Raw genomic sequence first — 144179 nt, 5'->3', positions numbered from 1 at the left:
TTACTGAAACTCCCTGCCCCCACCCCCCAGCAACAATGAGCCCTACCCCAACCCCTATAACTACCCCAACTCCTATCACTACCCCTACATCACTACCTCAAACCCATCACTACTCCTATCCAGGGGCGGTTTCTTCATTAGGGCGATTGGGCGACGCACCACCAATGTCATTCAACCACAGAGTCACGCTAGCCGTCACTGTGCCTCTGGATATAGTCCAATCAGCGTCATGTCCCGTTCTGTGGAGTACCGCCTCTTTTTGGGCGATTTCATTCCGGCTGAGAATCGCCCAGAGTGGTCCCATAGACTTACATTCAAAGATGTTTTTTTTTCGAACGGGGGGCGCTGCAACGCATTCTCTATGGCTTCCGGGAGGGCTCGCACTAACGTGCTTACGTCATCATACGTAAGCACGTTGCATCCAACAATATTATTTGTCGCCACCTAGTGGAATCTTTAATAAAAGAAACTTGAGTGGATTGTATTAATAGTGAGTATAGAAACAAACAAGATGTATTGTAAGAGTCACTTTATTTTTCATTAATATTAAAGAAGTGAAGTTGCCTTTACATGCTTAAGCTGTTAATTTATCCTTTGCATGGGTGGACCTTATCCTTATAAATCATCCAGACATTTGCCCCCCCTGAGAGATTTTGCAGGAGCCGCCACTGCTCCTATCACTACTACCCTTTCTGCTACTCCCTACCCCCCAGATGCGACCAGGCCTACCCTAATCCCTCCTGAACCACTCCCAACTGTTTTCCTGTCACCATAACTACACCACAACCACAATGTTTAATGACCCCACTCTTTATCTGAAACACTATAAGCGTATGTACAATTGTGTCATTCTAAGCGCCCTGGAAAAAAGGCACGATACACATCTATACAAGATAAGAAATCCATGTAAGAAAATTTGCGGTGACTGGCAGAGGGAAACGGCCCCTAAAACCGAGCGCTATCAGTTTGACAGCTGACTGTTTGATCTTGACTTAAAGCTTTCGTGACTGCAGGAATTCATATTCTTTGGGTCTTTCGGTAAAGTCAGGTGAGGACGATTGCTGTTGTTGCGATCGAAACGTGATTTTTAAAATAGTTTTTCTATCTACGTGACATTACCAAAAGACCCAAAGAGCTGACTGTTGGGTTTGAACAACGTAGAGAGACGGGCATTTTGGAGCTCCATAGATTAGCTATTTGAATTATACAATTTTGTGTTAAAATTTGAAGTTTTTCGCGTTACTTGTTGAACATTTGAAGTGTAGCTGTTCATTGATAACATCGTAAAAATATATAATTTATCATACTTTCGGCCCACTGGGGTCTGATTAGAAGTTTAGTGTCAGAGTCTTGCATCTTTGGTTAGTCTTTGTGAGACCGACATTACACGTTAATCATGAGCGAGTGAGCTCTCAACACAGTTTGTAGATTTGTGCGTGTCAATCAGTGCATTCAATACACAATTCCACTGGAAACAATTACTAATACCTGACTTTCAGAACCAGCAATCGATTCTGAACACGTTCACTGCTACTTTTTTCAATCTTAATTGTATTTTACCAGGTAATGCCCATTTAGCTCTATAACAAATTTTCGTAAACGGCCAATGGTTTAACTCTTTGGTTCTTTCGGTAAAGTCACGTAGAACGAAAATAAATTAAATAATAGATTACGACGTTTCGATTGCAAGACAAGCAATCGTCATCAGGTATAAAAGAAATAGCAACAAACATCTAACCAGAAAACTATAGACAGACATGTAAGCAGACAGATATCACAAAGATACACAGAGAGAGAACACGTATCGGCACAAAGAGAGATCGTCTCTGTGACGAGGCCTTAAATATAGAGAGGGGGCGGGGGCGAAGAGAGGGAGGGGGCAGAGAAAAAATTAGCATGTCAATGAGTGGACGACAACGTGGTACGGTACGCAAGCTTGAAAATTAGGAGAAAGACACACCAAAATTAAATAACCTAGCAAAATATCGAAATGTAATGCAATGCAACACAGAGAGTCGGTCAACACACAATTAACGCATAGCCTGGTTGATTACGTATTTCAAAGAAAGCTAAGTTAGAATATAAGTGTGAAAATTCCAAAGAGAGGACACAGGCAGAGAGAGAAAACAAAAAAACCAGAGAGAGAGAAAAAAGATAAGCTTAAGTTTTAAGTTTTAAGCTTATCTTTTTTTTCCTATCTACGTGACTTTACCGAAAGAACCAAAGAATATGAATTCCTGCTGTCACGAAAGTTTTAAGTCAAAATGTCTCCACTAATCAAGGTGACATAGATCGGTTCTTTGCAATCCATTACTGAACACGTTTTTTCGGAGTGGGCAGGTAGGAACTTTGGTTGGACAGCGCATTCGTGCACGACAGACAAATATGCACGACAGACAGACAAATAATCCCTGGCGGGCAGTGTGGAACCTGTTGTTCCTACATGTATTATACTGCCACCGTGCAATGGTTAACACACTCGACTTGCAATCCAGAGGGGAAGTCTATTAAAATGTCGACCCCCCCACCCCAAAAAATGTTTTTCACTCCTCCCCCAAAAAATGAAATTTATTTTGTAGGCATATAGGTGTATATGCCTGCACACCCTATATACAATAGAATCAGTAGTACCTGCACACATTGGGGGGGGGGTGCGAGGGCAGAAGAAGACATCAGTGAGTCGACGGGCGAGGCGCCAAGCACAGAGAAGCCCTCCCATAGGCCACCGAAATTCCATAGGCCGCCGAAATTCTAGTTTTATAAAATCCCCTCTCTCCCCCAAAAGGCCTAAACCCTGTCCACTCGGCAGTATAAATGGGTATGTTGGGGCTGCTGGTCCCCGAGGTCCCTCCCTGCTGCATGCCGATGGCAGGGGCTCCGCCGTTTGCCGACCCCTCGCTGGTCTGGGACCAGCTGCTGCCGTCGCTGGGCTCATCGCCTGACGGCTCCCCTCCCTGGTCCGCCCCTCCGCGAGCTCGTGTGAGAGGCATATCTCGCCGCCCACTCTCGTTCACCTGTAATCGGGGAGTCGGGCCGACTCGCCAGGCCAAGTCCTGGTCACCCTCGGGACGACCGATGTCCTCAGCCCAGAGCGCGAACACCGAGTCGTCAGAGTGGCGTGCGTGCAGGGGGTGTACGTTGGCGATCGGGGTGCGCCGTCGCAGCATCGCCGGGGTACTGTGAGGGTTAAACATCCGCATAAACAATCGGTCCCCATCTGCGTTTACCAATGTGGCGGATCCCACGACCCCATACCATTTTGGCAGCTCCGGTTGTGGAGTTAGCATTACCTCCCCTGATGGTCGGAGTGCGGGGTCGGTGGGGGATGTTGCCACCGGCACCAGCATCTCGGTGAGCGGCCCGATGGTGACTTTCGTCGCCAGGATAGTGGCCACAGGTGCGAAACGGGGGTGCGTCGGCTCTTGTCCCAGGAACGGAATCCGCTCGCCACTGCTCTCCATGGTGGCGCATCGCTGGCAGGGTTGCACGTTGAGATTGTTGTATCTATGCCCTGTTTTCCGTTATTAATATTAAGAATAATTAAAAAATATAATAATTTTTTTTTAAATTAAATAATGAAAACAACCCACGTCTCCTCACAAGCACACCAGGAATTTAAAATGATAAGAATTTGGTCACAGAGAGGTCATAGACATCCAGATGGACAAAAATATGGATGGACTAACCTCCCAAGACATCTGGAGATGTACAGATAAGGTGCAGAGTAAATAACGGTTGCAACTCGCGTTTTCTTAACGTTTTCCTTACCGAAAAGTAGAAAATTAACAAAGATAATTAACCAACAAACAATAGGTTTTTTATTATTAGTAGTAATTCCCTTATATTCACCGCATACATATTATTTAGAATTATATGTTTCCTACCTACATGACCTTCCTAAAAACTAAAGAGTACGAATTCCAGAAAGCTTAAGTGGAAACATAGTTACACTTAACCTCAGGACATAAAAAAAAAATAACTCAGAATAAAACACCAATCTCTGGGGAACTAAACTTGGCGAAACCTTCAAAAATAATGATGTGACGAGGATCATTACAAATATTCATTAAACATAGACGAATGATTACCATGATACTAAGACCGAAGGAACTCATAAAAAAAAAATATCAAGAATAAATGTAACACACAGGACCACATAAGGATCGCATACATCTCCTCGACCACCTTTGTCTTCCAGCGGGGTCTGACCTCAGAATGACCCACGCGGGGCAAGCAAGAAGGGAGCAGAAAGGTCACAATGGGGGGGGGGGGTTGTGCTGACATTCGAGAACATCTGTTTTTTTCTGTTTGTTTTTTCTCGCAAGAGACGCGGAGAGAGGAGAGGGTGCTCACGTTTTGAGTTAAACACGGCCGTCTTTGTCTCCCCGCAGCACAAACAGATGGCCCATGAATGCTTGGAGGGTTAGGAAAGGTCGCGAGGAGGGGTCGCGGGGGTGTCTGCTTCTTCTTGCTCTGTTTTTGTTTTGTTGCCCGCTCGCAAGGAATGCGCAGAGAGGGGAGTCACGTTTTTAAGTTAAGCACAAGCGCGCTTAGCGAATGAGCAGTCTGGGTCGAGTCGTGCTCGGTCTCGCAACTCGGCTTGCGACGCGGCGTTGCGACGAGGCTCGCAAGAGAGCTGGGTCAGATCGTGCCTCGAGGAGAGATGGGACGACGAGACATCGTTAAAGTGACAATCTGAGAGCAGTCTGTCCGAGTCGCGCTCAGTGTTGCGACGGGGCTCGCAAGAGAGCTGGGGCAGATCATGCCTCGAGAAGAGATGGGACGATGAGACATCGTTAAAGTGGAAGCCTGAGAGCAGTCTGTCCGAGTCGCGCTCAGTCTTGCAACTCGGCGTGCGACGCGGCGTTGCGATGGGGCTTGCAAGAGAGCTGGGACAGATCGTGCCTCGAGAAGTGATGGAACGAGGAGGGGTCGTTCGAGTCGCAGAAGTCTGAGTTTAACCTGGGTCGGGGCTGGGTTTCAGCCGTGCTCCGGCTGGCGGAGCGTCGTGAGGAAACGAAACACCGATGCCGATAGCAGGTGTCGCTTCGCGCAGAACGAAGTTAAGTGCGAGTGAAGCTGGCAGCTGCACGAACAAGGGAAGCACGGAGCAGAGAGAGTGACGAGTGACGACAAGCAATCAACCTGTAAAAGGGCGGAGATCGCCAAGCGTCGACCAAGCGTGCAAAGCAGAGAGCGCGAAGCAGTGGAGAAAGCCTGATCAAACGGCTGTGAGGAAGAGGACAGCGCCATCGAATGCGCCGTGTGTTTGAGGGCACACCTACCAACGACCAGTGTAAACAGACAAGACGTCCAGAGCGACGGCGAGCATCGTGCCGACTCAACAATCAATCGAGCAGTGGAGAAGCCGGGGGCTGCCACCAAGAGAGAGAAAGTGCCATCGAATGCGCAGTGTGTTTGATACTCAGACCGACCACCACCCAGAGAGCACAGCCGCGTCGTCCAGAGCCACAAGCCAACACAGCCTGAAGCAAGGGCGAGTGTCCGTGTGAACTTGGCAACGATCAAGGAGAGAGCCACAGCAGCAGCACGACCCGGGCATCACCGAGCGTCGTGCCAACTCGTCATCTAGCAGTAGAGGGAGAGAGAGCGCAAGAGCAGCACGACTCGGACGTCACCGGGCGTCACACCGAGCGTCGTGCCAACTCGTCATCCAGCAGTGGAGAGAGAGAGAGCGCACAAGCAGAGACACGTCCGAGCGAGGGAGCAGCAGGGGCTCGCGGCTGCCACACCCAATCGAGAGGAACCTCTGGCCGCTGTTTGTATCCTCCCACACCACACAAGCTAACGACACAACTCCCGGCTCTAAGAATTAATTAATATTACAAGGGGACAACGCACACACAGCACGCACACGAATAAGACTTAAAAAAATGTGTATCTTTGCGTTTCAAAAAGGGTTGCCATTTCGAGGTGGTGCGTTCACTACCAACTGATCGTGCAAAGCAGTTGCTGCCATCGAGTTACATGAATAAGAAATGTTTTAGTAATTCAATTTCGTTAATTGCATAATCTTGCCCATGAATTTATTGATGTATACTTGCTTCTGGATAAGAGAGTGTCATGTGTTTGTTTAGAATTAAAATTGCTTAACACCAACTGTTCGAGTGCTTCTTTCCAAGTCCATGCAAAACTGTCTTATTCATAAGAGCTGTTACCTGCGATGAGATATGAAAATGGAGACCTAAAATAACATAAACACACTAAGATAATCAGTAAACGTTTAATCAATGATAATCGTGTTACCCTGATTGATACAACTCTGGATAAACGAAACTAAGCTTAATTATCACAACTGCACACATTAACATAATCGCAAGCATCCACATAAATTACTACGATTATCTCCGTGATTATCATAATTTATGCATATAATTACACACATTATCATAATTTATGCATGTTAATGCACACATTAACATAATGCGATTTGCGCATTTTTCAGAAAATTATTAATTTTTATTTTTTTATCAAAATTTCATAACCCAACACATACAACAGTCCCAGCTTTTCTAGGAGGTCGGTACCTGCAATACACTCGTGACACAACACACTCGACACGTAGAACTCCTGGGTGCACATCTGGCTGCCTATGCGGACTTCTAGGGTGGCTCTCCCCAGTAGCCCCATTCCGGCTCCGCTCGCCGTGTGCAGCGCGCGGTCCGGGGCCTGCAGGTGGATCACATCGACCCCGATCATGCTGCAGTGCGCTGCGCTCACGAGCGAGGCCACCGCCCCCGTGTCCAGTAGGATTCGGGTACGCTTTTCGTTTACCTTCCCTTCCACCAGCGACTTGGCCCCCGTAATTCCCGCCACCAGTTCCCGCAGCCAGTCGCCGGGAGTCGCCGCGTTCTTGGGTGTCGCCGCTGGAATCTGTGTGGAGATCACTCGCTCGCCGTTATTCTCATTATCGTCTATTTGTGTCGGGACCACGTCGGTTGCACCCCTAGTTGGTCCGCGTTCTAGGGGGCGTTGGAGTTTAACCCCCGCGCATGTCTAGAACGGGCGAGTTCAGGGCAATCTCTCATGAGGTGCCCCCGACGGTTGCACATATAACATGCCCGGGGAAGGGTGGCGGCTCCATAGTGGGCCCCTTGCCCGCTTCCTCTCCCCCCAGTACGTCACTGCCCAGACCCTGCTTCTAGTCAGGCTACTCTTCCAGTTAACTCCCCCACCTCGGACTGGATGGTCTCATAGGAGGACTGCAGCTTGGTCATACCCCGGCTCATTTTGTCGTCTACTTGGGTTACCCTCTCACCTACTTGGGTTATCTTACCGTCCATTTGGTTTACCCGGGGTTGTCTCGCGGGGTCTCTGGGGCTCTCTTGCCCGTCTCCTTATTGGGCTGGCGGGCTCCTCCTCATCCTCCTCCTCCTCGTCTGGGATCAGGCTCGCCACGGTGCACTCTTGTCCCGACCCTCGGAGCTGTGCGCGTTCGCTGGAGAGCTCCTCACACTCAATTGCGTGCTCGACCAGGGTATCAAAGGGGAGGCCTGCGCTACCCCTTTTGGGCTGCCACCACACGGTGCGAGTTAGGTACCTGAGCAGCTTGTCTGCAGCTAGCGCGTCAATGACCTCCTTCGCGAACTCTGGACGGGCGATCCGGGTTAGTGATCGCACGTCCTCGGCGTAGTCTCGGAAGTCCTCGCCGGGTTGGCGTCGGCGCGCCTCTAAGGCCGTCTTTGCCCATATCGCGTTGCGCATGCCGAAACGCAGGTCTAATCTACGCATTAGTTCCTCTAGTTGGGTTTGCGCGCTTTCGGGTAGTGCCTCTACAAAGTCGGATACCCGCCCATCCAGGTTCAACGTAAGTTGTCGTAACGCCTGCGCGTCCGACCAGCCATTAAGCTCTTTAGCCCCTATGATATTGTGGGAAAACGCTTTCCATGTAGGGGTCCCCTGGCCGGTGAACACATGCCTTACCTTTGCGTGGAGTAGTGCGCCACCTTCCCGTGAAGATGTGAGGGTTCGTACGACTTCTGACACCAAGTTGTTGGGGCCGCTGGTCCCCGAGGTCCCTCCCTGCTGCGTGCCGATGGCAGGGGCTCCGCCGTTTGCCGACCCCTCGCTGGTCTGGGACCAGCTGCTGCCGTCGCTGGGCTCATCGCCCGACGGCTCCCCTCCCTGGTCCGCCCCTCCACGAGCTCGTGTGAGAGGCATAGCTCGCCGCCCGCTCTCGTTCACCTGTAAACGCTGCGTTGTCTCTCCACCAATTACACGCTCTGAACGGGGGTCAGGGGTCGGAGGGCGAATGACGCTGCCCTCACACCGCGCGAGTCCCTGCGGCGATAGACGGAGCGGGTACCTGTGGACGCACCGACACCCCCCCCCCCCCCCACGCGACGAGCGCACACACCTGCACACAGCACCACACGCTTCACTCACTCGTAAGACCACTCGAGGCTGCGCTGGGTTATTAATGGTTTATTCTCGGCGACTAAGCTTTACTGTTGGTTCGATATCGATCGGCGTGGCAAGCCTACGTTATCGTCCCTGGGTCTGTACCCGATCTATCGGAGGGATATGTTCTAGGTGGCTCTGGACTCTCTAGTCTCTTTCCCAATACCCCCTTTTCACTTACGATTAGGTGCCCACGGCGTTCCGCTGATCCCGTCCTCACTGCGTACCTCGATGCGTCGCACGGACGTCCGAGTCGCTGGGCTGGAGAGCGTCTCGTGGCCTGATTCTGGAGCAAGAGACCATCTACCCGTTTGCGCCCCCCTTTTATCGTCCCTACATCAAAGAGATGCCACACCGCCTGTTGTTATGCACTCCCAGTTTTTCTTTAACAATGGGCGCGCGCCAGTCAGGGCGCGTGCGGCGGTTCCGGGGCGCCTTTGTTATGCTAATAAGATGCGCTGCGTGTTGCGGCGCGCCGCGGCGCTTCCCGAGCACACCGTCACGCCACCCAGCTGCCCTCCCCCCTTTCTGGCTTCCCCTTAGCTCGTGGTTGCGGTCTCTGCCTGCCTCGCCGATACGCGTGTGTGTGGAGTGCGTTTCAACTGCGGTGGTCGAGTGGCCCCTCGCCGCGACCATGTAATCTTAATGCCGGTCACAGCGCCGCGGTGCGAATTACCATCGGGGGAGGTCGTCCAATTCCCTGGCCGCAGGAAACCGTGAAGATTATCCCGGTAAGGGCTTCTTGGGTGAAAACCGGTCAGCCAGGTGACCTCCCCTCGGAGCTCTATGGGGGGGGGGGGGGGGGGGAATTGCGTGCGGGTGTGTTTATGTGAGGTGAGGTGAGGGGGAAGCGGGGTTGGCTCTGTCGCTTGGTGGTGGCGAGGTCGTAGATGGGGCGCCCGCCGAGCGGCTTCTTGGCGGCGGCATCACAGGTACACCTTAATCGGTGGTAGGTCGCGTGTGACGGGGTAAAGTGTATGTACGCCCACCTCTTCCAAGAGGTCTGGTCAATGTGGCAGAGGAGTAGTCCAAACATTCTCTAGAGCTCCCTCTAGAGGATGTTCTGTCAAGAGTGGTGTGAGAAATTGCAGGGCTGCACCTTTACTTTTTACCTTCATAGGACAAGACTGGTGAATGAATTGGCAGTAAAAAGGGTGCGTATAACTTCAGGGCACTCATTGGTATTGCCTAATGTGACCACACGAGTCTTACTGTATCTCAAAATCAGTCCAACAGGATACTCATTGGAATATATTTTTTTATCATGGTCACAACTTGTTAAGACCAGTCCGGGGTTCTTCACAAAATGTACGACACAGACACTAAGTAGCCGAGTGGCATTTAACCATAGGACCACACCTTGCTAACGATAGCAATAAATGTAACCAGTAAAAATCGTATTTAAAAAAATAAAAGCCACTGGGGAGAAAACATGCGTGTCATAGATTGTACATTCCAGTATATCAATAATTTCTTCAACTTTTATGCGTGTATCTGGTTCATATCATGGATTGCCACACAGACAGACACGTACTTCCATTTACAATTTTAGGCGCATATCCCAGTCACCCTCCCTCCCACTTGAGCCTTGCAAATGCTAATTTACAGGCAATTCCGCAGAGCGGCATTCGAAATGTGATGGTCCGAGGTCAGATTGGAAATGGAGCTGTGTATACAACTCATTGCCTATTAGATCTGGCATTCACCAACATCGGTTCAAGCAAGCCTGACTGACGATAGGACGCAATGTTGAAACCAGTCCAGAGATTGCTTGTGTTGAGCCAATGTTGCCCAAGTTATGCCTTCCCAAAATGTATCGTGGCTGATGGAATGTGTATAAAAAAAGTTTTTACGTGGACGTACAGATGTGTAGTACTCTTATGACTCGTTCACACCGGAGTTGGAGGCACACTTGTTTATTTAACACCACACGTTGTGACATACACACTGAGGGGGTATCGGCCCCCTCACCCGTCTATCTGAGGACCCACCTCTAGGCTAACCCTAGCCTGCCTCAGAGTCCTCCTCTCGTGGACTAGGGGAGGCTATCTTGGCCCGACACTGGTCAGTCGGGCCCGGTACTCAGAGTCCAGACCAACCCTGGCTCTGGCTCTGGCACCACGCCACTGACTCGAGCCTGCGCGGTCCTGACAAGGACGGCGTAGCAGGGGGAGACCAGGGCTCTATCTGGGACGTCTTCCGTCTTCTCTTCTTAGCTAACCAAACTCTCCCTAGCCCCCCGAAACATTTCCCTTTTATACATCCCCCTCCCTGAGGGGTGGGGCCCCGGGGGATCGTAACGTCCGAAGCGCGGACGTCGTAGAGGGCACCTGCCCGTGCACTGACGTAGCCCCGCCCACTGTGCTAGTTTCCCGTTGGATCCCATACATATCAGCTCGACACATATTCCCTCCGTAAGACCCCTACATCACCCCCCCCTGTACAGCTCGCAGCCGTCCCGGCTGCAACATCGACAATAAAAGTTTATTCAGCCCTCGATACCCCAGCGTGTGCCTCATTTTTTTTTTTGAACAATAACGCAACGAGCATAACACCAGGAAGAAAGAAAAAAAATAATCCGACGAACCACCCCCCGCGAATAAATACGAAAACCGTAGGACGAGCGTATATACACGTGTATCTTTACCTGGAGTCCCCCCCCAGCCCCCCCACAGACGACGCACAACACACACAACACACACAACACACACAACACACACAACACACTAATCGTATAACGCAGCGCGGCACGTGCCGGGAACACAGCACGGACGCCCCACACCGTGAGCACAACATGCGAATGTACACCGGAAGAGAAAGCACAAAAGACCCAAAAAAAAAATTTTTTTTTTTCTTCTCTCTTTTTTTTCACAAGAGTCTGCGCATTTTTGCGCGCGTTCTCGCCGCCGGCCCGTCACACGGGACAGGCGCGGCCGGCAGGTCGTCGGCCGGCAGGTCGTCGGCCGGCAGGTGTTCGTCACAGAGCGAGTCTGTTGCCGACGTCGCAAGACCCTCAGCATCCCCTGCGGGGGTCGTCGGGCGTGAGCCCGTCACTCCCGGTGCGCCTGGGGGTGGGACAGCCGGCAGCACGTTAGGCGGGAGCAACGGAGAAGACCCCTCTGAGTCGGACGCCCACCCACATGCTTGGCCACGCGCGTGTGTAGTGGGATCTCGCACCGCAACGAAGGGTTTTAGCCTGGCAGGGTGTACAAACCACCGGCGCCTCCCCCATTGAATGCGCACGCACTGAGGTCTCAGGACCTCAACCACCTCGACGGGACCCCGCCACGGTCGCAGCAGTTTAGAGGAGGACGCGAGCGGTACCTGGGGACAGTGCAACCACGCCCTGTCCCCCGGCTTCCACTGTATTACATGCGCGCGACCCATTCTGAGGCGCTCATTAGCCCTCTGCCGCCTGGCAGAATTTTGCATGGCAGCATCCCGAGCCTCCGTTAATTTTTCCAGGTTGAATTTAACGTGTTCGGCCAATTGAGTCTTTCCGTGCGGCGCCGGGATCTGCAGTTGGGCCTGAATAGGTGGCTCCGGCTCGCGGCCGTACATAAGGAAAAAGGGGGAAAATCCCGTCGCAGTATGAGGGGCCAACCGGTATGCTGACAGGACCCCCTGAATTTTCAAATCCCAATCCGTCTGTGAGTCAGAAACGTGCTGCGACAGCATCGACGTGATGGTACGATGCAACCGCTCGACCATCCCGTCGGTTTGTGGGTGATATGGAGAGGTGCGAATCTTTTTAGTGCCAAGGATGTCACAGACCTGTTTGAGCAATTTGCTTGAAAATTTTTTACCCTGGTCAGTCAGCAGCCTCTCGGGAGCACCTTTGTCAAGGACGTATCCCTGGACAAAGGCCTCCACGATGGCTGCCGCCGACTGGTTGGCCAGGGGCCAGGCCATAGGCCAGCGCGTGAAATATTCAACCCCGGTTAGCAAATACCTATTTCCCCTAGGGGTGGCGGGGAACGGTCCTAGAATGTCCAGCGCGACGAGTTCGTTCACCCGGGAAACCCTGATAGATTGCAGGGGCGGGTTCGACTCCTTCGCTGGTGGTTTGCGCTGCGCACATCTAGGGCACGATGCTAGCAGATCCCCGACATCCCTTGTCATGCCCGGCCAAAAGAAATCAAGTTGGAGCAAGGCCAGGGTCTTTTGGGTACCCAGGTGGAGGAGGCGCTCGTGAGCGGCCCACACCACCCTACCCCGTAACCCCGAAGGGACCACTAGCCGGTGGCGATGGGATTTCCCGTCCCAATGCATTAACAACCCACCGAGCATTTCCCATGCGTCGGCATCACCCCTCCCCCGCCCCCGGTCCCCGACGCGGCGGCGCAACGCAAGGAGGGAAGTATCTTCCATTTGCAACCGGCCCCATTCCGTAGCAGGCAACCCCAACAGGGAATCAGAACCCTGTTGTGCGATAGAATTAGTCATTGATGCTGCGTCATCAGCAGCCGCCAAGACCGGGACAGGCAATTCAGCAGGATGCCTGCACGGTCCTGACAAGGACGGCGTAGCAGGGGGAGACCAGGGCTCTATCTGGGACGTCTTCCGTCTTCTCTTCTTAGCTAACCAAACTCTCCCTAGCCCCCCGATACATTTCCCTTTTATACATCCCCCTCCCTGAGGGGTGGGGCCCCGGGGGATCGTAACGTCCGAAGCGCGGACGTCGTAGAGGGCACCTGCCCGTGCACTGACGTAGCCCCGCCCACTGTGCTAGTTTCCCGTTGGATCCCATACATATCAGCTCGACACATATTCCCTCCGTAAGACCCCTACAGATGTATGAAGGATATGTATTGTTTCATTATTTATTTTTATATGTATACAAATGTTAAACCACACGTCCCTCGCCCATGCCTCGTGCAGTGTGTAAATGCTTGGGAGACGAAGGCGGCTGGGCTTGGTGCTGATCCCCCACGCCCTCGTGCGCTGTACCGGCCTTCATAGGTGCTCGCTAACAACACTTGCCCCAACAGTCTGTTAAGGCTATCAGGGGGATCTTTGTCTTTGCCTCTGTGATTTTTTTGTGCGTCTGTGATCCGCACCTCCGATGAGCACGGAAGCGCGGATTAGTTCAACATACATACAGTATTTGCCATTCGTGACGGTGCGACCTACAGCAGCTTTCGCAAACACAATGATTGACAATATTGTTTGGTGACCGATAGGCTTGGGAGAACCTGTTTTATACCAACGCCGTGACCTTTGGAAAACGAATTGCTGTACCATGCGTATTTTAAGCAGCAGAGTTTTTGTTGATTTATTTTTACTTTGCATGCTGCATCGAACTGTGAAACTCACGTTCTCTTATCTATGGGACCGTTTTTGCCAGTTTCAAGGTGATGAAAAAATAATAGGCTTTACCCTCTCCGGCAGATGTTCAAACACCAGATAGACACTTGTTGCAAGGCATCAAGTCTGAATAATAAACCACACATGCTTGTGGTAAAATATGCAAAACAAACATGCTTCTATAACACTGTGTAACACATTTTTTTTGTTTCTGGGTAGTGTTATTTCCCAATTTCTTATGCCTCAAAAGTACAGAAAATGGCTATTATTCCCCACAAACTTTGCTTTTGTGACCAGGACAGTGATATTTTGAAATTTTACTATTTTCCAGAACATTCCAGATAGATTCATTGCTGAGTAAACTTGGAGTAACTTCGAGAATATTCTAGAACTTTACAGTAATATAAATACTAGTATAAATACAGGGGCCTTAAGCCCACCAGTTCAGTTTAGTTGCAGTTGCCTAAGTGGATACACACCTACATTTTTCTGAGATGGCATCAAGAGGCTGCAAGCATCCGGCAGACGCATTTTGCTATGTCTGCGGCCAATTTATCAAGACAAGAGCGAAAAAGTACTCTGTGCAAGCATCTGTTAAGATGTGTGAGGCCGACAAGGCATATTTCGGCATGCCTGTCAGGGATCAAGACAAACCCTGGGCACCTCATTTCACCTGCGAGCAATGCAAAAAAACTCTGAAAGGTAAGATGGACAATTGTTGCTCGGAATTTTATGTTATACATTTTTTTTAATTGTAAAAGTTTTACATTTTAAGATGTTTTACAATTTTCAATGTTATTGAAAAAATATATCATATATGAAAAATGGTGCGAGAATCTCTTACACATTAGTAATGGGTGAAATAAATATATTTGTGTAGGATGGTACAGAGGGGAAAAGAGATCCATGAAGTTCGCTATCACAAGAATTTTGCAGGAACCCACTGTCCACTCAAGCAACTGCTACTTCTGCATGGTGGACCCTTCCAAACGTCGGACTGGCAAGAATGCGCCTGCTAGCACGTATCTGGACCATCCTTCATCCATCGCCCCGGTGCCACACTGCCATGAGCTCCCCGTACCCACTACTCCGGAGAGAGAGCAGCCGTCTTTAGAAGAAAGCAGCAAGTCAGAGAGCGAGGAAGACGTAGATCCAGATGAAAATTTCAGAGGTGGAGCTGAGGAGAGAAACCCATTCTACCCCAACCAAACGGACCTCAACGACTTGATCAGAGATCTTGGTATCACCAAGTCCAATGCCGAGCTTTTGACGTCTAGGCCCAAGCAGTGGAACTTGTTGGATTAAAATGTGCAAGTCGCAGATCAGAGGAAGCGTCACCAGCCTTTTTGCAGCTTCTTCACCCGTTAAGAAGGGCTCTGCTTCTGCCACGATATGACCAGTCTGTTCGAGGCAATCAGAATCGCCTGTAACCAGAATGAGTGACGCCTTAATGGTAACAAGTACCCGTCTCTTCCCCTGGCTCACTCGGTGCACCTCAAAGAGGATTACAACAGCATCAAGACCTTGCTGGCCGCCTTGAAGAGTGAGGAGTATGGCTGGGAGGTCATCGGAGACTTCAAAATGGTGGCATTCCTGATGGGTCTCCAAGAAAGTTTCCCTGCTCTCTTTGCCTTTGGGATAGCAGGGACACCAAGGCGAACTAGCCCAGGTGGGACTGGCCACAGTGGACCGAGTTCTCTGTGGGGAGGAACAACGTCAAGTGGGAGCCACTGGTGGACCCCCGTAAGGTGCTGATGCCACCACTGCACATCAAATTGGGCCTCATGAAACAATTTGTCAGAGCTATACATAAGGAGTCGGCAGCCTTCAAGTACCTTCAAGACTTCTTCCCTAAGCTGTCTGAGGCAAAGGTGAAAGCCGGTGTCTTCGTCGGACCACAGATAATGAAGATCCTGGAGTGCAATGAATTCCCCAAGAAGCTCACTCGTAAGGAGAAAGCAGCTTGGGACAGCTTTGTTTAAAACATCATGTATGGCATGATGCACCGCACGTATCCAACCGTGCTAATCGGAGGTGCAGGGTAGTGCACATTGTATAACAAAAATTAAACAGCCTTTAATGTACAACGAAGACTATCATGGACTGTACAACCTCGCAAACGTGTACAGTACAGGCTTGATTCGCTTAACGAGCGATATACGTTCCGTGAAAAACCCGATCAAAACTTCATCAGTCCAACAATCATCATTTTCCCATTGACTCCCATGTTAAAAGTTGACATAAGTTTCAGTCCCGAAATGTTCCACTCTTGAACAACTTTTATAACACTATAAATATAATTTAGGCGATTTAAATAAAGTAATAAAACGTAAAATATAACACCCCACATGAACAAAACTCAATGCTTGCAGGTGCCTGCCATTTATGTTGTTTGAAGGGTAAATGTTAGTGGGTGCAGGGATCAGCAGGGGCCATGTCGGACCACTGGTTCAAATATCACTCGCCACTGATGTTACCAATGGCTGGAAATCGAACCACGTGTGCTGGATTCATAGCCACGATGCGGGGATGTGAATTTTTTCTTTTTGTGTTTAATTTGTTGTTCTTCCCCTGCACATCCGATGAGCACGGTTGGCTACGTACGGCGCGAAAGAAGTTCAACATACATACGGAGTGCGACTTGCTGTCCTCAGCGCCGCCACCAACACCCTCCCCCTACCCACCCATCAGTGCCACCACGAGGCACAGTCCCTCCACACGACGAAACGCGCGGGCACGCAGCACAGCACAGCTGGTAAACAAACAGCTGCGGGCCACCGTGCGTCCCTTGTGGCCACGGGACGCATATTGATCGATCAGTCTCCGCTCGCTAAGCGAACATTTTAGTTGTTTTGAGAACAAATTAGTAAAAAAATGTGCTCGTTATAGCGAATTCTCGTAGAAAGAACGCTCGTTATACGAGACGAGCCGGTATACAAAATACTAAAATGCTTGGTGGTGGCGCTGTGGCGCTTGACTTACAATGGTAAGCGTGTCCGAGTTCCAATCGCTGTCAGAGGGTTGACTCTGCTCATCATCATTTTTTGAGGTCGATAAATTTAAGGAGCACGTGTGAACAGTCCGCAACGGGCTGTCCAAACGCGAGACAGGAATGCTGAATTTCCACCTCGGCTCTCAGAACGGCCGGGTGGTGGAAATCAACCGGAACGAGTGGGAGCAGACAATGGTGGTGGTGGTGGTGGTAAACTGGTTTTGAAATCCGACTGCATTCCAAAAGGAACCGTCGACAAGTATAGTGGCGGGTAGCCTATATCGTACACACACACACACCTGTCAACCCCGTATCAGTTGCCTACCTTATTACAGACCAATTCAGACCTTGTTGGTCACCCTGTGCCCCTTATTAATCTCAACGTTCATCCGACAAAGTCCCATCACGAGGGAGAAACACAAAAACATTACAAAAACATTTTTTCACTCAATTTCCCTGCACAAGAATACGGGTAAACCGTATGGGTTGACAGGTATGTATACAGTATCGATATCATTTATACATGTGCCCGTGGTTCGCGTTGTCGATCTCCCATACATACAATCGTTTATCAATATACCTATGTTATTGCAATGAATGTGCTGAAACAAGACGTAACCATTTGCGTTATTCAATTCTGCCGTCCGTCGGTCCCCCTCGCCACTGCGGCTCAGTTGATATGACCCGGCTCGAGCGGGGAAAGCGTGAATTCACATCGCACGTCGCCCAGTGGTTTCTCAACAGCGTTCTGAGAAAACAACGTACGAATAATGAACGCGTGCCCCCCACCCCCCCCGGTTGAGAACCACTGACGTGGCCCGACCTGCTGCGTGGGAGTCTCAGAGCCAACGGCGATCTTTGCATGATCCACCAACCTCGACTCCCAACGCACCACCTCCACCGCGCACAGCCAATCAATGTCAACCGCGAATGGCTTTAAATATCGATCACTCCAGATATCAATATCGTTGACACTCCCGTGAACTCAATATCCAATCAAATAGAGTATATATCGATTGCGAGCACCTGGTGCGTTGTGTAAACATCGCCACTAGAGAGACAAAGGCGGCCGGTCGTGGTGCTGACTACTCCACTACCTCGTATTCCACTCTGCCGGTCTTCATAGGTGCTACTCGCTAACGGCACGTGCCACAACAGCCTGTTAAAGTTTCGATTTAAAGCTTTCGTGACTGCAGGGATTCATCTTCTTGGCTCTTTTGGTAAAGTCACGTAGAAGGGAAATAATAAAGGCGCTCTTCCCCCTCCAACCCAGCTTAAATATACGCTGCCAAGCCTGGTGGTGTTCATTCAGACGCTGTCTTTCCGACAGACCTGTTCTTCACCTGAGGACGGCTGCTTGCGTTGTGGCCGAAACGTCGTGAGAATTATTTTATTATGTTTTATTTTTATTATTTTATCATTTCCCTTCTACGTGACTCTACCGAAAGAACCAAGAAGATGAAGCCTGTTAAAGGTTACACGGGGGATATTTGTCTTTGTAAATGGGGAAGTAGATGGGGGGTGGGGGGGGCGTTTAGTTATTAGTTGTACCGGGGCCAATGCCTGTCAACCACGTTGTACGCCATAGCAATAGTCAGTCGCGAGACCGCTGCCACTGCAGTATTAACTTCAAGCCCCCGGCCCACCCCATCGAGCCCGAGTTCACACCGACTGTAATCTCCGTGTCCCTACCATTGCTCTCAATTCAAGACACGCATTCATTCCTGGTTATTATTGTACATTCAATAGTGCTATCTTTCGATTTAAAGCTTTTGTGACTGCAGGTATTCATGTTCTTGGTTCTTTCGGTAAAGTCACGTAGAAGGGAGATAATAAAAGAATAAAAATAAAAAATGATTATAGTATGTTAAATTTGTATTCTTTTATTTCATTATTTCCCTTATAGACTTTTGAGCCTGTGCTCTGCAAACCGCAAATTGTCGTAAAAAAAAACAACCACAGTGTAATCTCGAGCTCACAGCCACCCTGATCAACTCAGCGATACCTTATCATGTTTTTAAAAATTACTCTACTCCAGTACCCACGCAGCCCAGCCCATCCAAGCCAAGCCACCTCCAACCCCACCCCGCCGCGCTATCCGCACGGCTCGTCCCGGTGCCGCTGCAGGTCATGCCAATAGTGGCGCAGCTCACTCGGTGAGAACGCATGCGAGGTCACGATGCGGCTGTACTGGCACGGCGAGTAGGACACCCGCCAATGATTGAAGTGGAATTCGTACGGCGGGAAGACGGGCTCCACGCCCAGGCTGTCCAGGCACACACCCACGTAGACGTCCTCCAGCCGGAGCCGCGGGATCGCGAGGGACGCGCGGTAGAGACGAGTGGCCAACGGGGCCGACATCACGTAGCCTGTGCCCGAGCAGAACGTCGGGTAGCTTGCCCCCGGGTACACGTCCTCGGCCATGTACCACTTGCTCTCGGGGTTGCGGTTCGGCAGGAACCCGCGCATCACGTAGCCCGTGAAGTAGTCGGGACGTGGGACTCGCTCATGCTGCGTAATCTCACCCCCCTCCTGCTGCTGCTGCCCCTCGTTCACCTGCTGCTCGAGGACAGCTTTGACCAGGACCTCCAGGTTCACGAACATGTCGCTGTCCGTCTTCATGACGTACGAGGCGTGCGGGCAGTGCACGGACACCCAGTGGAGGCCCATCAGCGTCTTGAGCGTCAGGTTGTGGTAGACGTCCGTGAAGTTCTGCTGGATGAGATCTCCGTGCCGTCGGCTCTCCTCCTCGATGCGCCGCTGCGCGTCGCTCGCGGGGTTCGCGGTGCCGAGGAGGAAGAGGCGCCTGAAGGAGACGCCGCGCAGCGCCACGCTCTCGCTGGCCCACGTCTCGCGGATGGCCTCGCGGGCCTCGAACTCGGTAGACTCGGAGGCGACGAGGACGACGAGGAAGGGTGCACGAGGCCGGCACGTGTCGGGCTCGTTGAGCAGGTACCGAAACTCGGGGATGTTCGTCGACGGTTCCCTGCCGCTGTCGCCGCGAACGGCGTGCAATTGGCCGACGTCAAAAGCACGTCGATCATCATCATCGGCACCACCACCATCGACTCCCACGTCGCCACCGTCACCACCTGCAACCGCGTTGACGCTGGGCTGCGGCAAACGTCCCGCGTGCTTCCACAGCAGCTCGTTGAGGCTCGCGAATATCTGGTGGTGCGGAATCGCGGTCATCAGCAGGGACAGGGCGAGCAAGACGATCAGCAGTTGACATCGCCGGACCAGCGTCGAGCGGAGACCCATTGCTCACACACTTCTGGGGCCAACTGACCGAGCGCTGTCACTTGTGTCGTTGTTACCCCCCCCCCCCGCTGCGGTTGACGTAAGCCACAACTTCTTCTTTTGTTTGTCGCTGCCGTTGCAGTAACTTATTGTCGCCCGTCACTGCGCGCGTGACCCACTCTTGCTACGGCCACCGTTTACTGCTGAACGGCTGTGGCTGAGACAACTCTCAGCCCAAGCCGCAGCAGCGGCGACTCAACCCCCAAGGAGAGCTCAAGAGAAACGGGGGAACTTTGTCCCCGACAAAGTAGAATGCGCGATGTCCCTGCGATGCGACAGATCGAGTCCCTGAAACAGAGGAACGAGTGTCCCGTAACCGCTTTACGCGACCACGCGCACACGCCCAGGGTAGCCCGATTGGGCATGACACGTCCGCTTCACATCATTATCATAATGATCATAATTGAGGGCGCGACACGGTGGCGAGATGTTCACTCCCTCGTCTGCTATGCAGGAGGCCGTGGGGCTCGATCCCGATCCCTGATTCCCATACCTGGTCAACCCCTTATCAGTTGCCTATCTTGTTACAGGCCAATTCAGACCGTATTGGTCACCCCGTGGCCCTTATAAATCTCAACGTTCATCCTGCAAAGGCTCATCACAAAGGAGAAACAGACAACACACATGTTTTTTTGCCCGTATTGAAACGGCTGTACGCCGCATGGGCCTGACAACTCAATTTCCCTGTGCAATAATACGGGTTAACACGTATGGGTTGGCAGCTATGGACTCTTGCTCTATAACATTTGGAATTTGCATGCTCTCCCCGGAGTCGAGTGGATTTTTTTTCCGGGTCCTCTGGTTTATCCCACGATCGGCCACTTTGTTGAGCTATCGTTTGTGGCCAGGTCGTCGCTTCTGCAAAAAAAAAATAGCTGTAACATCTCAGCGGGCCTTACCTGGTAAAAATAAACATAAAAGGAAAATAGTTTTATCCTTCCAGAAATCTACGCCGTGTTGAGCCTGGACAGTGTTTGTTGTGGGTGACCACCAAGGCACAGCAACGCCGCTGTGGGGCTGCTGCCGGTGCAGCGACATCTGTTGTTGTACTCTACCTCTATGCTCCCACGACTATGCAGCCCGACCTCACTGCCCATGACAGTGCCAACGAACGTGATACTGGCGATAGGTTTGGGGGCCGTCAATAAATGACGTCACGCGATTTTGGACGATTTTTGACCCCCCCCCCATCGTCACACGGCGTAACAGAAAGCCAGACCCCCCCTCTCAAATATGACGTCAGAAAGCTGTGCCCCCCCCCAAAAAAATTTAACATGCTTCAAATCGCTTTAAACTAGTGTCATTGTAGTGCGTATTTAATTTGGCGCTGCACTCTGATGTTGTAGGAGAAAACATTTATTAAGAAGTCTATTTAGTTAAGTATAACGTCTATATTGATTTAAAGTTGCGCATTTTGATGTGACGTCACATTTCTCAACCCCCCCCCCCCCTTGTCACACATCGTCACAAATGTCTTACCCCCCCCCCAGGTGCGTGACGTCATTTATGGACGGCCCCTTGCCCATCGAAACTGCACGACGTGGACATTACCTCGTTGAAATTACTTCATGGAGTCTCCTGGAAAACTGGCTTTTTCTCTGTCCATGTACACATTGAATACCATCTTACACGAGGGTCACACTCGACACTGAATATCGCTCTTGTGCACTCAAAGCACAGTTGCATGTGTGCAACCGCACGTGGGGATTTGAGAAATACAACCAAATTCTTCTTCGGTGTCTTTCTGGATGAGTCTGTGCGCCATTTCCCCCGTTGCGAATTCGTGCGTGTTCGTGGTCGGGCAAAACTGCAGCACCTCCAGATGGCAATGTCGCTGAGCAAGGAGAATACGGTTATCCATGACCTGCTGGGTCAGTTACAGCGAAGAAACAGGTTTTGTGCTCCCCAGCTAGAGTTGTTTACGATATACTGAAATGTTCGACCACACAATGTTCCACCACGACATGTATGCGCGATTTTAACTAAAATGTGTACGTGTGTGTGTGTGCGGTAGTGTAGTGGTTAGCGCGCTGCGCTATGAACCCGGCGACACGAGTTCCAATTCCCGCTCACGGCCAACACCAGTGACGATTATCTGAACCGGTCCCGGGCCTCTCCTAGGTCGACTCAGCCTCAAATGAGTACCTGGTGCGGTGTGTAAACATTGCCACTAGGGAGACAAAGGCGGTCGAGCGTGGTGCTGGCCACCCACCCCCTCGTGTACCGTTCCGGCCTTCATAGGTGCTCGCTAACAGCACTTGCCCCTACAGTCTGTTAAGGCTATATGGGGGATCTTTGTGTGCGGTTTAATAAGTGGGCTTATGTTGCGCATTGCAGATCACATCATGATCCGGGCAGCCAGGGTTTTCTTGTTGTTTGACTCTTGACCAAGTTGGCCAACGTTATTGCCCTCATTGGCTCTGTTGTTGTTGTTTGTAGTTGTGGCAGTTTTAAGTTCATAAACAGGGAGGAGTAATTGACACCAGGAGTATTTTTCAAGGGTTTAAACAAAGTACTGTGCTGTACAACGTGGCCCAGGTGTCTTGTGACCCCCAATTAATTGACCCCTAACATTTGTTTCCCTTTGTATTTTAATTTTCTGTTCTAAATAAACCTTTCAAGAATATGTGTAAAGATTTAGATAATTTTTAAATCGGGGTCACAATGCATCTGGACCACCCTGTACAGCAAAACTGCTTCCAAACGTGTACAAAAAAACAAAGCAGAACACAGGAAACACAAACTCCAATAACATTTTTTTTCACAACTGAGACTCAATATTGAGTAACAACTCTTGGAACAGCACGAGGTTTTTATAACGCATTTACATATTGTGGGAGTGGTTGTCACTCAACATCCCACAGCCCTGCAGTACTACTGATTGTCGATAGGATGCAGCGGCGTCACCTCGCCAGGGCAAATGCCGTGGGGTCAGACAGAGGGCAACGGCGGATCCTAGTAACGGGGGGGGGGGGAACCGGGGGGAATGACGTCACCTTCCAGGATGGCCCAGAGGGTTCCAGAAAGAGGGCGTGGCTAGGACGGAGCTAGCCACGAACGGGTATATATGAAGTATTGGAAATGACGGCAGGAAACTCCTTGACGGGAACACACTTCTTTTATTAAATCTTGACTTGTAACGATACAACGCGTGGCCTCTCTTCTTCACAATGCGGTCACCATACAACGGTACAACTCGTGACCTCTTCTCTCCGCCCTACGCTTCTCTTGACTCTCGTAGATTCTGTGCTGCTGGCTCTCTGTGCCTCGTGTAGACTCCGCGCCTCGGCTACACTCTTCTCTCGTCTCGTGTAGACCTTACGCCTCTGCTACACTCTTTACTCGTCTCGTGTAGACTTTACATCTCTCTCTGGCTACACCGTATGCATACTCGGCTCGTGTAGACCTTTCTCTCTCTCTGGCTACACCGTATGCATACTCGGCTCGTGTAGACCTTTCTCTCTCTCTGGCTACACACTATACATCGCTCAGCTCGTGTAGACCTTTCTCTCTCTCTGGCTACACACTATACATCGCTCAGCTCGTGTAGACCTTTCTCTCTCTCTGGCTACACACTATACATTACTCAGCTCGTGTAGACCGTTCTCTCTCTCTGGCTACACACTTATACCTTACTCTCCTCTACTCTCCATTACTCTCCTCTCCGGGCTCTATCTCTGCACCTTCGTCTTCATTCTTAGATGGTTCCACTTCTGCCCTCTACTCCTCTGTGCATCATCTTATATATCTCTTCCTCCCGGGAGACGGAGCGGATGCGGACCTCAACGTCGGCACCGCTCCTCAGTTACCCAATCACCACGCGCTATCTCTACGATCCGTTTCCGCCCAGCGCGTGTTTCCACTCCTCGACCAATCACACCGCGCTGCCACCCGATCACTCCCTCTCAGCGCGTCACCGGCACACAGCCAATCAGCAGCACTACCCCCACCCGCGCACTGACGCCTGCTCCTCCCCGTCAGCGCGCGTCACCACACACACACGTACATACGCGCTGGCACATGACGTACACACCCAGCGCGTATCACCACTACATATAAGCCAGAGCGCTCACAGCTCTGGCTCAGTTATCTGCACACTGAGGACAGAAGACCGAGCTGGAAGAGAGGACCCTGGGCCCCAAGATCTAGAGCCCTTCTAAGGGCCGAGCTCAGCGAGGCCAGTGGTCAGGACCCACGGACCAGGGGGGTCCGGGTCAGATAGCCTCCCTGAGGCTCGTGACGGAGGACGATAGGAAGCCAGTGTTAGGCCGTAGAGTCCGGAGGCCATAACTCCCGAGGTATCGGGTGAAGGGACCGAGATACCCTTCGCAATAGGGACCTTGTAGTAATAGCAATAAACGGTGTGTTGCCTCTTAAAGACGTTTATTCGTCAATACTTCATCATTTTAAAAAGTCAACTTTAATTGATCAAGTAAAGTCCGCTGAACTGTTAGCTATTTTTCAGAGGTGACCTGGTCACGCATAATAGCTCATCGAAGTGGCGTATATCATAGCGTGTGAATGTATTGTAGCTATATGGAAATACGTTTCTAAATGTACGTGGGGGGAGTGGGACCAAATGAACCAGGGGAAATTCCACCCTAGCGGCCGTCCATAAATGACGTCACGCGATTTTGAAGGATTTTTGACCCCCCCCCCCTTCGTCACACGACGTCACAAAAAGTCAGACCCCCCCCCCCCCCTCAAATATGACCTCACAAAGCTCTGCCCACCCCCTCCCCCAAAAAATATTAAACATGTGTAGTAATTACTCAGGAGGCTTGACGACGGGATCGGAGGCACACTTATTTATTAACACAACTTGTATACAGTTAGCGAGTATACACAGGACCTAAGGGGTAACGTCCCCTTACTCGGCTAACAGGGAGACACAACATCTAAGCCCCGCTAACCTAAGCCCAAGTCCTCCACTAGGGAGCTAGGGGAGGCTACCTGTCCCAGCCCTGGTCAAGCTGGGATCCGACCCCCTGAGTTCCCAGACCTGCTCGTCAGTCTGGGCTCTCGGGGCCACGCCACCGGCTTGCCCTGGTCGGCCCTTATAAGGACAGCGAGCCAGGGGAGCTCCGGGGCCTATTCTAGCTGGTCTTCCGTCTTCGCTGGTTAAAGCTGATACCTCGACCTCGAGCCCTCCGGCTCACCCCCTCTTATAGTCCGCGGCCCCCCCGGGAGGGGCCCGTGGGGGATGCAGGTGCGGACGTCGGTGTGGCCACCTCCTATGTGTACGGCCCTAACCACGCCCCTTGTGTTTGTTTGCCATCCGCTCCCATACACAATTACACCTCTACATCACCCCCCCCTGTACAGCTCGCAGCCGTCCCCGGCTGCAAAAAAACCCAGAATAAAGGTGCATGCCTCCCCAAAACCGTGTGTGCCTCGCGTAAATTTAACAAGAACAAGAACAGTCATAACAACAACAACAACAGGAAACAGGTAGAAGAAGAAAGAGAAAAAAAATAACCCGGCGCACCCTCCCGAATAAATACCCCATTCCGCAAACCCAACATATATACACGCGCTCCGGATGCCCCTCCCCCACTGTCCGCAAGGGCCCCCCAACGGCCGACCTCACAATAGTCTGCGCGTTTTGGCGCGCGTTCTCGCGGCGGGCCCGTCACAAGGGCTCGACCCGGCACGCTCAGTGGTGGTTGGTGACGGTCCGGGTGCAAGAGAGTCTGGCGTCGCTGCCGAGTGACCCCCGACCCCTCCGGGAGGGGTTGGCGGGCGTGGACCCGTCACTCCTGTTGCACCTGGAGATGGAACAGTTGATGTCATGTCAGGCGAGAGCAGCGACGTCGGGGAGTCGGCGGACCCCTCACACGTTTGGCCATGCGTGTGTGTGTGTGAACCACGGGCCGGCGCAATGAACGGTTTCAACCTTGAGGGGTGCACGTACCACCGACGCCTCCCCCATTTGACGCGAACACATTGCGGCCGTAAGACCTGTACGACCTCCACTGGCCCCCGCCACGGCCGTACCAACTTTGACGAGGTTGCCAGTGGCACCTGGGGACAGTGCAACCATGCCCTGTCCCCTGGTTTCCATTTGAACACATGTACCCGCCCCAGCCGAAGCCTCTCGTTCGCCTTCTGGCGGAGTTCAGAATTTTGCACGGCCGCTTCCCGCGCCTCAGACAATTTGCTGATGTTAAATTTAACGTGTTCGGACAAGGTAGACTTCGCCTGAGGCGCCGAGAGCTTCAGCTGGGTCGTCACAGGGGGGTTAGCCTCGCGGCCATACATTAAAAAGAAAGGGGAAAATCCGGTGGCCGCATGGGGAGCCATCCTGTAGGCCTGCAACACACCGGCTATGCGAAGGTCCCAATCTGTCTGGGATTCGGACACCTGTTGGGACAGCATAGACGTGATGGTCCGATGTAGCCGTTCCACCATCCCGTCAGTTTGAGGGTGATACGGGGAGGTCCGAATTTTCTCCGTACCCAAGAGGTCGCACACCTCGCGGAGGAGTTTTCCCGAAAAATTCTTACCCTGGTCAGTAAGCAGCCGTTCCGGAGCACCTTTGTCGAGGACATAGCCCTGGACAAAGGCCTCCGCGATGGCTGCTGCCGACTGGTTGGCCAGGGGCCAGGCCATAGGCCATCTCGTGAAGTATTCGACCCCTGTCAATAAATACCTATTCCCCCTGGGTGTAGCGGGAAATGGCCCGAGTATGTCTAGCGCAACGAGCTCGTTAACCCGGGAAACCTTTATGGACTGCAGCGGAGGGTTGGACCCCCTAGCTGGTGGCTTTCGCTGCGCGCATTGCGTGCACGACCCCAGGAGATCCCCCACGTCCTTTGCCATGCCCGGCCAGAAGAAATCGAGCTGGAGCGTGGCAAAGGTCTTGTGAACCCCCAAGTGCAGAAGCCGCTCATGAACAGCCCATACCACCTTACCCCTCAATGCTGCAGGCACCACGAGCTGCTGGCGGCGGGTTTTTCCGTCCCAGTGCATTAAAAGACCCTGGAACAACCCCCACGAGTCAATGTTCGCCACCCCCTGCCCAACCCCCCCTGCGCGACGGCGCAGAGCGAGGAGGGAGGTGTCCTCCATTTGGAGGCGTCCCCATTCCGCGACCGACAACCCCAGCAACGAATCCCTCCCTTCTTGCTCGATAGGACCCGAAGCCAAAGGCGCATCGGCGGCGGCCACGAGGACCGAATCGGTGGTGACGTTCGGGGGCCTACAACGCCCCGAACCCAGGAGGCAAGCGCACTCCGAAGTGGGTGGCAACCGTGACAGGGCGTCAGCGTTCGTGTGGCGGACGCCCTTACGATATGTGGTGACAAAGTCGTAGTCCTGGAGAATCTCCAACCATCGAGACAACTGGCCCGATGGTTGTTGAACCCGCAGAGCGTACTGTAGGGCCGCATGATCTGTACGGACGGTGAAACGCCGACCGTACAGATATGGGCGGTACTGCTGAATGAAATAAACAATTGCCAATAATTCCCGACGGGTAACGCAGTACCGTTGTTCCGCTGGAGACAGTACCCGACTACCGTAAGCCACCACATGCTCTACGCCCCCAATGAGTTGGGACAGCACGCCCCCGATGCCCGTGTTACTTGCATCTGTATCGAGCAAGAAGGGTTGTGAGAAGTCGGGGTAATTCAACGGCGGAGCCCCCACCAGGGCATTCCGGAGGGCGTGAAAAGCAGCCTCCTCCTCCAGCCCCCAATGAAACCTGACTCCCTTGGACGTCAAGGCATGCAATGGTTTCGCGATCGTAGCGAAGTCAGCCACAAACCGTCGATAGTACGACGCGAACCCAATGAAACTCCTGACCTCTCCCACCGAGGTGGGAGTCGGCCAGGAGCTGACGCATTCCGTTTTGGCGGGATCAGTGGATATCCCCGAGCGCCCAACAATGTGACCCAAATACCGCACCGATTCGCGGAGCAAATGGCACTTCTGCGGTTTAAATTTTAAATTGGCAGCCCGCATTTTGAGAAAAACAGCACGCAGCCTCTGGAGGTGTTCCTCGAAGGATTTGCTAAAGACGATGACATCGTCCAAGTAAATTAAACACGAATCCCATTGTAAGCCTGCCAAGACCAGTTCCATTAACCGCTGAAAAGTTGCCGGCGCAGAATGTAAGCCCATCGGCAAGCGGTTAAATTGGAAGAGACCTTGCGGTGTCCGAAAAGCAGTTTTAGGTTTTGATTCGTCATCCAGAGGAAGCTGCCAGAATCCAGATAGTAAATCGAGGGTGGAAAAGAATCGCGCCCCCGCCAAGGCATCGAGCGACTCATCCATTCGAGGAAGCGGGTACGCATCTGCCACAGAAATTTTGTTCAATCGCCGAAAGTCGACACAAAACCGCAGTGAGCCGTCGTGTTTTTTCACCAAAACGATCGGTGCGCCCCACGGGCTGTTGGAAGGGGAAATGATATCGGCGGCAAGCATGTCATCAACAGCCGATTTGACATGATCCTTTTCGGCGGGACTGAGCCGAAAGGGATTTTGGCGGATTGGCGCGCTGTCACCCGTGTCAATATGGTGTCGCAGCAATTTAGTACAACCAATATCAAATTTGTGTTTACTAAAAACGTCGGCAAATTCTTTCAGGAGAACTCGCAGCTGCGCACGCTGCGTGTCGGACAGATCCACAGATCCCGCGCAAAGTGCATCCAGCCATCCGTCATCACAGTCCGAATGCGGTCGCGACGGAGGATCGGTGGTTACCTGACCCACGAGTGGTTCCTCATAGGGCGCCGGCGTTGCGTGTGCAAGCACGGTCCCTTGAGGAACCACGGCCGTTCGCGATCCTACATTAAGGACTGCAATGAAGGGGTCCCCATCCCCTTTCACCATGGTCTGAGCCGCTAGCAAATCGGGTCCATTGACCCCGGCCCGAGATGGTCCCAACAAGACCCCCCGATCCGCAACCCCTTTAGCAAACGGCCGACGCAACCTAAGAGGGACGAGCATCTGAGCCCCCGGGGGTACGCGCACAGTTTTTGTCACGAGCGCCTGCACGGTGGCAAACGCCCGACGCTCCGTGGTGGGGGAAGACAAAAATGTAACACGTCGGCCCGATGGGAGCTCGATGCACCCCTGGTCAATCAAGATACGGATGGGCATTTTGGCCAAGAAATCCGTCCCCAACAGGCACGGAACCGCGAGTGAGGAGGAAACCAAAACAGGCCCGGATAATTTAATGTCTCCAATGCAAACTTTGGCGCGGATTTGCCCAATAATGCCCAGCGAGCCCCCGTTAGCAGCATAGCATGGCACGTCAACAGGGAGCAAGGGACGACTTTGAACGGGAAGGATGTTATAAATCAAATCAGATATAATGGTCGCCGATGCCCCTGTGTCAATTAAAATCCGCACCTCTACCCCATCAATATGACCGACCACAACCGATGATCCCGCCGACGCAGCAACGACACGATGGGCGAGCTCCGACCACTGACCCGGTTGGAGCGCTCGCCGCATTTCAGAACAATCGCGCGCGATGGGCGGCGATTTTCGAACCCTGTTCAGTTGAGCGCGTGAGTGTGTGTCGGATGTGTGCATGGGCCAAACGTGTGAGGTGCCACGACTCGCCGTATTTCTCTGCTGGAGCTTGGGTGGAGACGGCGTGGCGTCCTGACGAGGTGTCGCTCCGCGCTGACGGGGAGCCCGGCATCCTGACGCAACGTGGCCTTGCAGGCCACAGTTGTAGCAGCGTGTGAGCGCCCCAGATGGCCTGGGCTGCTCCTGGCGGCTCGGTCCATTCCGAGCCTGCGGTGCCGCCGATCTCCATTCCCCCCGCCGCTCCACCCCGCAGACCTCCTCTGATGGGAGGGCGGTGGCCGCCATGGCATGGCCGGCCACCCCCTTGGCAGCCTTGCGACGCAGGGACCGCAAGCCCCCGTGGATGTGGCGCGCGACCAGCAGGGACGACATCTCTCCGTCGTCTTGAGCCAAGACGGCGATGTCCAGCTCATCGGCGAGTAGCAGCAGCTTTTCAGCCACCATGGCGTCCACTCCCTCCTCGTCCATCCGCGGGAAAGCTGCCTTTGCCAGGGCCAGGAGAGCCGTTCGGAAGGCCAGGGGCGATTCGTTGGCGCCCCGATGCCGATCGTGGAACAGCTGCCTGCAGTCCGAAGGCGGCCCATAGACGGCTGACAGCAGCTGCAGCGCCAGGTGCAGCGTGGCGCGCTTCTCCTTAGGCGCCGAGGTGAGGGTAGCCAGGGCGTCGTCGTCCAGCATCGCCGGCAGCGCGCATAGTGCCTCGGCGTCCGTCCAGTTCGCCATCTCTTGATGAGCGATGAACCGCCTTTTGAAGCCGCCCCAATCTCCAGCCGCTCCCACGAACTCCTTGAGAGGCGGCAGTCGCTGTTGTAAGGCGACGTCCGTGGCTGCGGATCTCGCTCCCTCGTTCCCAGCCGACGTTACAGTGTGGGCGGGCTGTGAGCATGGCATCGCCGGTCGCTCCGTTGTTGACGCGCTGGCCGGCGTTGATGATGTCACGGCTCGTGCTTGGCCCTCAGCAGTCACCTGACGCAGGCCGGCCCCGCCCTCTGCTCGCACTGTAGTGATGGCGGGAAATTTAACCGCGAGCCGCGTCGGGGTGGCGGGAAATGCCGGCGTGCGTCGGCTGCTGCCGTCTTCCCGCGCAGCCCCTCCAGCTCCCAGCCGCGTGATCTCCTCCAACACGGCGGCCGCGGCGTAGAGCAGCTCCGCCAGGTGGGAGTGAGCCAGCCGAAGTCCCTCGGCCGACGCATCCCCCCCCTCCTGTCGTAGCGGCGCGGGTGTACTCGGCCCCGGCTGCTCCGATCCGACCTCGGCCATCTCTGGTGGTGATTCGGCCGCGGTGTCCTCCCTCTCCGACTCCCTGGTACGTGTCGTCCCTCGTGTGTCCATCTTTGGACGTTTTACTTCTGACACCAGATGTAGTAATTACTCAGGAGGCTTGACGACGGGATCGGAGGCACACTTATTTATTAACACAACTTGTATACAGTTAGCGAGTATACACAGGACCTAAGGGGTAACGTCCCCTTACTCGGCTAACAGGGAGACACAACATCTAAGCCCCGCTAACCTAAGCCCAAGTCCTCCACTAGGGAGCTAGGGGAGGCTACCTGTCCCAGCCCTGGTCAAGCTGGGATCCGACCCCCTGAGTTCCCAGACCTGCTCGTCAGTCTGGGCTCTCGGGGCCACGCCACCGGCTTGCCCTGGTCGGCCCTTATAAGGACAGCGAGCCAGGGGAGCTCCGGGGCCTATTCTAGCTGGTCTTCCGTCTTCGCTGGTTAAAGCTGATACCTCGACCTCGAGCCCTCCGGCTCACCCCCTCTTATAGTCCGCGGCCCCCCCGGGAGGGGCCCGTGGGGGATGCAGGTGCGGACGTCGGTGTGGCCACCTCCTATGTGTACGGCCCTAACCACGCCCCTTGTGTTTGTTTGCCATCCGCTCCCATACACAATTACACCTCTACACATGCTTCAAATCGATTTAAACTATTGTCATTGTAGTGCGTATTTAATGTGGCGCTGCACTCTGATGTTGTAGGAGAAAACATTTATTTAAACGTCTATTAAATTAAGTAGAACGTGTTGTCTATATATATTTAAAGTTGCGCATTTTGATGTGACATCACATTTATCACCCCCCCCCCCCCTCGTCACACATCGTCACAAATGTCTGACCCCCCCCCCCCCCTCTAGGTGCATGACGTCATTTATGGACGGCCCCTTATCAATAGCGAGAATATGCTAATTATGTATATGCAAAGTGAGGGAGAAAACGTATCACGTGGTGCCCATCCAGCTAGTTTAAAATACCGTGTGTAGTCACACCAAAACTTGCTCTGGGACCATTCATGTACCGTCAGTAAGTTAAAGAACTCATGAACTCATAAAAGAAATATCGCTGTCGTACGGACAGCTGACAGGGCGCACCAAATTGGCGGAGTTTATTCTTTTTAAGGGAAAAGAGTCGGAAAATGAGATGGAGAAGTGAAGGGTGGTTAGAGGCGATAGAGGATGAGAGAAGGGGGTTGGTTAAGAGGAGGTGAACTAGGCAACCCTTCTGGAAGGTTCACGAAGAGGGTAATCAAGGGGATAAAAGCAGGGGCGTGATGGGAGATTGGGATTTCCAGGGAAGAACTTCCGGGAGCGTGTGTTCTTGGAACAATCAAGTCCCGCTATCCGCAGTGGTGATTACATAGTGCTGTAAACCTGGTCACATGAGATCGAGTTCTCCGCCATGGCTCACGTCAGTAGTGATATCTACACAAGACCTGGGCGCGCGCCCGCTTTACCAACCCGCACTCACCAGCATGGTGAAATATGTTCAAACAACCCCTATAATCGGCATGTTGTGAGGTCTTTATCCAGCGGTGGATTGACAAGGACCTATTAAATTTATATATTTTTTTTCTGTCCAGGTCGGCGTGGAACAGTGTGCCCTCGTCTCCTTGATTCGTCCCAATCGAGCTGAACGAATGGCAGTGGCAGGGCCGTATTATCCAATAGGAACAGTCGGCACCGTGCCTGGGGCCTACGAAAATTAAAGGACCTGCACAAACAAATTTTGACCATGTTATTTTTCTTCTTGGTTTTTTCGGTAAAGTCACGTAGAAGGGAAGTAATAAAATAATAAAAATAAAACATAATAAAATAATTCTCACGACGTTTCGGCCACAACGCAAGCAGCCGTCTTCAGGTGAAGAATGAGACACTGCCAAGCTTGGAGCTTATATATAAGCTGGGTTGGAAGAAGAGCGCCTTAACAAAAGAATGTGCATATCAAGAGGAATTTTGCATATTCATGGAAAATGCTAAATTCCTCTTGATATGCACATTCTTTTGTTAAGGCGCTCTTCTTCCAACCCAGCTTATATATAAGCCCCAAGCTTGGCAGTGTCTCATTCTTCACCTGAAGACGGCTGCTTGCGTTGTGGCCGAAACGTCGTGAGAATTATTTTATTATGTTTTATTTTTATTTTTATTATTTTATTACTTCCCTTCTACGTGACTTCACCGAAAAAACCAAGAAGATGAATCCCTGCAGTCATGTTATTTTTGTTTGTATGTATGATAAAAATGTTTTAACCAAGATATCTTCTTCAATAAATATATTTACATAGTAAGGGTAGGCACAGTGTATATAAAAAGAGGCAGAGTCATGTCAATCGTTTATTTTCATAAGGTGAGAAAAATGAATGCTGGAGATGAACATCTCAAGATGTTTTTCATTGCAAAATTAGCAATAACATCTTCAAATGGTGTTTTTTGCACAATCTCGTTCATTTCTTTTGCCACTTAATTTGTTGGTGGGTCGTTGCAATTTCTTTGCAGGCGTTGACTCGTTGTAAATTAGGCATATTAGACCTAATATTACAGTAAAAAAAAATAATCTTTAAGTTAAACGAAAGTAAAGCAATATGGCGCTCGACATGCGGTCGTCATGTAAGAACGTTGAATTTAAGACGCTGTTTTTCCGACAGACCTGTTCTTCACCTGTGGACGGCTGCTTGCATTGTGGCCGAAACGTCGTGAGAATTATTTTATTATGTTTTATTTTTAATATTTTATTATTTCCCTTCTACGTGACTTTACCGAAAGAACCAAGAAGATGAATCCCTGCAGTCACGAAAGCTTTAAATCGAAAAATTGAATTTGCTATCGATGAAAGTGAACGGCATCCTTTTGAAGCTGCGTCTTCCGATATGATAATCATAGTAAAAAAAATAGTTGAATAAATTTTCGCTTATAACGCCAAAAGGCGAAACAGGACCCATATTGTTTCCACCAATTAAGTTGTCTACTTCTCTTGGGAGGCTACATGGGCTTCCTGTGCCAGTCAGATTCAGAGGGCGCAGATGATTAAATCCACATGCAGGTGTGACCTAAGACTGTAAACCTGAAGGTGGTGTATGGGATATTTTTTGCCGTTTTGATTTTATACGTCTTATCTTCGACGATATATTTCATGAACGTATTTGGTACACAGCTGCCGTCAATTATTGGCAACATTTCAAATATAATGGATGTAATGTTGCCAATAATTACATGTATTTATTAAGGAATCAGACACGGAAAAACAGATATAACACAAGAGTCAGCGCTTATTCAAATTGCAGCCACAAGCTGAAACTAAGCAGAAGTGAGAAATAAAAACTTGGTTGCGGTGGATAGCATTATATTTATAGCAGTGGAGTGTGCAAATGTGGAACGACTGTGTTCCAGCTGACCAGTCATCAGTGATACTGTATTTACGTACGCGTGCATCTCGTCCAAATTCTCGACTGTATTCCAAAGTCAATGAAATACATTTACGTGTCCGCATGCGATGTGCGTAACCATGGCAAGGATGCGCACAATGTATGTTTCATAAACTTTACTAACCTGTTGCGCCACACCCTGAGATGCCGTCAAGGATGTAACCCAAACCCTTCTCCCCCCCCCTCCCTTAGGATTACCCGTCTAAGCAGTGGCATAGTAGCGACATTATGAGCTCAGGAGGTGCGGCAATCGGTCAGGTGGGGCCCCATCCTTGTATGTGTCTCGCACGGTCGCAGCTCGGCCATTATGCATCGCGGCTCCTCTTGCCTAACCACATCGTTACGCTCACGGCCTCGAACATTGAAGTCTGTTAGGGGCACTCCGTCTTCTTCGCAAAATAAGTTGTTATTTTACACTGGGGGCCCCAACTTGTAGCTCTGGCCACCGTGGGGGGGGGGGGCAATGCACCCGCTGCCCCCACTGCCTCTAATCTCTCGTGGGCAACTCGGCCTCCTACTTTACATTATTAACTGACAGTGGCCCAGATCACAACCAGGCAGTCCTCTGCTGCGTGGATTTCGATAGATCTCAGTCGATTTTGATTGATTAACGACGTTTTCATGGCATGGAGATTGAATCTTGGATCCTCGGAATCTTCGGAATTGATTCAAAAAAGGGGTTCGTTTCGGAATCGTTACCAGACATCGCGCGGCTTCGATTCCGCGAGCAATCACAACCTGGGAACCCGTACCCCTCCGTAAATGTACTGTACACGTATATAGAACTTGTTTCGCACCGTACGTAGCGAGCCGTGTTAATCCCTTTACACCCGCACCCGCCCTCTGCCGAACTCTCAAGACAAAGTTATCCCAATTTGATTGGCGCTCATTTACGGCACGTGACAGCAAGCTGGACAGTGTTCTATTAAGATGATCTCGTGCCCCCAGTGTGCCAGTGACATGCGGACGTTTGTATTGTAGGCATCCCCAACACTGCACGCGTGTGTATATAATCAACGGATGGTGACACATGTCTCTCCTGGTCTGCAAACAGGGTCTCTGGCAGCCCTTTGTTCAGCACATAAGCCCTTTTAAAAACATCCTCCAACAGCTCTGCTTTTGGATCTGGTAATAGGAAGGCCATTTGCCGCCTGGTCACCAATATAAATGCATTGCCCTTTTCTGATTTTGGTAGGGGACCCCTGATGCATAACATATGGCCCATCATGATGCGCCCGTATGAAATCGTCCCTCTGTTTTGGTACAGAATGTGTGGTCATTTTTATCGGCACGACAATCACCAAAATACCCTCCCATTCCACCATATGCGGCTGATATTCGAGTGTCTCTCCCTCTTCCCCATCTTTGCGTTTTTGTCTAAACTGCTCCATGCTTGCTGAGTGGCCCAGTCTGCCCATGTTTAGTTATTATTGTCATCTCTGGCTTCAGGTGGTAGCAGTTGTGTTGCCACCACATTATGGATGGCCTTGCTGAGGCAAATAAAGGAAGTTGTGGTACCTTGGACAGCGTCTGCATTTGTATGTCTCTGTCCTGCTCTATGTTTGGTTATAAATTAGAATTCCTCCAGCACCTCCAACCACCTGGCCAGCTGTCCCGAGGGGTTATTCGTTTTCAGTACATACTATAAGCCAAATGATTTGTCCGTACTGCAAAAGTACAGCCATACAGATATGGCCGAAATGCCTCTAAATAATGTACCAAGGCCAAAAATTCCCATTAGGTGATGGCTGGAGAGAGCACTTGACTGAAATACGCAGCGACAACTTCCCTTCCCGCTCTGTGCTCTGACAATGCGCATTCGATCCCATGATCGCGTGCTTCTGTGTCGAGAATAATTGGCTCAGTGAATTTGGATTGTTCAAATATTGGCTAGCCAATTAAGGTTCTATTCAATTTCTCAAATTACTTAAGCTCGTTTGGTCTCCATTTAAACCCAGAGATGTTTGCTACGAATGCATGTAACAGACTTGCAATTCTGGCATACATTTTCTGTAAGAGGATAAACCAAAAAAATTGAAGAACCTCTTTGGCATTCTTCGGCACTGGCCACACTTTATCACTCTTAAATGTTCTCTGTGTCAGTTGCTACCCCTTCATGGTTAACACTATGGTCCAGGCAGCGTACACTATTTAGAAAAATGCATAAACAAAAATTGGTCTTAGCTTCAGGTTGTCTTCCTGTAGAAAATCTTGTCGCAAGCATTGCAAATGTTCCTCAAATGATACACAAACGTGTGATCCAAATATATAAGGTGGGACTCCCATCGCAACTCTGAAAGGTGGCTGGAGCTGTTTTAAACCCTTTGGAAGGACATGAAATTTGAACAGTCCTCCTGGGGTGATGAAGTTTGCTTTAAGCTTCGTGGCTTCGTCTAAAGCCATTTTGCCAATAATCGGCACTTAAGTCCAATGTGGAGAAAACCTTGACCATGCCAGATTGCCTTATCCAACATGCTAATTTTATATAATTTTGCCAAACAGGCTGAGTGTCTCCCATGCCAATTGCTTGTTTAATTATATCGGTCATACCCAAATCATATTTAGAATAACGTAAAACATTTTTTCTGTCCTGAGTTACTGTCGGACTGCTGTATTCTGTTTGCAGTTGGCAATATTTTTTTGGCATGCATGCTGCTTCATCTATTACTGATACTGGAGCCATGAGTGTGCATTTGCTTACAATCACCGGCTGGCTAGATGTTTTGAGTGTACGTAACAACCGTGGCCGATTTCGCTTGACCAGTGTCTGCCAAAACCAACGTAGAAACGAACCATCACTGCTGCTCGAGGGGAAGTCGATATGACCGAGTCCCGTTCAGGAGTCGTACGAAATGCCAGTGGCACCAGTATCTACAAGCGTGGTGGAATCACAACCACGTGGACCACCACCTCCTGGACAGGACAGTGATTTTCTGCATCATAATGGGGGGTCGAATAAATGGAAGAACCCACGTGGGTGTCTCCAACGACTATTTTCCCCATATCTTTTATGACATTTTGCCCACTATATTAGTGCCGATAATACAAGACACCCTCAGCGCTCATGACACTAAGAGCCAGAACGACAAGAAGCATGTGGCCCTTACAGAATTTAAAATGATGTTTGTCCCAGGATTCCCAATGAGCTTCCATTAGCCACGTACTACATATGCTTGATTCCATTGTTTTAAGGCCCCCACTGCCTCTCATCCTTTTCGGTCATAATTTTTCAAAAATCACTTCTTACCGTGGTTGCTACAGATCTCATGCCGCTTAACAATTTAACAGTAACACCATTCAACAAGCCTGGTACGAAGGATGATCTGGCCACGAATAATCCGATTCATAGTGCTCTATGTGGTCAATGGCTTTTATAAACTAGCTTGTTCCCACGGTTGGTTGACCTCTTAAGTTGACCATTATTCAGTTCTTTACGATGTCCATGCATGTGACGGGAGGCTAATGGATGTGCAATTAATCAAATCAGTTTAACTCCTTTTTTCAATAGAACAATGATTGAGACGTCGTTCGGTCGAGGCATTTCACGCCTATTAAAATACAGGCGGGCTCCTATTTACAATGATCCACATTTACGACGTTTATAGAATGGCTCCATGGATCGATTTAAAACTTTTCTGTCTCTCTCCATTCTTCCTTCTCCTTGCGCTCAATCCACGCTTTCGCTCATTTTCTCTTCTCGCCCCCGTTCACTGGAACAAACTGCCCCTCCACATTAAACAGTCACCTTCACGCACTAGTTTCCGCTCCGCACTCAAAACTCACTTATTGTTCCCGAGCTCACCCCACGACACCTTAATCTCCCCCTCACAATCACCACCGTTACTGTTCCCTCTTCATATTCTCATTATATGGGTATTACTCATTCTCCGTTCCTTCAATCCATTCATCATCAGCATCATCATTTACGGTCATAAATTTCACTTTCACCGAATTCACGCACAACAGATTCGCCCATTGCTTCGTCTCATCTATTTCATTCACCTCCTCTCTACCAAACTCTTTGGCTCTTTCGGTAAAGTCACGTAGATAGAAACATTATTTTAAAAAAATCACGACGTTTCGATCGCAACACAAGCAATCGGCCTCAGGTGAAAACGTATAGCAAGAGAGCTGCTGAAGCAGGGTGTTATATAGGCCTGAGATGGGTGCAGCCCATGGGTAAGTGGGCGGGGTTAGAGACGGAAGATGGAGGGCACCCCAAAGCTGTTGGGCTGGCTATTGTATCGTGAGAGATTAGCATGTCAACGTAGCTACCGCCACATCGAGGCCTGAGATGGATGCAGCCCACTTACCCTTGCGTCTGATGGCTTTGTTCAACACGGTTGTTTTATTTGAGTTTGATGACCGCTTTTCTGAACACAAAGGCTTGGCTTCGAACAGGTTCTTTTTTTCAGTGGGGTAATTTTTAGGGAGGTAACATTATTATGAGATTCCGCGTAGCAGCGATGGATGTTTTTTTAAAATCAAATAGTTTATTTTTTTTGCATCTATCGGACAGTTACGCAGCTGCATGAGATTACAATACAATGCAGATACAGGTCGTGTGTAAATGTAACAACATCTCAAGACAACGGAAAACACGTTTGGCGGGAGGCTTTTACTCCTAAAACCACATTAAAACACATTCCTGCAGAGGGAGCTTGTAGGAACGTTGGGTTGCTCGGTCAATGGCCAGGGTCAACGGCGGCGTGGTGTATTCCGCAAATATAGCCGACTGTGAGGGCGGGCACAAGCCGGCGTGAGTAGGTTAAACGTTGAGTTTTATAACGGCACCACGGGGTGACCAGCCCCTCCCCACCCAGCCCCACCCCTCCCACCCCCCACCCAGTCCCACCCTCCCCACCCAGCCCCTCCCCACCCTCCCCTCCCCACCCAGCCCCACCCTCCCCATCCAGCCCCTCTCAACCCTCCCCTCCCCACCCAGCCCCTCCCCACCCTCCCTACCCAGCCCCTCCCAACCCTCCCCTCTCCACCCAGCCCCACCCCTCCCATTTTTGGATGCACGACAGACGGACGGACGGACACAATAATCCCCTGTGGGCTGGTGTAACCAGGAGGTTCCTACCAGTATAATATAGATGTGGTTTTGCCTGTATTTATGCGTCGGGGTGCTGGCAGAGGATTGATGTTCGAACCAATATGGACATCAGACAGATTACATCACTTAGACCAGCGAAGCAGGAGGTATACGGTAAAACATGTTTTAAGGTAAGGTGCGAATGAAAACACTTCGTAGATTAAACAAATGGGTGGTCATAGAGGAGGAAAATGAATTACTGGTTCTAACGCTATAATGGAATTCATGCTCTGACTCAAGGGAATCAGCTCTTCCCTTATGGCAATGAGGGTCCGAATACAATTACTTTCAGAGGAGTATTTGATTCTGTCTCTCACATTATGGGATTCTGGCTCTCACATTGTGGAATGTTTGCTCTTAACTGGTATCGGAATTGTGCTCTGAATAGTATGGGATTTATAGCATGACTCGCCCTTTCATGCATCATGCGCACTGTTATGGACTGTCATGATATATATGATAGCGATGAAATTACGTGCAAAATCTTCAAGACTTGTGGAGGGTCCCCTTTGACTCCTAAAATCAACTTAAACAAACAAATCATGGTTTTTATTCGTATATATATGGGATGGTGAGTACATGATCCATGTTTTGACAAGTATGAGATTCAGATAGATTACTTTAACAACGGATTTTGATTCTAAATGTGATTTGAACCCTCACTAAAGTGGATTTGACGCAATGGCTTTTGGGAGATTCAGGCTGGGATTGATGGAGGGCACTACCCTGTCATAAAAACTGTGATTGACACAATGCTGAATACTGACATACTTAGTTGCCTAAAGATGAAGAACAATGCATCAACATTCATTTTCATCATGCATTTACAATTGTGACACTCAGCTAGAGAAGTCATGCTGACTGCATCCTGACTGCAGGGCGTGATTATCGATGTTATCAAAGTCAATTCAGATCAAGGTCACTAACATAGTCCACATGCCAATCCCCATCATGTCTTGAGTGTCACATAATTTGACCAGATAGGCACGACAACGTCAATCATTACTACTGCCATGTGCCTGGCTTATCAGGCAGATTATTTATCGGACGTGGTGCCACATTCCCATAGCCACTAGAAAAGCAGGCCAGCCGAGTCAGGAAGCCCAGATTTCCATGGTAGCAATACCGTGCCAAGTCAGCGACAAACCCAGATGCATGACCAGATTTTAGTGGGCAGTGTTGCTTTGATAAGGAAGCTATAACACATTCACCCAGGCCGTGGGAACATATCATTAGTGAGCAGAATATATTAATGACTTGGATCTCTGCTTTCGTGGTTGAACAACTTTTGGGCCTCTCCCCTTCCATATACTGTGACATTAAGCATGTTTCCAGGGGGAGCAGTGACGAAGTGGTTCGCGCACAACACTATGGACCTGGTGATCCGAATTCTATTATCTGTGGCGAGTGATATCCGAACCATTGTATAACACTTTGCGGGAAGGCAGCCGTAGTCTTCCAATGGATATCCTGGCCCCCACCAACAGAATGTGGAATTTCCACCACTGGCTCAGGCCCACACATTTTGAATGGACACTAACCACTACTACCAAATGAACCTTATGGCAGGACCCCGACGTCCAGGAAATAAACGGAAGTAAAAATCGAAATTCATTATTTTTTTTGGCGACTCCGTCCTACCGCGCACATAAACGCCGCGACCCACCTGGCACGGATCATTCTGTTGTCATGTCGTTGTCCAAGCGCAGCAGCGAGGACGAATGCGCACAAGAGCTGAACAAGTGAATGCCACTCCATGCTCGGGTATGGGCAGGATCATAAGTCTTATCCAAAGCTGCTCAAACTGCCTACACGACTTAAGTCCCTTATTTATCATAACGGTATGCATAACACAATGAAACTGCTCTCTTATCTTCATTATTATTTGTGACCTACCAATGTCTGCAGCCAGGATCAATCGATGACAATCCTATTACCTGCATATATTAAACAGATGAGATGCGTTGCACCGTCAATTTCTCCTGTTGGTAATACTTCTCTTGTCTGTATGCATCTGCGCTGATAGTTATTTTTTGCGGTTAAGCCATAGTCCGCACATACCGCTCGTATCAATGCGGATAAGAGGAGCGGCGACCCACTGCTTTGTAGAGTAACATTGGTATAAACGCTTGTTACAATATGAACAGCGCATTGAAAACGCTTACTATTTTATGTATTGTTTACAAAGTGTGTTCACAAATCCACACTGAGTAACACGATGATTGACAGGGGTGTAAATCATTTTTTTGATAGTGTAAGTAGTTTTCAGTTTTAAAGGCATAGTTTAACAAGACAACACTTGCCACCATCCTTCAAACCCATTGGTGAAAAAGAGCAAAGTTTTTGTTTACATTATAATATGTTTATGCGAGAGCCGGGAGCTTATGGGACCCCGGGGTCCCGCCATAAGGTTACTTATCCTAAGGTTGCAGACAGCAGAGAGAAGTACAGCCAGAATCTACTGTCATGCTGTACTTCCATGCTCCCATGTCTACGTGCCCTGCCTTCACCAACCAGTTAGCGTGGTCAAGCAGTAGTGGATCCAAGGGGAAGGAAATTATGGAGGGTGATCGCCCCCACCGCTCTTGAGACCCCAAAATTGGTATTCTATTGATATTTACCATAGAGAATACAATGTGCTTCTTTATTGACGTTGGGCCCTATTTTTTTGGGACTGGCCTCCCCACTTGGGTAGTTTGAGATCCACCTGTGTGGTCAAGTATGGCCTCACAACACGCATTACTACCATGGCATGTATGTTCGTACACATGTTGAGCTTCTTTCGAACCGTACGTAGCAAACCGTGCGAACTGGAGGTTATGGCATGGGGAAGGGGCCCTCGTCCAGAAGTGGTTGACAAAAGGGCTGTGCATGTACGTGCACTTTGCCTCATGGTGGACAATCCTCGTTGGAAACATTTAATTGTCTTTACATTTTGCACTCCCCCGAGTCTCAACACACCGCAGGCCGAGCCATAAGCGAGACAACACAAGCACGAGCTCAGTTTTATTTCACGAGTGCTGGCCTCTGCTAATTTGCGGCCTTAATTGCACCCTGTATGGTCAGTATACTGTACTGTGAAACTTCATGATAAATAACCGTGTAAAAAATTCCATGAATTCACATCCTTTTATTTAAGCAGGTGAGAGCCCATTGATATTGTATGTACACAATTGCAACCGAGTAGTCAGTGGGTAGTTACGCTGCACTCTGCATCACTATGACGCCCTAGGCCTACAGCATGCAGATAATAGGAAAGGCCCAACACCATAATTCATAGTGCATATACACGTACGTTACATTTCATAGTGCACACAGGGGCAAGGGCTGCACACACACACAGTGAGACACGTTATAGGCTGTGAGGTTGTTTTCAATCGATTCTACATACCTACCAAGGGCGCCTTCAAAACATCAGCCTCAAACAGGAAGGCCCCCTTATCCGTTAGACTGCCTTCTGCAGGGACACTTGATGGTAGAGTGCATCACATTTTGATCCGAGATCTCTTTCGGGCCATAATTTGCGTGGAAACAAAAAGGCCATGCGAATTGGCTACAGTAATACTAACTCACAATATTATTGGAAATGGCTTAAATTGCTCCTTGGGATGTGCATCAAGAACTTGAGTTGATGAGACATCGATTTGATATCGGGAGAGAAAAGGTCAATCAATCAATATGGCAAGGTTCAAACTACACACGGTAGTGATTAGCGTTTGGGTAAGCGCCGGATGTGTTAGGGTCAGGCTAAAGACGTGCCTTGTTAAAGTTGACTGATAAAGGTTAGGCTTGTTAAGTGTCCTATTTATGGTGAAAGATGCCAGGCAGGGTTAAGACTACGCGTGTTGGGGCTAGCAACATTTGAGAGTGGGGTTTTATGGTTCAAGTTACATACCAGGCTTGCTGACATTCAACTTGACTCCCACACAAAAGTCTTTCCTAAAATTTACACCGAATCACCTTTTATCATTTCCGTTCCATTTATTTTATATGAACCTCTCATCAATTTGCCCAATTTTCGATTCTGTTGTAAGGTTTCGATAGCGTATTAAAGTTTCATACGAACATCAATTATTTAAAAGTTCACGACAAAAAAGCCACAAGAAATGCCCTTTTACGATGTGGGATACTCCCGAGGCAAATTATTTGCATGCACTGGGTGCATTCAGAAAATTTGCATTCGGCGGCATAGCTATCGAGTGGTACAATTGTACCTGGGTCCACGGTTTGAAGGTGTGCAGGCGCTAGCCTTCAATGTATGAAGGAAATTGGACAGGGGACCCCATTTTATTCCCATGTTAACCAAACTGCAACACGATCTGCACCAAGCCCTTACCCAAATCGTCATGTAATTGTGACACTTTGGGTTGGGAGTCTAACACTGTGTAGAGCAGTAACGTTGAGAAATCGGAGAGTTATGGTCACAGGCTCGCACGACCATACATTATTTAAAATGCTCAGCTAAAACACCTTAAAACATGAAAACAATTTCACTATCGTGTGGTGAATTCAACAACGAATCAGAGTAAAACTCAGCGCTGCTGTATTGTCCTTTCGTGGCTGCATAGGACTCGGTGTTGGGGCACTGGCGAAGAAGCCCCTTAATTCAGCAGTGGATTGAAATGGCTTTTAAAAAAAACATCCTGATGACAATCACTACCCCTTTGGCACTGCAGCACAACACCACAGCTTACCACAACAATCGTGGTGTTCATCAAGAGTCTTGTGTAGGGGATGACAACAATCCCATACAAGATGATAATCGCTTGCAGCAGTGTTTGTGGCAACTGTCACACTTTCCGGTAGGTGACTGGTAGCATAGTGGGTGAGCTTCATTTCGGTGGGCCCAACGAGGCGTGGTCGACAGTCAGATGTCACGAAAAACACTCATTCATTGGCCCCAAAAGCGCTACAGTGGACCCATAGTTTGTTTAAAGATAAACTGTACTGGGCACTTCATGCTATACGATTTCATTTTATCAAATCTGTATAAGTTATAAAATGTAAACAATTTCTGCAAGGACGTTTAAAAATCAATATAGGGAATTGCCGAGTCCAAACGGTGTCACATCGAAATGTGTTGTGTGGTCTATGAACTTAAACCATAATCTTTCCAGAAGCATTGTTCAGGCTCTTGTCACCAATTATGACTCCAGGTTCTCTCATCCACTGCAATAGAAACGAAATGTGGCAAATGACTGCCCTACTTAGATCAGACGTCATGGATATAACAGCAATAACATCCAAAGGCAGGCAAGGTCACTCGGACATGTGAATCAGATGGGACACAGATGACGTCATGGGAAGCAGTGCAAGGAGTAAGTGCAGCAGGCAGGAGGAAGGTGGAATTGTGATTTTTAAAAAATGGCACAGGGGAAGATTCTGCAGGAAAAAAAGAAACCCTCAAATGCATTACGACAGGATATCCTGGAATGCCGAGAGGAAGCTTGCTGTAAATCGGCCAACATCAAAAACCTAGATCCCTTTCATATTCACGTTGTACGAGCACAGAAAGTAAGCGTTCGACATTCCACGTCCATTCATTGGTTCCTCTCCAGGGGCCCGTCAGTTGATGTGAATCGCATTCCGGGGCAACCTTTCTGGAATCTCCTGCCGGCGCCGACGGGCTCGAATGTTCCGGTTGCGCCCCTTGCCACGCCTGCCCGCGCACGGGCTGCTCCGGTGCTGCTGCAGGTGACCCCAGTAGCGGCGCAGCTCGGCCGGCGAGAACTGATGCGACGTGACCAGGTGGCTGTACTTGCACGCCGAGTAGGACACCCGCCAGTGGTTGAAGAGAAACTCGCTGGGCGGAGCGGTGGGCGTCACGCGGAGTTTGGCCAAGCACAGCCCCACGTAGACGTCCTCCAAGTGCAGCCGCCGGATGGTGAGGGACACGCGGTAGACGCGAGCGGCCAGCGTGCCCGACAGAACGTAGCCGGTGCCCGAGCAGAAGGTGGGGTACCTTTCCCCCGGGTACACCTCCACCGGCATGTACCATTTGCTCTCGGGGTTGCGGTTCGGGGAGTAGCCACGCATCAGGTAGCCTGTGAAGTAGTCAGGGAGCGAAGGCTGGTGGAGCTCTGGCTTGAGAACCGTGCTCACCAAAAACTCCACATTTACAAACATATCGCTGTCGGTCTTCATGACGTAGGCCACGTCAGAGCAGTGCTCCGACACCCAGTGGAGGCCCATCATGGTCTTTAGCGTCAGATTGTAGTAAGTGTCCACAAAGTTCTGCTGCAGGAGGTCCCCGTGACGACGGCTCTCTTCCTCGAGGAGCGACTGCACATGCAACGATCCTGCCTCCGCAGGCGCCGCTCCCAGCAGGAAGAGCCGTTTGATGACGATGCCCGGCACCAGACTCTCGTTCCCCCAGGTTTCACGGATAGCCTGGCGGGCGTCGAGCTGCGCCGGCACGGAAGATATGAGGAGCACGAGAAAGGGGTGGCTTGGCATACACTTGTTGGGCTCGTTGAGGATGTACGCAAAGTTTTGGCTCTCCATCGGAACATCGTTGTCACCATCGGAGGCAGCGTGGGCCACAGAAAGGTTCTCGGCAAACTCCACGTGACCCATTGACACCAACCTGTGGACTGCTGGCCCAGACTTTGAGGTGTTCACCTTCACCACAGTGGCCTTTGCATAAACGGGTTTTCCGTCGCCCGCGTAATTCGAATGCCCGTCTGTCCACTCCGACCGAGCCCGCAGCGTCCACGCTGCTAGCGCGTCGGGGTTGCGGCGCCGTGTGAACCCCCGCGCGCGGTAGAAGACGCCTCCGTCCTCCCCCACTAGCAGCGGCGGCGGCTGGGGCTGTCGCTCACTCTCTCCGTAGTCTGGCGAAACCGGAGAAAAGGCAAAAGGGGCAGCGTGCCGCGAGCTTAGCCACTGCGGCGGGAAGGCGGAGAGGACGACGAAGAGGCAGAAGATGCTGAAGGGCCCCACGAGGTGCGAGCGGCACCCAAGATGGCCGCGTTTCACTGACCAAGGAGGCCGCAGGAACCGCACCGGGCGGTATTTGCGTACCGGCATGGCCGAACAGGATCCTCAAACGCACGTGTGTGCGTTCCGGTATCGAGCGCCTCTGTCAAGCGCCCCGTCGCCTTAGTGGCGCTTTGGTGGGACGAGCTGAGCCGGAGCCAAGTCGAGTGGACCCACCTCGCTTGTCTTCAAACTCGATTGAAGACAAGCCATTGGTTGGCCCTTCCTTCGCATTTACGGCCAAACGTGTGCTTGGCCGGACTGTCGAAGCAAGGGCGCTAGTTGAGAGATGACATCCCTTCTTCTTGTGGGAGGAGGCTATTGTTGTTGTGATAGGACAATTCGGAGGCAGGTGCATGAGAGAGTTCATCTTTTGGTTGACCGGATTGATGAATATTGTCTTTGAGTGGATGTAAAATAAAGTGCGCGCTTTTAGAAGACTCTACCATTTGATAAAGGTCACACACCAGTGCACAGACATGCTACAGCAGCTGCATTGCAGCCATTCCATTTTTTACCTTGATTTTATTGTAAGGGATGGAATTTTGTGACCTCCGACGATTTGAGTTCACATTTCACCACCGGCAGTAGCATCCCTATTTCAGTCTTATTTTGAGCCTCACATTTGCTTCCGATGATTTCCTTTGTTGTCAGTTATATTCAGCAGCTCCAGACCTCTGCCCGTGTATGCTGCTCATTCCTCGTTGAGACGACCCGGAGGACTTGGTCATCGTTCAACCTGGAAATGAGATTAATTCGTCAATAACATGTTAGTCCCGATCTTTATTCTTTGTCACTCCCTAAGTCAGCTTTGTGAACGTGTCTGCTCGTGTTCATTCATTCACTTCATTATTCACGTGTGTGTTTGGGTGTGCGTGCATGCACAAGAATCCCCCGCTGTGCGTAAAGCGATGCGTTCCTGGGAAATGTCACTTGACCTGAAATTACTTAAAGTGATCTTTAATTTCCCATTGACATAATGTTAAAATCAGGGGTTGCGTTCCTGGCCGACTTTTATGGGGAAAAAAATGCGTGACTAAAACTAACGAAGTGTACAAAAATGCACATGATTATAAGTTAACATACATTTTAACGAATAGTAATTAACAAATAATTAGATAAAACTTAGAAAAGATGGTTTGCAGAGCTTCGCTGATTTGTATCTTCAATCCAGACACTTAAAAGTCTTTCCTTAACTGCTATACCAGTTTCACAGCTGCTATATGACTTGTTTTAGTGGCAGTCAAAGGTGCCACATTTTGAGCACATTCGAGAATGTTTTCCGCATTAACACGAATAATTCTCACCGAGGTCAAGCATTCTGGCAATATTGACTGCCTTATTACCTGCTCCAAAACGCTCTACAACTTCGAATTTAACCTCTCGATTAATACATCTCCTTTGCATTTTCTTGCCAGAGGCACTATCATCATCATTTACTGTGCGTTTTGCACTCATCTTTCTAATCCCTTGGTACTCTTTCAAAACTACCACCTCACGCTCTATTCCTACCTTAACACGTGATCAAATATCGCACGAAACGGCGGGCTGGCAGACGGAGACTGAACACCCGGGCAGAGGGATCTTCGTTGGTACAGGCTACGCGCTTACGTAACAAAACATATAGTCCGTTTTTACTTGCGTTCCAAGTAAAGATAAAAACATATATATTGTGCATTTTTTTTAACAACGTAGGGCAAAGCATTACACTTAAAAGGAAATATGTTCACTCACGAATTGGCAACGTATATGCGAAACAACGCACAGTGCAGCAACTTATAGCGGGGAATTCCTGTACTGGCATATTGCGCCATTACGCATACAGTACATGCAATTTCCTTTGACTTGCATCGTGTTTGCAGGTGTTCGCGTCTCATGCTTGTGTCTGCGTGTTGCATGATGAAGCGTGCGGTGGTGGCGCAGTGGTTCGTGCACTGCCCTGCGTACACTGGCGACCTCAATTTGATTGCCGGCCATAGCCAACACCGTTCGACAGTTACATCTGAACCGGTCCTAGGCCTCCCCCTGAGGTCAACACACGCCTTAAATATGCAACTTGATCTCGTGTGGAAACATAAACACTGGGAAAACAAAGGTGCGCAGCACACATTTTGTTTTATTTATTTCACACTCAATATTTTTTCCTAACGCTGGTCTTAGCGGGTGGCTTGGAGTAGCGATTGTTAGCATAAGGTACTACCACTGGTGTACAACGTACGCCAATACATAATCCTATCTTAAGGATAGGGAAGTTACGTTGGATTACTGTTCTAAAGCACAGCTGGTAATCGTAAGCGCTATTCACGCATAATTTTTGCTCACCTACACGCACACGTCCCCGGCACCATAAGGGAAAAAATAGGAATCTGAATATTTATCCGGGAAGAATCCGATGACCTATGAAGCTCGTTTTCACGGATGAGATATGTCAACACGATACCAAGAAGCACTGATTGTGATCAGGAGTCGAGCCGAGATGGTCGCAAGCCGTTACGCTTTCTTCACCACCTTGCCTTGACGACCTTTAATAGACGCTAACCTTTACTCAGCGCTTGCTGATTATTCACAAAGCATTGTGAAGGTCGACTGGTCTCTGAGCGGGTGAGTGTTTTACTTCGTGATAGGGGATAGAGGTAGTGCAGTGGTTAGCGCGCTGCGCTATGAGGCCGGCCACCCGAGTTCGATTCCCGCTCACGGCCAACACCAGTGATGACAATTGGAATCGGTCCTAAGCCTCCACGACTAGGTCGACTCAGCCCCAAACGAGCACCTGGCACGGTGCGGAAAAAAACATTTCCACCGGGGAGACAAAGGCGGGCGGGCGTGGCGTTAGCCGCAGCATCCCATCGTGTGTCGCGACCCTCCTTCGAAGGCTGCTCGCTAGCAGCACTTGCCCCAAAACATTTGTCAAGGTTATACGGGGGATCTTTGGCTGTGTGCGTGCATGTGTGCCCGCGCGTGACTGAACGCATCACCACCAGCACCACCATCAATCCCGCCCGCGTCCCCGTGACGCAGCATCTGACACATTGTTAATGAAAAGGATCCTGACACGCTCCGGGCTTAATTGAGGGTTAGGGGGTAGGGGTCCATGCCCGGGATAGCGAGCCCTGTTGGTGGTGGCTGATGTTTGATGTTTCGAGGTCGCGAGGCTGTCATTCCTTAGTAATACTAATTTAGCACTTTGGTATGATCACGGCCGCGTCACGATGACACGCTGTGTTTCACAGACCGATATAGTCTGCTAGCAGGAAGAGGCGATGTTGCTATGCGGGTTTAGCCAATTAAGTAATCAGCAGTATTTATTATAATTTGCCGTTACACCGAGACCCACGGCCTGCGCTTTTATGGATCACGTCACTGATTCCGTTAACGTCCACTCGACGGCGCGCGCGTGTGGTTAACTGCAGTGCCACCTTGCAGCTATAACCAGGGCGGCCTTTGGGGGTCGAACCGCGCACGTCTGCAACACGCAAGAAACGTTGCTGCCACTCGGTCATATCACCGCCGTTGTACAACGGATGTTGGCCTATTCATACCCAGATTGTGCCAATAACGCCCTATCTATCTCGTAGGCTGATCTGCAGGGGCTACATCCTCGGCATACCACGGTGCAGCAGCATGCGAGCGTTGGGCCGTGCTGTTACGCTTCAACGTCTATGCTTCCTGCTTTCACCAACCCGTACTGGCCAGTGTGGTGAAGTATGGTCACAATTATCCCCCCCCCCTCCTTCTCCTCCCCCCCCCCCCCCAAGATCGGCACGTCGCGGGTGTTGGTGACCCCCCGCAGGTGCTGGGGATCAATGCGTTACACCGATCGCACACCTGCTTAAATGCACGAATTAATGAATTGCCACGTGTGGATTGGTTTTGTTGCCACATCTCGCCCGTTGGCTCCTGCAGACAAATGAAACGTCTGATTGTCAGGGGGTGATGAATGAATGCAGCAGAGCGGATCTCGTGCATGGCACACAGGTTACAGCATACGACGCACACACACAATGCACTCCCACGCACATCACTCACACACTAATACATACATCAATCATATATAAAAGTACACACACAGGACACCCCACACATAGGTCACTCATATGCAATGCACACACACACAGTACCCTCATGCATCGATCATACATACATCACTCATATACAACACACACACAATTCACATGCATACATGTATACATACATCAGTCATGTACAATGCGCACATACAATACACTCATGCATCAATCATACATAAATCACTCATACACAACGCACACACAATACACTCATACATCACTCACACAATGCACTAATACGTACTGTATATTAATACACTAATACATACGCAGTTCATACGTAAGTAAATACTTACATGCATACAGACGTAGTTCATACATACACCCATCTATAAAGATCCCCCATTTAGCCTTAACAGACTGTAGGGGCAAGTGCTGTTAGCGAGCACCTATAAAGGCCGGCACGGCACACGAGGGGGTAGGTGGACAACATCACGCCCGGCCGCCTTTGTCTCCCTAGTGTAGATGTTTACACATCGCACCAGGTACTCATTTGAGGCTGAGTCGACCTAGGGGAGGCCCAGGGCCGGTTCAAATAATCGTCACTGATGTTTGCCGTGAGCGGGAATCGAACCCGGGTCGCCAGGTTTGTAGCGCAGCATAGCGCTAACCGCTGCACCACCGCTCCCCACAATCTATACATACTTTGATACGTACACTCAGACATGCATTGCTATCTGCTTTATATCCGATCCCTCCACTTTCAATGTTACTATCCATGACTCAGAATCAATCAGAATATGTGTTTATACTGGATGAATCCGATGAGCTATAAAGCTATTTTTCACAGATGTCCAGGATAATTGGTTGTTTTACCCTTTTATCTGGCAACAAAACTGACACCTTTTTCACAAGGAGTCATGTTTGCATAGACCACAATACCTGCAGTCGGAATGCAAACAAAAAACATAACTCTGATAATGTATGCACTGTCCTTGAAGTTGATTGGTCCACACCCGAGACAGCTTTCCTTAGAGCCTAGTCTCATATGGTGTTGCACCAAACATGACTCCTTTTAAAAAAAGGTGGCAGTTTTGTTGCCAGATAAAAGGGTAAAACAACCAATTATCATATTTTTCTACTGGCAAATGAGGTTCCAATGGTGTAAATGCTTACCCCAAGCTCTCATACTTTGATGGTTTTTGAATTGTGCGCCTTTTCGCGTCATCTGGTCCAACACCATGTGAGACTAGGCTCTAAGGAAAGCTATCTCGGGTGTGGACCAATCAACTTCAAGGACAGTGCATACATTATCAGAGTTGTGTTTTTTGTTTGCATTCCGACTGCAGGTATTGTGGTCTATAAAAACATCACTCCTTGTAAACAAAGGTGTCAGTTTTGTTGCCAGATAAAAGGGTAATACAACTAATTATCATATTTTTCTACTGGCAAATGAGGTTACAATGGTGTAAATGTCCAGGAGTTTCACAGATACCGATGCCGGTTCAGCAGCACATTGATCACAACTGCTGTTGATGATGATGACGACATTCAAACATACAACTTACACTACTGAAATACATACGTTTATACATGCACTCAGATACAACATCAAGACGAAGACAAACAACACCCGTATAGCCTTAACAGATTGTAGGGGCAAGTGCGGTTAGCGAGCACCTATGAAGGCCGGAACGACACACGAGGGGGTGGCTGGCCAGCACCACGCCCGGCCGCATCTATCTCCCTCGTGGCGATGTTTACACACCGCACCAGGTACTCATTTGAGGCCGAGTCGACCCAGGGGAGCCCCAGGACCGGTGCAGATAATCGTCACTGGTGTTGGTGGCCATGAGCGGGAATCGAACTCGGGCCGCCGCGTTCCTGGCACAGCTACCCCGACCGCTCCCCCGACCGCTCCTCGTAACAATTTTAATTCATAAAGTGCCCTTTAACAATCATCATCATACATATATGTACTGTGCATACACATGAACAATGGAGTTCACCTCCTCGATCTACGGACGGTGCGTGCCACTGATCAATAGAGCCCCTCGACTCACAATTATAACGAGTTCAAATCCAGGTCAGTAGTTCACTCAACCCATCACTCCCTGGGCTCGATAAAATCAACACTATATTGTGGTAAGTCAATAGTAGCTGCCCTCCAGCCAGAATAGCTTCTCGCTCGCCATAGTAATGTGGAATTTCCACCGCTGACGTAGGGCTGTAACAAAAACAGATAAGCGCCGCTCCCCGCTCGTCGGAGCTGGAATCCACTTTGACTCGTTTTACCTTCACGATTTAATGGCAATGCATCATCGCTTGCAGTGCTTCGTCAATCCAACGCTGGGTGGTGGATGAAGAAAGACCTCTACACGCCGTATCGGTCATGAGGAATGCACGCCCATGCTTCACAAAGACGAAGATCCCCCGTCTAGCCTTTACAGACTGTTGGGGACAATTGCCGTCAGCGTTATGCTTCTACGCGCCAGTGGACACGGTCATTGGTAACATCAACCTAAACTATGAACTATTTAATTTATTTTACCAGATAAGGCTCCATAGGCTTCTTTCTCAGCAGCGGCCTGGCACACTGATGGATAGCTCAACGCAGTGGTACATCGTGTGGCATTTATAGAAGCCATTTACTCTAAATGCGTGCTGTTGATTCTAAATGTGGATGGAAACTTCGGAGGACATGGAAGGAAATCGACGCGACCATGGGGATAGAGACACCGCAAACTTTAAATATACAGCAGCAGGCGTCAGGGTGGGAGGATCAACCCCACAAACCTCCTGTATACCAGGCGAGGTAGTTAACATCTCGCCACCGTGGCGCGCGCTAACATGCTCATTACGGTGCTATATCTCGACTTACCACAATGCCATGCTATCACTGTGCATTTTCATTGCTATGCACATGACATACACAACAGCACACCACACGTTCTGTACAACATAGACACGTGCATACATCGTAACGTAGACCGAATGGCTCTTGTCGATGTCATGCAAAATATGGACAGGGACACGGTTTGCAGGCTGATATTGCGTTATTACACAATAAATAAACAGACGATGTTGTGACTCCTTTCACACGGATGCGTCTCTCCACATGAAAGAAAAACAACAACAACAACAACAACATTAAAGTTGTTTGTTTTCGGCAAACCCCAATCTCCTCCTCGAGCCATCCGGGAGTGCGTAATGTCAGTAGCATTGGTCCGGCACAGGCAACATTCCGGTGCGGGTCCCGTTGCACGTATCAGCGAGGTTATGACATTAGAAATAGCACAGATATAAGGGTGTCGCAAATACGATCGGATGTCGCCGAGTTACCGCACGCACGCACGCCTCGACTGTTGCAATTCTCTGCCGTGCGGAGAGAAACGTCGAGCATCAAGAAAACGTCTCCGGTGTCTCCAAAAACAGCCTCCTCGACAGAGTCCATCACCCCCCCCCCCCCCCATGGCCGCATCTTCCACGAGATATGGAAACGTCGTGAAAGAGCTTGTACCGGTTGGTTTCCAGCGCGTACGAGAGTCCGCTTCAAGGTCTGTATGTATTTACCGCAAGGCCGTAGCCACGGAGTCAACATTGGGGGGGACCAAATCTTCCAGGGGGTCTGGGGGTCCCCCCCCCATAAAAAAAATCTAAATTTAAAAACTCATTTCCTGCCATTTCCTGCCTAAAAGAAAAATACACTAACACACAGGATGAACTTTGTATTTATTTTTTACAATAATGCCTAATAGTGTATTATATTACATTGCTCTGTTTTTTCTCTTTTACTGTTTCTTGTTTCATTGTATGTAATGGCAGAGATTAGGGATTAGTAAAGTACAACCATAACCACAATCATATAAACAGAAATCTATTTTAGAGCAATATATTGGGGGGGACATTTTGAGCATATTTGAATATTGGGGAGGGGGGGGGGATGTGTCCCCCACAATATATTATTATAATTACGGCCTTGCCTTACCGAGACGGTACGTTGAACTTCTTTGGCACCGCACGTAGTCAACGGCGCCAATCGGAGGTGCGGTATTCGCTTTAATAGCAACCACCCCACTCGAGCGATGCCATCCACCCATCTGACACCATCACGAAACCCACGCGAAACTGCCATTATTGACTTGGACTTGCTGCTGCTGCTCCTCTGTTGTGACATCTGCGCGGCTGAGGACAGAGCGGAGTTGTTCATCTGCAGCCACGGTGGCCTGCGACAGTCTCTTGCCTAACGGAATGCGGTCCAGCCAATGGGCCATTTTAAGAATTTCGAATCTTTATTTAGACCACAAGAATCCGATGAGCTATGAAGATTTTTTTTATAGATGTCCACTATGGGCGGGTCAGCGAGTTACAAATAGCAAATAATACCCCAAAAACTGATAAGAGTGATTTTTTTTAAATGATTAGCAAGTAACAAAATATAAATACGTAATAAATGAATGATTTAAGTCCCATTCATCAAGATTTGGCAAGGCAACAAAAACAACAAAACAGTCCCAGACCACAACAGTCCCTCAATAAAATGGCACATGAACATTGAACTATCGATACACAGGTAATGATCAAAGTTACAAATCACATTTCCAAATGCGATTGTATCCAGCACGAATCAGACCGGACACAAAACATATATTTTTTCTTTTTGCTCCGCACGTTACGTTGCATTTTCTCAGAGCCAACCGCGCTTCCCGTCTTTGTTTTTTGCTGATTATGGCGCGTTATGAATCTTGTATTGAGAGAGAGATAGATAGATACTGGTAAACTGCCAAATGTTACAGGCAGGGACGTTCTCTCCGTACGATATGGGTGCTGGTTCGACTAAACATATATAAATACGTAACACAAAATAGTCGTTTGCATCGTTTTGAAGAATATCATCACAAATTAGACAATCAGATAATGTCACCTTTATACATCTGTCCACATTCAATTAAGTTACCGTATCTGTTTTTAAAACAACCCATTGCCCCCTCCCCTCGCCCCAAATCAAGCACTCCCAGAAGGCCCACGGATTGTCTAAACACACAGGACGCGGTTATTGGCCACGCGCAGGGACAAGATGTGCGAATAAATGATTTGGTGGCGCTTCAAGCTGCGTTGGCTGTGGGTCGCACAACAAAGTGAACGCCTTCGTCAATAACGCACAACGCTCGTGCAGAAGACACGACTTGAACATAATAATTATCGTCGGGGCCCCCATTGGTGCAATGTTACAGTCGCCAACTCTTATCCTCCACTCCGTCTCCATGAATGTGCTACGAGGAAGGGGCCTTTGCCCAAAACGTCACCTGTTATGCGTTTCTTTTGTAGATATGCGAAGGAGACATTGCGTGCTCATCTATTTATATACATACTGTGTGCTCTCTACAGCGACACTGACGATTATTTGGCATTACGTTAGCGCGCACACACAGCAACAAAGATATACGGCCTCGTTTAGTAGAGCACTCTTGACGGGAGAGTGTTGTTAGCGAGCTCCTATTAAGACCGGCAACGGTTTGGGTCAGCGCCACGCACACACGACCGGTGCCGCCTTTGTCTCTCCATTGCTGATGTCCACGACAATGTCGCACCAAGTTGCTTCTATTTGGCTGAGTCGGCCTAAGGAACACCTCGGTCATAACTCGCCTAGACCGTAACTAATTTGTGTTTGCCGAGTGCTTGTGAAACTCGGTGTCCCGGTATCGAACCCCGATTAAATTAGTGATGTGGACTAATTACTGTCACTGCGACCTTTATTATTTCACGCGCGCGCTGTGCAGCCCACACACACATGACCCTCCTGGAAACGAGACTTCAACCTGAGCGAGGCTTTCCAGAGTACACACTGCTGAATGAACAACTCCCTCAATCCCCATCGCCATCCCTCACTATGATAAAAACAAATATTGAGCAACACAATACATAGAAGCAATGGAGCGCAATCAAAGATGCCTCGTATAGCCTGAACAGACTTTTGGGGCAAGTGCTATTAGCGAGCATCTATTAAAGCCGGCACGGCTTTAATATATTCTGGCCGTAAATAAATATAAAGATCCCCCTTATAGCCTTGTCAAGGCTGTTTGGGGTAAATGCTGTTAAGGAGCACGAGGGGGCTGGGTGGTCAGCACCATGCCCGGCCGCCTTTGTCTCCCTGGTGGCGATGTTTACATACCGCACAAAGTACTCATTTGAGGCTGAGTGGACCTAGGGGAGTTCCAGGAACGGTTCACATAATCGTCAGGTGTGGTGGCCGTGAGCCGCGAATCCGAACTCGGGCCGCTGGGTTCGTTTGCGCAGCGCGCTAACCGCTACACTACCGCTCCCCAGCGATACACATGCATACACACACATGAAATAACCGTGTATATGTGCTATAAAGAAGGGTCATTGCCCGAAACGTCACCTATCATGTTTTTTTGGTTATTTCTGCTTCTGCATCACTGGCAACGTGGGATCACCAACTGTTTTGTTTACAATTATGAAATGCGTATACAGTACTGCACACACACACACACGTATACAGATACAAACAACACAATGCAATGAACATAACTGGATGTGGATATGCGAATTGCAAAAAAAAACCACGTACAATTCTGCGTCTTTTCAACGTAGATTGACGATTGTTTGTGGAATTGAAATGATATCTCGCGCGCACACTCGCACGCATTAAAGCGGGGAATGTAAACAGGGCCACCGTGTAGATGCGGTCGGCGAGATAACGGCGACACGGGACGCTCCATCAGAAGCGCCACGCTCGTCCATACAGAGACTCACGACGACTCCCGGACCCGCGTCACCTCGCACAGACAATGTCCACTCGTCACCATCAACACGGTCGCATCAACAAACACACGCGGAGACAACGGGACGTTAATAAGATCACCAAAATGCCAAAGACCACCCGTATGCCTTAATAGACTTTATGGGACGAGTGCTGTTAGCGAGCACCTATGAAGGCCGTCACGGCACATGAGGGCGTGGGTGGCCAGCACCACGCCCGGCCGCCTTTGTCTCCCGATGTTTACACATCGCTCCATGCACAAATTGTTGCCTAAATCGACCGAAGCAAGACCCAGGACTGCTTCAGATATTCTCCATCGGTGTTGGCCGTGAACCGGGGTTCTAATCCCCCGAACGCACACACACACACACAACGCCTGTCTCTCGCATGCTTCTATGACCAACCTCGCAAGCGAGGCTCGCTCTATCATTGCTCCACGCTGAGCCGCAGAGCCATGCAATGCGATGTGCGCGTGCGGCCGCGCGAGCGATGGTGATGCTGTCGATGATGATGGTGGTGGTGATGATAATGGTGTGTGATGATGTGCGGATGGTGCAGATAGGATGAGTTGAGGTCACCTCTGTGTCGCGTCGATCTCTTCCTCCCGTGCCTCTTCTTTTTAACAGTCGGGGGCATCGTCCCACGAATTTGGGTCAAGCGCCGTCGATGATTTTATTTTTAAAAAATATATATATATACGCGTGCGTTCCCGTCTTCTTTCTTAGGAGAGGAATTCGCAAATCGCGCCGCTGTTGATGCCAGCTCGTTGCCACGGAATAAACACCCCATCCCCCCCCCCCAAAAAAAAGAAAACCCCACCGCCACCACATCTGCTGCAGTGGCTCTCTGCACAGTGGCCCAGATGTCATTTAATTCATTCATATAGAACACACGCGCACACCCGCCGCACGCACTGTATATGACAAACCCATTAATTGCCTTGCGCGGTCTCATTCGACCCAGACAATGAATGCTTCATGGGCGCGCAACGTTCACGCGAGCGCCGACAAAATAAAATATTGATTACATTGTTTTTTTGTTGTTTTGTTCTCACCCCGTGAAAATGGTAATGCCACGTTCACGACGCCCCCGGTCTACACGAGGCGGCGACGGCGGCGGCCGGTGCGACGCCGGGGGATGGCTGCCGGGAGCCGACTGTGTCCCCCCCCCTGCCACACCACAGTGCGACGTCCCGGACGTTTTTCAGAGATTATTTCATTTTATTCCTCTTCCTCTCTGCTGCCGGGGATGAGAAATTGAGCTTTCTCGCTCTCTTCTCCTCCGGCGCGGCGCGGCGCAACAACGCGCGCCTCCATGCCGACTGCCCCTCCTCGCCTCGATCCGCCGGTCATATTCCGCTCCTCCTCCTCCGCCGCCGCGTGCGTGCGTGCGGGGTCGTGGCGCGCGCGGGGAGCGGTGGGGTTGTGGTTAGCGCACTGCGCTGCGAAATCGGCCGCCAGCGTTCGAAACCCGCTCACGACCGACATCGGTGGCGGCGGATATTTGAACCGGTTCTGGGCCTCCTCTGGGGGGGTGGGGGTCGACAGCCTCAAATGAGTATCTGGTGCGATGCGCAATACATTAGCACCGGGGAGACAAAGGCGGCCAGGACGTTGTGGTGAGCCACCCACCCTTCGTGCATGTGTCGGGGCCTCCATAGGTGCTCGCTAACAACACTCGCCCCCAACAGCATGAGCACGTTTTGTATTGTTGTTGTTGTTGTTGTTAAAAGGATATTTGTCTTTGCGGGATGCGTATGCGTACGTGGTGTGGTGTGTGTGTGTGTGACGTGAGAATGGAATGTGCCTTATATGACGTGTCCACGTGTGATGCGTGCGCGTGTGTGGATTATCACCTTCGTGGGTGTGAGTGTGAGTCTTTTGTGGGTAATCTGTGCGTGTCGCGTGCATTGTGTGTGTTGTTGTTGTTGCGTGGAGTGGCTATTGGCCACGACGAACGCTTTAAGGCGCTTGCAAATAGGATTTTCCCCATCAGTCTATTCCGGCTAAAATGGGCATCTGTCTCTTTGCACATATTCTGCATTTGCGTTTGACCCTGTTTGGTAATGGTATGCGTGTGGTCTCTGTGTACATACAGTAGAGTGTACGTGTCGATACATAATGGAGCAATAGCATGTGTTCCCTTTATAATGGTATAGCGGCTGCCTGTGTGAGTGTGCGTATGTAAGGTTTGATATGACAATCTATACTCAATTTTAATACTGCACACATACACACACGCCACAGTGAGCACACACACACAGACACAGTAGGGGAGCACACATAGCTGGGAATGTATGACCATGGCATTCACCGGCGTGTTACAATATTCTAATACTCGTAGGAACCTCCTGGTTACACCAGCCCACAGGGGATCATTGTGTCCGTCCGTCCGTCGTGCAGGGAGGGGCTGGGTGGGGAGGGGCTGGGTGGGGAGGGGAGGGTGGGGAGGGGCTGGGTAGGGAGGGTTGGGCTGGGTGGGGAGGGGCTGGTGGGGAGGGGCTGGGTGGGGAGGGGCTGAGTGAGGAGGATGGGGCTGGGTGGGGGGTGGGAGGGGTGGGGCTGGGTGGGGAGGGGCTGGTCACCCGTGGTGCCATGATAAAACTCAACGTTTAACCTACTCACGCCGGCTTGTGCCCGCCCTCACAGTCGGGCATATTTGCGGAATACACCACGCCGCCGTTGACCCTGGCCATTGACCGAGCAACCCAACGTTCCTACCAGCTCCCTCCGCAGGAATGTGTTTATGGATGTCGTGAGGACTCCCTTCACGTGGACACCGAAGAGCAATACCCTGGCTCGCCAGCAGCACGCAGCACAGAGAGGAGTGTAAACTGCTATGTAGGTATGTTTCACTTCTTTCGCACCGTACGTAGCCCCCCCCCCCCGTGCGATCATCCGTCCCTTCTGTATGGCATAGAGCGTTGCTCCCTCGCGTGCGTGGGGTTTCTCAGGGTGCTCCGGTGTGCTCCCACAACGAAAGGGATGAAAGTATTCTTCATCGAGAGCTGCAGATCAATTGTTGGAGCCACCTCACTGCCTCTGTCAGTCAGCCTTTCACCTTTTCTGTGGTTCGTCAGCGATTGCGAGACGCTATATGAACGTAATCATAAAATAGATTTTTTTTATGTTCAGTCATGGCCTATCCACCGCCGACTCGTACTATCCCGTGAAGTAAATAAAAACCCACAGAGAACCTGCACACGAGCGCTGATTTCAGAGCTCCGTCTCGTCTGTGGATGTCCCCTCGGACGCGTTTTATTCCTCGCCGATCACTCAGTCATTACTCGTTTGACTATTGGCAATTTAATAATGCAAAAAAGCAAAGAAGATCAGAACTCCGCCTTTTTCACAGGTAAATACAAAAAAAAACATGCTTGTTGCGTCCAAACCAATATCGACATTTACAATGCAGCGATGTGTTGACGTGTTGCGTCGCATATGTCATCTCTGCGTGTTTTTATTTACCCGCTGTTACAGACGCTATGAAGCCGTGGTCTATGTGAAACATGCGCATGTGTGGGCGCTGTCTGATATAATTACGATGTGATAATTCACGGCCCTTTGTCAAACCACTGTTGGATGAAGGTCTCCCCCACGCCGTGTCGGTCGTGAGGATTTCGGGACCATGCTTCGCCACGTGTGGGTTGGTGAAGGTGGGGGGGGGCGAATTCCTAGAACTAGTTCAGATATGTATGTTACACTTCTTTCGCGCCGTACGTAAGCCAACCCTGCTAATCGAAGGTGCGGGGGAAGAACAACAAACTAAACACAAGAAGCAGTTCTAAAGAAATGGGGTTTCAAACTAGATTTGAAAGTGCATAGCTCCAGTGGCTTCCTGATATCAGAAGGAAGAGCGTTCCAGACGGTCACAGAAGCGCATCATTGTTCGATGGCCAACCAGTGCCGGATTATCCACGTAGCAAAAGTAGCTGCATATGCTACGGACTCCGCACTTCAAAGGGCCCCGCGCTAAATGCTTTCAAGCTATCAATTCCGGTTCAGTGATTTTGCACTTGCTCAATTAGTATAGTACTATACCGCCTTCAACATTTTAATGAGCGACTCGGTGTTATCTGGCTGGATAACAAATGAGAAAAATAAAATTGCTTTACTACGCAAGTTACACATTTGTGTTTTCATATTTGTGTATTTTTTTCAATTTAGGGCCCCTTTATAACAGATGCTACAGGTCCCGCACTAGCTTCATCCGGCAATGTGGTCGACCAAAATCGGCTGCTACGAGGATGACCGGAGTTCTCGTGACGGTTTATGCTCCTTGACGAGATCGGCAGGGGTATTGTATCTTCTTGGTTCTTTCGGTAAAGTCACGTAGAAGGGAAATAATAAAACATAATAAAATACATTTTATTATGTTTTATTTTTATTATTTTTTATTATTTCCCTTCTACGTGACTTTACCGAAAGCACGAATAAGATGAATCCCTGCAGTCACGAAAGCTTTAAATCGACATTTAAGGGTATTGTAGTTCATTTGTGGCAAGCACTTTGTGTGTGATGAGTGCATTCGTTCGGCAAACCGGATAGCAAGGCCGCTCAGCGAGCACGGGACAGACATTTCGGATCTTGCAGTACTCGTCACGACACGAGCCACCATGATTTCGCCACTGATGGTGGCCGTGCCCGGGGGGAAGTGGAACTCGTGGCATCAGTTTCATATCGCAGTGCGCTAACCATTGCGCCACCGCTCAACCCCTTGTGCATTACATGCCTCTGCCGTACGCATATAACGGCGCAAGGAATTATGCGGCGTGCATGCACATCGTGTGTTTACATAAAGCGTTGTGGACGGGGAGCGGTGGCGCAGTGGTTCGAACACTACGCTGTGAACCCGGTGACAGCATATCTGAACATCCCCTAGATCGACTCAGCCTTAAATTAGTACAGTGCATATTCCGCTGTGTATAATGCGTCATTACCAGGTAGACAAAGGTGGCCGGGCGTGGTTATGGTCACGGCATCCTCGTGCGTGCCGTTCCGGCCTTAATAGATGCTCGCTAACCAGAACTTGCGTGAGCTGCGTCTATTGAATTTCGATTTAAAGCTTTCGTGACAGCAGGGATTCATATTCTTGGTTCTTTCGGTAAAGTCACGTAGAAGGGAAATAATAAAATAATAAAAATATAAAACAATAAAATTATCACGACGTTTCGATTGCAACACAAGCAATCATTATCAGGTGTGAAAACCACAGCAAGAATTTGTTTTTACATTTTTTACATTTCTTCCTGTGGTTTTCACACCTGATGATGATTGCTGGTGTTGCAATCGAAACGTCGTGAGGATTTTATTGTTTAATTTTTATCATTCTATTATTTCCCTTCTACGTGAGCTGCGTCGATTGCTTTGTTTGGAGGTGTCCGGCTAACCGCAAAAAAATTAACGCACGGCTAAATTTAACATCGCGTCCACACGTAATTTAACACCTCGGGTTCCATTAACACTTACTTATAAATAAATCAAATATATGCCGCACAATATTGTCAACTTGTTAAAAAACCGACTCGAGTGGTGAACACTTCTCCGCAGAGGCCGCTTGATAATGGATGAGTTGAGTGAGTGGCAATGTTCACATTTAACGGCGCAGTGATGTTTGCGCACGCCACGTGTGGGTCAAGTGCGGTGTCAATGCACCGTGGATACATGCTGTTGATATGCAGTGGAGGTGCATGCGTGTATGTACCCTGTGCACATCGACAGCACGGTCACATTTGTGTGAGATGAGCGTGCTTGCGTGTGTGTGTGTGAGTGTGTGTGCACGACACGTGTCATATCGTATATTCATTAGACACGTGTGAGTGCCTCTGTGTGTGTGTGTTATTATGACGTGGGGAGCGGTGGTTATGGCACTGCGCTACGAACCTGTCTGCTGGAGTCCACGACTAATAATTACTGGAGTATATTTTTAACCGGTCCTGGGCCTCCCCTAGTTCGACTGAGCCTCAAACGATTACCTGGTGTGGTGTGTAAACATCAGCTCTGGGCAGACAAAGGCAGCCAGGCGTGGTGTTAGCCACCCACCGTCTCGTGCATGTGCAGGACCGGCCTTCGGAGGTGTACGCTAACAGCACTTGCCCCAAAGGCTATACGGGCGATCTTTGTTTCGTGCATTGTATGTGTTCGTGGGGAGCGGTGGCGCAGTGATTCGCGCAATGCGCCACGAACCCGGAGAATCTGAGTTCGGATCTCCCAGCCTCGGTTAACATCAGCGGCGGAAGGCGGTGTCTGTGAACCTGTTTGGTAGCCTCCCGTAGGTCGACTCAGCCTTAATTGTAATACGTAAACTGCGGAGATAAAGGGGAGACAAAGGCGGTCGAGCCTGATGCTGACTGCATTCGCCCATAAATAGGTGCTCGGCAACAGCACTTTCCTCGACAGTCCACACCTAAAAGGCTCACAGTATTTAATACCAAGACTCAATATTGCTTTGGCAGGATCGTGCCTTGATACAGTAAATTTGGCTGTGACGGTCCCACCTGAAGACGGAGACTTGTGTTGCCTCCGAAACGTCGTGATTTAATTTAGTTATTTTCATTTATTATTATTTTATTTTATTACTATTATTTTTCACCTACGTCACTTTACCGAAAAAACCCAAGAGTAGGTGCCCACCGGCTTTGAGAGAGCTTCATCCAGCAGTGGATTGATCACGGCTCATTGCAATTGATACGGAATCGTGCGTTAAACACGTGTACACACATCACGAACACCACACACACACACACAGCGTGTCATTTGTATCGCTGCGTTTCGCTTTTGTTTAAATAATTACGCGGGTTATACAGTAAAAGAATATTACGCAGTATGTTTTTATTTGCGAGCACAATATAGCAAATACACACATAAGCTGTTTATTTCTTCCATTGGAGTTATGCAGTATTATATATATATTGCTTCGCTTGCAAACACTCAATAAAGGCAATTCGCTGTGTGCATCTGGTATTTAATTAAGTCTGCAGTGTGAATGCATCAAAGCGCTTTTATCTCCTCGGTTCATCATCATTCATCACCGGTGAACACACAGACGCAGCAGCGAGCACACACACACAGCAGTGAACACACACACATACAAGGCAGTGAACACACACACACACACAGCAGTGAACACACACACAGCAGTGAACACACACACACACAGTGAACACACACACAGCAGTGAACACACACACAGCAGTGAACACACACACAGCAGTGAACACACACACACACACAGCAGTGAACACACACACACAGCAGTGAACACACACACACACACACAGCAGTGAACACACACACACACACACAGCAGTGAGCACACACACACACACAGCAGTGAGCACACACACACACAGCAGTGAACACACACACACAGCAGTGAGTACACACACACAGCAGTGAACACACACACACACAGCAGTGAGTACACACACAGCAGTGAACACACACACACACAGCAGTGAACACACACACACAGCAGTGAACACACACACACTGCAGTGAACACACACACACAGCAGTGAGTACACACACACAGCAGTGAACACACACACACACAGCAGTGAGTACACACACAGCAGTGAACACACACACACACAGCAGTGAACACACACACACAGCAGTGAACACACACACAGCAGTGAACACACACACAGCAGTGAACACACACACACAGCAGTGAACACACACACACAGCAGTGAACACACACACACAGCAGTGAACACACACACACTGCAGTGAACACACACACACAGCAGTGAACACACACACACACACAGCAGTGAACACACACACACAGCAGTGAACACACACACACAGCAGTGAACACACACACACAGCAGTGAGCACACACACACACAGCAGTGAACACACACACACACAGCAGTGAGCACACACACACAGCAGTGAGCACACACACACACACAGCAGTGAACACACACACACACAGCAGTGAACACACACACACACAGTGAACACACACACAGCAGTGAGCACACACACACACACAGCAGTGAACACACACACAGCAGTGAACACACACACACACACACAGCAGTGAACACACACACACACACAGCAGTGAACACACACACACACAGCAGTGAACACACACACACAGCAGTGAACACACACACACAGCAGTGAACACACACACACACACAGCAGTGAACACACACACACACACAGTGAACACACACACACAGCAGTGAACACACACACACAGCAGTGAACACACACACACAGCAGTGAACACACACACACAGCAGTGAACACACACACACAGCAGTGAACACACACACACAGCAGTGAACACACACACACAGCAGTGAACACACACACACAGCAGTGAACACACACACATACACAGTGAACACACACACACAGCAGTGAACACACACACAGCAGTGAACACACACACACACACAGCAGTGAACACACACACACAGCAGTGAACACACACACACAGCAGTGAACACACACACACAGCAGTGAACACACACACACACACAGCAGTGAACACACACACACAGCAGTGAACACACACACACAGCAGTGAACACACACACAGCAGTGAACACACACACACAGCAGTGAACACACACACACACACAGCAGTGAACACACACACTGCAGTGAACACACACACACAGCAGTGAACACACACACACAGCAGTGAACACACACACACACACACAGCAGTGAACACACACACACGGCAGTGAACACACACACACAGCAGTGAACACACACACACACACACAGCAGTGAACACACACACAGCAGTGAACACACACACACAGCAGTGAACACACACACACAGCAGTGAACACACACACACACAGCAGTGAACACACACACACAGCAGTGAACACACACACACAGCAGTGAACACACACACACAGCAGTGAACACACACACACACTGCAGTGAACACACACACACACAGCAGTGAACACACACACACTGCAGTGAACACACACACACTGCAGTGAACACACACACACACTGCAGTGAACACACACACACACTGCAGTGAACACACACACACACTGCAGTGAACACACACACACAGCAGTGAACACACACACACACTGCAGTGAACACACACACACACAGCAGTGAACACACACACACAGCAGTGAACACACACACAGCAGTGAACACACACACACAGCAGTGAACACACACACACAGCAGTGAACAAACACACGGCAGTGAACACACACACACAGCAGTGAACACACACACACACACAGCAGTGAACACACACACACAGCAGTGAACACACACACGGCAGTGAACACACACACACACACAGCAGTGAACACACACACACAGCAGTGAACACACACACGGCAGTGAACACACACACACAGCAGTGAACACACACACACACACAGCAGTGAACACACACACACAGCAGTGAACACACACACGGCAGTGAACACACACACACACACAGCAGTGAACACACACACACAGCAGTGAACACACACACGGCAGTGAACACACACACACACACAGCAGTGAACACACACACACAGCAGTGAACACACACACACAGCAGTGAACACACACACACAGCAGTGAACACACACACACAGCAGTGAACACACACACACAGCAGTGAACACACACACACACACAGCAGTGAACACACACACAGCAGTGAACACACACACACAGCAGTGAACACACACACACAGCAGTGAACACACACACAGCAGTGAACACACACACACACAGCAGTGAACACACACACACACACGGCAGTGAACACACACACAGCAGTGAACACACACACACACACGGCAGTGAACACACACACAGCAGTGAACACACACACACACACAGCAGTGAACACACACACACACAGCAGTGAACACACACACACACAGCAGTGAACACACACACAGCAGTGAACACACACCCACACACAGCAGTGAACACACACACACACGGCAGTGAACACACACACAGCAGTGAACACACACACACACACAGCAGTGAACACACACACACACAGCAGTGAACACACACACACACAGCAGTGAACACACACACACACACACACACGGCAGTGAACACACACACAGCAGTGAACACACACCCACACACAGCAGTGAACACACACACACACAGCAGTGAACACACACACACACGGCAGTGAACACACACACACACACAGCAGTGAACACACACACACACACGGCAGTGAACACACACACACACACAGCAGTGAACACACACACACACGGCAGTGAACACACACACACACACGGCAGTGAACACACACCCACACACAGCAGTGAACACACACACACACAGCAGTGAACACACACCCACACACAGCAGTGAACACACACACACACACGGCAGTGAACACACACACAGCAGTGAACACACACACACACACAGCAGTGAACACACACACACACAGCAGTGAACACACACACACACAGCAGTGAACACACACACAGCAGTGAACACACACACACACACAGCAGTGAACACACACACACACGGCAGTGAACACACACACACACGGCAGTGAACACACACACAGCAGTGAACACACACCCACACACAGCAGTGAACACACACACACGGCAGTGAACACACACACACAGCAGTGAACACACACACACGGCAGTGAACACACACACACAGCAGTGAACACACACACACACAGCAGTGAACACACACACACACAGCAGTGAACACACACACACACGGCAGTGAACACACACACAGCAGTGAACACACACCCACACACAGCAGTGAACACACACACACGGCAGTGAACACACACACACACAGCAGTGAACACACACACACACGGCAGTGAACACACACACACACAGCAGTGAACACACACACACGGCAGTGAACACACACACACAGCAGTGAACACACACACACACAGCAGTGAACACACACACACACAGCAGTGAACACACACACACACACGGCAGTGAACACACACACAGCAGTGAACACACACACGGCAGTGAACACACACACACACAGCAGTGAACACACACACACACGGCAGTGAACACACACACACACGGCAGTGAACACACACACACACGGCAGTGAACACACACACAGCAGTGAACACACACACACAGCGGTGAACACACACACAGCAGTGAGCACACACACAGCAGTGAGCACACACACACACAGCAGTGAACACACACACACAGCAGTGAACACACACACACTGCAGTGAACACACACACACAGCAGTGAGCACACACACAGCAGTGAGCACACACACACACAGCAGTGAACACACACACACTGCAGTGAACACACACACACAGCAGTGAGCACACACACAGCAGTGAACACACACACACAGCAGTGAACACACACACACACGGCAGTGAACACACACACAGCAGTGAACACACACACACAGCAGTGAACACACACACACACAGCAGTGAACACACACACACACGGCAGTGAACACACACACAGCAGTGAACACACATACACACACAGCAGTGAACACACACACACACAGCAGTGAACACACACACACACACAGCAGTGAACACACACACACACACAGCAGTGAACACACATACACACACAGCAGTGAACACACACACACACTGCAGTGAACACACACACACACACAGCAGTGAACACACACACACACAGCAGTGAACACACACACACAGCAGTGAACACACACACACACGGCAGTGAACACACACACAGCAGTGAACACACACACACACACAGCAGTGAACACACACACACACAGCAGTGAACACACACACACACAGCAGTGAACACACACACACAGCAGTGAACACACATACACACACAGCAGTGAACACACACACACACAGCAGTGAACACACACACACAGCAGTGAACACACACACAGCAGTGAGCACACACACACACAGCAGTGAACACACACACACAGCAGTGAACACACACACAGCAGTGAGCACACACACACAGCAGTGAACACACACACAGCAGTGAGCACACACACACACAGCAGTGAACACACACACACAGCAGTGAACACACACACACACACAGCAGTGAACACACACACAGCAGTGAGCACACACACACAGCAGTGAGCACACACACACAGCAGTGAACACACACACAGCAGTGAGCACACACACACACAGCAGTGAACACACACACACAGCAGTGAACACACACACACACACAGCAGTGAACACACACACAGCAGTGAGCACACACACACAGCAGTGAGCACACACACACAGCAGTGAACACACACACACACGGCAGTGAACACACACACAGCAGTGAACACACACACACACAGCAGTGAACACACACACACACAGCAGTGAACACACACACAGCAGTGAACACACACACACACAGCAGTGAACACACACACAGCAGTGAGCACACACACACAGCAGTGAGCACACACACACGGCAGTGAACACACACACAGCAGTGAGCACACACACACACAGCAGTGAACACACACACACAGCAGTGAACACACACACACACACAGCAGTGAACACACACACAGCAGTGAGCACACACACACAGCAGTGAACACACACACAGCAGTGAGCACACACACACACGGCAGTGAACACACACACAGCAGTGAACACACACAGCAGTGAACACACACACACAGCAGTGAACACACACACACAGCGGTGAACACACATACACACACAGCAGTGAACACACATACACACACAGCAGTGAGCACACACACACACACAGCAGTGAACACACACACACAGCAGTGAGCACACACACACACAGCAGTGAACACACACACACACACAGCAGTGAACACACACACACAGCGGTGAACACACATACACACACAGCAGTGAACACACATACACACACAGCAGTGAGCACACACACACACACAGCAGTGAACACACACACAGCAGTGAGCACACACACACACAGCAGTGAGCACACACACAGCAGTGAACACACACACACACAGCAGTGAACACACACACAGCAGTGAACACACACACACAGCAGTGAGCACACACACACACAGCAGTGAACACACACACAGCAGTGAGCACACACACACACAGCAGTGAACACACACACTGCAGTGAACACACACACACAGCAGTGAGCACACACACACACAGCAGTGAACACACACACTGCAGTGAACACACACACACAGCAGTGAGCACACACACACACAGCAGTGAACACACACACAGCAGTGAGCACACACACACACAGCAGTGAGCACACACACAGCAGTGAACACACACACAGCAGTGAACACACACACATACACAAAGACCCCTCGTATCGGCTTAACAGATTTTTTGGGGCAATCTCTGTTAGCGAGCACATATGAAGGCCGGAACAGCACACGAGGGGGTGGGTGGCCAACACCACGCCCGGCCGTCTTTGTCTCCCCAGTGGCTATGTTTAAACATCGCACCAGGTACGATACTCATTTAAGGCTGAGTCGACCTCGGGGAGGCCCAGGACCGGTTCAAATAATCGTCACGGGTGTTCTCGGCTGTGAGCGGGAATCGAACTAGGGTGGACCGGGTTCGTAGCGCAGCGCGCTAACCACTGCGCCACCGCCCCACACAACCTTTGACCCCACATTCTACCCCGTACCCCCCCCCCCCTCCGCTAGAGCTCATACCCCTGCGCGTAGCCCCCCCCCCCGCCCCCCGCAGTCAAATAATTATTCATAATAGAGGGTGTTTTTTGGGTTAGATCGCGTAAAATATAAATGTGTCATTAAACCCGCCACCACCGGACACGGCCAATCAGTGAGGTTAGCCACGTAGACAACCCGTGCCAATTAGTTACTGTTTCAGCAAACCAAAAATTGCGTCAAAAATATATACGACATTGGATTCATCGCCATTGAGAACCCGCAGATATTACGGTCCACAGACGCAGGTTAAAACAAAAGAACACGCGCACGGATGCACGGAGCATGAAGTAACGCCGCCTCTTACCACTGGGGCTCACCTCTCGGTGCTGGGCAACCCTTTGATCGGTTTGGCCGGGATTGCTTTTATATCGGGTAGAGTCCCTAATAAGTGACGCTACTTTACAACCAACGTTTCATATTCTTGGTTCTTTCGGTAAAGTCACGTAGAAGGGAAATAATAAAATAATAAAAATGAAACAAAATTCTCACGACGTTTCGCTGTCCGTGGTGCTGACGTTAAGAAAAAAAACGCCACTTTTTTCAAAACATTTTCTTGCTGTGGGTTTCACACCTGATGATGATTGCTTGTGTTGCAATCAAAATGTCGTGAGAATTTGATAGTTATATTTCTATTATTTTATTATTTCCCTTTCTACGTGACTTTACCGAAAGAACCAAGAATATTAAGCCCTGCAGACACGAAAGCTTTAAATCGAAACCAACGTTTCGTTTATACGGGGTTCAGCTTTTACCAGGGCAGACAGAGATAAGTAATGCATTCACGACATGCACTTTAGAAGCATTAACAAGTAAAATATATTCCGAAGTCGAGGGCCACAAACGATTGCTTTCGTAGCTTTGAATTAATTCTGGTGTCGAATTTTGATTTAACTTCGTTAATAACTTCCAAATACGAACCCCTTATACGCTTTGGTGAATACCCATATCAGTGCATGGGTTTACCCTCAAAATCGTAAAGTTTGGGTTTCAAATGTATCTGGTTGTTCTCATAGACTGGACCATAATACAACTCTGCAACATCTTCAGTTTCATAGCCCTTGTAGAAGAGCATAATAAAAATGACAACCGTGTCGCATATTTTTCGATTTAAAGCTTTCGTGACTGCAGGGATTCGTCTTCTTGGTTCTTTCGGTAAAGTCACGTAGAAGGGAAGTAATAAAATAATAAAAATAAAACAATAAAATAATTCAGGTGAAAACCAGGTCTGTCGACAGACCTGGTTTTCACCTGAGGACGGCTGCTTGCATTGTGGCCGAAACGTCGTGAGAATTATTTTATTATGTTTTATTTTTATTATTTTATTTCTTCCCTTCTACGTGACTTTACCGAAAGAACCAAGAAGGTGTCGCATGTTATTTAGATACCCAACAGTGAGTGGGAATCATACAAATGCAATAATATACTGCCCCGTGCCACTCCGCCATCACCTTTGATGAACACGGTTGGCTACGTACGGTGCGAAAGAAGTTTAACAAGCATACATCATGGCAATTGTTTGACCATACTTCACCACTGATGCTGACCAGGGCCAAGATTCGAACCCAGGTTTCCAAGCTCCATTGTGCAGTGCCTTTTGTTCGCTGCATATTTTGTCTTCACCACGAGCAAATCAAGAAGACGACCCTTCGGCCACTTTGTTCATGATGATCATCGACAACAGAATGCCACTGCTGTGAGTTTTGCGTGACGCGAGAATGGATCTAATTGAAAACATATTTACCATATTCTACGGGTAATAAGACGCTCCAAAACGTAAGTGGCACCCCAAAACGTATGCCCGGTGTCAATTAAATTATACCGATTTGGTCACAAAAGACAACGATCCTCGTATAGGCTTAACAGTCTATTGGGGAAAGTGCTGTTAGTGAGGACCTATGAAGGCCGGCATAGCACAAGGGGGTGGGTGGCCAGCACCACGCCCGACCGCCTTTGTCTCCCAAGTAGAGATGTTTACACCACACCAGGTGACCAAGTACTTTCTAGATTTGAAGTTTTCGTGACTGCAAGGATCCATACTCTTGGTTCTTTCGGTAAAGGGACGTAGGTAAAGAAAATAAAAAATAAAAATAAATACAATTTAACCACGACGTTTCGATCGCTTGTGTTATTTATTATTTTCTTTAACTACGTGACTTTACCGAAAGAACCACGCGTATGACCAAGTACTTATTTGAGGCCGAGTCGATTTAGGGGAGGCCCAGGACCGGTTCAGATATTCGTCACTGGTGTTGGCCGTGAACGGGAATCGAACTCGGGTCGCCGGTTTCCGGGGAGTGCAGCGTAGCGCAAACCGCCTGCACTGGTCACACGCACAAACCCATCAACACTCACCGGATTATCCGACGCACCAAACAATCTTTACTTTTAAATACAGAGGTGGGCGGGGGTTAAAGTGTGTGTAATGATCCGTAGAATACGGTAATAGTGGCACTACAATATTTATACCAGCTGTGGAAATTCACATTTAGCAAAATAGAACTTCCCATCAGGGGTAGCGCATGTCGGGTTCACTGCAATTGTTACTGCTGGGATAGAGTCACTAACCCGACACCAGACAATAATACGTTCTGCCAATAAATAACTGGGCAGAATACATTAATAATTGCACAATCGGGTTTGGCAAGGGAGATGTATACAGGCGTAGGTAGAGTTACATGCACACGTGCGCATGTACTTGTGCGTTCCTTTTGTCAATCCATTGCGAGATGCGGACCTTCCCACGTCGCGTCGTGGGTCGTGGGGGGTTACATGGCCATTACACAACCGCGAGTGGTCAGTGCGGGTCGGTTGGTCGGTCAAGTTGGGGGGCATTCGTCGTGAGAGCAGAGCTGAGGGCAGCAATGGATTCTGCTGCATTGGCTTCTGCTCACGATAGCGACAGTTAATAGCATAGGCATTAATACTGGTAGGAACCTCCTGGTTACACCAGCCCACAGGGGATTATTGTGTCCGTCGTGCAGGGAGGGGCTGGGTGGGGAGTGTGGGGAGGGGCTGGGTGGGGAGGGGAGGGTGGGGAGGGGCTGGGTGGGGAGGGGCTGGGTGGGGGGTAGGAGGGGTGGGGCTGGGTGGGGAGGGGCTGGTCACTCCGTGGTGCCCTTATAAAACCCAACGTTTAACCTACTCACGCCGGCTTGCGGAATACACCACGCCGCCGTTGACCCTGGCCATTGACCGAGCAACCCAACGTTCCTACCAGCTCCCTCCGCAAGAATGTGTTCTTGATTTGAAGCTTTCGTGACAGCAGGAATCCATACTCTTTGGTTCTTTCGGTAAAGTCACGTAGGTAGAAAATAAAATAGATCACGACGTTTCGGACGCGACACAAGCATCCGTCATCAGGTGGGAAAGTATGGTCTGCTGCTGATGCAGACTCTTTTTAAAAGGTTTGAAATGTGTGTAGCCCAAGGGTCATAAAGAGGTGGCTGGGTCGAGTGATGCTAATGTGAGAAATTAGCATGTAACTGGGTACGAAAGTGGCTATGTTAATGTGAGAGATTAGCATGATGTTAATGCGATAAATTAGCATGTAACTGGGCACGGAAGTGGCTATGTTAATGTGAGAGATTAGCATGATGCTAAAGTGAGAAATTAGCATGTAACTGGGCAAGGAAGTTGCTGGGAACTTCACGTCGTGACTGGGACTGTAAGGCAATATATACAATTGGCTGGTTTGTTGTTTTTGGATTCAAGCTAAGACACTGACACACACAATGGCTTTTGTTTGCGAATGACTGGGATGTCAGGGGATCTTTGACGTCGCCCTGAGAACATATGTCGGGCTTTTGTGAACGTGCTGCAGAAAATGAATGAGCAGGTGTCGGTCATTTTTAAATCCTTCATATTAAGTTCGCGTGCTTGCTTGCTTGCGTGCTTGCTTGCTTGCGTGCGTGCTTGCTTGCTTGCTTGCGTGCTTGCTTACGACCGTGCAAATCTTTCGGTCGTTTTTTAACCCACTTCCCGTGATCCAATCGAGCTGACATTTTCCACACAGACTCGTTGTGCGAGACAATTAATGTTCGTGAAAAAAAATTCCCAAAATTTTACACTGTTTAGGGAAAACAAATTAAATATTTAATTACCAATTGCTTAATACTGGCAGACAATCATCTGACCCATAGGTGGCAGCCATCTCAAGCCAGAGGACGAAAAGACTCTAGCCGCCACGCATATAAAGGATTTATAGTGAAAAACTTTGTTTTTACGGGTTTAGTTGTTAAATCCTTTATATCAAGTTCACTTGCTTGCTTGCTTACGACCGTGCAAATCTTTCGGTCGTTTTTTTAACCCACTTCCCGTGATCCAATCGAGCTGACATTTTGCACACAGTTGTGCGTGACAATTTCTTTTCGTGAAAATTTTTTTCCAAAATTTTACACTTTTTAGGTAAAAAAAAATTACAGTATATTTAATTACCAATTGCTTAATGGTGGCAGGCAATCATCTGACCCATAGGTGGCAGCCATCTCAAGCCAGAGGACGAGAGGACTCTAGCCGCCCGTTTCAACGACCAATGTGGGCTGGGCTGTGGCCAATTGAACACGCATATAAAGGATTTATAGTGAAAACCTTAGTTTTTACGGGTTAATTTTTTATTTGTCCAGGAGAGTTTCACCGAGTCTCAGGACTTTTTTTTTATCTCAACTGTTACTCGTTGCAATGATTGGGTTGTTTGGGAAAATTTAATTGTTTGGGCAAGATTCCATTTGTGACCGTTTTGCTTCGTACTCTTTGGTTCTTTCGGTAAAGTCACGTAGATAAAGAAGAAAAAAGAAAAATTAAATAAATTAAATCACGACGTTTCGATTGCAACACAAGCAATCATCATCAGGTGTGACAACCACAGCAATAATTTCTGTTTATATATATAAACCCCTTGGCTCCGGCTTCTCTCCCACTTCAGTAAAAAAAGTCTTGCTGTGGTTGTCACACCTGATGATGATTGCTTATGTTGCAATCGACACGTCGTGATTTAATTAATTTCTTTTTTCTTTTTCACCTACGTGACTTTACCGAAAGAACCAACGTGTATGGATCCTTGCAGTCACGAAAACTTCAAATCTAGAACGGTTTGCTTCGTGTTGGAGCAAACACGAGTATTCGGAGAAACCAACGGCACACGGGGAGGGGAAACCCTTCCACGCTCCCACACACACACACGCACACACACACACGCACACAACAAGAACTGCCATTCGCCACTAAGTGGCGGTGACGTCACCACGACGCTTGTGCCAGGCCAAGTGCACCTTGAGGCCACGTGAAGTGTCGAACGCCCGCTGGCAGGAGGTCACAGGGCAGACCCAGGTGCCACGGGTCGACTGACCGAGATGACCGAGATGACTGGCTGATGCACCACCTGTGCCCCCTACTGTACCAACTTGCTGTGCTTTAGCCACCCGGCGCTCCGCTCGTTGTTGTGAGCGTCGCTCCTCCGCCCTCCGTTGTTGTTGGAGGGCGACTGCCTCCAACTGCCCAGTAGCGTCCTTCACGAGCCTCCTCCACTGAGGCCGATCTTGACACCGCTGGTACCAGTCATCGGCAAGTCCACTCAGCTCCACGTCCTCCTGTACCACATCACTCCATCTCTTCTCTAGCCCGTGCTGCGCCCGTTTAGCCCCCTCGATCCGGCCAAACAAAAGCTGTTTAGGCATGCGGTGGCTGGGCATGCGGGCTACATGACCCAGCCAACGCAGCCTTGCCTGCCGGAGGAGCTCACTGATGGGACTTTGCCCAGATCTTTCAAGGACTTGTGAGCTCGTCACACAATCCAGCCTGGTTAAACCCAGGATGGATCGTAGGCAGGCCAGCCTAAATGTTTCCAACCGGCGAAGATGCTCCATTAGGGGGGTCCACGTTTCGCAAGCGTAGAGAAGGGAGGGAATGACCGTGGCCGAGAAGACGCACGCACACACACACGCACACACACGCGCACACACACGCGCACACACACACACACATGGGGTTCAACAGGTCACTCGCCGTACCGCCCGTCTCACGGTCATCTCAGAATGCAGCGAGGTTTGGCAAGTTGTACAAATACATATATACGTGAGCCACCAACCATTTCCTCTGCAGCGATAGATTAAAGGCGTGCATCGCCAAGCCCTGAATCGATGCTGGTAATAGGATTCGAACCATTGAACTTCGTGTGAACCGATTCAGTGGCGAGTACACGGCCTTCTTCGCAACCCTGAAGTATTTTCACGTTGACTGAGCCACGTGGCAGAATGAACTGAGTGGACACAGTCAGTTGGTAGTGGGTGGTTCTCGAAACGACAAAAAAATGTTACCTTCGTCGGTGATTCCTTTGGCTTATGTCATTGTTTTTTTTTGTCTCCGTGAGGGATTTTTGAAAGTCAAGAGTTGCCCTTTCTGACCCGCATTCCTCTTCGAACGCCCACCGCCTTCCCATCCAGCTCCTGTCCACCCTCCTTCAGAAGTGACTTCTATCCAATTCTCCTTTCAGCCATGAGAGGTCACTACTTCGACCTCGCGTTTCTGTCTTAACCCTGCCTCTATCACTGTATTCCCAGGTACTATACGATATTTAAGCATCCCATAATTTTTGGTGAATTAAATCATTCTAGTAGATTCAATTTACAATGTCCGGTATATAGGCCATGAAGAAGGACCATTGCCCAAAATCACCTATTATTACGCCGTTGTCTGTTCAAAATGTTTAGCGTACTTCCCGACATGCAACACACTTGAAATTTGCCATGTGGGTACTTTCCAGACTGTACATCATGCAAAAATTATAAAAATAGACTTTTGAATTTTTTTTGGGGGTGGGGGCGCAATAATGCATTTATTTTGCACAGCAAGTGAGCTGTGACGTCACATTTGTCACGTGACCCGCGCATATGGAAGCGTAACGCAATGTAGTGTAGCGGTTAGCGCGCTGCGCTACAAACCCGACGACCCGAGTTCGATACCCGCTCACGGCCACCACCGGTGACGATTATTTTAACCGGTCCTGGGCCTCCCCTAGGTCGACTCAGCCTCAAACAAGTAACTGGTGTGTTGTGTGTGAACATCGCCACTGGGGAAACAAAGGAGGCCGGGCGTGGTGAATCTAAGTCCCGGGCAAAGCCGGGTAGTAAAGCTAGTACGTTATAAACGAATTTGAGTTTTTTTTTTTCCAAGGACAGAGATGAGAATGCTTACGTGGATGTTGATAATATCTGTATATAAAAAAAGTAGGAAAAAAGAAGTTGGAGTAATGAAATAATCGCATGTGCGAGATTGCAGGATCGTGAGAGATGGTGTAAATATTGCACTCCTCATGGCAGGACTATTCTCCATAGCATCATCAATGTTGACTTCCCACAACATTATTCATGAGCCGAATCGACCTCCAACCAGGGTGTGAACTCGCAACCTCCTAAGGGAGTTTTGCGCTCAAATGATCTCCATTTGAGAATGATAAAAGTTGGGCGGCAAGTAGCCAAGAGGGCATATGGAGCCAGTTGAGTCCTTTTGAGACACCATGGAATGAGGTCAAAAGGATTCGGCTTATCTCGACACCTATTCGTGGTGGTGGGGGTGCACGGCCTTTGGCTTTCCCCCTTTGTCTTTCCTTTCCCACATCGCTGGGATAAATGATCCAGATTTGACAAGACAACCGCCTATCCCCACAACTGACAAACACATAATCCTGCGTGCGATGTCAAGCACAGGAAATTGCCCTTCTCCAATCTAAGGGAAATTTCCCAAATCGTTAGTTCATGCATTTTTTCATCAGGCCTGCTCTGAAAACAAAATTGAGTACCCCTTGAAATTAATCTCGGATTAATATTTCCCGACAAAGCGGTACTCATTTAATCACCCAGGAGGGATGATGGGCTGAGTCAATCCCTCCAACCAGGATTTGAACTCGCGACCTTCCGATTCAGAGCCTTTCGCTTTACGGCTCAGCAGAGGTCGCAAACGGGTTTTGATTCCTTACCCGTACCCGTACCCGGCCGCACCAGGGTCGCAATCGGGTACCCGTACCCTACCCGATACCCGGCTACCCGTACCCGGCCGGGTATCGGGTAGGGTACGGGTACCCGATTGCGACCTCTGGGAAGAAGCCATTTTGCAGGCGCGGGTGGGTTGATTCTAGGAACTTGAATTGTGAGAAGAGACAAGACATTGGGAAATGAGTGACAAACGGTTACTCACCAGTGACTCACGACCTACCCGTACCCGTACTCGGCCGCACCAGGGTCGCAAACGGGTACCCGTACCCGGCCGGGTACGGGTAGCCGGGTATCGGGTACCCGGTTGCGACCTCTGCGGCTCAGTCACCCGTCCGTGTGTTCAGGATGGTCACATTGGCAGCTTGCCAAATATTCCTTTGCTATCAAGTATAGTCTTCACGCTATGGGAAGTGCTTTTAAGTATTTGCCTAAATTATTCAGAGAATCGGGCAAGTTGTGCACTCAAGAGTCAGCAGATAAGATGCCACTTTAAAGTGATAAGGATACAATTTATAGTGCAGAGATGACTATCAGAGGCATGACATCGTGGAAGTCAATACCATTAGAAATGAAGTAAATTGGCAGCCTTGGCCTCGTTCAATGAAGCCTGCATTTAGAAATGCATATATTTAATGAAAACATCTAATTTTTGCTCACTGCAACATCGCTTTTAGGATGGCTGCTAAATGTGCTTATGCAAGACATAATAACTTAAAGTGGTTTGTTTTAAACAACACATACACGTGTAAGACGCCCACAGCACTCTATGCAAAAGCCATCAGCATGTCCTGAAGGAGTGCATTGTGGTCCTCTGGCTTTGGATCACCATCAAAATAAATTTCAACAAATGCGACCGCCCGACAGGCAGCAGCAGGGATAGAGAAACACAACTGCGGGCCGGTTTTATCCTTATTAGGACTCATCAGCACAGTATAGTCACTAATGTTCACTGCTGAAAAGTCTGTCTCGCAAACCACGTAGAGGCTTTGCTTCCACACTATGGGGCCCATTAGCTTGGCTCATGCCACCAAACACATTCCTCCTGCGGAGGGAGCTGGTAGGAACGTTGGGTTTCTCGGTCAATGGCCAGGGTCAACGGCGGCGTGGTGTATTTCGCAAATATGCCCGACTGTGAGGGCGGGCACAAGCCGGCGTTAGTAGGTTAAACGTTGAGTTTTATAAGGGCACCACAGGGTGACCAGCCCCTCCCCACCCAGCCCCACACTCCCCACCCATCCCCTAACCAACCTCCCCTCCCCACCCAGCGCCCCCTCTCCACCCTCCCCACCCAGCCCCACCCTCCCCACCCAGCCCCTCCCTGCACGACGGCCACAATAATCCCCTGTGGGCTGGTGTAACCAGGAGGTTCCTCCCAGTATAACCAAATGTATAAATGGACCCTTTGTTCGAGCCACTGCTACATGATAGTCTCCCACGCCGCGTCGTTTGTGGGAGTTTGTCCAACATACGCTGACCATTGCGGGTTGGTGAAACAGGCGGGTTGGGTGATCCAGGGCTCGTTTATATATCACCCGTCACTGATGTTATCCGTGACCGTAAATTGAACTCCGGTCATTGGGTTCATAGCACAGTTCACTAAACCATTACGCCGTTGCTGCCCCGCTGATAGCGTGGATGAAAAAAACAAATATCATGGCCCTCGCATTAATACATCCACTTTGTTCTAAGGAATGGCCGAGCATCAAACAACTGTTCGTAACAGATTGAGTAGTGTAATTTTACATTGTTCAAAACGTGCCAACCTATCCATTTAAAAATCACAAATACCTATGAACTTCGTGAGATTTTATGTTCCTATGTAGTAATTCCCTGCCACGCAATGGCGTTTGTGTTGATTGAATTTAAACGAGTTGCGCAAATAACAATGCTCGCAGCTGTCGCTGGTCTATGGGCATACAGTATTCTGCGTATTTAGACATTTTGGTAGTGAAATTAGCTTTCTTGATACAAATGTGCACGGTGAGCGATATAATCTTGTCCTGGCCGGAACGAAGCCAACTGGAATTGCCCTCATCTTTAGACCTTGGAACCGAAGCAGAATTGAGCCCTTGAAGGTGCTACTAGCATGGGCATCCGCCAAACACAAAACCACCTGTTCTGAGCTGCTGCGGGGTGCATGCCATGGACAGTGTACTATGCTCTCAAGTCAGGACTCTGCAATTCCGAATCAGCGTGGTGATTAGTATGGCGAGGTCACCAAAGCCTTGGCATTCATGGCTTAGGGAGGCTCTCATCCAGCAGTGGATTGAGAGGGAAAAAAAAAGCCTGGACAAAGTATTGATGCCCCACGGCTCCACAAGCCAGACGAATGCATCTGGCTTACTTGCACAACGTGAATATATTCTGGGCAATTTTACCACTGGCACTACTGCATTAATAAAGCCATTGTACTTGGAATTACATAGAGACTGCAGGAGATCATATGTAAGTGCATAACATCGTTCAAAATAAATGTACACACAAATGGTGAGTTGAGGCAGGACACATCGCGAAGAGATGATGGATCAGTCAAAAACAATGGAGTGGCAGCCAGGGAACGGAGCACAACTGAGTGTACGCCCACCGATGAGATGGAGCGATGAATTCAGCTCGTGTGCAGGTGCTAGTTGGATTAGTACATCACACGATCGTGACAGATGGTGGCACCTTGGAGAAGCCTTCATCCAGCAGTGGAATGACCATGGTTGAGGACGAATGCATTGTCAAAAATAATAAATGTTTTTTTTCTGCAGACAGAATTCGATATGTGCAAGGATTTTTTTTTTACCACAGCCTAAATTGGCTACCCATGCCAGACATCGCCAAAGGAGGCACACTGTGTAAGTGGATATTCAAATGTACGGCGCTGTATTGACTACATAATGACTGGCCTCACCTCCAATGCTGTGGGGACAGTGCAAACTACGCAGCATGCCATGGAACTTCCGAGACTACTTTGATTCATGTGGGTTTATTTTTTTTTAAGCAGACGGGGCAAATGCATGAGCATCCAGGGCAAACGCACGTTTAGTTTAAATACCTCCAATCCTTCACTCTGGCTGACTATATATATCACTGGCTATCAGAGTGAAGGGGTTAACTTAGACCGTTGACTTCTGGTGCGGATAAAATTACATTTCAGCCGTGTGGCAAATCAGCTGTAGTTGCTCTGGTCACCTGTATCAGGAATGTGGAATTTCCACCACTGGCTCAGGATCCCAATTACAATGAGCACTGCCCCCCCCCCCCACACTCAATGGAGCATGGGGATACTTTTATTCCAGTTTAGAAACTAGAATACTTGGGACAAATCAAATCGCATGCGTATGTTAAATGTAACAATTTAAATGCACCAACATGGCGCAAGTACATTCAGAAGCAGTAGGAAATTCGAGACAAAAATTATGCTCGTCACCGCGCGAGACCCTTGTTGCCCCAACGCATTAGACTTCAACATAAAAAAATTAACCCGTAAAAACAAAGTTTTTCACTATAAATCCTTTATATGCGTGGCATCGGTTTTATTTTATTATTCATTTGTTTTTCTTGAGTAAGAGTTTCATTTTTATCACATTGGTATTTTAAATTAAATATGAAAAAAAAAAATTTGCTACAAAGTGGAAAATTTTGGACATTTTTTTTCACTAAAATAAATTGTCACGCACAACGAGTATGTGTGCAAAATGTCAGCTCGATTGGATCACGGGAAGTGGGTTAAAAAACGACCAAAAGATTTGCACGGTCGTAAGCGCGCAAGCAAGCAAGTGAACTTAATATAAAGGATTTAAAAATGACTGCAACAAACTGATCGCCTGAAACTTTACAGACAATCCCACCGGCTTTACTTGTATTTTTTATTTATTTTAACAGCAAATAGAGAATACAGTATACAGATGTTCAGATCATATACCATTAACAATCCCAGCCTACATTTAACCGCCCAAAACTGCAATAGTTCCCTATTCTTAAACAAAACTAGCAACCCCCACGAGTTCCTGCAGTCATGAGCATTCGCCGGCAAAAATATATTTGAGAGGAACAACAGCTAACCCACAAGTTTGTACCCAAAGGCCATAAAACGGAGTCCTTTTTTGCGCCGTTTCAGAGACATTTATGAACAAACGCAGCCTCGTCATGCACAGCCCGTGTTGCCTGTAAACACGAACATATAAAATAAGTTTAAACAGGCCAACATTTTTTCGTTTAATCAAACATAGATTACAGTTACAAGACACGTACAGCACAGTTACACTTGACTAATTTTTTTTTACAAAATAAAATGACTCAGAGGGCACAAAATATACACGCCTTAAGTTTTGGCAAAGGAAAGCCTTTTTGAAAGTTTCTGTTTAGTGGCGCGAGACAACCTTCAACAGAGCGTCTGCAAAAGTTAAAAAGGGTCCTGTTAATTTTCAACAAGCAGCACATTCTCTTAAACTACTTTTGAAACAAGGTTTTCATTTTGATTGCGAAACTTCCCCACTTAAATGTGTTTTTTTTAATTATCAAACATACAAAGACTACGACGGGCATTTACAAGAATATGTCCTAGTCGCAAAACAAGAACCAGGATCAACAATAGTTTCTGTACTGTGTCCAAAAGTTCTCGTCACGTCACATTCGCTTTCAGTAGCACAATATCCTCCCAGCTACACCATTCGCACCGCGGTTTCGAACGACATTTCGGAGGAAACATGAGTTTGGCCTGGGCGGCTGCCTTCCTCATCGCTCTGCATTTATTGCTTTGGCCGAGCCACTGTAGCGTAGTGATGAGAGATGGAAACGACCGAATACAAAATGGGCTGTAAGCAAGAGGTTGCATTGGCTGTGCTCACCAGCATTGGACAGACTCACACATTCATTCTCGCACAAATCGAGACAAAAAAAACCATTTAGCTTTACTGCTTTTAGCGAGCACGTAAGGCTCACATGGCACATGCACACTTTCTTTGTCTCCGCGATGCTCAATGTTACACACTGCACCATGATACTCATTTGCGGTTGAGTTGACCTAGATGAGGCCCAGTACAGGTTGAGATACCACTGGTCATTGATGTTGTGCGTTATCAGGAATCAAACATAGGTGACATGGATGTGCATTAAATACTACATCGACACACTCGCGAAAGAAAAAATCCCCAATATAGCCTTAATAGACTTTTGGGGCAAGTGCTATTAGCAAGCACCTATGAAGGCCAGAACACTACACGAGGGGGTGGGTGGCCAGCACCCGTGGCAATGTTTACACACTGCACCAGGATCTAATTTGAGGCCGAGTCGACCTAGGGGAGGCCCAGAACCGGTTCAGATCGTCACTGGTGTTGGTCCGGAGCGGAAATTGAACTCGGGTTGCCAGGGCTCATGACGCAGGGCGCTAACCGCAACATCGCCGCTCCCCTCGCGAACACTCATACACACACTGGCACTAACACACAAATAAACAAAAATCAAGCAGCTTCCTGTTGCAACATCCATTCTTTGACATAGGAAAGTCAGTGGTTGTATATAGGGCTGAGCAACATGACAGCGAGTCATGGCACCTAATCTGCCATGAACAGATGCTTATATATAAACCTGGATTCAGACGAGACACTCCAATTGGACCCCAATCCTCAGTGTTGCTGAAGCCACCACCAGTACTTAATGTGTAGTCAGTTTATGAGTGGTCACATTTTTGTGAACATGGTATGAAAATAAACCAAACAATTGATGTACAAAGTCCTAAACATTTTACAGAGCTCTATTTTAAAAGTTTAAACTTTTTGTTGTGATTACATTTAGTCATCCGATACACAATTCCGTCGCCCCAAATTTTCTACTCGAATTTGATCAAGATACAGTATTAAAAAAGTTTCCTTTAAAAATAAATTTGACACTTATTGTGTGTACTACAGTAATGTAACCACCCCGTAAAACCTTCTTGACCTCTCCCTGTACATTGGTGACGTTTAATAATAATGCCCTTACACAACAGCACATCCAAGTGCGGTCAACGTGGTCTTCTGGGTAAGGCCGCAGGATAAAGATCTCTTCTCTCAAGCTTTCCATGCACGACAAGGGGCATCTTCAGGAGCCGAAGACACCCGCAGGAGTGTGGGCAAAGGCAACAACGTGTTTAGCGCATCTTCTCGCAAGCTTTTGCCACGCAGCACTATGGGAATCTTCATCAGAAAGTGAATACTTTCCGCATTCATCAACTCCTGAAGAGGGTCTCAGTCGTGTGGCAAAACCTTGAGAAAAAGAAATGCTCAACACGTGGCCTTACTCGGCGGCCCCGACTTGGATTGCGAGTGGGCTACGGAAACCTACGTGGTTACTATAATAGCACCTGTTATCGCAAGACGATTTTCCCAATGATAGTTGTTTTGCAGAGAAAGCCTGAAGTTGGACACAAAGTCCATTTCTCGCCTCACCCCAGCCACCGTAACGAGGATATGTGGAGTATGGCCTTCCTCTGTCGCATCAGCTTCGTCAGCATGGAAGGTGTCATGCATTTTTTTTTTGCTTAAATGCATTATTAACACCACGATGTCGGGTTGGCAAGGCACTCTCGCTCCTTGTGCTCATTAGCAAGCCACACGCGGGGCATACATGTCGGTTGGGAAATTCGTGGTGTAGTTACCATCAGAGAGATGGACAGCAGTACACGGTAGCATTCTTAAGAATGCAATCGCTTGCTTAAGAAAGTACACACAGACATGGCTGTTAACCCACACGGGGAAAGCGGATCCGGCTGCTAAATTGCACGAACGCAGAACAGGACGAAAAAAACTTACATATACACGCACGCACGTGAGTTCCCTGGAGGTTGTAATGAGAAAAAATAAGCTGTGATCATTAAAACAGTGATTTGCATCGATGAGCATGGTTGATGCTGTAGTAATCAATTCTGGTAATGATTCATAATCAGAAATATCACGGTTTGGCTTCGAGATATTTAGGATGAGGAACTGAACTTGGGTTGCAGGGAAGGCTTGAGTTTAGCCAATAGGAGGATTAGGGCTCGGCGTCTTCTCTTTAATGTTCGGGATAGAATTATGCATAAGGTTATGGTTAAAATTAGAGACAGAGTATCTTCTTAATTGCTAGAGCTAGGATTATGGAAAAGGTTACCCTTAATCCTAGCCTTATTAATTCCATGGAAATAAATTATGCCACAGTCTAAGACCTTGTGTTAAGATTTTTTTTTTTTATAACCAGGGTTGAAAATTATTCGGTCAATGTCTGGGTCTTTTTAAAGGGTTGGTCTAGGTTTGTAGCAATTTTTTATTTAAATTTGATTCATTTTATACCTACGTGACTTTACCGAAAGAACCAAAGAGTACGGATCCCTGCAGTTACGAAAACTTCAAATCTAGAGTTGGTTACAGGTTTGAGATTTTTTAAGCTTTCGTGCAAAATTTATAGTGAATACTAGAGCCAATGCCAAGCTCCAGGTCAGGGTCTCTTTATGTTAAGCTTTAGTTCAGGTTTGATTCTTTAACACAAATAGCATTTGTCATGTTCTACCACCGCTCAATACAGCCACTGCAATCCTCGGAAGCTGTCTCAGGTGTCAGGCCGAGAGCTGTGGGGCACGATGCGTGCAGAGGTGCGATCTGTGCTGCCAGCCTGACTTAGGTTAGATCCAATCAAGGGCAAGTCTGCAGTCCATACAGTCAAAACATCCATCCGTATCCAAAGGTGCTCACACAAACAAAGATCCTCCAAAAAGCCTACATGGGCTTCTGGAGCAAGTGCTGATAGTGAGTACCTATGAAAGCTAGAATGGCACACACGAGGGTGTGGTGTGGCCAGAATCCATGCCTGGAAAATACTTGTCTTGCCAGTGCTGACGTTTACAAACCACGCCAGGTACTTGCTTAATACCGAGTATACCTCGTGGGTGCCCAGGACTGGTTCGGGTATCAGTCGCCACTGATGTTAGCTGTGGATGGGAATAAAACCTAGGACGGTTCGCAGTTAAGACAAAGATCTCCTGTATAGCCTTGAACAGACTGCTGGTGCAACTGCTGTTAGCGAGCACCTATGAAGATCGGCACAGCACATGGCGGAAGGGGGGGGGGGACCAGCAGCGCGCCTGGCTGAATTGTCTCCCCAGTGCTGATGCTTACACACCGCACCAGGTATGGTACACGTCCTCTATTTACGTTGGGGATGCGTTGCTGGAAAATGCGACGTTTGGCTAAACAATATAAATGGAAACCAATTTTTTTAAATTTTACTTAATCACATTAATTTATGATAAGTTCCCGAGGGTAATTTTTCTAGCAAAATTTTTCTAACATTTTTAATTAAAGATACCAAAAATAATGTTATCTAACAAGTTTAAATACATGTTCTAAGTTCATACTGAGCACTTACTGAAGATGGTGACAGAGATTGCATTTCGAGGCCTGGTGTGGGGTGAAGGGGACTTGAGAGGGAGTTGGGGTATGGGGCACCGCCGCGTTCTTTTCTTTCAAATTTTTCCAAAACTACGTCGTTGTGAATTCAATGCATTTGAAGGCAAATTATTTTCCCCAGTTCATTGGCGATGACCATAGTGAGACAACGTAAATAGGTTCGACGTATCATAGAGGATATGCTTGGTTATTTCGGTAAAGTCACGTAGATATGAAACCAAAAATCTAAAAAATAAAATAAAACATAATCAGATAAATATATATATATTTATAATAATAAAGAAAAAAATTTGAAAATAATAAAAGCAAAAAACCACAATAAAATAAAAAAAATTTCAAGTAGTAAACTAAATTGAAAATAGTAAAAGCAAAAAACCCATGACCTTTCGATCGCAACACAAACGGTCTTTATCAGGCGGAGAGTGGTTTTTTTGCTTTTATTACTTTCAATTTATTATTTTATTATTATTACTTTCAATTTATATTTAAAATATATTTTTTTACTTACATTTTTTTTATTTTGTGTTTTCTATCTACGTGAATTTACCGAAAGAACCAAGAATATGAATTCCTGCAGTCACGAAAGTTTTAAGTCTAAAAGTAAATAGAGGACTTACTGCACTCATTTAAGGCTGAGTTGACCTAGAGGGACACTCAGGACCGGTTAAAACATTCACCACTTTTGTTGGTCGTGAGTGAGGATCGAACTCGGACGCTGGATTTGCAGCACAGTGTGCTAACCACTACACAACCGCTTACTCCCATGCACACACAACAGCACACAAAGAGACACACACGCACGCATACGTGAACAGGTGTAATAGTAACACCGAAATACCGTGCACGATGGGAATGAATGCACACGTGTAACACAAACATTGTACAAATACTGTCTCAAACATAGTGTTGAGAGACTTGAGTACCCCGTGATTGTAGATCTCACAGTGTCAGTTTGAGGATATGTCCTCGGTGGCATGATCTCCAAAGCTTAAAAGACTGGATGCTGATCATTATACACAACGATGGGCATGCGTGCACACACGCACGCACACCCAATGTGAATCACAACATTACTGTATTGGCATTAGTGGAGATTAACAACCCATAGAACATGTGGTTTTACCAAAATCACCTGCAACACACCATCACCCCAACCCACCCATTAGCCCTGAGCCTTTTGAAATAATTAAACTTGATTCATCACAAAAACTCCCTCGTGATTACTTGGTTACTCAAAACGAACCTCCCCGTGTAAAGTCTACGAGGCGTCAACTGGCAGGTTAGTTATTTTCATATTTACATTTCTTTGTCATTGACTCGCTTTTGATATTTTACACCAATCTCGATGTGCCACTGCCAAACACAATCGCACGAACAGCAGCTGTCTCTTAATACTAAGGTCTGCGTTTCACCGCTTAGACGAAGCCAAATCAACAATGTACATTTTTTTTGCCCATTCTCATAATATCTTGTACAAGAGAGGTCATAGTTTTAAAAGAAGAATTGTTAGCTCTTTACAATTTACTTGCAAGGAATTTTCAGATTTTGGCTAGGACACTAGCACCCAAAAGCTCACTCTTACAATGACATCACAGTTTACAATCCACTTTAAAGCGCACACCAAGCTTTAGTATGAAATATACTGTAGTGAAGGATTTAAATACTGAGCGTCTATCTTTCGGGATAATTAAACCTTCAACTCCATGCAAACCGGCTCGGTGGCAGGCTTGCAGATTGCTAGGGTATCCAACCTCGTGTTTTTTTTCTCTTTCTGGGATGAAGGGATACAGGTCTGATTAGTCTGCATCGGAGATAGACAAGCAGCCAATACGCAGAGCCTGACGACAACATTTGTAATTCTGTCAACTGCACAGCTCCCACATAAATACTTCACAGTCTCATGTGCATGAGGGCACTAAATCTGCAAAGTTGCAAACGAATGGCTTGGGTCGGCTTTAGAGGTGAAAATCTGAGACGGAGACATGGATCTGATGAACGTTGGTAGTTGCTATAAGGCCGGTGGGGGAAGCTTCACAATTACGGAAGCTACAATTGTATTGCTGGAGGCATTGCTCATTTTAAGGAAATGGATTGCAATTTATAATTTTTCTTTTAGATCCTTGGCCACAATTGATCAATATCCCGAGCGAGTTGAGCACAGCATATTAACTACAGTGAGACAATTTAACAATCTGCAGAGTGGTTTCACAAAACTACTTAATTTTATGGCCATTTTATAGGATTGCATTTTAGCTCAACTGAATTGGATGGAACTGACAAAAAAACATTGGCACAAAGACAGTAGGCAATTACAGCCGATGAAGTAGCTTAAAATGAACGTTTATTTTAATGAGAAAATACACTCTTTTGCCAACGGCCTTTCACTTACTATTTTTTCATGTTGGATTTATTTATAAAAAATATATATGCTCTAATTTATGGAAAATTCTGCTGCTTTAATACCAATTTAATTGTGGTCACCAATTACAGAAAATTACTATCCAGCTTTAAAACTGAAGATGCATTCAGGTGCTATTCAATCTATGCGATTTTGGAAATCTTTCCACAGAAAAAACTCACTGGGTCTCAAGGCTTCAAGAAGTTCCTGCTTCGGATATTTCATTTCATTTTGAAGTACTTACACAACTGGGAGGAAATTGCAATGAAGGGAGAACATCCATGCCTAGCAAGGGAGAACTCACACTCTGCACAAATGGGGTGCCCTCACCTACTTTCTGTACTGCATACTCCAGGTATACCATACATCAAGGTCCCATCTATACACGACGACTCAGCTTCAAGAGTGGCCACGACTATCTGCTTAGGAACATAACAAAGTGTGCTGTAGCCAACCTCCCTCAGACACAGCAACGATGCTATGGGAAGCAAACCTTGGATTTTACAGTTTACGAATAAATTGCACTCGATTGCTGCACACATGCGTGCGAGCACACACACACACAAATGCAATACTCGCGCCTCTTCCTCAGTGGGGACTTTAAAAAGATGCTTAATGTCCTGTTTCCCTTGGCTGCCATTACCTCTGATCCAATAAAAAAAAAAGCCATGCGCGTGCTCAAAATATCTGTCCGTCTCTCTCAACACACATCACAACTGTGCAATAACCAGGCACTGTGTGTGGCAGCTGCCAACAATGTCCACACAAACCCTGGCAGGAGGGGTGGGGGGCAGTGGTGATGGGGGGCGGGGGCGGCAAAGGAGGGACTGACAGTGCCGACCGAGCCACGGCCCAATCGCACGTACCCTGGCTTGTCCTCACCCTGCTTTCAGCAGGCGACCGCCATAGCACACCCCTGTCCCTCCCCCCTCACTGTGACCCCTGGGCCCCATTTAGCAGTCGAGCTCCATGGCCGATGCCCACTTCCGGCGGTCGCTCACAAAGCCCTGGTTCTGCTTGAGGGTGAACGCGTCAACGCTCGGGCCCAGGCTGCGCGATGCCGGCAGCTGCAGGAAGCCCTTGTGTGCAGAGCTGTACTTGTAGAGAGCGGTGGCGCGCTCCGTCAGCGAACCAGCTGTGAGGCTCGCGGGGCCAAGGCCGCACAGCCGCCACACGGCACCCGTCTCGGGGTAGTGCGCGTAGAGCGCGCGGAACTGCCAGCCGCCGCCCGGCCGGAACAGAATGAGAAAGTGGGGCGCGTCGCACATCTCCAGCTCCTGCAGCAACGAGAGGCGATGGGGGAAGGTTGAGCGAGGATGAAATGGGGAGAGAGAGAGAGAGAAAGAAGGAATGGTGAAAAGGTGAGTGGAAATTGATTAGCCGGGGGGAAGGGGGGGGAAATGTCAGCAAGCGTGTTGAGCGTGGGATAGGTCAGAGCGTTTTTCAAAAGGACGCAGGTTGAAGAGTCAGTACGAGCACACACGATGCTATCGGCTTACAGATGCTTGAGATGCATGTACCATTCGTCTAAAGTGCATCTGGATTAAGGTCCTTATGAATATGTACCTCTGATGTATACCTGTTAGTCAATAAATCAATGACTGCCAAAAATTGCGGCGCATCCGAAAAAACATTGGATGCATGCAGCAAAAAAGACTTCCACACACGGACAATTATCCAGGACATGTGCAGTGAAGTAAATGAGGTCGAGAAAATCATCACTGCCGTTGTTGTCATCAGTAAACACACCACAACTGAAAAATATTAAATACGTTTACAATTCACCAATGATCCTTTCAAAGTTGTATTTCATCTGAAATATTTATCAGTTTTGAAGCTGTACTTATTTATGCCAATGTGCAAGCACAGGTAGAAAAAAGTATTTTCATCCTGTGCTGCACACAGCCAAAGCAGTGACCTATAAATGTAAATACGAAATACCTACTCCCACAAAAAAAACCTCTATTATGGAAAATACGAAATAGATATTTTCGGTTTTTATTAAACCCAAATCAACAGTCATAACAGAATGGCACATGAACGTACGAGCAAAGCTTGCTTGTCTCGGGATTAAGCCCTCTGGGTAAGTCTTTACTTCCTAAAGGGGGGCTTTTGTTAAAGTTTTCATTTTCTAACGAAGGTGGGGAGTGGGGACTGTGTGTGGGGGGGGGTATGACGAAGATAATGAGCAAAATAAAGATAAAAAGGAACTTGAGGCCCACATCCACCCATTCTCCTGCTAGGATCAGCTGTCATTCAGGGTATGCTGAGAGTAAAGTGTGTCCTGGGGCCTGTCCCCCCACCTCCTCACCATTTCCAAGAGCTTTCTTGTTAGGAGTTCATATCATGGCATTCTCGGGTAGCACGAAGTAGATATTTATACCCAAACGCAGAGGCAGATAGGGTTATGGGGCCAAGACATGCACGACAGAAAAATTCACCGACCAAGCTACTGACGGGCGAGACAGAGGCGCTTATTTGAGTGACCAACTGACCTGTAGCACCTTCAGTTTTTGATTCTCGTTCACCTTGCCAGCCAGGCAGCAGTGCGACACCGCATTCTGCACCAGCGAGCGGTTCGTTTTACTGCTCGGCTCCACAAACAGCCGGGGGCCTGCAACACATCACCGCCGACACCAACGGCAACGTTACCATTTTCACAATCACCGAGATCCTTGTCATCGACCCACACCCATCCCAACCCAGCGACCTCCTCAGCCACCCACGCAGCCACACCACCCACCACCATCCCAGTGTAAGGCACTGCGTTGTACGTCATCCATCATATGATAAATGCTCATACCTGTGTATGTGGAAGAGCCAGTTGATTGACTGTCCCAGTCCCTCTCCTCGCTTGATACTCCCTCCCCATCCAACACCTCCATCGACCCACACCTACAGACACACAAGCACACACACACAAGCACACACACACACAAGCACACACACGCGCACACACACATGCACGCGTGGGTGTGAGCACATGCATCTATACAATACATGTCTGTACAGATGTTTCTGTACAGCTGTTTGAGATGCAGTTTCATTTACACAGTAAATACTTCGTAATTTTTTTTTTATATATCACAAAGACAAAGATCCCCCGTGTAGTCGTTGGGACAAGTGGTGTTGGCAAGCACCTATTAAGACTGGAACCACAGACAAGAGAGTTGTGTGGTGAGCACCATGACTGACCGAATCTGCCTTTGTGATGTTTACACACCGGCACCAGGTACTGATTTAAGGCTGACTGGACTGAGAGGAAGCCCACGATCGATACTGATATCACTCGCCACTGATATTAACCATAGTCGGAAATCTAAGTTAGGTCGATGGGCTCATAGTACAGTATACTATCCACTTCTTCACTGCTTCCCACGTGTGCTTATATATATATATATATACACGTGTATGTGGGGAGCAAGTGCAATTAGAAAATACCTATTAAAGGGAACATACAAAGGTTGTGCTGGAGCTCACAAAATGCATACCCGAACCACTCCGATGTTTGTCGTGGTCAAATCTTGTAATCAAAATTCAGTCTACTTCGTGTTGTCCAATCAATTAATAATGTTGCACACGCACTCAGATCCGGTGACAATGTATGCCTGTATCGATTAATCAATTAATTTGCTACTTTAAAGCAATTCACATTTCGTATGAATGCCTTATTATTTATATTTATATTTGTGTAGGTGAAAAACGCCGCGGTCCCTAAACTCTGGAATCGCCTCGCCCAAGAAGCAGGCGGCACGTGTCTCAGGCGCGCCTGCTCTGTGTGAACGAGTTACGGAATTAATGAATTCAAGTAAGCGTTTATGTGGGAGCAGGCGCCGCATCATTGACGTACTTCTCGACGGTGGAGTTTAACGAAGTTGTTCAAAAAAACGTTGTTTAAAAAAAAAAACTTTTTTAAAGGAGTTTATTCATGATAATTGTTTTTTTACCTTTTTATCTGGCAACAAAACTGACACCTTTTTTTACAAGGAGTCATGTTTGCATAGACCACAATACCTGCAGTCATAATGCAAACAAAAAACATAACTCTGATAATGTATGCACTGTCCTTGAAGTTGATTGGTCCACACTGGAGACAGCTTTCCTTAGAGCCTAGTCTCACATGGTGTTGGACCAGATGACGCCAAAAGGCGCACAACTCAAAGACAATGCACCATCAGAGTATGAGAGCTCGGGGTAAGCATTTCCACCATTGGAACCTCATTTGCCAGAAGAAAAAATATGATAATTGTTTTTTTACCCTTTTATCTGGAAACAAAACTGACACCTTTTTTACAAGGAGTCATGTTTGCATAGACCACAATACCTGCAGTCATAATGCAAACAAAAAACACAACTCTGATTATCTAAAAAAAGGTGTCAGTTTTGTTGCCAGATAAAAGGGTAAAAAAACAATTATCATATTTTTTCTTCTGGCAAATGAGGTTCCAATGGTGAGTTTATTCATATTTAACCTGAAAACAGGGTCCCTATTGATGAGAAGTAAAATACTGAATTCACCTTCATCAGTCTGCATGTGGCGTATTGAATGTCGAGGGCCTAATCACTAGCGAGGAAGCAAGAGCACGATGTGAAGGCCTCAACAGAACTGACCATGACCTTTTGACCATCACACATTACGAAGGCTCTCCTCCTTGGTTTGTGTTTGAGAGATTAAAAAAACCGGGGGCTGAACGGAGGAGTTCACACAAGAATAAGCACACTACTGGGCACAGCACACTTATCCCACAGCCATTATTAACCAGCATTGCACACTCTTAAATCATTCAGAATTGTTTTAAATAAATTAAAATAGCTCGCAATTGATTCCAGTAATATGAAACCTCTTAGGCATATAAGAAATTGATTAATAGAATACGAGTGTTTTTATCTACAAGAAGTCTGCCGACAGCGTTTGAATGCAGAAATAATAATATTTTGGGAATTTGACCAGAATGACATTGATTCAAATGACACGAAATTAGATTTTTTTTTCTTTCAAACCCTAGACAGACTTCACATTTGGCTGAATCAAATTGCTCTAAATTGCTAGAAGATATCGCCCTGGTGTAACGCACCACGAGGAATATTAACAGTCCACACCTGACAGTTCACCATCGGCACAAAAAATGCAAGTGAAGCACCATTACATGGAGAGGGGGAAAATAATAATGCGCGGCAGGTCAGCTGTCAGCCAGGCAGGCATTTTGATTGCCCAATTATAAAGTGGCGATGTCATGAAAACCGAGGTGTGAGTTTATATCGGGAATCCCCGCTGTTCAGAATATATGTTTTTACCTCTTGCGAGCAGCAGATCCACGCCCAGCACTGTGGGCAGGCAGCGATGCCAGCGATGCGCACGAAGTAGACTGCAGCTTGCTTATAGCGGTCCCTGTTGAGCATGTTAAATGTGCACACAAACAAAACAACAACCCCCATTTGCCATCAAGTGGCAGTGATGTCACCACGGCACTTGTGCCAGGCTATTAAGGCCACACACACACACACAACCCATGCACACACACGCATTCATATTGTTTGTGTAAGTTAATAATCTTTGGAAGGATTTGATCAACCATTTCGGGTCTTAATTGATTGTGTTCACGCTTACGGTGACTTTCAGACCGCATTCCATTCTCTTCCTCTCCCCCTCCTCTTTTCTGAACATAAATGGACTCGTCCATCTGGACAACTGCCAAAATCGCTGTCCGTGGTGCTGACGTTAAGAAAAAACCGCCACTTTATTCAAATTTTCTTGCTGTGGATTTCACACCTGATGATGATTGCTTGTGTTGCAGTCGAAACGTCGTGAGGATTTTATTGTTTTATATTTACTATTATTTTATTGTTTCCCTTCCACGTGACTTTACCGAAAGAACCAAGAATATGAATCTATACATACTATGTCAGCCTGTGACCAAATCACCTGAAAGGTGCCCAGATCCCATCACACCCAGGAAGCCAAGCAGGGTGGACCCTTCACACTGCTTTTATGGGTGACGATCATGTATGATGAGATTATTATTGGGGGTGTGTGGTGGGCAGCAGAAGGCGGTATAACAAAATCCATTATAGTACTGTACTTCTATGCTCACACATCTCTCATAACCACCTTCTCTCCAACCCGCACTGACTAGCGGCTTGGCCAAGTAACCCCCACGGCACGGGGAGGTACTCATTCAGCACAGCACGAACACAAGGGCTGTACTCATGTACACCAAAGGTCAAACAAACCAACGCGCGCATGCAAAGCTATGCCTTGAAGCAGTTTTGTAGGGGGCACCTTTAGAGCTCAGCAGAGTGCATGCATATTTGCAATGAGCAAAAGACGACCCACTGAGAGTTTAGCCTATAGAAAATCTGGATTTTCTGTTCACGAGCACCTATTAAGTCTGTGGTCGTTGGGCCACCGCATGTATTCTCAGTATTAAATTGTGAACACACCTTGTATTAATTTAGGCAAGGTTTACCTCGCGTAAATCGACAGTTGTTGCGTACTTCTATGCTCCAATGTCTACACTCCCCACCTAACCAAACTGAACTGACACAGCATGGCTGAATATTGTCAAAACCTCCCCCATTACCCACATGAGCAGAAGGGGCCGTCATCCAGTAACGGATTCACGAAAATCGGCAAAACATTTACATAACCTAGTGGTGGCTCAAGCCAAAGTCTGATGCTAATTGCCGCTGGTGTATTGTACAACCAGTAATGTAGCTCAGGAGGCAGTGCGCTAACTCAACAGTCAAGTGAGCACGCACAAACACACCCAACAACACAAAAACAGCCGTCGTTTGCCACTAAGAGGTGACGACGTCGCCACGGCGCTTGTGCCAGGCTAGGTGCACTTTGACGACCACATGCTGGCACGGATATGTCTGCCAAATGTGCAACTTTTCAAATCGGTTTTGAAAAGAAAAAGTCAGTCGCGCAAGCCGCCTGGACCAGCTTCTCGTGCCCCGTCCAGTGGTATCAAATACTTAACGTTGCCGTCACGAACGCTGCATGCCGGTCCCGTGCTAGTGTGCGAGAATGGAACAGCTGGTGGGAATCCTTGTGCGAACGTGTGTGTGTGTTGTGTTTGTGCGTATTTAAATGGCCATAAGCGTGTACGTTGCTATCCACAGCCTGCCTGTGTTAGTGACTCTGCATGTGTGTGCACTATATACCCGTAGTGCGCGACTGGTCAACTCCTCTCCCTGGTGTTCTCCTTTTAGACAACAAGGGTTCTGGAGTGTCCCTCCCGTCTCTCCGTCTATGACACGCACATCAAAACATGCACGAATACAGGTAATAAATACAAATTTTCCCCATTTACAGACAAAAGATGCTAAAATCTACTACTTATCCAGGCCAGCACACGACACAAAGGAAATTGTGCCAGTACTACACACGTCTGTCCGGTCTAACTCTCCAAAATTGATGGTCATGGTTGTCCACACCAAGCACTCATTTTACATACCAATTGCCACTGGTAAAGAGCCAGGAATTGAACCAGGGCCTCAAGTGCACTGTACTAATAGATAGTCCGATAAATATGCACTCATTTACTTGATACAGCTGTCGTGGCTATGACGGTTCCACCTGAAGACGGAAGCTTGTGTTGCCTCCGAAACGTCGTGATTTTTATTTTATTTTACTTTTATTAATTTTTTACCTACGTGACTTTACCGAAAAAACCTAAGAATAAAAATATGCACGCATTGAAGGATGCAATACCACATTTGTGAATTACACAGCCTTGAAACCTAAGCAGGCGCCGATACCGATGAATACAAAAATAACACACACATCAATCGGAACGCCAACCAAACACAAACACACAGAGCAGAACTCTCTTGCCCACCTCGGCGTGCTCCCGCCTGCATTGTGCGGCGTTCCTGGTCGCGGCTGCAGCTGCTGCTGCCTCGAGTTCGAGTGTTCACCGCTCAGGTCCGGAGTCGACTTTGAGTTGCGTTTACTGAGCCCGCCTCCGCTCGTACCGTCCCCCCTCTTCACGTCGCCGCCACCTCTGCCGTCCACCTTCGCCGACCGAATCTTCGCGGCCGCGGTCCCAACTCGTGGCTTGGGACTGGCGACCATGGGCGTCCATTCCTCGTTACCGTTTGAGAGCCCCCCCCCCTTGCCGTCATTGCCGTTGAGGCCGGCGCCGGCCGTGGGGGACGTGGCGTCCACGCCGGCGTAAAACCGACGGAGGTGCGGTGTCTGCACGCTGCTCGCGAACGGCCGGGGGCTCAGCAGCTGATGGCGGCGAGTGATGCGGACGGTCGAGGCCGAGTCCCCATCTCCACCGAGGCGCACGTTTAAATTGTGGTCGCGCTCCGGACTGCGGTTGCGGTTGGCGTCTCTTGCGCGCGACTTTTTCGACGGCAGGGTCATCGAGTTGTAGGTGCCGGACGTCGGTGGCTTCTGGACCACGTGCCTTGCCGGCAGGGGGTGGTGTTCTCGGCCCTCGAAGCTCGGGGTCTTTGGAGAGGGCTGGACAAACCGCGCTTCGCCGCGTCCCAGTAAATTGTCTGACGATTTGGCCCGAGGAAGCGTGGACGATAACTGCTTCTTGGGGTTGACTGGGGTGGTTGGGCGAAATGTGTCCACCTCCTTGGGTCCGTTTCTAATCAGGTTTTCCTGCTCCAGCGAGAGATGCTTCATGTCACGTTGCAGGTCCAGCAACGTCTCCACAAGGCGGGTGATTTCCTCGCTGTCACTATCCCCTGCGCAGAAAAGCCAGCGAGCAAGTTGCACAGGTCGCATTCATTGTTCTGTATACAAAGCAACTTGAGAGTCACTAGCAGTGCTGTGATCTTTGATGTGAGTGTGTACCAAGTAAACTATGAACAAAACTATTCACATCATGGGATCTCCTTTGCCAGTACCAAAATATGATAATAGGTTTTTCCCTTTTTTTCTGGCAACAAAACGGGTGTTAAGATGTTAAAACGCCAAACGTAAACCTTTTACAAGGAATCATGTCTGCATTAACCACAATGCTTGTGGTCAGAATGCAAACAAAAACACACACTCTGATATTTGCATTGTCCTTGAAACCGATTGGTCCACACCAGAGACAGCTTTCTTTTTAGCCTCGTCTCAAACGGTGCTAGACCAGAGGACAGCAAAAGGCATTCAAATCAGTTTCAAGGACAATGCATATATTATCAGAGAGTGTAGATGTGAGAGCATAGATGTAGAATACAATACTTTTTGCTGCACTGCCATCTGCTGCCCACAATGTAATCCCGCAGTGTCAGTGTAAAACAGTGTTCGTGTAACACTGTACAGTGGAACATGTTCTTGCAGCGTTATATTTTACATCTGTTTTAACAGCTTCACTCTGCCCGTGCTACACATGTTACACCCACCTTGTGCATCATCATCCTCATCGCCGTTGTTATTGCCACAATCATCTCTGCCATCCTCCTCAGCAGAGCTCCCACAATGCACTGCTTCCCCTCCCTGGGGCTGCGGCCGCGTCGCCCTTTTGCGTTTCTGCTGCCGAGCTTCTCTCCGAGCGCACAGCTCGCTCACCTGTGTGTGAGCAAACACGCACAGAAGACAGAGATCACCTTTATTAGCTTACCTAGACTGCTGGGGTAAGTGCTTTTAGTGACCACTTATGAAGGATGGTACGGCCCAGACCCCATATCCCTGTGTTGCTGGCCACCTGGCCACACCAAGCGTGCGGTAGACACTCGACGGAGCCAGCCATCTCCACCCACGTACCTGCAGTGTCAGCGCCTGCATGGCCATCTGCTTCGCCTCGAACTGAGCCTGCACAGCCAGAACCCTCTCCTCGAACCACCCGCGCCCGCCTACGTCGCACTCCGGCAAGGCCTCGTGCCCACGCGGCCTCGTCAACAGCTGCTTCTGCTGTTTTTTGGCGCCACCGGCCAGGGGGCTGGACGTGGTGAAGGGCGAGTCCAAGTCGTGCGGTGCCTGCACCGTCCCCGTGCCGAAGCTACCGAAGGCCGAGTCGTCACTCTGGGAAAGGACGCCCGAGTCGTGGTCGCACGAGTCGCGGCTGGCCTGGCCCTCGGTGCCCGGCACCCGCGGGGAATCCAGAGTGGCGGCGCTGCCGCTGTCGGCGGTTCGGTCGACTGCAGCGCTCCCTCGCGGCGGTCTCGACGCCACCTTCGGAAACATGAATGTGGACGTCTCGGGTTTCTTTGAGAAGCCCCGCGGCAACGTCGAAGAGGCCGCCGGGAACCCCGATGAAGCGGGGGTGCCTGCCTTCGCATCGCCTTGATGCTTTTTCCGCTCGAGTGTCTCGAAAAAGTTTCGACGGTTCGCCACGGCAGGGCCAGGGCTCAAGTTTGCCAGCTCGTCGGCATGCGGGGCGGCAGGTTGCTGCGCGGGTCTCGGTTTCAGGTGGTGACTCGACGCCGGCATTGTTAGTTTTTGAGGGGTGGACCTGGATGGGGGTCCGTGACCAGGAGCCGGGTCCGAGAGTCCGGACAAAAAAATGTTGTCCGGCTTTTTGGGTATCGCTGGCTTGATTGGTGTCGACGTTTTGTCAGAGATTTTTGAAGGCGGGTTGGAGAAGGGACTGCCAGTAAGGGGGAAGGAAAGAGAGACAAAAGCATATTTATATATTGATGAATGTGATACACACAGCCTTTTTTCAGGAGCTTTGAAGTAAAGTGCAATTCCATTCTGAACCTTCACTCAAATATGAAAATTCCCTACTGAGAGGTCAGACACGCTGGAGATTGGGAAACAGCAGATTTACCCCACGCTGTCTCAATCACTTTCTGTCATCTGCCCTGTAGAGGTTTTTACCAGTATGAGTGCATGAGTTGTAAAATATGGTGCAGCAGTTCCATTGGATAATATAAAATGTCTGTGCACTCAATGATAACTGGGTTGACATCAAGCTCACTGTGCAATAACTGTTATTTATTTAATTACCAAGAGCTGTAGCAGGCTTTCTCAGAATTGCTAGCTCAGTGCCCTGAAAGAGGCATCAGAGCCTTAAGCGACACTCAGTCCCATGGCTTGAACCAAAGAAACCATGGCACATTGCTCCAACATGCATGCATAAGCCCCCCTCAGAGACCAATAACCAGCCCCAGGGTTTTAACCCAGTTCCATGGCGGTGCTGGTTCAGTGCCGGACGCTACTGGGCTACCTAGGCACTTGGGTAGGACGCTATTTGACAAAGCTTGGCCTTATCTAATAGAGGTTATATATCTTGACTTACATTATCTAAGACTGTTTACTGCATATGTCATGTGTAAGTGGACGGTGACTAAAACCCATTGAAAGTCATCAATGCTTAACACCTCTGGATTTGTGTTGCGTAATGCAGCTCTACACAGCAATTATTACAAAACATAAATGGCTAACGATCTTGATGCAGTCAACTCTGCTTAATTAGGGGATATGGGTTACTTAAGGTCAAGTTATTTACATACGGAAATTGGGTGGTTAAACAAACATTTTAAAGTCAAAATTGTCATCACTCGTGAAAAAATAAACGTTCAGGTAGCATTGATGAAGTGGGTTCAATATAACATGGGCGGACAATATTAAAAGCCATGATCTTTACCGTCGAAGAAATTGCATAATTAGAAAAAATAATTATTCTGAAGGAGTTCACGAACACCTTTGAAACGTTTACAGTTATTTAATAACATATCAAAGACTTCAGCAGAAGCTTGGTAATTTTTGCTACCTCTCTCCATCACAAGGTAAGATTATGTATGAATATATGTGCAGTTATTATATTTCCTGCCCACTCATTTTGCGAAATATGTGTAGGAGACCATATTATCAGAAACCCATTCAGAGCGATCCACCCTTAGGAAAAGTTACACTTTGTTATCACAGGTCTCATTCTTTCGAAATTATGGGAACGATTTTTTTTTACTTTTATAAAATTATTTTAACATTTTTGTCAGGAATACGTTTCTGGAAAGATCGGCTCAAAATGAGTTAGTATTAGAATGCTCATGGTCAAGTATAATGAAAATGCAGGTCGACACAGTTGTATTTTTGAGGCCATGGGTGCAATTTTAGAAGGACCATCTCGGCTCCAAATTGTCACAGGGTAAAATGTTGGCTGTGTTCATATTCCATCACTGTGCATATCCGATTGAATTTTTAATGAGATGGTCAGGTGCAAGACATCTGGTCCAATTTAAGTGTAATGTCTTACATTTTTTTAAATTAAATCATTAAAACAAATATTTTTTTATAATTTGAAAAAATTGTCAAATTGTGACCCTGAATAGGAATAATTCATTTCATTGCTGGGGGTGTGAATCATTGCTTGTCTAGTGATTGGGTTCGCGAGAGATCTGTATCATTGTGCCCACAACTTTCAAGAAAAATAATACCATTTTAGATGGACTTCCCAAAGATTTTAAATAGAAATGGATTAGCACTAACTTTTTTTTGACCTGCAAGGAGTAATTTTTTTCTTTTTCAAATTATGACATTGTTGAATTTCTGTTGGATAAACTCTTGCCCGATAATTCCCAGATGCTTAAATGCCATTTGATGATTAAGGCAGAAGAAACGTTCATAATTTAGAGCCAAACTACGATAGCATTCTCAACTGTAAAACAAATATATAACTAAAAAAATATCTCTAAAAACAAGAGAAATTAAATGGGTCAATATTTGTATCTCATGGGAACATCATGTCAATGCAGCAGGACCTTAATTCGCATTGCAGGATTATATTTAAAGCCAGTTTACACGAATCATATGAATTCAAATGTTAATTCCAGTGAATGGTTGTGCCAACAAATAACATTCAGATGAGTGTGACGTGTAAGAATAATGATGAAAAAAGGACAAATACAATCAACTCACGTTGCAAAGGAGTCCAGCCAACTGTTGTTTGGAGCTTTGGAAACCTCTTCAACAAAAACAAACACAAGGGCATGTCACTAATATGTCACACTAAAAAGTCGGCACCGTTGTCACTGCAGCTGTTAGTCATCTGACATTTGCGTTGGAGGAGGTGGTGAATTGACTCCATGTAAAAGATAACTACCTCGCCTGGTATGACGGAGGTTGTGGGGGGTTCGAGCCAGACCCTGATGCCTGTATAATTGGAGTTTGCATATTTCTCTGGTTCCTCCGGTTTTTCCCTCCACATTTAGAAACAAGCATTTAGAGTATTTGGCTGCTATACGTTTCCACATGATAAGCCACTTTGTTGAGCTATCATTTGTGGTCAGTTAGCTTCTGAAAAAATAGCTATATAGCTCAGTGGGCCTTACTTGGTAAAATAAAAATAGTATTTTTTGTGTGATTTTGTTTGTACGCAATGTGAAAATTAAGCAATGACAATCCAAACAAAAAATATTTTCCGCATCGTTACGAAATATTGAATATCGGTACCCTTTTTCAGGTTGATCCAAAAATCAGTAACATATTCCTAGTATGTATGCATGTGTGTGTTGGGAGTGTGTCTCTGTGCAAAAATGTGGGGAGTGGTAGTGCAGAGGTTAGCGCGTGTCGCTACCAACCCAGCGACCCGAGTTTAATTCCCACTCACGGCCAATAACAGTGACAATTATATCTCAACTGGTCTTGGGCCTCTACCCGAGGTTGACTCTGTCTCAAATGAGTACTTGGCGCGTGTGTAAAAGTCGCCACTGGGGAGACAAAGGTGGCTGGGCGTGGTGCTGGCCATCCACCCATCATGTGCCATACAGGCCTTCAAAGGTGCTGCTCGCTAACAGCAATTGCACCAACAGTCTGTTAAGGCTACACGGGCGATCTTTGCCGTGGTTTTAGTGTGTGCAAATACCAGCGCACACACACACCCTGTGTCTCCGAGATGAGCGGCTGTACACAGTCTGGCCGGCACTCATCCAGCCACCACAACAGCTCCACCACGAAAACCAGCAGGTTCACCTGGGAGGGACAATGAGGCAGGTGTGGGAGAGCAGATGACACTTGCCAACCACCATCATCACCGATTTAATTTGTAAAAGTGCCCCCTGCGTGCCAGACTGCTGCGGTAAGGCGATAAGTGAGCTCGGTAATGAGCCAGTTAACAATTGATTCTCACGGCTTATGTGTTTTTGGGGAGTTGGCATGGGCCGAGCGGTTGTGAGTTTGCCACTTTTTGCAGAGATTTGCGGTTCGGGCCCAGCGGGCACTCTCGTTAATACCGAGGTGTATGCATTGTACAATATGCGCCGTCTGCTTCACAGTGGATGTCAAAGACGCATTTCTAAGAGTAGGCGATTGTGTGCCGGCATCATGGTCATACATTTGGCGATTTAAAAATAACAACTCGCAAATTACTTCATTGAGAAATGCACAGCAATCGTTGTTGCTCATTGGGAGGATCTTGTAAAAACTTAGTATGACCCTTGCTAGTAAAAGTCTTGAAACTCAGTGATGTTGTGCACAGATGTATGTAGAACTTCTTTCACACCGTACGTAACTAACCATGTTAATCGGAGGTGTAAACAAGTGTAAGTCGAGTAAGTAATATGACAACAACACCATATGATGCAAAGTAGATGTGATTGAACCTGTTGCAGCATTGTAGATCAGTGTCAATGCCCACATTAAATGCCTAAATAAGTGGTTGCTTATGTCTTCCTTGCAAAAGATAGGCGATAGGGATTTCACCGCTCGCTTCACTCGCCTGAGTAGTGCCTCGCTAATATTACTTTCCCCAGCAGTCTATACGACTAAAAGGGACTTTCTGTCTTTGTTGTTTATCTACGTATGTTTTCCGACGTGTGACGACGTTATAGAAGCTATAACAAAGAAAGTTGGCATAGTAGGGAGCACATCTGCCAGTCATTCAGTCAGTTAACCCACAAGGCCTTGGTCTGTCCCGTAACCTGACTGCCTACACTTCACGTGGTCTCAAAGTGCACTTTGCCTGGCACAAACGCTGATGGTGCTGCCCCTGCCGTTTGATGGTGAATGGAGGCTGCTGTTGTTGTTGTAGTACATGACAACATACCTTGAGTGGAGGTGGCAGGTAGAGAAGGTCTCTCTCATTCAGGTGTAGACAGTCTCCCAGGTGAGCGCGCACAAAGTCAACAAGCAGTCTGGCATTGTGCAACTTGTCCTGAACGCTGAGGCCCTCCCTCAGCCTCACTTCTGTACATTCCAGTCATGGATGACAAAATAACTCAGTTATCATCCGTTAGGCTGCTGTAACAAGCGCCGTTGGGAAGCACATTCAGCCCAACATAGCACAATCGGGTTTGGGTGGGGATGGTACGAAACAAACATGGTTACATCTCGCCAATACCAATGTTGATACATCACACCGAGTATTCATATTAGTCTAAGTTAATGTAAAAGATCCAGACATGGGACTGGATACCATTAGTGTGCATAGGTATGACTCAAACCTCCGGATTCAGGAGTGTACTTGAACATTTATCCACCTTTCTACAAATACGTGTGTATGCATGCATGCATGTGTACTTGCACACACGTACACGCACACACCATATCTCCTCAATGGCATCCTTTCCTTCACTTGCTAACAAAAGACAATGACCCCAAATAGCAGACAGACTCTTTGGTGAAGTGCTTTTAGTGATCACCGATGAAGGCCGGTACAATTCATGAAGAGGTGCTATGGCCAGAAGTTTTTCAAGTTTCATTGATTAGGTATAGCCCTGTGAGCCATGCGGCTCTTAAGTCGGGTGCAACCGCAACAAACAAAATATGAACAAAGAACATCCCAAAGCGGCGACGCGCAACAAAAACATCCTGGAATAAACCAGCAAATATTCCCCAAAAAAAAAACCTTCTTAAAACACTGCGTGCAAAAATCACAATGAAGCACCGAATCAACCTAGGAGAGGCAGTTAACAGATACCGTTATGATGTGCCACTCATTTTATCCGTCCCTGCAAATTTAACTCGGCACAGTGCGCTATCCACTAAACTACCACTCCCGACACTCACGAGCAAACACGTGCTGAAAAACAACGTCAGGGGGACCTGAGACGGAGCCTGCCCACACTCTGCACACCACTACCTCCAAGCAGCCAGAGACCACAGCAGGATCCATAGCCAGATCAAATGGGTTGATTATGAGTGAACATTGGTGTGGGTCTGCCTTGTGTGCCTGAGTGCAAGAGAACGAGTTGAAGAGGACACACTGCCCAGCAAAGTGTGAACGTTCTCGAATGTAATTTGTGTTTATTGTGCTCCTTACCTTCTAGCGGCAGTGCACGAGGGCAGTAGAAGTGGATGCAAGACAAGAGGGCGCGGCAGTCGGTGGCATCATGCAAGCTCCTTAGGGTTGGTGGGGGGCCACGCTGTACACAGACGCAAGCACATAGCCACACAGATTTACTACTTATGCGTGCGCATACACACGTACTGCATTTTGTGAATGCAGAGCATTGCCTTAAAATAGCTGTGCCCAGACAGAACCTCAATAGGAGAAAACACTTTGAGACGCAGCGGAGAAACACGATGGAAATAGCACTGCAACACAACTCTCTCTGCCGTGCTATTTTCATGCAGAATCTCAAGAGCTCACAAGAGTACGGTAGATGTGTTTTTAAAACGCACAAGAGACACAAATGCCCCGTTTCACCTGCATAGGCCACAGGGTAAGAGCTGTTAGTGAGCACCTATTAAGGCCAGCATGGCTAAAGAGCAGGCGGTGTCAATTGTGGAGAACAAAATAATATTACTCTACTAATGCTGCTGCTGGTGACGATCATACCAATGCTGGTGATGATGACAATCACAATAATGCTGATGATGACGTCTCTATTTACACACGTTTATTGAACTCGCCTTGTTATCTGTTTATATTCTTTCAAATCTTTGACGATTAATATCTTCGGATCTATAAAGCCGAACGAGCTGGAATTTTCTACAGACTCGTCTCACGTGACAATTCAAGATTCCATTTAAAAACCGGTCCAGGTCCTGTCGATCGTGGGCCTAAGCGTGTTTTTTTTTACAAAATTTTAATAACAAGGTCCGACCAAATTAGGCACGTTCCAAGTCCGGATGATTTGTTCATAGGCATTGAGGGTTATATCTTGATTTGAAGCTTTCGTTACTGCAGGAGTCCATACTCATTGGTCCTTTTGGTAAAGTCATGTAGGTATAAAATTAAATAGATCACGACGTTTCGGGCGCAACACAAGCATCCATCATCAGGTGGGAAAAAGCATGGTCTGCTGAGGAGGCAGACTGTTTTAAAAGGTTTGAAATGGGTGTAGCTCAAGGGTTATAGTGATGCTGTTCTTAACAATTAACATTTCACGCTGGCAAGATGTTAACTACCTCGCCTTGTATACAGGAGGTTGTGGGTTCGATGCTGACCCTGATGCCTGTATATTTAAAGTTTGCATGTTCTCCCCGTGGTCAGGTCGATTTTTCTCTGGGACCACTGGTTTTTCCCTCCACATTTAGAAACGTGTGCTTCGAGTATTTTGTTGTGAAAACTTTCCACATAAGTCACTTCATTGGCTTCTCATTTGTGGCCAGGTTGCTTCTGAAAAACAGCTATACATCTCTAGTGGGCCTTACCTGGTAAAATTAAATAGCAGTTAAATACTCTTTTGAATAATAATGGGTGGCTTCCTTTCGAAATGTTTAATTTCTTTATGCAAGCCAACCACTTTTATTCAACACATCAAATTCGATTAATTTCTGAGGTGAAAATAATTTATCTTCTACTTTAGAGTACAAATAAAAGTGTGCGCATTGAAGATGAATCCCTGCAGTCACGAAAGCTTTAAATCGTAAAAATTGAAAAACTTGTTTTCTACGTAATTTTTTTTTCTAATTGATATTCTCTGGCCAAAGGAAGACATGCTACAAAGGAGTGTGAACCGTTTACATGTTAGAATATTCTCCAAAGTAATTTCTCATACAATCATGTGTGCAGCTCTCTCAAGCGATTGCAAGGGACATCATGAATCATTACCGGAATAACTAATGCTCTTCGGGCAGTTTTATTTTGGAAGCAGATTTTATTCCACGTAACTTTTGGTCAGACAAGACCTTTAAAGCAAGCCGTCTAAAAATGTAAAGGAGACATGGTCTGTGTTGTATCAGCCGCATTCTGTGGTCCATTTATCCAGAAGTAAAACAGAGGGATTCGCCCTATAAGACTGCAAATAAAGCTAGGAATTATACTACCAAGCCACACTTGTTTTCTTATTCAGCAGCGTAATGCGATATTGATTCTGCTGCCGTGCTTAGTTAGCTTATGAGACTCGTGAATCTCCTCATGTTAATTAAGTTTGTTTATTAACAATTGTATCCACTGTCGTCTCTGCAGCCCTTCCAGTGATCCTGGCAGCAGTGCTTTAATTAAAGAGCTGCACCATTTCCACATTACACGTGTATATACCTAATGCATCGACTTAACATTTTGTTGGTCACGTTATTGCATGGATTTTGACGGCTGTGTTGCGTAGTCGTCCACAATGTGTTTTCGGGTTGTACTGCGTGTTTCTCGGCACAATGTACGACACTCCGCTCCCATTGCTGGGAGCACCTTCAGTTCAAGTCCTGAAAAAGCTCCCAGCACGCAGAGAAAATCGTCGCACATCATGTCGAACAACACGCGTTAAAACCCGAAAACACAATGGAGAGTTAGTGACTTTCATATGAAAATCTCACTAAACTGCTCATACATCAATGGTGCTGTGAAATGTTGCTGCGTAATGTATATATGCTTGCTGAACTTCTTACGCACCATACGTAGCCAACCGTGCTAATCGGAGGTGTGCAGACACGTTACCTGCATGCGCTTGTGCGATGCGAGGTCTGCTTGCTTGCCGTCCTTCTGCTGTACGTCCCACAACCTGGCGTTAACCTGAAACAATGTCACACACATATAACACAGCGTCTTACAGACTGTGGGGACAAATGCTGTTAGCGAGTACCTATTAAGGCCATCAGAGTGCATGAGGGGGTGATATGGTCAACATGGCACCAGGGACCGGTTTCGTGGAAGACAATTTTTTCACGGACCGGGGGGGGGGTGTTCATCATTGGGTCTTTAACCCTTTTCAAAGAAGCTCTCCAGCGACGTTTGTTTTTTACTCATTGTGGCTAGGGGTTAGCAGCTTGTGGGCTTACCAAAACTGTGACTGAGATAAGTGCGCAGTGCGGGAAAGAGGCGCGGACGGAAGTGGTGAATAAAATAATGGGCGGGCCACGCGCGGACTAAAATAAGTGTCGGATTCTGACTTCTCATAAGCAGCGCGCAACCCAGACCCATGGCATGCGCAGTTTACACAGTAGGGTTCGCGCTCCTATGAGAATCTAATACCGCCGCTGATCTGACAGGAGGCGGAGCTCAGACGGTAATGCGAGCGATGGGGAGCGGCTGTAAATACAGATGAAGCTTCATCTGTCAATACAGACGATGAAGCTTCGCTCGCTCGCCCACCGCTCACCTCCTGCTGTGCGGCCTGGTTCTCGAACAGGCCACGGACTGGTACCGGTCCGCGGCCTGGGAGTTGGGGACGCCTGTTCAACACCATGCCTGGGTGCAATTATCTCACCAATGCCAATGTTACTACACCAGGTATTTAGAGGCTGAGTTGACCAAAGGAAGGCCCAGGACTGGTTCAGATATTATTCGGCAATGACGTTAGCCACAGCCAGGAATCGAACTCAGTGTAGTCAGCTAACCACTGTGCAACCACTATGCACGTCAAAGTCCCTCATTCTTCTGTTGTGCATGTGCAATTAACGAAAAGCCATGATGTCATGACAAAGCCGTGGTGGAGATGGTGCTTGGCTGCCATCATGTCATCAGGTGTTGCTATGTGTGGAGTTGAACCTCAGTGTCAGTACTGGGACAGAAAGTGTATGAAACTCTCTCCTCAACGCATGCAGAAATATACACGCAAACACACTCGCGCGCCAAGATGTAGATCCCGTTTGAACTAATAGACTAAAGGGGGAAGTGCTGTAATGGGAAACGTATAAAGCTGGAATGGTACACTGAGGTTGAGCGGCCAGCACCATAACCGGCTGTCTTTATCTTTCAAGTGCTGATGTTTATACACCCCAAGGAGATATTTTATGGAAGACCTAGGACAGGTCGATACCCACCGCTTTCCAAAGATGTTATCCGTGGTTGAAAATCAAACAGATCACGATTTCTAGCTTTGTATAGAATGAAAACCAATTCACCAACCTCCCTGATAAAAAAAAAAAACCCACAAAGATCTCCCCTATAACAGACTGTTGGGACAAGTGCTGTTGGTGAGCAGCGTCTTCAAAGGCCAGCACGACACACGAGAGGGTAGGCGGCCAACACCAAGCCCGGCCACCTTTGTCTGCTCAGTGCTGATAATTACACATCACTGGTGTTGGCCATGAGCGGTAATCGAACTCGGGCCAACAGGTTCGTAGCGCAGCATGCTAACCACTACATTATCGCCCACATTAATACATACAAACGCACACAAAGATAAGCGTGCCCTGTTTAGACTTAAGAGGATAGGCTGTTACTGGGCTGTTAATGTGCACCTACTAAAGTGGGCACAACACAGTGGTGTGGCCAGGGCTAGATTTGGCTGTCTGACTTTCCATTGCTGATGTTAATATAGCATAAGAGCTACTCAGTTAAGGGGAGACTGAGGACAGATCACAATCTACCACTGATGTCATCCATAGTAAAAAATTAAGACAGATCACCAAGTTAGTAGCAATATGAATGCAAACCACTACCACCTCTGCTCCCCATACAAAGACAAAAGATCCCCATATAGACATTCACAGACTGTTGGGGCAAGTGCTGTTCACGAGCACCTATGAAGGCAGGCACGCCACATGAGGGGGTGGGTAGCCAGCACGATGCCTGACCTTCTTTGTCTCCCTCCTGGCAATGTTTACACATCTCACCAGGTACTCATTTGAGGCCGAGTCAACCTATACATACAAAGACCCCCCTTATAGCCTGAACAGACTGTGCGGGCATGTACTGTTAGCGAGCAACTATAAAGGCTGGCATGGCACACGGCAGGATGGGTGGCCCGCACCATGCCCGGCCGCCTTTGTCTCCTCAGTGGCGATGTTTAAACATTGTACCAGGTACTCATTTGAGGCTGAGTCGATCTAGGGGAGGCCCATGACTGATTATGGTAAATGTCGATTGTGTAGTGCAGCGCACTAACCATTGCACCCCTGCTCTCCATACATACAAAAAGACAAATACACCAGCATGCATGCATGTGTCATGACAGTACGCCATCTGGTGGCCATGGGGGCTAACCACGGGTATGGGTGCGGTATAGAACGACACATGCAAGCGACCACAAGGGGGGCGTAACTGGGCCAAGGGTCAAAGAGGGGATCGAACTGGAAGCTCCTGGAACACGCGAGAGACTTCCAGAAAAGGGGCGTGGCCAAGAGCGGGGCTTGGCCTCGCTGGGTGAATATAAGGGAGAGGCAAATGGGGGTTCGGGGTTGTCGTGGGGGTTCGAACTCAGGTTGATAGGTTTGTAGCGCAGTGGGTGAACCACTGTGATACCGCTCACACCAATCATCCACACACATTTATCATGATGGTATTAATCACGTATATGTTATAAATATATGCAGATTGTTTAAAAAAAAAAAATTCTGAGGTATATTGCTGTTATTTTTCTGCGTGCAACTCAAAATGTTCAATGAATCAACGACCGAAAATGTTTTATCACACACCACCACACACACAAGAGTGCAAATACACGGGTGCATAAATGTATCATTCTACCGGCCAGGCAATGCACCTATAACCCCCGCGTCTCTGCAAAATGCCCCACTCTAAATTGCTAAGCATTTCCCATTCATCTCTCGTTCCTTTGCAAGCGTTTCATTAATAAAACCATAAAAGAGCTCCGAATGATAAGGGATTAATAGCATGATAAAAATGACTTCCATCCAGCGCAGCCATTTGCTTCACATGTCTAGTCGGAACAACTCGCGATATAATTTCGAGTACATTTATCTCCGTATCACTCTTGTCTATGTGCTCCAACAGATATCACCGAGTGCCTAGGATGATACCTTTTTTTTTAAAGTGCCAATTGAAACTGTGCAGCACTTGCAGGCAGCCAACAGCAATGACCTCTCCTCACTTCCCTCGAGTACATTCCATTACACAATTTTGAGGTCAAATAAAAAAATAAACCTCCATAGCACTGCCTATCCCTCAAAGTTGCGAGCAGCTTAGGGTCCACGGAGAATATTAAATCTGTCGTGCAAGCATGCGACTTTTGTTCAGTTGTGCGTGCGTGTCTGTCGTATTTTGGTATTAGATTTGGCAATGGAGGTGGGATATTAACTCAAAGGTGCAAATTATCATAAACTGCACCTAGCCTGGCAAAAGTGGTGAATTGAGGCTGTTGCATGGTTACTACTACTACGAGCTGCCCGTCAAATCGACGAGGGCTTGGAGTTCATTTCTGAATCCCTTGTTTACTTATTATTTTAAAATGTATTGTCTTTGATGCAGGAGCATTCATGGCTAAGCATGAATGCTCCTGCCGGGGATAACAGACAAGTGCTCTTTGTCCCACGCAGTGCACCATTGTATGATTGCGTAGGTGTGAATTTAGTGTGCCAGTGCATGTGTACGTGAATCTGTGTGCGTGTACATATGTTACGAATGTATTCATGTCTTTGTGTGTGTATGCGAATGTATGTGTATGTCTATGGACGTGTGAATGTTTTAGTAATCTGCGTGCGCTGTTAGTTTTGCGTGCATATGGATATGGGTGAGCGTCCATGCGCATGGATCTGAGCGTGTGCACACACATGTGAATGAGTGTGGGAGTGTATATTTGCATGCACTCGTGTGTGTGTGTGTGTGAGCGTGTATGTGCACATTTTTATGTATTCCTGCAGGCATGTGATTGTATATACGTTTGCATACATCTGTGTGTATGCGCATGTACATGTGTGCTAGTGTGTGCATCTGAATGCATTCCCATGTATGCACGTATAAATGCGTGCATATGTACAAAAGCGTCCTTTGTGCCTGTCAGTAAACGCGTGTACTTGCATGTGTGCGGGGAGCGGTAGTGTAGTGGTTAGCGCGTTGTGCTGCAAACCCCGGTGACCAGAATTTTATTCCTGCTCACGGCCAGCACCAGTGACGTTTATTTGTACTGGCCCTGGGTCTCCCCTCGCCTCAAATGAATAGCTGGGAGGGTGTATAAACATCATACAAAATAACAAAATTTAGCAGTCTTTTGAAATACGTGGTCAACCAGGTGAGTGTCTAACTGTGTTGTTGGCCGACTGGTTTGCATCGCGTTATGTTTCTAAGGTTTGTTGAGTTCTCGTCTCCCATCTTCTTGCTGCATTTGCCTCCATGCAGTTTGCCGTTCTCTATGTACTATGCACGCGGTGTCCCCCTGTGTGTTCCCTCGCTATGCGTTTTACCCCATTTCCACCTGATGATGAGCGCTTGTGTTGCGTTGGAAACGTCGTGATGTATTTTAATTTAATGTATTTACATTTTATTTTATTTCTACATACGTGACTTCACCGAAAAAAAACAATGAGTATCATTTCTGCAGTCACGAAAAAGCTTCAATTCTGGATAAACATCATCACTATGGAGACAAAGGCGACCGGGTGCACTGCAGCCCACCCACTTTCCGCCTGTGCCACACCGGCCTTCATTAGGTGCTCGCCCACAGCAATTGCAGCACAAGTCTGCCGAAGCTGTGGGGCATCTTTGTCTTCGTGTGCGTTTGTGCCTCACCTCATTGACCCATTGCAGGATGGACATCTCCGCGTTGCCGTAGGCTGCTGCGGGTGAGCGTGACCCCGCCGTGACGCCGACGCGCTGCAGGCTCGCGGCGACTCTGTCGCCACCCAGCTGCTGGGTGCAGTAAGCCTGCATGATGGAGTCGGCCAGCGCGAGGTGGGAACTCTGGTGGCAGCAGAAGGGAATAGAACCCAGTTCAGGCGTTGGATGGCAGTGCACACAGCCACACAACAACGTGGCAGACGCGTGCCGGCGATGGGTAACTGGAGGCAGTTAATCACGAATCGGGGACAGACGCTTAATCGTGATTTCATCCTCGGTCACAGAATCAACATCATCTTCATCGCCATTATGTGTAAAGTTTGCAATTTCCCATAAAATTAGACAGTTATGAGTTATAACATGGAAACAAGAGCTAAAAGATAATGATAGTAATATTGCCACAAAACATGATCAATCTGTAATAAATTCTTGTCACTATTATCACCTTTATGGACGCTCATCAAAAAAACATAATTCATCAGTAGCGTAAGTTAATATAATTAGTTCCGAACATCATCTACGTCGGTTTTTGTGGTTGTGCTGTCGAGCCCTGCGATGTGTTTTCAGGTTGAACCGTGCATTATTTGTGTTTAGCATCATTTCAAACACTTCACACCACACGCTGGGTGTTTGCAGGAACTGAGCATCAAGCTAAACAACACACGGTACAATCCAAAAACCCTTTAGACATCAACATTATCAGTGAGAAATCACCATTCGCAAAGTCACAGCCATCGTCACCATCATCATCGATGTGCAAAGTCCTGCCATGTGACAGTGCACACACTATAAACTGCAATTCAAGTGCCACAATTGTTGAGTGCCTATTCTTCAGAAAACACCGCACACAGCACAGTGTAAGCACAGTGTAAGAGACACCAAAGCTCATCCATCTACCTGTGAGCGATGATTAACCCGCTTGTGCAAGCGTGCCATTTTTTGAGCTGTGCCAATTAGACGATTCATTATCCAGAAACAACTAGAACTCACCCAATCGCAGGCGCTCGCAAGCAGACAATTTGTAACACAAAGACTCCCCATTTAGCTGTGTCGAACGTATGGTCTGCGCTTCTGGAGTAAGCCTAAGGCTGTGGTGATGTGACACGGGACACAATGGGTGTGGTTTTGACAGCTATGTTGGCTTCATGTCTCTCCAGCGCTCATGCTCACTCGACATCTCAGCGGACATTAAAGGTGACGCAGAGTCCTCCTCGAAGAAGCCCGGGGGCTGGCAGAGATAACTATCATCGTGAAAGAACATGATGAGGAATCGTTAAACACCGGTTTAATGGATATGCAAAACAGAATGTTGATCAACAAAGATGTATTTGTGAAGCACGTACAAAACACTCTTTGGGATCACCCAAAAGAATCGTTCCAATATTAACGTCCCCACGTCAAATGGAAAACTCTAAAATCAATGCCTCCCCCCCAACTTCCCCTGTACGCCGTGCTATAAATCAACCCGCGTTCAGTAGCAGCACTAATGAGGCCTTGTTCCGCGCTAACAATTAACTGTGGAACGCATCATGTTCTGTAGGGGAAGTGAGGCTGAATTCTTCATTACATTAAAAGCGCCATCGGATTTTTTCCGCTGCTGGTGTGTGGAATTATGCGTGCGTGGAAAGGGGTGGACTACACGGTGACGCAATGTGCAGATGACTGTCCTGGGTGTGGTGCATGTCCTCCTGCGAGTACGGATTAAACCGACTGTAATCAGTGTAAGTGCCGTGTGTGTGCGTGTGCGTTTGCAAGCACGCATGTCTGAAGTACTGAAAGTTGTGACAGAGGTTTAAGCCCCGTGCTCCCATTTAATAAAACGGAGTTAGTTTCCTGTCCACAAACAAAACCACTGGCAATAGCTCCGTGTTCCAGAAGTGCCCCCTCTTGAGGTTAAATCAGCCTAAAATCATAACCTGTCACACAATGATGATCGTCGTAGTTTGCTCCGCCATGCTTCCTGTGCGTGCAATGCAGGTTGGAAAATTGTGCCTAGGAAAAGTTAATATATCACTTATCGCTAAGGTTCATTGCACAGTGCGCTAACCACTTAGCAAATTAAAGTGTTGTCAATTACACCACGTGACCCACACGGCATGAGGAGGACTTCATCCTGCAAGGGATTGGCAAACAGGCTGTACATGGATATATATGTGTTTGGTATTCTCCACATTAGCACTGCAAAGATAACAATAGCTGGGAAGTGTGGTACTGGTCACGTCACTCTTTCGTGTGTCACATTGCTTGTATGAATATATGTTGAACTTCTTTGGCATCATACGTAGCCAACCTTGCTAATTGGAGGTGCAGGGGGAAGGACAACAAACTAAACACAAAAAGCGGTTCTCAAGAAATGAGTTTTCAATATGGATGATTTAAAAGTGCATAGCTCCAGTGGCTTTCTAATATCGGAGGAAGAGTGTTCCAGACGACCGCAGAAGTGCATCTGACTGTGCGCGTGATGCATTGACCGTCTTCGTTCGATTGGTAGCCAAAAGCCGCTGCGAGGATAACCGGAGTTTGCCTGATGGTTTATGATCCTTGATGAGATCAGAAAGGTATTGTGGTTCATTTATGGCAAGCACTTTGCATGTAATGAGTGCGACTTCATAATGTATTACGTTCCGCAACCAGAAACCAATGCAGCTCAGCGAGCACTGGATGGACATGGTGGGATTTTGCAGTACCCGTCACGGCAACTGCCAAAAGATTTGTCCATTGGTCTTAATAGCTGCTCACTAAGCATCACTTACTAGTGATAGTTCAACACTACATGTGGAATCTGTATTGCGGAAATGGGCAAGGTGATTGCACAAATTTAACTAAATGCCTGTGAAAGGCGTGCATGCGGACATTGTTGTGGGAAAGATATAATGAATGATGACATTTAGATACGTTTTCTTTAGACACAATATAATCGTAATGTTTCTAAAGACATGCTAGTATTTACAATCAAAGCATTATTTTAAGTACTCAATAGTATGATCATACTTTAATTATCCAGCATCTCGAACTTTGAAACTCTAATGCGATTAAAAGTGTTTCATGTTTATTGTTCTGGGCGTGACTGCTGCCTTACTGTGTGATGTTGAATCATTAGGAGGCTTTTGCTGTGATGTTGCACAAAACTCCATTTACAATAATATACTTTTCCGCATTAGCTTACATTTTGCAAGGGGAAACCTTGTGTCATTAATACACAAAACCGGGGGAAATGTGCATGTAGTCAGAGGATGTGTGCATATATATGCAAGACAATGTTAATGTGCATGAGTTTGTTTTGGTGCATTTGGTCCCCGAGTCTGTATTTGAAGCTGTATGCTTAAACATATCCATGTACAAGTTCAGCCCTTTCATCAATACAATGCTGGATGAGGGCCTTGCCACGCCCCGTACGTCCTGGCGGTTATTACACTATACTTCACCATGGTAGTCAGTGAAGGTGAGGGGCATAGAAATGGGAGCAGAGAAGTACAGCACAACATTGTTTTTTTCTGCACTGCCCTCTACTGCCCGCAACATAACCTGCAGAGGCCTACAACGCCTGCTTTACGAATGGTGATCGTCCCCAACCAAGGACTACCCAGGCTCAACCCTGCGATTCAAGGTGATTTGTTCACAGACATCCATAACAACTTGTAAGTGCGTGCATACATACATATGGGTTGGTGCACTACTCCACAATCTGGGTGACACAAGTTATATTGCTGGCATTGCGCAACATCAACAGCACATACTTTCCATCTGTACTGAGTCTCCCCTACATGTAACACACCTAAACGAGGCAAAGGTCGCTGGGTCTACAGCTCGTTGGCCACACCACTAGTGCATTACGTGCTCAGCCTGCCTTAATGGATGCTCGCTAATAGCACTTTAACTAAACGGCTGCAGAGTTTTGTTTTTGTTTGATGCGCATGCGTATTATAAGGCGTGCATGGGAGTGGGTGTGTGGGTGTGTGTGCACTCTTGTGTGTGTCGAAATCTGGTTCTGCCGGTAAGAGTCTGTATCATGCCAAAGGGCACACGTAACACCCTTCACATTTCACAACCCATCGCGCTGTGGCCGGTGATTGTACCAGTGACTGGTGGAGATGGCACTTGTGGCAGTAACAAAGCTGAACGGTGGTGTGTTTGCCGCTTGTTGTAGAGGTGCACGGTTCAAGCCCAGCAATCGCACTGAATAGTACTGTGTATGTATTATCCATATGACAGGTGGCATTTGCTTTATAGTGGATGTTAAAGATCCCGTGACATAATTCGAGTAGGACACGTGTGCCGGCATCACGGTCCAAATTTTGCGAATTTTGAATGCCACATAGCAATATCACTCCGAGTGGAGGTGATGTACGCACCTCCGATTAGTACGGTTGGCTACGTATGGTGCGAAAGAAGTTCAACATACACATATATACACATACATAGTGGCAACCTAATACCCACTTGCAAGCCGGTGCTGTGTTCACCCTGTGCTGCACAGGGACAACTGCCACCAGAGGTCCTCCTTGGCTAGACTGCTGCAGGGAACTGAGGTGTATTGTATGGAGGCGCGGTATAAATATGAGGTGGTGATGGTGATGATGATGGACGCGTAATTGACTCACCATGCGCAGTGGCATCTGGAGGAGATCAGACGCTGTCACCGGGTAGTCGCCCTCCTCGGTCACGTACAAGCCTCGCCTGGACAAGGCCTGAATGACAGGCCAGTGGCCTGGGGATGTATTGTACCCTAACATCTGTGTTCACACACAAACACAGACAACACACAAGTCAATGACCTCCCATGTAGCCATACGGACTGTTAAGTGCTGTTAGTGAGCATTTTGGAAGGGTGGAATGGCGCATCAGGATATCGTGTAGCCAAGATCATGCCTCGGCACCTTTGTTTCCCCTGTGCCAATGTTTACACACCACACCAAATACTAATTTAAGGCTGAGTCAACCAAGGGGATGCCCAAAACCAGTTCATAAATTCACCACTGACATTATTCGTGGTGGACAATCGAACTCAGGATGCCAGTTTAGTATCACAGCGCACTAATCACGACACTTATGGTATTCGCACAAATACACACACAGTCCAATGCACATGCAGGCAGGTCCATCCACATGCCCTCACATGGGTTAGGATTAAGAGATTAAGCATTAGAGGTCACACTTTCATTAAGTGAATGTTTTAAAAGCCTGCTTTTACTGCAGGAACATGAATGTTCCCACAGGAGGAGGGGGAATTACATTACAAAGCAACAATATCGGGTTTTTTTTGTTGATCGAAGGTATTTTTTTTATAATAACCTGCACAATAAAATCTCTATGGTTAATGATGCCGTTATAATTCACATGTTCCCTCAGGTCTGAATAAGAAAGTAACCCAGAAGATGCCATTCCATTATGTGGTGATATACATGTACACAAAGAGCCCTTTTGTCAATCCACTGCTGGATGAGTGCCTCCCCACGCCGTGCATGTTTTACGTGATCATAATTCACCACACCCGTTAGTGCGGGTTGGTGAAGGTGAGGAGAATAGACAGAGAAGCATAGCAGTGCAGTATAACAGTGAATTTTGGCACACTGCCCTTTACTGTGGACCACATGTGGCTCGATGATTAAGGCAAATGTTTGAAATCATTTTGATTGCTGGGGACTCCGATTCACATGGAGGCCAATGTGCCTTTGTTGGCAGAACTTGGCAAAAATCTGCCAATGTCTCCATTGGAAACAGTGAGACAAAGCGCCCTGGTGACCTGTTTTCAGCTGCCTCATCAACACGCAAATTTGGCCTGAGGCCTATCCAATTAAACATATGGAAATTAGAACAACAATGTAATGCAGCCCGTAGACCCATTGTCTGCTGCAGGTTCTGACTGCTGACTGATCAAGTACACCACCATCGCCGACAGCAGGGAGATCTATAATTCTTTAACCCGTTGCCATGCATTCCAGCCACCGTCACAGCTCGAATGCAGTCACAGTCTGGCTCGCTCTTGAAAACTAGGGCATCTACAAAACGACAAGGTCTGACGCAAGGACAAACCTTGACCTATTTATATGAAGAAAAAAAATGAAATGCCACTAAATTGAAAATAATGACTTAAACGGCACTGCTATCAATGGGTGATACTTTTTTTTTTAAACAGGCGAACACGTTCAAGCGAAATGCTCACACAACTGTACTTGTCCCCCGAGGCCAGAAAGCAATCAACACGAAGAACACTCACGTGTGCACTCAAGACACATACATACACACGCATGCACGCACACCCAGTCTCTACGTGACAGTTAACACCCCCTGCTAAGCTCAGCAATTGCAGCATGCACTCGCCACTCACCACACGTGAACACACTCGGCTGTACACGTCCCCCGAGGTCAAAAGACGTTCAACGGAGGTCTTCAGCCTCCCATCGTCCCCGTAGGGGTCTTTCAGGTCCGCCGAGATGAGATCTGGGGGGTGTAGACATGGTTGCAGAACCTTGGTAAATGCAATACAACGCCCATGGACAGGTGATGACGATGCCACGACGCATCTGGTGTACACACCTGTTGTAGATGGTAAACCGGTGAAACGATAACACTGCGGTAATGTTACAATGTTTGCGATGGAAATGCTTAACGCCTTTTGTGTGTGCAAACAACGCAATGTGTGTAACACACGTTGCCATGAGCATAAATATGTTTTGGGACTGGCACAGTAAGCTGTCAAAATAAAAATGATTTTTTTGTGTGAATAATACATCTACAGGCCTCTGAGTCTACTGTTGGGAGAAGGCCTTCGCCATGTTTTGTCGTTCAGGGGGGGTGGCCAGATTTACAGCACACTGCGCTAACCCCACGTCACTAGAAGTATGGTCAAAGAACCTCTATGGCGGACAGAGACCGTCATCTGGCACGGATTGACAAAGGGCTGTAAAATAAAATGGAATATATTAACATATTTTACAGGAACACATTATTACCACGTGTGCCTTGCTTGCAATCCTGTACTTTAACCAAATCCTCTGAAATAGCAAGTTCATGGTTGCAGCCCATTGGTTCTAGGCTGAGAAGTAGATGTATTTAATTGATTTGTAAACCCAAATAGAATTTTACTGCATAGCATTCAGTCACCAATGGCTTCACGAAAAGCTTCATTCCATGAAATGTGTTAGATATGCAATTGTATATAAGGTAGCTGACAGCAAACACATGTGATGGCCTGATATGAAATTGTAACTCTTTACATGCTATGCATGTGCAGTGTCTGTTGAGAAAGGCCGAACAAACTGACTCGAGAGCGGATTTGTGGCGTGATATTTCAAGGGTCGTTCACCGATGTGATGCCGCACTGACTACAGAGGTTCTGGAAGGATGTATCTTCAGCTCATAACATGACACTGAAGGTGCAAATGTGATATCATTAGGTGTTAAATAATTTAAATAAATAACATTTTCAAACAAGAGGCAAGTATGCCTCAGGTTGGGGCATCAAAGCGAAATTCTTTGTTGAAGTCACTTTCCACACGACGAGATAATTCAAATAACCCTGAATGCAATGATCAAAAGCTTTACGGGTTACAACATTACACAGACGGTATTAACATAAGACAGTAACACTAAGATGGCACACCCCACCAACCAAGGGCATTTGTTAAAAGCAGCACAGCAGTAAAGCCTGGTGACATGTGACGGCTTAAAATTCATTCGCTTTGGGGTATTTAGAGAAACGTACATGGCAGCTGGGCAAAATTAAATTCAGCCATGGCTCGCTTTCTGCTCATCATCCTGCACATTCTGTGCCTCCATCAGCAAATACATATTTCTTTTCTTTCCCCTTTAAAAATTCACACCACACTGCATTACCACAGGCACCAAGGCAAAGAAATATTTCGTCACGCTCAGTGACTTGTACTAGGCACACGTTCAGTTGAGTCTGCCAGAACGGATCCAGTCAAGTTAAACATGGGAAATGTCTAATGCAGTAGTCGATGTGTCAGCGAGACTCGAACAGAAATTACGAGGATACCAACATGCCCCTGGGAAACAAGTAAAGTCTAAAGTAAAAACAATTACTGTGGCAATTTCCTTAAAAAATAATAAATCACGACTTCACAATGAAGTTGTTGTCAACTATGGGTGTTAAATCATTAACTTGCTTTATTGCATTTGCTGCAATAATATAAATTATTAATTAAACATGCCAGGATGAAAATTTGCAAAGAATAATTTATTAACAATTTATTTTGTGTCAATTATATATACTCCCAAATTTATACTTTCAACATTATTTTCAAATATATTACTACACTTTTGGAATTATTGTAAGAAGATTTTTCTCTAAGATAAAACACACATTTGTGCTATTATCTAGAGTTTCAATAACAGACCTTCATGTCTTCGTAAGGCGTATAGCTCCGACTTAACATGCATTTCAAATTCTCAGGGTTATTCAAACAGGCAGGAGGAATTCAACCACAAGAGGAAAGTTCAGCACGAGCATCAACTATTAATCACGACAACATGAAATTAAACAATGTGCACTAACCAATGTTGAGGAAGCACATGGTCTTTAATGAGCAACTCAGACCAAAAAAGGGATTGAAAAAATATTACCCAGCTGGAAAATTGGCACCGAAAATATCCTTTTCATTTAAAATCTGAGTTTTATGCAAGCTGAATTTACTGAGGATCCCCGCTTTAAAGAGGCACATTAAATACCCAATTTGGCTTCTGAGATAGGGACGTGTGGAATTTTACAGCCCACGTGCGCACGATTTAATCGCCGAGTGGAATTTCTATAATTCTAAGCGGCAGACAACTGACCAAAACACTAAATAGAAAAGGTTTCCTTTACTTAATGCATTTAATTTAGCATACATTTTTTTTCAATTAAAAAGGTTCAGCAGCAAGCTCTATATAAAACATTACATGACGATTAACTGCTGTGTACTCCTTTTGCCCAACTTCAGTATGTTTTTACACCTAGTTTGCTGGATTGTAATGGATTGAAAAACAAATATTACGTTGTCAATTGGCAAATCTTAAGTTTCAAGGCAACCATGTAATCTTAAGATGACAATCTCGCCACTGCAGGCGTCAGATGGCCAGATGTTAAATACTTCGCCTGATATGCAGGACTTGGGTTCAATCCCGACCCTGAAGCTCGTATATTTGGAGTTTGCATGTTTCGATTTAAAGCTTTCGTGACTGCAGGGATTAATCTTCTTGGTTCTTTCAGTAAAGTCACGTAGAATGGAAATAATAAAATAATAAACATTTTACATAATAAAATACAATAAAATACAATTGTATTTTATTATGTTAATATAATAAAAATAAAACATAATAAAATACAACAAAATACAATTGTATTTTATTATGTAATATTTTTATTATTTTATTATTTCCCTTCTACGTGACTTTACCGAAAGAACCAAGAAGAGTTTGCATGTTGTTTGCGTGGCTTTTTTCTCCGGGTCCTCCGGTTTTCCCCTCCACATTTAGAGTAATTGGCTGCTTTTAATTTCCAATTGATGAGCAACTTTTTTGAGCTATCATTTGTAGTCAGGTTGCTTCTGAAAAGAGCTATATAGCATGTGCCTTACCTTGTAAAATAAAATAAAAACAGTAAATAGTTTAGTTCATAGATTGCAGACATATGATAAAATGTCCTTTACTACTTCAGACCTTTTGGCAGTTACATAAACTGGAGCTAAGAAAATGTACTTAAGTTGCTTCATGCAAATAACCCCAGAGGCGTTTTTACCATTGCAGTGAAATGTCACGCGCTTCTCTCTTCAGGCAAACACTCCGCAAAAGCCTGGCCCTCTTGCTAACAACACAAGCATTTTTCACTTCACTGGAGATGCCTATCTGAGCGAGTGACATTCGTCAGAGAGCAGGCATTTAAATTATCAGACACTGCTGTTACGTGAGCCAGACCACAACTTCACAAATCACAACTGTATGTGAAATAGTGCAGCAAAAGCAGATACCTGCGCGACTGTTTTGTTTATTTCTTGCATACTTTCAGTGTCCTCCCACACGTGCAAAGCAACCCAACATTTACCATTCGAATGACTCATGGGCAAAGTGTCCATTTTGCAACACTGAGCCAGAGCATTAAGCATATTCCTTGGATTATAAGACTCTCCAGAAAGGAAGGTCTTGTCACAAAGACAAACACATATACCTACTAGCTTACAAGATGCACCCCCAACCTTTGGTTTAAAGTACATGTTTTGAAAAATAATTGTAATATTTTAATCACTGCCAAAGTGATTGGGTTTAAATCCAGGCATCAGTGATTAAATAAAGTTCAGCTTTTCATGTGTGAATGTTTCAGCCTAATCACTAATGTCGACCAAAAATAAACTAGTATATACGTTTGACCAAGAACTTGAGTTTTGTTTTTAACTTAGGCTTTGCCAAACTCTAAGATTAAACTTAACAAGTGTCAGAATACTGACATGCGCCAAATCTCTTTTTTTATATACGGAGTGCCTCCCAGCGTTAGGCGACAGAGTCGTACTGAATTGTCTCCAATAAGTTTTATGGAATCATCATCTCTGCATTGAGGCTCGGCTGGCTGGCAGATTTCATCGGAGTAATGAGGATGTAGTTGGTATTAAAATTCTTTTATTAAAAACACACCACAAATGAAGCAAATCACCAAAAAAGTTTCACAGGAATGCTTTTTGCACAGTACATCAAAGGCTTCTTAAAAATGCCGTGTGGGTCACATGTAAGTTTAAAAAAAAAATCAGCAACCGAAAGAATGGGCTTGCGGATAGATCACCGTCCAAGCCCGGGTCACGAGTCACCACTCACCTGCTCCGTAGGCCTTTGCGAAGAGCCATGCCAGCGTGGCCTTCACCTTCGCGCGTTCGGCATCGTAACTTTCGGCAGAACCCCCCCCCAGATCCTTCCAGACGCCTGCTTCCATCCCTCTCCTGGCACAAGAGCATGCACACACACATACACACACCAAAGACAAAGATCATTCATCATCTTACCTATAAATGTCATTTTTCGTCCGTCTGTCTGTCTGTCCGTATGTCTGTGTGTGGATGAAACTTGCGAAGGATTTGGCTCGCAAACCGTGGTGTTAACGTTTATTTAAAAAAATAGCCAGGTACCACGCCATAAGCCCCGTGGTGAGCCACCACTATTCAATTTTCCCGTCCGTCAACTTTAAAGTAGTTAAATTAACTATTTAGTGCTATTTATGATTATTTATTTACTTACGCCGCTCTGTAAGCGCCTAAGCGCGACAAAGCTGACCGGGGTTTGCTCCGAGCAACGCACACGCGCGATCTGTGGAGGGGGGTGGGGAATTCTCATTCGTGTTACAAATGCTATAAAAATACACACAACACCGAGGTTAATTCTTCAAGGTGATGTCCTGTTCTACCCCCACCCACCCCAATGTGTGCAGTTACTACTATAGAGTCGGTAGATGCTACTACTATAGGCCGTAGATACTACTGCAGAGCGGGCCACCCCGGCCGGCTGGGCAATCTAGGCAAGGCCGGGGGCTCTGCACGGGACTAGGCCTCACCACGGCACTGTTAAGCAAGTACTATTTTCTTTCTTTTTTCGCTAAACTCAAGTAGATAGAAAACTTAGATTAAAAAATTCAGTTCGGATATATTAAAATAATGTGCGTCGACAACTAATATTTCAATATTTAGTTAGTAAATCTTTTTAAAAAAGATGTTTGTGTCTAAGTCCTTCTGTGCGTGTGAGTCGATGTGCATGTCTGCGTCGATTTGTGTGTGTGTGTATGTCCGTGTGTGTGTGTGTGTATAAGTCGATGTGTGTGTGTGTGCAAGTCAATGTGTGTGTGTGTGCAAGTCGATGTGTGTGTGTGCAAGTCGATGTGTGTGTGTGCAAGTCAATGTGTGTGTGTGCAAGTCGATGTGTGTGTGTGCAAGTCGATGTGTGTGTGTGCAAGTCGATGTGTGTGTGTGCAAGTCGATGTCTGTGCGTGGCTCCATGTGAGTGTGTAAGTCCATTTCTTCATGTGTGTGTAGGTCCTTGTGTGTGTGAGTCGTGGTGACGTCACTGCCACTTAGTGGCGAATGGCGGTTGTTGTTGTTGTGCGAGTCGGTGTGTGTAAGTGACATTTTTTTTTTTAAATTGTGTGTGCGTGTCAATCTATGTGTGTGAGTCGATGGATGTGTGTGTGTGTGTAAGTCCATGTGTGTGTGTGTAAGTCGCTGTGTTTGTAAGTCGATGTGTGTGTGGGTCGATGTGTGTAAGTCGATGTGTGTTTGTGTGTGTGTAAGTCAATGTGTGTGCGAGTCGATGTGTGTGTGTGTACGTCGATGTGTGTGTGTGTGTACGTCGATGTGTGTGTGCGTAAGTCGATGTGTGTGTTAGTCGATGTGTGTGCGAGTCGATGTGTTTGTAAGTCCATGTATGTGTGTGTGCATAAGTCGGTGTGTGTGTACACGTCGATGTGTGTGTGTGTACACGTCGATGTGTGTGTGTGTACGTCGATGTGTGTGTGCGTAAGTCGATGTGTGTGTTAATCGATATGTGTGCGAGTCGAAATTATATGCAAACAACCGGGATTAATGGAATAAACAAAACTGTATGAATGAGCCAGTAAGACAAAAATAGCATAGAATCACAGCCCTGAGCCACGACAATTTATTGCACAACTGGGTGAGGTAAATTCATTACGTGAATATTAATCACTGCTAGTGGTGAAGCAACAAAATACGCATCCTTAAATGTTGAGCATTTATTTAAACAAAAAATACAGAGCAACTATCAATGTTTCACTGACACATCTCATAAAAACATCAGAGCCGGGCAGGGAAAGTAACTTACACCCCATCCCATACTAATATTTAGAAAAAGGGATTTTGTGCAATTTTGCTCGGAGGTATGCCAAGCGGTTATGGCCTGTAGAATACCATTCACGAGTTTCATAAGACTTTCATGAAATAATCGGGATGATGCGGTGGTTACTGCACTGCGCTATGAACTCAGAGAACCGAGTTTGATTCCCAGCCTGCATAAGAAACATAATTCTTATTTAGACTGGAAGAATGTCCAGAAGGGGCAGGTCAGAAAGTTTCAACAACAAACAATACAAAAACAGATAGAGTAAAGTATAGTCACTAAATAAAAATAAGTAAAGTATATGGGAGACCATTGAATGTCGCGGGTTTATTGTTCGCGGTTTCGACCTATCGCGGGCAACCTCTGTGCATACCAATTTAGCTATCGCGGGGGTTCGTTTTGGCCTTTCAGGGGTATTCTGTACACGGAAGTACCATATCGCGGTGTTGTGTGGCCGATACCGCGGCGTGGGGCGGGCGAGGGACGCGAGCAGTCGCACCTAAACTTTTGCCATGCAAGCTTTTTGCAAAAAAAAAAAAATCTCCCGTGTAGCACCTATGAAGGCCAGCATGGCACACGAGGTGGTAGGTGGCCAGCACAGCGCCCGTCCGACAGCGTCTCTCTAGTGGCGACATGTACACACCGCACCAGGTACTCATTTAAAGCTGAATCAACCTCAGGGGAGGCCCATGACCGGTTCAAATAATCGTCACTGATGTTGGCCGTGAGCCGGAATCAAACTCGGGTCGCGGGGGTTCTTAGCGTGCCACGCTAACCGCTACACTACCACTCGCAAACCAACACACACACCTGCTTTGGATCATCAACATTGAGTACCATATTTATTCAGTATTCCTACTACTATTTATTGTCTAGAAATGTTCTTTGTATATGGTTTTTATATGTTAGTTTCAATTATTTCGTTTTTAGATTATTTGGGCATACAGTCCAGAAATATATTTTTTGGTTGCTGTGTGCCTAACCCCATTATTAAGGTAAGGCCCAAGTATTAAATATCGCGGTTTTAGCTTTCACGGCACTTTCCAAGGACGTAACTCCCGCGATATTCAAGGGTCTCCTGTATAAGTACAAATTGCGCAAGTACATCAATTCTTGCCCATTTTTCAACACCAAATGTAAGCTTTGGCAAGACAGAAAAACAAAAAGTCCCACACCACACCAAGCCAACACAGTCCCTCAAAAAAAGTGTCCATTAAAATTGAACTATGGATACATGGGCAAGAATCAAAGTTAGAAATCACATTTGCAAATGTGGTTGTCTCCAGCACTAATCTTCTGCTTCAGAATATTTTTTAAAGGAAGATTTATGATGCCAAGCCACGGCTACCATCAGTACTGTGTGATATCTGAATCGATCCTGAGCATCCCATTTCATAAACCCACACCGACCAGTGTGGTGAAGTATGGTCAGACGATGCCTATGACGAACATAGCATAGGTAGACCTCCTATCAGCAGGGGATTGACAAAACATCCCCCCCCCCACACCTCCGATGAGTATGGTTGGCTACGTACGGTGTGAAAGAAGTTCAACATACAGTAAAACCTTGGATTGCGAGCATAATTAGTTCCGGAAACGTGTTTGTGATCCAAAGCACTCGTATATCAAAGCACTCGTAATATCAGTTGTGATCACGTGACGCTCGGCAGACAAAGCGTATACACGTACTACTCGCATTGCAAGACATCGCTCGTTTATCAAATTCATATTTTTACACACTCTTAGTTCTTTCGGTAAAATTAATAAAAAATTAAATACAAATCACGATGTTTCGGAGGCAACACAAGTCTCCGTCATCAGGTGGGACCGTCACAGCCAGATTTGCTGCATCAAGTGAGGCAGGGATTCAAAATGCAAGCCCTTAAATACAAGTTGAGGGGGGAGGAGAGGGGGGGGGAGCTTATCAGAATGTGGTAGCCAATGAATGGAACGTATCGGGAGGGGGGGGGCTAGAAGAAGGCACGAAGTGCTCGTAGGCGTCGGCGACGTGGACGTGTTTGTGCGCAAGTAACTATTGGAACTTCATTTGCCAGTAAAAATATGATAATTGTTTTTTTACCCTTCTATCTGGCAACAAAACTGACACCTTTTTTACGCGTCATCTGGTCCAACCCATGTGAGACTAGGCTCTAAGGAAAGCTGTCTCGGGTGTGGACCAATCAACTTCAAGGACAGTGCACATTATCAGAGTTATGTTTTTTTTGTTTGCATTATGACTGCAGGTATTATGGTCTATGTAAACATGAATCCTTGTAAAAAACGTGTCAGTTTTGTTGCCAGATAGAAGGGTAAAAAACCAATTATCATATTTTTACTGGCAAATGAGGTTCCAATGGTGTAAATGCTTACCCCGAGCTCTCATACTCTGATGGTGCATTGTCTTTGAGTTGTGCACCTTTTGGCGTCATCTGGTCCAACCCATGTGAGACTAGGCTCTAAGGAATGCCGTCTCGGGTGTGGACCAATCAACTTCAAGGACAGTGCACATTATCAGAGTTATGTTTTTTTTTGCATTATGACTGCAGGTATTATGGTCTATGTAAACATGAATCCTTGTAAAAAAGGTGTCAGTTTTGTTGCCAGATAGAAGGGTAAAAAAACAATTATCATATTTTTACTGGCAAATGAGGTTCCAATGATGTAACTGGGAATGTTAACACTCGGTAAAGTAAAATAGTGCCTGTCAGATAAGATGGTCCAAAAAAAAAATTTTGTTCGTCTTGCAAAACACTCACAGACCAAGTTACTCACAATCCAAAGTTTTACTGTACATACAAAAGGCAAAATGTACGTTTTAATATAGAAAATTATCAGCAGTGGTAACCATATCGAGAAGCTGGCCCCACCGCAATAATGTGGAATGACAAACATTGGCAAAGGAACTCTAAAGGGGAGGAGCACAACACTAAATTCCGTTCGCAGGCAGACACTGACCTTTTTATTTCGTCTTAGAAAGGTTAGGCTGACCATTTTCACTACACTCATTAACACCCTCCTGGAGTATCAACAGAGATCATCAAAGTCCACAATCATACGCACACTTGTTTATAGTTTGCCCACGGGTACATGAGGGAGCTGGAGGTGGGTGCAATGAACTTTGGACTGAGACAGCTAAAAAAACTACCGCAGCCACGTGCTTCTCCGAGACAAGGTACATAATGGTTAAACGATATAAAAGAACCTGTAGAAAACACCCTCAAACACGATGATGCACCGTGACACTCTGTACATGCTCTCAGTCAAAAAATATGCGTTCCATGTCATACTATCGTGGTGCCGGATTGCCAAGCCCATGCAGCACGAGATGGGACTTTGGTTTACGTGTCTAAGAACGTTGCAATTGGTGAGCGAGGCAGTGACTTGCAGCTCTTGCCCTAGATGATGGAACATCAATACGTATATATATCAACATCACTATTCCCATGGATATTGCTATCTAAGAAAGAGAGAGAGCAAATCTCGTACCCATCCTTGTGCCACTGCAGTTTTCGTGGTCGTCATTAATTCAGAGTGGGTGAAGAATCTCACCTTCCTTTCAAAAGAAGTCTGAGCTCGCCTCAGTCCTGAGCTCGAGGCTGAAATTACATCTTATTACGACCGATCTCTCACTGCTGACTTTCCACAAAGTGGCACTCAATTTAGAGACCCTGTGAGGAATGCAGGTTTGAGTGGATCCACCAACAGCCATGTTTACTCATAACTGTTTTGTAAGTTCAGAGTTCAACCCACAGGACCACCAGGCTAGATATACCTTTTCGATTCGAATACTGTACAAAATCACCTGCAAACGCTTGTATGTGTCAGGGGTTGAAGTAGAATGTAGTAGTTACTTTAACCTGACATGATTTTTTCATCGTCAGTCTCAATTACAGTTGGTAGCCGGAGAGCAAAACGATAAAACTGTCGCTTGTCAAAACAAAACGGAGTTACAAGCAAGGACAATAGAGCGATGCAAGTTACATAGATCAGCAACCCGAGACGGGATGACGTCTTTGAAATGATCCGCCCTTGGCAAGAGGGCATGCGACGCAATCTGACGCTATCGGCAGAATCCGTTTCATATCCGATACGATGTGGATATGAGTTACCCTTGTGTCTGTGTGTGTTACTGTATTGCTGGGTGTGGATGGTGCGCACCTGTAACCTAGCGTTTCGGTAGCAAGGACTGCTGGACTGAGCGGATTTGAGAAACTTCCAAATCCACGAAGCTGCGTAATGGCCAGAAAATGACAGATTTTAGTTCATGGGATTTCTCTAGGATAAATATTCAGATTTTAACATTAAAAAAATACTTAAAACTGATATTTTCCACGTACGGACACTTGAAACAAATACTGCTGATGCACAGTGTCAAGCCAGGTATGGGGCCCCCCCTGGAATAAGCATCTTGCTGCACCAAGAAGCACCTTAATCCACACAGGTTGGAACGTAAAAAAATGTTTTGTTATGTGTTTAAGCATTGGGATTAACACTCACGGCTGGCACAATAGTGCGCATGTAAACATAACATGAACTAAAAATGTTATGCTAATTACACGCTGACCTAAAACGCAGAACAAGAGAATCGCTATCGCTGTAATCAACTGCAAATTATTATTTGAGTGACCGATGGCAGAACATTTAAATGGTCTTCAAAAAGGTTCAGTCAGGATGAGCTTTTCCTTATATAACCAGGATCATTTTACTGAATCAAAGGGTTTTTTTTTTTTCTCAGAGAAATGGGTGAGGTGGGTGGCCCAGGGGACCAATACCGCGTCACGGACATGGAGCCAGATCCTAGGTTTGCACACAGGAATATAAAAGATAACACAGCTTTTTGACATAATTACAAGAGTAGAATTGCAACTTCGGGGCTATTCCCCGAGGTGGAGCGGTGCGCTGCTCATGGCCGGGCTTCTGAAAGATGCCTTGCCTCATGACATGACGCTGAATGCACAATTGGAATAAAGGTTTGTAGTACGAATCAAGCATGCAATATGACGCATTTCACTTCAGCACAATAAATGTAATGTACGCTAGGTAGGTATTTACAACATTCACGATGTTAGCCTGGACCACACAGCAGATCGTCCTTATCTGAACAACCAACAATCTTTTGAAAGACAATATGCACATGATATCACATTGTTTGGAAATGTCAAAACTATTTTCATCTTCTTAGGTTTTTTCCGGTAAAGTCACGTAGGTAAAACATTAAAATTAATGAAAGTAAAATAAAATAAAAATCACGACGTTTCGGAGGCAACACAAGTCTCCGTCATCAGGTGGGACCGTCACAGCCAGATTTGCTGCATCAAGTGAGGCAATGATTCAAGATGTAATCCCTTAAAAGCAAGTTGAGGGGGGAGGAGAGGGGGGGGAGCTCATCAGAATGTGGTAGCCAATGAATGGAACGTATTGGGAGGGAGGGGGGCAGGGCTCAAAGACGGCACGACGTGCCACGTAGAACGCATCGGGAGGGGGAGGGGGCGGGGCCAAAAGAATGCACGACGTGGTACAAGTCGGCGGCGTGGACGTGGTTGTGCGCAAGCAACTACTGCTGCACACGCCAACGCATTGGACAGAGAGGGGGAGGGGAGGCCAAAAGATAGTGTGGTGCAAGTGTACGTGGACATGTGTGTGTACAAGCACCTGTTGATACACATGATAGAAAAGAACGAAAATGCCCATGTTTATACCAGTGCTGGCTGAACAATGAAGAGAGTACTGTTAAACACTGGGGATGTTAACACTCGGTAAAGTAAAGTAAAATAGTGCCTGTCAGATAAGATGGTCCAAAAATGTGTAATTAAGTCTTTTTTGCGTGGTTGATAACATCTTTCCAATGATTACTAAGTTTGTACCCATCATCACGGTTGAAATTATGTCTGTGTTTGTATATTTGTATGGCTTCGTGTACAAACCTTTGATGGTAGCCAGGAGGCTTGCAGAGAACCTTGGTCTCGGAAAAGACAATTTCATGAGAGCCCACCGAGTTGTAGCAATGATCGGCAACGGCCGAAGAATCAGTTCTGCCGTGTTTCAGATCTGACTTGTGCTCGCGGACACGATCAGAAAGATGACGTTTCGTTTCTCCAATGTAGCAATCACCACAAATGCAACTCAATTTGTAGACTCCAGGATACTTTAAGTCAGGAACGACATCCTTCACAGATGGAATCAGATCACGGATTTTTTGCACCGTACTGAATCGGACTTGGATCTTATGTTTGTTTAGAATTTTGGAGATCTTTTTGGTCACGCCTGCTATGTATGGTAACGTGATAGTTTTGGTCGGAGTTTCATGTGGCTGTTTCTGTGTGGTGGGAGAAACAGCTTGGCGGATAGTGCGGTCAGAGTATCCGTTCATCCTGAGAGCCCGATGTACATGTCTTAATTCACCGGTCAGGTGGTGTTGGTCAGAAATGCCATGGGCTCTGAGGTATAGCGTTTTAATGAGAGAATTCTATTTTAATCTACAGATTAATCATCTGCATGGAATGGAATACAAGCACAAAGATCCACCTTGTAGCTTTTTATGGAATGTTGGGGCAAGTGCTATTAGCGAGCACATATTAAGGCTAGCACAGTGCTCATAAGGAGGTGATGTAGACAGCACCAGGACCGGCTTCGTTTTTTCTCAACAATGCTGATGTTTATACACCACACCAGGTATCCATTTAAGGCTGAGTCAATCCATGGGAGGTCCAGAAATTATTCAGACATTTGCCACTGATGTTGTCCATGGCTGGAAATAAGACTTACATTCGTAGTGCAGCGAGGTAACCACTGTACCACCACTCGACCCTGGCAGCAGACACATAATCACATTTCTAACCCAGCTGAGTGTTGTTCATATGCCACCCTGCTGTGGGCTGCAGATCGTTCCTTGAACTTCTGTTCTTTAGATTTGACTGTCTGCTGTTCTCATTATGGCCTCAAGCCGGTATAAAATTACACTTGTTTGCAAGCAGGGAGTGAAAAAACACTGGTCTTGCCACCCACACATGATTTCCACATGGATTTCAGAGCTATTCAACTGAGATAATCCTCCCATAATTAGTGCAAATGAGGGCTTCTCCCACACACGTAATAAGTAAAACAGAATGCTCAATGAGCGGTAAATGCACAAAATATCGCCTTGCCCAGGTACAACCAGCTGCTGTTTACCGTCAACATTATGACATTGTAGAGTAAAACACAATGACTGTTGAGTCGGGCCTTGGTCTGGTTGGGGCATGTTTCCATAACTAGAATTTAACTCCCCGAGCCTTTAACAAAACTGTAAGCCACACACACCCTCTCTGTCCATAAAGAGACCAACTAATGAAACAAAGGCCACTGCACTGATGAAAAAAACAGGCAAAGGTGCAGCGGAGTGGATGCTTCACAATCCCAATTCGTCACGGCAGCGCTGTGATCCCACACAAGGCAAAGTTACTTCACCAAACACCCACTTTAAAAATCGTTCACATACAGCCCTTTTGTCAACGCACTGCCGGATGAGGGCCTCCCCACGCCGTGTGGCCATGGGAGTTATTTGATCCACCACGCTGGTCAGTGTGGGTTGGGTAAAGCGGGGAGCATGGACGTGTAGCATATGAGTACAATACAGGGTACGGCAATGTTATTTTGCTTCACTGCCGTCTGCTGCTCACCACATAGCCATCTCTAAAGATGCGACCCACCTACTGTACCGAGGCAATCAAACACAAGTTTAGTTTCATTAACGAGACCAAAAATAAGAACTATTAAAAGTTATTTTAGGTTTACTCTAGTGCAGCGACGTGTTAAAAAGTATGACCGCTTCAAGTGACTGTAAAATATATTTTTCTAATTTTTATCTCTTTATAAATTCAAACTTGTGTTCGACTTGTTCTAGGTAGGTATCTGACAAAAATGTATATTATTTTTTGATTGTTTCTTCCTCAAATCTGAAACCATAAAATACCGAGAAATCAAGAGACCAAAATGCTGAAAATACGATTCAAAAGAGCATGGGGAAAATAAATCAGACTTTCTTAAACCCGATCAAAATAAATGTTCAATGAGTGGAGGAATATCGCTATGAATGTGGCTTGGCAGTCAGACTAAACAGCCATGTGACCCTCATGGAACTGTGCGCATGTTTACTCATTAAAGTAGGGCAACAAAAAACGTTCATTCGCTGCTGATGATGATCACGAGACACAGTCAGTGCCATGCATAGAATAAACTTTGTCTAGAACATCTGGATTTTCGTGAAAAACCTGATATCGATGTTTCAGACACTCCCAAAAGATGAGCTATTTTGTATGACAATATAATTGCAATTGTCCTACAATATGTTACGAAACACTCACCGGGCAGCACCTCAAGCCGTTTGTATTATGGTTTAACACATAGCTTCAGCATTTCTCAAGCATTATGCAATAGTTTAAGCGATATTTCACAGGGAAGTTGTGATTTGAATTCTATCTGGCAATGCTATTAGGATATTTATAGGGTACAGTGTACTGCCATCAGAAATTCATATTTCTAAAATGGCTCACACTCGGTGAAATGCTAATAATTTCCCATATTCCATGACAAGTATTTATGAAAATTCTGTTTCATTCACATTTTAACGATGAAGCATGACGAAGATTGCCTCTGCCACTTGCATGACTGTAACTGCAACAAAATTCCCAGTTACTCCAAAACTTAAGTCTTCTATTTACTCCAACTGCAACCAAGCTTTAATGCTGTGCCCACATATAATAAGGTGCCATTGCCGTGATTTGTTCCAGCCAGAAATCTCAGAAAAACTAACAAAAATTTCGGACACGTTCCAAAATTATGACAGATCACTCTTAAAATGTCACTGGTTAATTTAGATCATAAATATTGACTTGTGGGAACGATTCATTTCGTGGTGAGATATGCTGCAATTGACCGTGCTGTCATGTTGTTCTGCACAGTACCAACTTAGTGGTTTTAAATGAATTTTAAACAGCTACTTAAAAAAGCTATTACTGCTAATGATTTGGTTTTCATGGAGATAAAACATCACGCTATTAGCCTATGTTTGGTGCCATGCCGATAGCATAAAATCTTGTACTCAATGCACCAGTTGTGTAAGTTGCATGAATGTGATCAACGGTTGCTATATCTCTCTATGGGAGGAAATGAATGCATGTGCTGTAAAGCTGCATTAAATAGTCCTGAAAATTAGTTGTAACGAGCTCAAATCAGCTTATTTATATAAAAAAAGAACGTAAGCACTGTACAGTCTTCTAAAGAGCAATTGCAGCGAGTTGTATTATCATGAATTAGTCGACAGTGTTCGTGTGATATCTAAATGCAATATAAAAGCAGCAACGTGCCATATGTGAGACTTACTGTGCCAAGCAAGTTCATGAAATCAGGAATAGTGGTGACGGCAAACAATGACTGGGTCTGCCGAGGCGACTGGTTGGGATATTACTTCATGAACATCATTAAGTCACGTCAGTTGAGATATAATGCGACGGGCGCATTTTAATTAAGGCACATTTCACACGCATAAATGTGTAGTTAACCCGCCACCACCCGACAGTCAATTAGTAAGGTTTGTCACGTAAACAAATCGTGCCAATTAGTTACTATTTCAGCACACCACCGGTGTGTTGGAGAGTAAACCCAACAACATTTATAAATTTGAGTAAGACGTTTCTCGCTGGTGATTACAACCAGCTTCATCAGGCAATTTCCTAGAATTGTTTAAGTCTGGATAGTGCTTGGATGGGTGACCAGCAGATAAAAAAAACTGTTACAGGCTGCTGCAGGGCCACATTGTGGGCATCAGAGGGCTGTGCAACAAAAACCAGGTCGTACGGTACTTTGCTCCCACGTCTATGGCTCTTCACCAAACCCGCATGGACTAGCATGGTCACAAATAACCACGATAACCCGCAAGGCGTGGGCAGGCCCGCATCCTGCAGTGGGTTAACAAAAGGGCTACAAACGTAATGCACGGACAACTTCGTGCATTTCGGTGGCGCCGGCTATATTTTATACATTTTGGGAATATTGTAACCATGTTGACTTTTGCAAAAGTGATATTTCCAAACTTCTCTGCAGTCAAATTAACGTGCAGCTCCAAGACTGCTGTTGTGGAGTGACTGGAGTGGTTTTGGTAGTACATGTTGTTTATGCCATTTATTGTGAAAATTCCGTAACAGTTCCTATGATTACTGTTTCATTGCTTTCATGGCTTTATTTTGGTGATTTCGAAAAGTGTATTGGTTTAGCCATGTTTGTTTGTTGTCGTACAGAGTTAGACTGATGGCCTTAATCTAAGTTGTCTTGTGGTTGTTGTTGGTTGTTTGACTTGCATCCCACTGGGATTTTTGCACACAGCGTTGGTGTACGGTGTTTTATTTCTGCAGTATTTTGCTGTATTTTCTTGGATTTTCTGTTTGCACTCAGTCACATAGTCACTTTAAAATGTTTTTTGTTCATGTTTTTTGTTCATGTTTTTTGTTTGTTGCGGTTGCACCCGATTCAAGAGCCGAATGGCTCACAGAGCTATACCTAATAAATGAACTTGAACAGCCTTTAACATTTAAGGCACGCAGTCCATTTCACATCTGTACATTAGCCTCACAGTGTGAATGAACTTGGTGCTGACTCAAGCACTCATTAGGTTCATAAGTCAACCACCACCCTGCCACCTTTGGAGTAGACTCGAAACTCTCTTGCGGGGTTGTCCTCACGCTGTGTCGGGCGTGTTTTATTGGTACCATTCTCGAGAAAGAATGTTGTTCAAACCAGTTTTATTGGTTATAACAAATCCTACATTCCAACACAAACGTACCTTTTAGCTGAAGGGCACAGGAGTGGTGACACATTGTGAAACAAGTTGACAGAGTGGACTCATCAGTGATCATCTAAATTACGAATAAGAGATAAGATTTATGGTGGCAAAAGACCACACAAGTGTTTAAGTATTTTAATCTGTGTACAAACACGGCCAATTTTTGCTTTGAACTTCACCACTAAGGGAAATTACATCTGAAAACTCATACATATTCAATGTTCATTTGCAAGTGTAGCCTTTCAAGCTCCCACAGGTAATTCTTCTACAAACTAATGAGAAGGCATTTTCACTCACGAATGTGACAAAACTAACCCGTCTGGTGGATACAATAAGCGAAATGTTCAACTTGCCACATTTACATTTCTGGTAGACTTGCAAAACAATGCATATACAATGTTTATTGGTGCTTGGAGTCCACCCTTGTTATCCCAAACACCAGTTCTGAAAACAACCCTAGCGAGCAGCTAAACCTAAATTAACCAAACTATGCAAAACACAGCACATATACCCACCGATCCCAAAACCATGGGTGTGCAGAATAGTGAGGTCAGTCAAATGATAAAACTGCTAAAATTGATGACAAAGGCAATTGTTGAAGCCTAACCAATGTTTCAAAAAGCTACAGCTTACAGAACTAAACGTGAGTGGATTTAAAATCCCACAATCCCTTGTGAGCCTTGTGCTTTTTCCATGTGGTGTGGATTGATTTTTGTTAAAACGGAAGATTTAAGGACAGCCGTGGGTGAATCTACATTAACCCCTTGTCCATTGGGTCCTCCCTCACCCCTTTACAAAGGCAGTTGAGTTCAGTGGCATTGATGTGCAAACAGAAGTGTTTTTTTACTTTAGAGATAAGAAACTTCTGTTTACACATGAAACGTCCAGTCTTAACTCATTTACATTCTCAAACACACAGCCCTTGACAAAAAAGGTAAAACGAGGATGGTCGTTAGTATTGCTATCGGATTTGTTTTGGGGGGTTGTACCGTGTGTCGTTAAGCATGATATCCGACGTACTGGGAGCTTCTTCCGGAAAGCAATTGAGCAGCTGACATTCTGCTTTTTAGTTTTATAAAGTGCCCGGTGGCTGGTGTTCGATGTAGACCAGCCAATCTTGATTATTTGCTTCGTACATTCAAACAGACTTTCTGTTTGGACATCAACGCCACTGGACGCTACTCCATATTAGGTGCGGCGAAGCCTCACTTGCTCTACTTCCATGTAATCGTCGGACATTGCGCCAAAGACGCGGTACAACCCGAAAACACATAGGAGAGCTGTTCATCAGCACAACCCTAACAACGTACTTGGTGGTGGTGTCATTCGTATGGTTTTGTAACATTCATACCGCAATGAAACGCAAATACAAACTCCGCCACCACTTGTCTTCAGTCACGGATCCCTGCAAAATCTGCTGCGTCACAAATCCACCCAAAGGAACTTTGAAAGGTCACTGTGCCTATACACGAGGGAGGTCTTTCCCAAGGGGGAAAGGGGCTATTAGATGTGCAAATGACACACAAGTCTGGGATTAAAATAGACAGTCAATTAATTTTCGCGATTTTCATTAAACATCAAACACACAGGCAAGTAAAGGCACCAAAAAACTGTTCCAAATAGAATTCCCTGACTATTGAAGCTGCCCTGGTGACACAGCTTTACGGGAATACTTCAGATCATCTTCAATTGCTTCCTTTAGGTCAAGGGTTTGTTTTGCATTTACGAAGGGCCCTTTGCCTGAAACGGTGCCACTTGTTTATTGTACGTGTTGTGTATTGGTAGTTCAACGTACAACGGCTGGTAGGCCATGCAGTTTTGTGGAAGCCCAATAAGTAATTCATTAAATTATTTATAGAAGAGTACACAGAAGTGTCGTCCAACAGTTCCTGGACACGTGCTAACGAGGGACACGCCTTTGTCAAACACTGTTAACCTCCCGGGAATGTAAGGGGCAGACTCCAACACTGGTGGAGTGAATTTGAAAAAGTCAGACCATTTTTATGATTAAACCGTCTGCGTGAAGCTCAGCCAATCCAAGGTGCGACTGACATTGTGGGTCGGTCACCTTACGTCACTTAAATTAGCCACTGAACAAAAGGGTGAGACGCACACATTCAGATGCACATGTTCTCACAGCGGGAGGGATAACTAGTCTCCCTTTTGTGTTGACAGCGAATTAACAAAGAGGCTAAAAATAGCTGAATCCTGCAACACCCCTCAACTATTTAAACACGCGTGCACGTGGGGATGGTAAATTATCAATTAAGCAACAAAGGCTTCGCCAGAATTTTAAGCAGATTACAACAGGAATGGGAAATGTCCTTCGAAGTTATCAGCATAGGAATGTCATGCTGGAGCATTGACGAAAACGACAATAGATTGTAAGAGCAAAAACAACTCGTTAGTGTTAGTAGTAACGTAGTTCTCAGTTCAATTATGTTTAATAGGTTGGAAAAAACTGTATATGGAGTCATTACATAATGTAAATACTAACAAACGTTAAATTAGAAATGGTGATTATTATAATTGACGAATAGAAAGTGAAGAGGTAATTTCTGTTCAGAATGTGTGGGTAGTTGACGATAACAATTCTAATTTAGTATCCACTATTCCTATACAAGACTTGTATTTTTGGATTATCAACCACAATACATTTTACACTAAGATGAACAGCAGTGGTGACACGAGTACAACAAATACATTCATATTTGTAGGAATGCTATTTATAAACCCTATTGTGATTCGTGTGATAATGAAGAACGAAAGTGAAACTAATATGCCGAATAATCAGCATTTATGTCTGCAAGTGTAAATGCTGTACAGATGTGATGATAACCTAACACAGTTAAAACTAATTATCTGGTGATGATGCTACGTTGGCAGCACAAATAACAAAACTCAAAGCTCGTAAACAACACGGCCATAAATGAAAATATATAATCGGTGACGTTTCGGGCAATGGTCCTGGCTTCAAAGCACATAACACAGTATGGATAGTACTTCATATCGTTACGTTAGTAGTGTATATAATTACAAAACTGCAGTTATGTGCAAAGCTAATCATATTCAGCCCATTGCTAAAGGCCCTCCCTCACGCCGTGTCGTGCACGGGGCTTTGTCTGACCCATACTTCGTCACATTGGTGAGTTGCAGGTTGATAAAGTGGGTCGCAGATCCAGCTCAGACATCACTCACGAGATGTTAAATACCTCGCCTGGTGGCTTCGATACCAACCCTGACGATACCTGCTGCTGTATATTTGGAGTTTGCGGTGTCTCTCTCTCCCCGTGGTCGCGTGGAGTTTTCTCCGGGTCCTCCGGTTTTTTCCCCTCCACATTTCAAATCAACATCACCACGCGTTATTTGAACGCTTTACATTTCCACATCGGCTACTTCGTTGAGCTATCATTTGTGGCCAGGTCGCTTCTGAAAAAGAGCGATAGAGCTCAGTGGGCCTTACCTGGTCAAATAAAACAAATAGTTTATAAAATACATAGAACTGGGTTTAGATTGCAGTGCGCTAACCATTGTGCCACCGCTCCACTTGTAATTATGTACAGTACTTGGTGGGTCTCTATACATCCAATAGCCAATACAATAATTGTGCATGGATTCTAGATTTGAAGCTTTCGTGACTGCAAGAATTCATACTCTTAGGTTTTTTCGGTAAAGTCACGTAGGTAAAAAATAAATAATAAAAATAATAGAAATAATAATAGAAATAACATAATAATTGTGCATGGATGTTGTAAAACATGACGTTAGTGTCCACACGTGTTATCATTACAATCGTTGCTTTTATGTTTTTATTACGGCAATTATCATCGTCATTATCATCATCAGCAGCAGCAGCCGGTGTTTATCCACTGCTGGATGAAGGCCTGCCCAAGCCATGGTTGTTCAAACGCCACGCGTGTAGATATAATACACAATACGTAGGCGCGTGAATATTGTAAACACGAGATTAATTATTGATTTAAAGCTTTCGTAACTGCAGGGATTCATATTCTTGGTTCTTTCGGTAAAGTCACGTAGAAAAAAAATAAAAAAAATAAAAATATAAAACAATAAAAAAATGTCTTGCTGTGGATTTCAAACCCAATGATGATTGCTTGTGTTGCAGTCGTGATAATTTTTATTGTTTTATATTTGTATTATTTCATTATTTCCCTTCTACGTGACTTTACCGAAAGAACCAAGAATATGAGATTAATTCTTATTATGATGAGGCCACGGTAATGATGATAACCGTGTCGGTAGAAGGGAAATAACAACACCAGGTAACGATGATAAGCGAGGTAATTGCGGTCATCGACATCATGGTTCGTGAACTTTGATGGTAACGATTGTGATGGAAATGTTGACGATGGTAAAGAAATGTAAATAATGGACGATAACGCTCCTAAGAGGCAATGGTAACGATACCACAGGTGATGATGGTGATGATGGTAATGAGGGTGACTGGCTGTTAACGATGGTAACCACGTCGTGATAACCTTGGCAGTAGTTATGTTGGCAACAAAGCCAATGGTAACGATACCACAGGTGATGGTGATGATGGTAATGAGGGTAACTGGCTGTTAACGATGGTAACCAGGTCGTGATAACCTGGGCAGTAGTAATGTTGGCAACAAAGCCAATGGTAACGATGGTAACCAAGGTGATGATACCGATGGTCGCGATATCAACATAGGTAACGGTACCAACCTCGTTGATGGTAACCACGGTAACCCAGGTAATCCAGTAATGATGGCAACGCGGGTGACGGTAACGATTAGAACCGAGCCAATCAATGCTAAGGAGTCACGTGACGGCACCCGCGGTAACGTTGGCAACCTCTGCGACGGTATCCACGGCAACCAAGGCGATGGTAACGATGGTAACCGCGGTGGTAACCACGGAAACGCCACTCACCGGCTCAGTCGCGATCTTCACTGCGGGGTCGTTTCCGTTCCTCGTCGGTCTCGCGGCATCGTTCGCTCGCTCGCTCAATCCCAACACCGGCAAACAATTAGACGATCAATCTGCCATGATCACCGCCTCGCCGTGGCGAACAACGGCAATGTGATTGCTGGTGGTAATAGAAGTCGCGGCGACGATGAGGATGAGGGTAGCGGTGCTAATAATTTAGCACGCACGGCCGCAGGAGCTCAAAGACGCACAGGTAACCACCCCACGCGCATGCGCACTGAGGGGCAGGGCCGATCACCTCTGTCTGTGGGCGGGCTTCTAATCGGGGGCGGGGGGCGGGGGTGTGGCGCAGACAGAAGCTTGTTGTTTATTTTTTTTCCATCAATTTTTTTGTTTCAAATTTTTTAAATTATTTGCTCATGTTGCAACACACTGTTTCTATTGAGATATAAAATAAGTAAATAATGTGTTTATTTTGGACGCTATTGTGGGATTTGTTTTCATGCGGAATAAAGACGTATTGATGTGGCACCGTTTGTTACTGGCCCCGAGGCATTGAAACCCAAGCCATGCTCACAGGCATCAGATAAAGATGCAGATCACTTCAATAACAGACATTAACACCGCCGCATAAAATACAATGTTTATTTTTTACACATCCCATCAGCAACATGACCTTCTGGGAATGCGTTATATCAGCAGCATTGGTTTAAAACATTTCAACTCTAGAAACATGCGTTTAGATCATTTGCCTCCTATAAATGTCCACATGATAAGCCACTTCGTTGAGCTATCATTTGTGGCCAGGTCGCTTCTGAAAGAGAAGATAATTACTCAGTGGGCTTTACCTGGTGAAATAGAAAATAGTTTATTTTCATAAATATTTTATTTCTTTGTGATTTGCTCACCTTTCTTAGACTTTGCACTCCTCCCGTGTTTTGTGATGTTTGTTGTTGTAACTTTATGACTCGCCCCTACTGGACATCTGTGAAATAGAGCTTTATAGCTCATCGGATTCCTCTACTATAAATAAACACATTCCTGCGGAGGGAGCTGGTAGGAACGTTGGGTTGCTCGGTCAATGGCCAGGGTCAACGGCGGCGTGGTGTACTCCGAAAAAATGCCCGACTGTGAGGGCGGGCACAAGCCGGCGTGAGTAGGTTAAACGTTGAGTTTTATCAGGGCATCACGGGGTGACCAGCCCCTCCCCACCCACCCAGCCCCACCCCTCCCACCCCCCACCCAGCCCACCCTCCGCACCCAGCCCCTCCCCACCCTCCCCACCTAGCCACTCCCCACCCTCCCCTCCCCACCCAGCCCCACCATCCCCACCCAGTCCCTCCCCACCCTTACCCCTCCCCACCCTCCCCACCAAGCCCCTACCGCCCCACCCAGCCACACTTAGCCCCTCCCCACCCTCCCCACCCAGCCCCACCCTCCCCACCCAGCCCCTCCCCACCCTCCCCTCCCCACCCAGACCCTCCCTCCCCACCCAGCCCCTCCCTGCACGACGGACACAATAATCCCATGTGGGCTGGTGTAACCAGGAGGTTCCTACCAGTATAAAGATGATCAGCTGAGCCAGGCTTGCATAAGCCAATGCTGGTGTGCTGCCACGTGTTTATAGGCAAGGACCTTTTGTGTTAGCAATGCGTCCTAGTTCGACGCGAAACTCTATGATACGTACAGGCGGTACAGCTATGTTATGCATCACACAAATGACATGACAACATGGTCTAGTAGTGGCTTCCTCATATCGTAAGGAAGAGCGTTCTGAAAGCGCGTGATGCAGTGGCCGTCTTTGTTCGATGGCTAGCCAAACGCCGCTGCGATGATGACCGGAGTTTGCGTGATGATTTATGCTCCTTGACGAGATCAGCAAAGGTAAAAGGGGAGGGGAGGCGCTGTGGTCACTCTGTGGCGAAGCATTATTTGAACTGGCTCTGGGGCCCTCTCCATCACCAACCTGCACTGCCCAGCGTGGTGAAGTTCCATCAAACAAACTCACAACGACCAATAAGGCATGGGGAGGCGTTCATCCAGCAACACGCGAATTCAAATCCTGCGTTAGAGCTGTAACTGCAATGGAGGTCTCGGTGTCTTGGCCGACTGGTCTTCAGATAATGTCGGCTTTTAGATTGATATAGTCTTACGAGTACTGAAAACGCAACACATTTGTCAATACCACTGCGTGTCTTAAAAGCAGAAAATATATTATAGCCGACGTTTGTATAATAGGTGAAGATTGGGTAATGGTCCCTCATAGCAAATAAATG

General features: G+C 47.3%; 3 protein-coding genes across 3 annotated transcripts; all 3 read right to left on the bottom strand.

Annotated features, from left to right (window-relative positions):
* Window positions 1–18624: 18624 nt before the first annotated feature.
* On the bottom strand, window positions 18625–20319 carry LOC144719535 (beta-1,3-galactosyltransferase 2-like). Its single transcript, XM_078595544.1, has one exon. It carries the CDS (start codon window positions 19979–19981, stop codon window positions 18815–18817), a length of 1167 nt encoding a protein of 388 aa, XP_078451670.1. The 5' UTR covers window positions 19982–20319; the 3' UTR covers window positions 18625–18814.
* A 22153-nt stretch (window positions 20320–42472) lies between these two features.
* Window positions 42473–47061, bottom strand: LOC144719534 (beta-1,3-galactosyltransferase 2-like). Its single transcript, XM_078595543.1, has one exon. The coding sequence runs from the start codon at window positions 46384–46386 to the stop codon at window positions 44923–44925; it is 1464 nt and encodes a 487-aa protein (XP_078451669.1). The 5' UTR covers window positions 46387–47061; the 3' UTR covers window positions 42473–44922.
* A 35589-nt stretch (window positions 47062–82650) lies between these two features.
* On the bottom strand, window positions 82651–142176 carry LOC144719533 (calmodulin-regulated spectrin-associated protein 1-B-like). The gene is made up of 18 exons (XM_078595542.1): window positions 141907–142176; window positions 124149–124270; window positions 119674–119786; window positions 117947–118078; window positions 113298–113468; window positions 108327–108401; window positions 105768–105870; window positions 104553–104692; window positions 103390–103480; window positions 102428–102473; window positions 99332–100154; window positions 98971–99136; window positions 97458–98322; window positions 96781–96866; window positions 94909–95002; window positions 92417–92508; window positions 92109–92227; window positions 82651–90890 (listed from the first exon to the last, which is right to left on the bottom strand). Exons 2-18 carry the CDS (start codon window positions 124261–124263, stop codon window positions 90567–90569), a joined length of 3555 nt encoding a protein of 1184 aa, XP_078451668.1. The 5' UTR covers window positions 124264–124270; window positions 141907–142176; the 3' UTR covers window positions 82651–90566.
* Window positions 142177–144179: the final 2003 nt, after the last annotated feature.

The sequence above is a fragment of the Lampetra planeri genome, chromosome 6 (genome assembly GCF_965212315.1).
Source record: "Lampetra planeri chromosome 6, kcLamPlan1.2.h2, whole genome shotgun sequence".
Classification (NCBI taxonomy): domain Eukaryota; kingdom Metazoa; phylum Chordata; class Hyperoartia; order Petromyzontiformes; family Petromyzontidae; genus Lampetra; species Lampetra planeri.
This window is presented reverse-complemented; position numbering and strand designations above follow the sequence as displayed.

Coding starts and splice junctions, on each gene's coding strand:
- LOC144719533 (XM_078595542.1), bottom strand. CDS start 124,263: ATGGAAGCAGGCGTCTGGAAGGATCTGGGGGGGGGTTCTGCCGAAAGT. Junction 118,079..119,673: donor GCCGAGTGTGTTCACGTGTG/GTGAGTGGCGAG, acceptor GTGTGAACACAG/ATGTTAGGGTACAATACATC. Junction 105,871..108,326: donor CATCGCACAAGCGCATGCAG/GTAACGTGTCTG, acceptor GTCTGTGTACAG/CGTGGCCCCCCACCAACCCT.
- LOC144719535 (XM_078595544.1), bottom strand. CDS start 19,981: ATGGGTCTCCGCTCGACGCTGGTCCGGCGATGTCAACTGCTGATCGTC.
- LOC144719534 (XM_078595543.1), bottom strand. CDS start 46,386: ATGCCGGTACGCAAATACCGCCCGGTGCGGTTCCTGCGGCCTCCTTGG.